Source organism: Phyllobates terribilis, unplaced genomic scaffold (genome assembly GCF_046119375.1).
Source record: "Phyllobates terribilis strain yellow unplaced genomic scaffold, ASM4611937v1 Scaffold_9__5_contigs__length_417890890, whole genome shotgun sequence".
Lineage (NCBI taxonomy): Eukaryota > Metazoa > Chordata > Amphibia > Anura > Dendrobatidae > Phyllobates > Phyllobates terribilis.
Genome location: NW_027362769.1, coordinates 164,860,161 through 164,998,717, shown reverse-complemented (window position 1 = coordinate 164,998,717; position 138,557 = coordinate 164,860,161). Strand labels below are relative to the sequence as shown.

Here is a 138,557-nt window from a genome sequence, read left to right as displayed (position 1 = left end):
ACTGGGTCTTATTTTTTTTTTGCATAGCAGTAACTTATTATATGCAATGTATCGCCTCCTTGTGATACTAATGAGAGTAGGAATTCACTTGTTGGGGGTTGTAGTGATGTATGAAAGGTGACCTGGAATTCGGGTTCAACTCAAAAAAAAAAAAAAAAAAAAGAAAAAGCTTGTTGCAGCATCCTGACAACGTTTCGATCTGTGATGTTGTCGGATTATTTAGCATAAAACGAATGCATATGATGATGATACATCTGCACGGACACATTGCTGTGATAATATATTTATATGTATGTATGCTGGGAATCTGCTCTTTTGTTCTTGCTACCTGTACGGCATTTTTCTTTCTTTTTTTTTTTTTGAAGCCGCAGCGAATGCTTCTCCTCTCTTGTTCCCATGGTAACAGGAACCGGTCTATTGTTAAAGTCTATGTTTAGAATCCTGGCTGACACTTCATGAAAACAATTAAAGCCAACCCCCTATTTTACTGAATTATAGCCCCTGAAAAAATGGGGGTTGGAAAATGGAGGAAGGGGGGGCGGATATGGGAGGGGGCTTATTTGCATTTAATTTGGTGTCATTGCACAAGTATTGGCACCCTGGGGCTGGGTTTCAGCATGCAAACAGGCAATGACTGCAGTAAATGCAATGTAATATACTATGATTGTCATATATAAGCAAATAAAGCTAAATAATAATGAGCGGCTATACAATCTGTGACATGGATGGGGAATAAGTTATCTAATTTCGGGCAAGCACGAAGCACTAAAAAAAAATTGAATAAAAAAATATATATTTTGTGTATGTGTGTGTGTACATATATATCTATATATCTATATCTATCTATATATCTTTCTCTTATTAAATATATATCCTCTATAAAAAAAGAACCAGAAAAAAGTCGTATTAAATAGTGATAGAGATATATATATATATATATATATATATATATATATATATATATACATATACATATATTTCTAATAGTAGATGGAAAGATTACTTTCTATTTAATTCAATTGTTATTATATTTTTGTGCTCTTTTCTTTTAATTATACAGGGTAGGTCATACAATTAGAATTGGGAGGCCAATTTTTGTATTGCTCACCAACTCTATTTCTTCGTGTTGAAGAAAAAAAACAACATAGAAATATAACAATTATATATATATATATATATATATATATATATATATATATAACAAAAAAAATACTAGACTGGATTCTAAAAGTCTGATTTTTATTATATTTTTAGTGTCTTTTTTTTTTTTCTTTACTGGCAATACAATACCTCTCAGTTCTTGGCGCAAGAAAAAAAAAGTAATTTTATGACCTACCCTTAAGGCATCTGTCAGGGTCGCAGGCAACTGTGCCGACGCATGAGACGTCAAGAGTTAAACAGCAATGCCACACACTCTTTAGACCTCTGGGAATGCATCAAATTGACTATATCGGGAATTAGATTAGGAGTCTGAAGATTTGGTTCATGGTGCTTAAATATTTCCTGAGGGGAAGAAAGAGGGAAGGGGGGGAGGGGAGACTAATAATTGTCACAATTACATTGTGATGGAATGTAGAGTCTCAAGGGTTAAATCGGAGTAAGAAAAGCAATGGGGCCACACTGGTAAAGTTTCCTTTGCAGAATGTCATAGGCATCAGAGAATCTGAGGGTCGGGTAATTGGTGCCTACATTTTTTGCAGTGTCGTATTTTAACCCCTTCTGTACTGTCGGTGATTGCTTTGCATGGTGCAGGTGAATCTGCTATGTATGTATGGAGACCTATTACCGCGATGTCGCAGAGCCACCTTCGTCCAGTGGTAAAACCAGATGTCATCCGTGGATTAATATACTTTGCTATTTTGTCTCATGAGGCACTAACCAGGCAGAACCCAATGTAAGAGTTCAGCTCTGCTACATCTGCGCATAAAATGCACCATCTCGTCCCAGGTTTGAAAATGTAAAATTAATGTAAAATGTTTTTTTTGTTCTTTCCCCAATGCGGTCAGGTTTTGTATATCCTTTAAAGTTTTAAAGTGACCTTTTCCAATGAGGATGTCCGGTCTTGTTGCTGTAAAAGACGACCCCGATACAATGAAGGGATCCGAGGTCGACCTGAGCCGCTCCAGTTCCATAGAAAACCTTCTCCAAACCACAGGACACGAGCAAGGCCCGTCAGAAAAGGATGATGGTTGCTGCGAAGGCCAGCAGGATCCTACGGTAAGGCCGCGCCGCTGTCAATTCTCATTGATCGTCCTGTACAACTTTACTTTTTCTAATTCATGTAGCACCTGAAGTGTAACTGATGTGTGTGGGGTTTATTTTTGTTTTTGCACAAATTGTTACCTTTCAGCAGAAAAATAAATTCTGAATGTATCAAATGGGTAACTGCAAAGTTTGCAAAGCGCTTCTTGCGTGATGATTGGATAAAACATTCCTAAAAGTTTATAAGTTGTAAACATCGGCAGAAATCACTTCATCGGTCTTTTCCTTCCACATTCGCTACTAATAATGGACATGGTTTGCAAGATGGTTATTAAAAAATAAGATGCACAAAAATAAAATAAAAAGGCAAGACTATAATGTCTAAAATGTTAGTACTGGCGCAGGGGAGGCGTTTTATTACACAGTTCTGTAAGGTTGAACTTGATGGACCAAGGTCTTTATTCAACCAACGTTACTATGTTACCTCCATTTTTGGCAGCTTTTGTGTAGGGCATAATTTGTCCATTACTTTTTATTTTTAAAGTATACATATATTTTTCCCCACATATGTATGTACTCGCTGTTCTTAGAATAAAACCAATTCATATTCAAATTTCATTTGCAATTTATTAAGAATTTATATTGACCCTGTAATGGATGAATTAGCATCTCAATAAGCTGCGCTGGGATTCTGTTTCCATAATTAATGTAGCGTGTAAAAAAGTTTCTACTAACTTTCACCAGTTTCATTTTAAAAGTCTCATTGATATTTGGTTCTTGATTTACTTAGATAATGCAATGATAAATGCCTTTCAGGAGGTGTGTTGAAAAGTGAACTTTCACATCATGAACTGCAAAAAAAAAAAGATATATATAATAGAGAGAGTGAGAACTTTATCGCTCTCTCAATTTATTTATATATATATATATATATATATATATCTCAAAGGAAAATTACTTTCTATTTAATCCAATTTTTTTGTATATTTTTTTCATTTAATTTTCTAAATATTGTGTATATATAAAAAATATATGTGTGTGATATCACTCTAATACACTCATATATTTAATTTATAGGAAATATATAGAAAAAAAAAAGACCATAAAAATATAACAAGTTTAATTTTATTATGTTTGTATTAGTGATAGTCATCTTTCTCTCTGTCTCGCTCTCTAATTTTTTTTTTTTACATATAGATATACATGTCTATAGATGTTTTTTTCTTTAACTTTTTAATGTACTTTTGTTAATTTATTTCGTAAAGTCTCAGGTTGACTGCTAAGATTAAGAACTACATGTAAGACAATTACAACCAATTTGAAATGGAAAAAAACAACAACAGTATAAAACAAGAACAAAAACCCATTACAACAAGCTTTGAATGTTATGGACATGGGTTACAAACACTGGGTGTTCGATGAGAGCTACTGCCTTGGTACTGTAGGTTGGGTCACATTGCACCCCTTGCGGACCCTATAACACATCCTACAAGCACCCTATTAGTTGGTAACGTCTGGGATTAGATTTATACCGCACACGTAAGCGTGTGAATTCCTCCTGTACCTGTATATGATCTTGGCTATAGGGGGCAGGATTGCTTGTTAATGTCTGTTCTTATTAAAACATGTACAATGTTGCACTGGTTGTGTCTATTTAGTCTGTCCTGTGGATGCAGACCAGACATAACCAATCAATCCTGATCACGGAAACAAATCCTACTCTCTGGAGTATCTGCATTTGTAGGACAAGATTGTAAAAGAAAATAGTTTTTTTATTTAAGAATATATCAGTTGGAACTCCATTGTTACAATTCTGGACAACCCCTTTAAATACATTTGATTTGTACTTTCAATCGATTGTGGATGCAGAGAAGAGAGAGAAGAATTCAAGCTCTTTATTTTTTTTTTTTAATTTTTTTATTTTTCTTTCCTCTGAATTTCTCTAGAGACGTTCCCCAGCTATATGGCGTGAATAGTGACAGTGACACACTCAAACCTTCACTCCGTTGCTGGAATTTTCCGCGTAATTACGAAGGCGTTCAGCTGCAGTGCAGAGCTGTGTTTGATTGACACAGAACCGTTTCCGCCTCATTACTCCATGAGAACCCGTAGCCCCAAAGTAGATTTCCCACTTTCCACTGACAAGTGTATTAGGGGTGTTATCTACTGGTGGGGGAGCATCTTAGTAAAAAATTATTATAGTAAAGTTCTTGCTAATCCTAGTAGTCTCTCTTTAAGGAGCCAACATTACAAATTCTGGCTTATAGGGCATATTTAGCAAGTTCAACTGTTTTATATAGAAAATGTGTAATACTTCACCTCCCCTGCGGGGGCACTGCAGGAAAATGTTATACTTGCTTCCAGGTTCTTTCATAGTTTACATCTGTGTAACATGATAAGTTTCCACTGCAATCAAGCCATTGATAGATGCCATGTCTACTGCTTGGGATCTTTTTTAGGCTTTTTGCGCCTTTAAGTTTCTCCAACGTATTAACCCCAAAATCAAATTTATCTGAAAGGGGTAAACCAAAGGATTTCTGCTGCAAAAAAAAAATCCTAAAAAAAATGTATCTAACCCTTTAATTTATTCTCTGCTCTCATTTTCTTTCAATGTCTGTTTCTCAGTTCTACCTCTGTAATCTGTCAGTGACAACAGGACACGACGTCCTTTACGGCTCCTTACAGAGGTTGTCACCTATTTATTTTCTAGGCTTTCTGAAAGGGCTAATCTTTCTCGCTAGATGCCGATCTTCTCCTTGCCATTTTATGACAACAATGCAAGGTATATTCACATTTAGTAACCTGGCAAAAGAAGTGACAACCTTTTTGTGAGAGCTGTCGTGGCTTCATTTCCTGTTGTCACTTTTGAATAATACGGAAAAAAAAACCTATGAAACGAATGGTTGAGCAGAATTTTCACAATTTACAGCAAAGGGAACGTCTCAAAGTTTTTTTTTTTTAGTAGTTATTTTTTATATTTTAAGTGGAAATGCTTTTTTAGGTGGCCATGTAAAACTGGGAAAAATGCTAATGATTAATATAAAATCTAATGGACTAAAACAATTAGTTCTCTCTTATGCTGCTTTGTTCCATAGGATTTCCTTCAATCCCCTTGTTGGCTATCGTGACGTTAAATCTGCTTTCATAAATGCTGTGTCCTTGACGGGGCCCAAAATAATATATAAAAAAAAAAGGTGTTTCATTACCAAAAGTTGATCCTGTAGTTACATCTATTGATCTCTGGTCTAACCAAGGTCATCAAAAGTAGAGCAAGTTGTCAAAAAGTTTTGGTCATGGGACTGTGACTTTATATTTTTGTGTAGGACTTCCTGTTATCCCATATGGCTGAAAACAAAGGACAATATATGTAACCCACTAAATTTCAAATGGGTGCAAAGATTGACTTTAAAATGTTGCTCCCCTTAAAAACTCACCCTGACCCCTTTTTGAGGTGGTGTTGGGTAGACGGTACTCTTCTGCACTTTATGCGCCTACGGCAGACAAGTTGCCTAGGCAATAAGTGTTAAAAAGTGAAGAAATTAGTGTTAAAATGTAGTGCAAAAAGCTACAAGTAGTTTTAAGGATCCAGTTAGTGCTACAAACCTGACCTGTAGTGTGCGCCCTCAACCGTGAGCCAAGTGTTGGCGATATGGATCTTCTTGGTCAACTGCCAGTGTTACAGTTTGGTTCAGATCCCGGTGTCAAGTGACCGTAAAACTTTCTTTTTTTTTTACTTTTGTATATTTTATCCAAAAGGAGATTTTTCTTTCTTTTTACGGGAACATGAAATATGGCCATGTTTAAATATAGCCTCATGCGGTGATACAACTGGTGGCAAGTGTCTACTAAGTATTTGCAACTTCTAGCCATTATGGAACCAAATGCCAAAAATGTATGTTCATGGCCCGTATGTTGGCCGTGAACATTAGTTGTCTTTCGTTCCCAACTATTTTATCAGAACCAATGAGTTTCCAATATCTGTGGGAGATGTCAAACCCCCACTCAACACCTGATGTCTGAAGTGGGTGAGTTTTATTGATTTTGATCCTATTGTTTCCGTTTTGGTGACCGAGCTATTTGGTACCCACTTCTATCCTCACCAACTCCATCCACCTATATGTTCATCCCAAGGATCGTACATGACCCCTACAATCTGTGTCGGACTGGGGTGCCAACGGCCCACCAGTAACCAACTTCAGGGCCCCTCTTTTCAGCTACATGTAAATGTGAAATTATTATGATTCTCAATCACAAATTTCTATAACAATGATCTGGGTAGATTGTTAAATGAATAAGATGCTGCCTTTGTCTGTACATAGTGATTCAAGTATATAGGGCCAAATACTGCTCATATAAGAGGGTGGTGGCCCACCGAAGGATTCTCCTGTTTTCCTGTGGGACAGTCCAAGCCTGCTACAATGTTCCCGCTTTAAAATCTCACTGTGGATTGATGTAATGCCTACACCTCCAGAGGGTTACAGACTTCTAGCCTCTTCTCGGCCTTAAAGGGACACATTCAATCAGGAGAGGATTTAAATTGAAATCCTGGAATCCCGTTCTTGTCTTCTGCCTTATTTTCTGTGGACTATGTGAGATTGTCCATCTGTAGAACACTGGATCTGGAGCGTATCGAAGGGTCACTTGAATTTTTTAAATATAATTAGTTCACTTTCTACTGGCAGAGTGGCTTTTACGGTAGTCATTTTTTCTACCTTTTTTTTTTTTTTTTTTTTTATCATGTTTTATTTGAGCAAATTGGGTAAACACATTTTTTTGTTGTTGTTGCAAATTGGTGTAAAAAAAACTCCCAAAAGAAGCAAAAATATGACGGTGCAGGTTAGTTCTATAAGCAGCTTGCTTTGTACTTAATTAATGAATTTGAAAACATCATAATTTTTTTTTGTACTTCTCATTTTTCAGCATAATACAAGAAGGATATTCAGTATCTTTCTTCCACTCTTGGCTTCGGAATTGACACTTCAAGCTTCTGGAATTAGTTTAAGTTGGAGAGCGAGCATCGTGGTGATCCGGGAGATTTATCACATTAACCTCGCATCTTGATGCCTTGCATGTCTAAAGAAACGAACTGAAGAAATGCAATAATCTGTTCCAAAACAAAATAAACAAAAGTTTAAAAAAAAAAAAAAAAAAAAAAACACCCGCTATGGTGAATGAGTCAATATAATTATTTTTTTTGTACTTACATGTAGCATGATCGGCTTAATGTAGGGAAATGAAATATAAGCTAATTATATGTCTGCGGGTCAGATCTCAGGGGATCCGAGTCAATATCCGAGATCAGCGTTCCTGTTGATGCATTTTTTATTAAAATGTCATTTAAAACCTGTAGGGTTTTATTTTCATATTAACTTGATCCATCAAATAAAAAGTAAGCTGTAAATAGAACAATATTTTTTTGTTTATTACGTTGAATTTTTTTTTTTTTTTGTATTTCTTTTAATTGAGGAACAAAATTGTGATCGTAATTTCTGTTTAGCAAAACTCATTATAGGGTAAATTATCAAATTAAAAAAAACTTTAAAAGATGTTATTAGCCTCTTGTCTTATTAATGGCTAGTGGAAAATAATATTAAATGCAGCGGATTCTCTCTTTTACTTGACATATTAAAAAGGGGTGGGGGTGAGAACATTAGCTCATGTGTGGTGGGTGTACATGGCGAAAGCCTGAAGAATGAAGGTCAAATTGTAATACGTGGTCCTGTATGGTTATCCAAGTGAATAACATTGAGACTGGGCACATAAATATACACGCGCACACACACTTAATGTTGTTCATTTGGATAATGATACAGGACCACGTATTACAATTTGACCTTCACTCTTCAGGCTTTCGCTATGTACACCCACCACACATGAGCTAATGTTCTCACCCCCACCCCTATATATATATATATGGATATATTTCGTCTTTTATTATATTTTTACATTTTTAAATTAATTTTACAATTTGTTGCCCTTCGCCTTGAAAAAAGACGATTAATTTAGCCAGTCGTCATAATTAAGATGAATGATCTTGGCTTTGGTCCCGTCATAAATCCCAGTGGTGATTATTATTATTACTATTATTATATAAAACATATGTATTATTTTTTTTTTACATTTGGGATGGTTAAATTCTTCAATCTACATGTAATCTCTCCCAAATGATGCCTTGCTTCACTTACTTTACCTAATATCTGTTGTAGTTCTGTCTCTTTGGTAATCAGATTTTTTTTTTTCCCTGTACCTTTTAATCTCTTTAGCGCTCAGTTCAGCCATTGGGGCAAGCGGGGAAAAGGTCTAAGGTATAGTAACGAACTTGCTTGTGGCATGCTAAATAGATATTTTGCTTTTGTTTTTCTTTGTTTTTTTTTGTGTATGTGGTCTTGGCATAAATCAACATTTTTATTGGGCCTTTGCTTTGGCTGCTTTTGTTTTTTTTTTTAGTATTTTTTTTTTTATGTTTATTTATTTTTAGAACATAAACTTTTTTTTTTTTGCCAGCTGGAAATCTACCGTACTTAACGCTTATGGATTCGCTGAATGCTTCCAATGCAAGAAAAAATAAAAAAAAATTATATACTGTATATCTGTTTCATAATTCATCTATTTTCTTAAGTATTACTACTTCTTTCCATATGTAGTCATTTTGCAAATCACTTTCTTTAGTCAAGTTCAAAGTTAAAGCTGGTGCGGAGTCTGGCTGTGTGTGAAGAATCGCCTCCTCCTTCCACAGCTGATACCCCCTTGGACTTCCAGGTAATGTATCTATTTCCCTTTATTCTATTCTGATTTACTTTTTAGATTTTTTTTAAATCTTTCTCTTTCCTCCTATTGAGTATATTGTTATTTTTTAATTATCTACATATTTATGCTTTTTTTTTTATTATTATTATTTTTTTTATTTTTTTTTTTTTTTTTATATAATTTTGCAAACCCAAGTTGCATACTGTATATTCCCATCCTACTGTAATAAGGTTTTCCGCAGCCTACCGCAGGGCTGAGGCTTGTAAATCTATTACGTGTTGTCAAGCTATTGGGATTCCTAATGTATTTTGCAATATTGCAGCATGACTTAAAGTTAATATAAGGGTGACCTTGCAGGTTGACCTACTGAAATGACTGTGGTGGTTATGAGCAATACATGGAGGCACTGGGAGAGGGGGAGACGGAATATGACATGAAATGAGAAGCGTTTAAGTAGTCGTACAGCCCATGTAATGATTCGTTGCCTTAGGACTATTCCGAGATGTCACACATTTATTTTTCGATGACTGATTATCTTGTATTCTGCAGAACTGTTGAAATGGTAATCCTAAAAAAAGTATAAAAATAAAGAAATACTGTAAATGATTTAACCCCTTTTTAAATAAAAGAAAATGTATCTATAAATTGCGTCATCCCTTTTGGGTCAGTTGATAATGGCTATTTCCGGTATCAGGTGGGTTCTCACTCGGCTTTCTTGGACTCTGGAGCTGTGTTTACACATAAGATTTCTGACCAATCAGGCCAATTTTACAGATTTGTAAATTAAATGGGTTGTCTCATGTTCGTTTAAATGGTTAATAATGCAAAGTACCGTATATTCCGGCGTATAAGACGACCTGGTGTATAAGACGACCCCCCTACTTTCCTGTTAAAATATAGAGTTTAGGATATATTCACCGTATAAGACTACCCCTTTTCCAACGCATACCAAACACCGGTAAAAATTTAAAAAAAACAGATTTGAATTTAACATGGTCCTTTTTTAATTTAAATTCTTATGACATGCAGGTATATAGCAGGAAAACTGTCACTCAAACATATTAAAATAGGGGGGACCCCACGTCATTTTTTGGGGGGGTCCCCCATTCTAATAGCTAGTAAAGGCTAGGTATTCAGCTGGGGGCTGATATTAGTAGCCTGGGAAGCTCCGTGGGTATTACCCTCTTCCCAGACTTCAAACATCTGCCCCAGCCGTCTGCTTAACCTCCGCTAGAGACTATAATGATGGTGGATCCCACGCCAATTTTCTTTTTAAAAAATCCTTTATTTTAACACTAAATGACAATTGAGGGGTTAATAAAGATGCAGTCCCTAAATTATTAATTTTGTAATTAATTTTTCCCAAAAATGTTGACGTGGGGCTTCGCCATATTTTTGTGTCCAGCCAGGTACAGCAGGCAGGAACGGGCTGCACCCAACCACCAGCTGCCTATTTGTACCTGGCCAGACACAACAATATAGGGAAGCCCTTTTTTTTTTAATTATTTCATGAAATAATTAAAAAAAAAAATACGTGGGGCTTCGCCCTATTTTTGTGTCCAGCCAGGTACAACTAGGCAGCTGGGGGCTGGAATCTGCAGCGCAGGGAGACCCAAGCTTTCTGGGCCCCCCCCCGCTGCAAATTGCAGTCCGCAGCCACCCCGGAAAATGGCGCGTTCATAGAAGCGCCATCTTCTGGCGCTGTACCCAACTCATCCAGGGCCCTGGTGCGGTGGCTCACTGGGTAATAAAAGGGTTAAGGCCAGCTTGGCATTATCAGCTGGCCCTAAGCCCGAAATTCATGGGGTCACGCCAATATTAGACATGACCACCATGAATTTCTAGTAAAGTAATTAAAAAAAACACAACACCCAGAATAAAGTCCTTTAATTGAAATAAAGACACAATTTTTTAATGTTCTAAATTAAACCATACTTACCATCACACCCATTCCAGCTGAAGCCAACGATCTCCTGCAATAAAAGTAAAATAATAAAGCAACCTCATCCTTACCTTTCCATGGTTCCCAGGACCGGTCCAGCTCTGCTACATTCACATGACAGGCTGCACCGCAGCAGAACGCTGCCGTTCAGCTTGCCATGCGGCAGACACTGAGAAGCGTAGGCATGCTTGTGCTCCTCAGTGTCTGACTGTGACGGCATCCAGATGAGCAGAGATCATGTCCAATGAACTCGGCTCACCTCATGCACGTCACTGACAGCGTGGGAAAATTCTCCTGCTCCCCGCATGCGCAGTAGAAGTTTCCCACGCTGTCAGTGACGGACGTCCAGGAGGTGAGCTGAGTTCATTGTCGGCTCATCTGGATGCCGTCACAGTCAGACACTGAGGAGCGCAAGCATGCCTGCGCTTCTCAGTGTCTGCGGGATGACAGGCTGGATGGCAGCGTTCTGCTGCGGTCCAGCCTGTCATCTCGATGTAGCAGAGCTGGACCCGTCCTGGGAACCATGGAGAGGTAAGGATGAGGTTGCTTTATTATTTTACTTTTATTGCAGGAGATCGTTGGCTTCAGCTGGAATGGGCGTGATGGTAAGTATGGTTTAATTTAGAACAATAAAGATTTGTGTCTTTATTTCAATTAAAGGACTTTATTCTGGGTGTTGTGTTTTTTTTAACTTTGACTATGGGGTTAGTAATGGGGGTGTCTTATAGACGCCTCTCCATTACTAACCTGGGCTTGATGTCAGCTGGCATTATAAGCTGACATCAACCCCAGCCCTATTACCCCCTGCCACCGCACCAGGGCAGCGTGGAAGAGCGAGGCTAAGTGCCAGAATTGGCGCATCCTATGAATGCGCCATTTCTGGGGCGGCTGACGGCTGGTGTTTCTAGCCTGGGAGGGGGCCAATATTCATGGCTCCCTTCCTGGGCTATTAATATCAGCCCCCAGCTGTCTGCCTAGCCTTTGCTAGCTATTAAAATAGGGGGGACCCCACGTCATTTTTTTGGGATCCCCCATTTTAATAGCTAGTAAAGGCTAGGTATTCAGCTGGGGGCTGATATTAGTAGCCTGGGAAGCTCCGTGGGTATTACCCCCTTTCCAGGCTTCAAACATCTGCCCCAGCTGTCTGCTTAACCTCCGCTAGAGACTAAAATTAAGGGGAACCCCACGCCAATTTTTTTTTTAATAAATCCGTTATTTTAACACTAGATGACAAGTACAGTAATCAACACTGTCACTGTACTTCATATATATGTGACTGACATGTTTCTATCTATCTAATCTATGTGTGATGCTCTATCTTTCTGTTCTAAATTGTCGGGTACCGATGCTGAATTGCCGGCCGGCTTTTTTAAAGAGACGGTGCATGAAAACACTATTATTTGTTTTAATAAATCCTTTACACTAAATGACAAGTACAGTAAGCAACACTGTCACTGTACTTCATATATATGTGACTGACATGTTTCTATCTATGTAATCTATGTGTGATGCTCTATTCTTTCTATTCTAAACTGTCGGGTGCCGGCTTATGCCGCTGCTGAATTGCCGGCTTTTCATATATTGTCACAGAAGCGATGCGAACTTCCCAGCTCCGGACACAGCGCAGCGCTTCTGTGACAAGTGAAAGCTGTCGGCACAGAAGCCCTGCGCTGTGTCCGGAGCTGGGAATACGCAGCGATGTGTCAGTTTCAGCACAGAAGCGCTGACTGTCTGGACCTACCGCCGCCGTATTTTAACTCCCTCCACCTTATATTAACTCCGACATGGCAGGGATACGGCCACGGCAGCTTATTAACACCCCCAGAGTATCCCCGCATGTCAATTTCTGAAAGTTCAAAAGCATTACCGGCGTATAAGACGACCCCAGACTAGACAGAAGATTTTTCAGTCTTCAAAAGTCGTCTTATACGCCGGAATATACGGTACTTGTAAAAACAAGGAACTTTGCAACTTACTTTCAATTAAAAATCCTCTCCGTTCTCAAGAACAGAAGGACTTTAATGCCGTGGTTTACAGATTGTTACCAAGGTTGCTGGCCTCCTATGTAGTGGCTGGTCTCCTAGACAAGGCGCTGTTTGTTATATAGCTTGTAAGTGCTGCTCAGAAGTTGGCTCGATCCGTCTCCTTGTGCTTCCCCAATGTTGCAGAAGCAGAGCAGCCGTTGCAGAACGTGAAGGTTGGGTCAACAGCTCAGCCATGCCGCTGGTCCGAACTGTCAACCGTCAGGTAGCTCCTGAAGAACAAACTTGAGTTCGCTGTTTCTACATACATGAAGATTTTGCTGGCATAAAACCAATTCTCATCCTAATCACTGCTGGCACGCCACCATCATTGTGAATGGCTGATGCATTTTTACACATCAGATTGGTTGTACAAATGCCAAATTAGCCTGGCCATACACAGTAGAAGGCTATCGGTCGATCGTTCAGCTGACGTTCATCTCAGCCGACACTCCTGTACATGGATGCACTCGATTCGGCCAATAGCTACAGTATCTCAGCTGACACTCCCTTATGCAGTAGCGCATGTTGGGCCGACAGCTATCTCATCCAATGCTCCCATAGACAGTAGCACACGTTCGACCGACAGCCATCACAGCCGACAACCTTACGTAGTAGCACACGTTGAGTCGACAGCCATCTCAGCCGACACTCCCTTACGCAGTAGCACACGTTCAGCCGACAGCCATTTCAGCTGACACTCCCTTACGCAGTAGCACACATTCGGCCGACAACCATCTCAGCCGACACTCTCTTACACAGTAGCACTCGTTCGGCCGACAGCCATCTCGGCCAACCGCAATCTCAGCCGACACACCCATATGCAGTAGCACACGTTTGGCCGACAGCCATCTCCTCAAATACTCCCATGCGCAGTAGCACTAATGCGGCTGACAGCCATCTCAGCCAGTACTCCCATACATAGTAGCACACGTTCAGCCGACAGCCATCTCTGCAAATACTCCCATATTCAGTAGCATTCATTCGTCCGATAGCCATCTCGGCCGACACTCCAGTATATGAGCACATGTTCATCCGGGCGCTCTTGTATTCTCTATGAAAAAGCCACTGCGGCTTATCTCAATGAGAATAATGTGATCAGGAGTCCGGAGTTGGACATGCGCGATCAACATCTCTCTGGACCATCGGTTGACCGGCGCCCCCATACGCATTAGACCATTGGCCGAACCCATCGATATGGGTGGGTTCAGCCGACATTAGTTTATTGTGTATGGGGGCCTTAGTGTGATATTGGTCTGATTGGATAGAAATTGTCCAGATATCTTCAGGTATAAAGGGAATCTGAAGACCCCATACATATTAAAGGCAGCTGAATTTCAATAGGATGAGCCCACCATCTAATGTGAATGGAGGGCTTCCCGATTCTACTCTAAGAAATGATGTCGGGGGGAGAGAAGGATCAGGCATGTCTAATTACAGTGCCAGATTCTTTTGTTTTCCCAAAAGTTGAGCCCCCACCAAAGGTGTTTGGCAGCAAATGACTCTGCTATCCCATATTGAAAATGGTGTATGAATGTTACTGGTGTGTCAGATGTGACAGTCGCCCTGCAGTTGGTTGCAGGAGATCTCTTCGTTTGGCATTACCGACACCTTCTTAGATCTGTCTCACTCTAGGAACCAGCGGCTACCTCCCTCAGGCTAATTGACACCCAGGCCTGGGTGTTTAAATACTTTCTGTTTGCTATAGAGAGGTGCGAGTGATATTCACATGAACCCTTGTGAGGCTTGGAGCTGTTGCAGTCTGCTTACTTCCTCTTTGGTGCTAAGAAGCCCGTGTGTGTAATCTCTCTGAAGTCGACTCAAGCTAAGTTGCTCCCCCCGTGTCTGTCTCCCCATGCTGTCTTTAGTTGTTAGTGGGAACCGACTAGCGCTCATCAACCCCCCCCCCCCCACCCTTTCCCTAGCTATGGCCTAGCTCTAGAGAGATACAGGGTTTTAGGTTCCTGATCGACGATTGGTGAGAAACCAATATAGGGACGGTAGGGAAGACAGGGTGATATCAGATCAGCCTAGGAGGTCTCTACCCCCTCTTTCCTTAGTGTCTGGGCTCCCTTACCCTCATCCCTTCGTGTTGCACTTTGTCTTTCCTACACTGTGCTTGACAATGATGGACCAACTGAGTAGAGAGGGAATGTTTATGGGGCCAGACAAGTGTTCAGCTGACTGCTGTCTAAGGTGTAGGGGCGACATTAGTAATTCAAAAACCTCAGAAATCTAGCTTAAAAATACTCTGGTCGTCATAAGGGCCTCTCATATTGCTAAAACCAATTACGGCTGATTAGAAATGTTAAGATCTTGATTGAAGAAGATGACCCTAGGATTTATATTTACTGGTAGCTTTCCACTTAAATATTTTTTGCCAATTTATTTCTTTTTAATTATTTATTATTATTATTATAAAAAAAAGAAAGATGCAAGGTTTTTAGGCTGGAACTTGATTGTCCAGATTTTGTGTTTTAGATCAGTTTTACATAACTTTTTTGCTGTAAGTTTTAGAGTTGTAGTCAAGCCCTTTTGTAATGACTCTGGCACCATATAGGTGAACTTTTTTTTTTTTTTTTTTACTATTTTACAGTGCTATGTTTTTAATGTGTTGGAACATATTTTGGTCCTATCACTGTGGCATGTTGTGTTCATTAAAACTACGGTCTTTTTACTGTGTTTAAGATTTAAACTTCTGCTCCCACGACTATCCCCTTGTGTAATGCCCAGGCTTTTAGGTAAGATGGGCTTTTAATATGTCATTGAGGTTTACGGGCTGGTTAATGGATGTCTACTTTGGATGAAGAGCGAGGCTGAAATGCAATTACTCCAAGTTTTCTGTGCGTTACCTTGACTCTTGTATTGTCGGACACCATGGAGTGATCTCCTTCACTAAAGCTGGTTTGTTGCAGTCAAGTTTTTATTGCTTACAGAATATTAGAGCTTCCCCGATCCATTAAAAATGTAAACTTTCCAAGTGTGAAGACTACAGTGTATGGTTCAATAATACATGTAGGTCATCTAGTGGCTATTTGCTTGGCATATTTGTGGGTGGCTCCCAATGTTCTTGCCTGGACTTTCCCTAAACCTGAAGGGTGAGGATTGCCCAACTTTCTCCATCCATCCAATCCTCTGTTTTCCATGGATACAAGATAAATCCAGAAATTTACTATCCTCTTAATTCATCCCCTGTATGCTTACTTAGGTCGGGTTCACATTGCTTTTGGCTGCCGTTTCATCACTCAATTGGGGGATTCTGTCTGAGTCCCTAAAAAGTGGGATTTAGATTTGTCCCTGACAAAACCATTGCCTTCATTGAGGAAAGGGACTCGAAAAATATGAAAATTTGTACTTCATTTGACCTTTTTTCCAGTGGTATTAGTTCTTATTTTTGTAGCAGGGTTTGCTGCGCTGTCATTTTGCTGTCTATGGTTTTATTGGGGGCACAAAACTGGGAAAATGAGATTTAAACAGAAGCCTCGGACTGAGTCATATTGAGCGGTCAAACTCATCGTGAACTTAGTCTTGACTTTAGATGCCCCAAGTGACCACCAGTCACCTGCCATAAGATGGGCAAACAATACAGTGGGCAAAAATTGAGAACTTGTCTCTTTGCTGGGTTAGCTGAGAAGCAAGTTCTCAATTCTCCATAGAAGCTTCAGGTCCATAGGTTTCTCCTTGCGGCTCTGGCATGCCAATGTAAGGAGGCTTATTTGCCGTGCAATGCTCCTCTAGGAAAATAAATATGCAAATTGCCTCTTCAGAGAGGAAGAGGACTAGAACTATATAGCGCCACCTGTTTAACGAGCCTTGCAATATGATTTATAATAAAAGCCAAATCAGAATCTCAATTTGCAGACACTGTGTTTCGGGGCATTGCTCCTCGTCAGTGCAAAGTATTAGATCTGATTTGGCTAGGTGAGAGGCTGTGGACCTGAGGTCCATACGGTAAGGTATCTCCTTGTGGAGAGTGACATACCAGCCCTGGCATGCCAATGTAAGGAGGCTTATTCACCGTACTATAGAGTTCTAGTCCTCTTCCTCTCTGAAGAGGCAATTTGCATATTTAATTTCCCAGAGGAGCATTGCACGGCAAATAAGCCTCCTTACATTGGCATGCCAGGGCCGGTATGTCTGTCTCCACAAGAAGAAATCTTACCCCTTAGACCTCAGTCCAGAGCCTCTCACCTAGCCAAACCAGATCTCATACTTCGCACTGACGAGGGGCAATACCCAGAAACACCATGTCTGCAAATTGAGATTCTGATTTGGCTTTTATCCTAAGTTATATTGCAAGACTCGTTAAAGGGTCGATAATATGGGAAATATAATAATGGATAGAAATAGTATTCCCATAACAGATTTCGTTTGAGATTTTGAGGGGTTTTTTTGCAATTTTTTTTGTACTTTAAATTAATGCTTTGGTAGATCTTTACAGGTCTCGCTATGTACCCAGTTTGGAAGAGACTCCACCCCACCCCCGAAATCCAAATGTCATTTACAATTAATGTTTCGGATTGATATCCTGGCACATTTTGCACCCCTCATTTTAATGTTTAGCTAGATCTAGATTTGTTTTTGTTTTTAAGGAGCCCATTCCAGACTTCCAGGAGCCAATATCAATCCAGCTTGCACCGTCCCCAGGACAAGAAGATAAACCTTCCAAAGATGAAGCTGAAAAAGAAAAAGGGAATGAAAAGTCCGCTCGCAAAATGCTTTCTCGAGGTTCGTAGTTCAGGGCAAATTTTTCTAAATTGCTCTCTAATCTGACAAGAGATTTACTTCTACCTATTGTCATGTAGTAATTTCATTCTGTAAAAGCTATAAATTGAGCTAATGGAGGACTTGATGGGTGACCAACTGGACGCCGTTGATGTCTGCTGAGCTGTCTTTTGGCAGACCCCCCCCATCTCTCCTGACTCCCCCAGTTCAGCTCTACATTTATGTATTTTCAGTGGGTAGAAAGGAGAAAGCCACTACAGGACACTTCTGGCAGCGGCTTATTTCTTCGGAAATGTTAACTACCCTGATCCAGTGGGGGGAGAGTTGGAAAGTCCCAACAAGCTTTGGCTTGTCGGCCGTAATCGGCAAATTTGGACCAGTTTCATCTAATGGTGTGTGAAGGGTCCTAGACGACCATTGTTCTCAAAAATAATTACTGTCCATACACAGTTTCCCTTTATTGAGACTGACAATTTCCCTGAGATTGAACGACCATCTAATGTGTATGGGGGCCTCTTGACTCTCCGTCTATCAGATGATGGCTGGGGAAATAATAATCGGAATTTCAATAGACCATTTTTTTTCTAGGGAAATAAGCTGCGTCTGGTGGCATCTTTCTTCCCTCTCCGTTTTGAGAAGAAATGCATTCTCGACCAAACTGAGCATGCATGTAGGTTGGAGGGGTGTTAAACCTCAGTTTGTCTGGCTGACGTGTATATGGGCACCACTAATCACCGTGAAGTCATAGAATCATAGAATCATAGAATGGTAGAGTTGGAAGGGACCTCCTGGGTCATCTGGTCCAACCCCCTGCTCAAAGCAGGATTCACTAGATCATCTCAGACAGATGTCTGTCCAGCCTCTGTTTGAAGACGTCCATTGAAGGGGAACTCACCACCTCTCGTGGCAGCCTGTTCCACTCATTAATCACCCTAACTGTCAAAAAGTTTTTTCTAATATCTAATCTGTGTCTCCTCCCATTTAGTTTCATCCCATTGCTTCTAGTCTTTCCTTGTGCAAATGAGAATAAAGATGATCCTTCTACAATGTGACAGCCCTTGACATATTTTTAGACAGCTATTAAGTCTCCTCTCAGTCTTCTTTTTTGCAAGCTAAACATTCCCAAATCCTGCAACTGTTCCTCATAGGACATGGTTTGCAGACCAGTCACCATTCTGGTCGCTCTTCTCTGAACTTGCTCCAGTTTGTCTATGTCTTTTTTAAAATGTGGTGCCCAAAACTGTACACAGTATTCCAGATGAGGTCTGACCAAAGAGGAGTAAAGACCGATAATGACTTCACGTGATCTAGACTGTATGCTTCTGTTAATACATCCCAGAATTGTATTTGCCTTTTTTGCTGCTGCATCACACTGTTGACTCATGTTCAGTCTATGATCTATTAGTATACCTAAGTCTTTTTCACATGTACTGTTGCTTAGCTCTATTCCTCCCATTCTGTATATGCTTTTTTCATTTTTATTGCCCAGATGTAGTACTTTGCATTTTTCCCTGTTAAAAACCATTCTGTTGGTTGCTGCCCACTGCTCCAGTTTATTTAGGTCTTTTTGAATCCTCTCTCTCTCTTCTCTAGTATTAGCTATCCCTCCTAGCTTTGTGTCATCAGCAAATTTAATCAGTTTACCCTCAATTCCTTCATCTAAATCATTGATAAAGATGTTGAACAATACAGGTCCCAGGACGGAGCCCTGTGGTACCCCACTTGAGACATTCATCCAGCTGGATGTGAAGCCATTTACAATCACCCTTTGAGTCCGATCACTAAGCCAGTTATGAATCCACCTAACAGTTGCCTGGTCCATTGCATACTTGGTCATTTTTTCAATAAGGATGGTGTGAGATACTTTGTCAAATGCTTTGCTGAAGTCAAGATATACTATATCTACAGCATTTCCCTGATCCACCCAGTCAGTGATTCTGTCATAGAAGGAAATTAAGTTAGTCTGACATGACTTGTTAGTTACAAACCCATGCTGACTCTGGTTAATCACTTCATTCTTATCCATGTACTTACATACATGTTGTTTAATAATTTGTTCAAAGATCTTTCCTGGTATAGAAGTCAGACTCACCGGCCTATAGTTCCCTGGGTCCACCTTCTTCCCCTTTTTGAAGATAGGAACAACATTTGCTCTTCTCCAGTCTTCTGGGACTTCTCCTGTTCTCCATGAATTTTCAAAGATTATGGAGAGTGGTTCTAAAATTTCTTCTACGATCTCCTTCAGTACTCTGGGGTGTAATTCATCTGGACCTGGAGACTTGAACTCATTTATGTTAGCTAAATATTCCCTCACAATCTTTCTGTTTACAGATAACTTGGATTCCTCTATTCCTTTAAAAGGACAGTGAAGATCAGTTGATGTTACATTTTCTTTCTGAGAGAAAACAGATGCAAAATAGGAATTAAAAAGTTCGGCCTTCTCAACATCCTCTCTTACCATTTCTCCATTTTCATCCTGTAAAAATCCTATAGCATCTTTGACTTTTCTTTTACTTTTGACATACCCCCAAAATCCTTTTTTATTGCTTTTGACATCTCTTGCAAGCCTTAATTCATTGTCAGCTTTAGCTAACCTGATACGTGCCCTGCAGGATCTGCAGACTGCATTATAATCTTCTTTAGATATGCCTCCCTCTTTCCATTTAATAAACATTTCTTTCTTTCTTTTTAGCATGTGTTTAAGTTCTGTGTTCATCCATCCTGGTTTCCTTAAATGCTTCCCATTCTTCCTACTTTTCGGGATTGTTAACGATTGTGCTTTGAGAATCTCATTTTTAAAAATTTCCCATCCTTCCTGGACATTTTTGTCCTTAAGGACATCCAGCCATTGGATCCCTCCTATTCTCTTTCTGAGTCTCTTAAAATCTATCTCCTTATACAATGGTGCCATCAGAGGGAACTCTCCAATATGCACAGTGTGTACACTCAAGTCAGAAATGGAAGACTTACGATGATGGAAGGCTTGTGTCAATAGCACCAAAATGGGCATTCATTTTATCTTTGGTTATAATACTGACACAAGTATTGACCACGTTGGCATCCACCCCACGGGTCCTTATGGCCTCCAGAGTCCATACACATTAGACTAATGTCGGCTGAATCCGCCTTTATTGAAGGTTTTGGCCAACGGTCTAATGTGTAAAGGGGCATTGGCCGACTGATCGTCAGGAAAGATGTCAATTCGGCATGTTCAATTTCGAACTTCCCATCATAATGTTCTTCCGGAGATGAGCCCCCTGGCCAATGTGTTAACTGGCAGCTTTCTAGTAGAGAATCCAGGAGCGCTCGGCCAAGCAAGAGCTTCTATGTATGGGAGTGTCAGATGGGATGGCTACCGGCCAAAGCCTTGTTGGGCCAACAGTCATCCAATGTGTATGGCCAACCTTACAGCATGTCAGTGACGAGCACTCGAGATTGGCTTATAGACGGAGAGATTGTAGAGTGAGATACCACTAGATCGTTTGGCATAAATATCTATAGTTTTTGTCCTGGTAGCTCATTGAATTTCAGCCATAAGACTAGTGCAGTTAAGAACTTCGGAGTTGCCTATAGACATAAGATGACACTCACCATATCCCTAAAACTTCTTTAAAAGTAAAAACTGGGACTTGACTCATGGCTTTGCCCCCCGACCTGTTGTTAAATTGCCCTCGTATCACTTATATGCCATCATTCATCTCTCCTCCTCTTTCAGATTCCAGTCAAGAATACACAGATTCCACCGGCATAGACCTCCACGAGTTTTTGGTGAACACTCTGAAGAGTAACCCCAGGTAGGCGAAGTTGATCCTATTTTATTGCTGGTGATATCTGACAGTCTTACGACGCCGGCGACTTCTGCTCTTTTATAAATTGAATAAATATTGAACCAAATCTCTTTAGGGAAATAAATTGTTTCTACAAGTGACATGCGGAATAACCTTCAATGTCTCCCGGACTGCTTTTTATTACTTCTGCCATCTAAACTCATTTAGAAATCTCGAGTCTGTGACACCAATATTACCGCTAGTCATCATGAACCGGCAGGAAACATCTGCTTTTGTGGGGGGGTGGAAGGGATAGGCGTCTCCTGTGGTAGCTTTGTGTTCTTCTACAGAAAACTTTGTATAGTGCTGCTTTCTGTCTATTGGGGTTTGCATATTTTGCTGTAGTCGTTGTAATGTGACGGTGTACTTGCAAGGTGATTCTGGCCCGTCTTGTCATTGAGATGTTCCACAAAACCCATGGGAGCTTGCAGTAAGAAGGACACTTAACGATCATGTAGGAAAAAAAAAATGGTTCTTCAGAATTAACCTTGAAGTTGGTGTGTAATGGATGTTTGCTTGGGCTTATCTTCAGGTGCCCGCTGGTATGAGGTCAAGGGTTCCCAGTAGAGTTCTGTCTGGATCAGAAGAATATATTAGATATTCCTGGTTAATGGAAGGTGAATTGGATAGGGTCAGGGATCTCATCTATTAGGCAGAGCAAAATTCTTCCTCTGCTGTTTTTATTGATGACTATGTAATACTTCATTTCCCCTGCGGGGGAGCTGTTGGAAAATTAAACACTTGCTGCTAGGTCCTCCTGCAGATTCCAGCGATAGCAGATCATCTGAGGAATGGACAAGTATTCTAGAAAGTAACGATCACCAATAAGAACCATCAAGCAAGAAGGGCAGTTCAAGGTCATCCGGTTTACTGTAAATGTCATTGCAGAATTAAGAATGATAACCCAAATTTAGTGTTCTGATATTACTAACATTTTGCAAAATAAAGATAAAGGAGTTTTCCAGGATCGGGAAAAAAAACATGACTTGCTTTCTTTGAAAAAGAGCACCACACTTGTCCACAGGTCGTTTGTGGTATTGCACCAATCAGCTCCATTCACTTCAATTAAGCTGAGCTGCAATACCACAGACAACCTGTGGACCTGGGTGGCACTGTTAAAGGATGAATATATATATATATATATATATATATATATATATATATATATATATATATATATATATATATATATATATATGTGTATGTATATGTATGTATGTGTGTGTGTGTATATATATATATATATATATATATATATATATATATATATATATATATATATATATATATATATATATATATATATATATATATAAATTATATTATTATTATTTTAAATCTCAATCAACTTGCTTTTGAATTTCTGCCAGATTTTGCCCTTTGCAAAACACCTAAAATTAAATTCTATTTATTTTTTCTTTTTAACAAGACAATATATATTTTTTTTTGTCTCTTCCTCGCTTCTATCAGATATATATCTCTCAATTATTGTTGCCTGGCAACCAACCTGTTGGCTCTTGGTATTTAAAGAAGCATCAATAAAGCCTCTGCTTTCTCCTCGCCCATCTGCTCGCGGTGGAGTCGGCCGCTTATATTATCAGAGATTAGCTGCCGAATGCTCAGGAACGCGGCTGAATTTCAGGGACATTATTAACCGTTCTTGATTTGTGAACGCAAAGATAACAGTTTTCCAGGAGCCCCTATGCTATAGTCTATCTTTTTTATTATTCTTTTTTTTATTTTATTTTAATTTTTTTTTAAGCCTTTGGGCTTATATGGGACAAAATCAGATTATTTTTTTATACACAATATTATCCACCCCTCCCATCAAAAAAAATCCCCAACATATTTAAGTCCTTTAGGTTATCGCTGTTTGTTAGGCGGTGTTCACACCATGAGTTCACAGATACCTATAGACCCAACACATGCCAGAGAAGAGGCCGGTGGATGACATATATGGCAAGCATCGAGGCTTTGTTTGCTGCATATGTCTGAAGATTTTCCCGTGTGAACAGAGCCGTAGTTCTCTACCACTTCTGGGATTGTTCGGTGGCATTTATACGTCCACAGGTTGTCATCCCATAATCCCTGGTGCTCCTATATCTACTACATGCAAATATGTGCCATAAAGTTGCATATGTCACCCGCTGACTCTCCTTGTCTTATAACCCCTGCCGTAGATGTATTTGCAGCCACATTGACTGTTGACATCTTTCCCGCAAACCAATATAACCTAGAATTGTTCTCTTTTGTCATATCCGTATCTGCTTGTAGATATGTTGGGCGACATGCTTGTGATTACAGCTTCCACAGGGGTTGTCAGACATATTTTCCTTAATGGGAGTCTATCAGCACAAAATGACTGTTCAAACAAAGCACAGCCTTGGCGTGCACCCTCCTTGATTGACAGCTCTGACTTGAGCCAGAGGAGGCTGGAGATAGATGCAATACGAGTGGGAGGTAAAAAGCATTAAGATGCTCGGGTATGCCAAGGCTGTATCAGGCACCTGTGCTTGGTTTGAAAAGTCATTTTGTGCTGGCAGACTCCATTTAAAGAGGTTGTCCATGTGAATGAGGGAATGAGTGAGCTGCAATACCTGCAGAAGAGGGCTGTGAAGTTTGGGTGACCACCTCTAATTGCAGTGGGAGGTAAATGAGGTTTTATTACCAAATTAGTTACTTCCAGTCGAGGACTGCTGACCATTTGTGGTTCCCCCGACCCTAGGAGAGTGGTGTAAACCCTAAAGTCCTGCATTCCTGACATCAGCGCGATGTGTTCTATTTCCAGCAGCTTCAGATCTTAATCCTTTGTTACAAGTACAATTCGGCACCTGCTGTGATCGCACAGGCGGCCGCTGCCGCTATGGTCTCCGTGTCGCACCACCCAGATACATCACATTCTATGTGTGAGCGGTCTTGCATCTCTTCTGCTGAGACTATTGCAGACAAGTGTTTTATTTTCTGCTGTGAAGCGGAGTGGGGTGGGGGTGGGGGGGCTTTAATATTAGGGGGAAAAAAATCACTGAAATCGTGTTTGCCCAGTTCTGCAATTAGAACTTTCAGCTTGTCTTTTCCACTTACTACAAAAGTCAGTTCCAGACAGAAATGCTGATTTAATAATTACTAGGTTCTGGAAAGCAGATGGTGACTGGTATAGGGAGTGGGGTGTGTGATATATATATTTTTTTTAACATGGATACATGTAGTAGCTGTGACAAGTTTTTTTATATTTGGATACAAACATGGCCATGACAACCGAGAATATAAAATGCTTCTTTCTTTTTCGCTATCGATGGATTGGATGTGAGCACATTTTCTGACCTTAGGCACTTAATTGGATACATAGGTTTAGCTTGTAAATATGGCGGAAGAATAAGTGTAGCGTAAATGTAAGTGTAAATGATCCAAACTAGGCTTCCTGCATAGATACAGGAGCAGAACCAAGTTTGCTACATAGATCCGGAAGCAAAATCCAGCTTTTTACGTGGATCCACTAACAGAACCAAGCTTTCTGCATGAATACAGTACCAGAACTTAGCTTTCTACATAGGTCCATTAACAGAGCTACCCCTACTACATAGATACAGAATCAGAACCATGTTTACCACATAGATACAGCATCAGAACATGCTTACTATATAAATCCAGTAACAGAGGCAAACTTGCTACAAAAAATTAGTACCAGAACCACAATTACTGCATAAATACCGGATCATAACCTAGATTACTATATCAAAACCACACCAGAACCAAATGTACTGCATGAGTAAGTTACTACAACCAAGCTTACTGCATATCTACAGTAAGCAAACCAAGTTTACTATGTTTATTAGTAAGTAATTGAACCAAACTTACTACATAAGTAACCAAGCTTACTATAAGAACATGGTACCAGATCTAAGCTTGCTATAGAAACATGGCACCAGAACCAAGCTTACTATAGGAAACAGCGCCAGAATCAAGCTTATTATAGAACCACCGCGCCAAAACTAAGTTTACTATAGAAACACTGTGCTAGAATCAAGCTTACTATATAAACACAGAACCAAAGCAAAGCATATTATAGAAACACGGTGCCAGAACCAAGATTGCTATATAAACTCAGTACCAGAACCGAACTTACTATAGGTACTATGCCTGAACCAAGCTTACTATATAAACGCAACACCAGAATCAAGCTTACTGTATTGCTAAAGTAACAGAATCAAGCTTTAGTGTTTACATACAGTGACAGAACTAAGCTGATGGCATAGATCTGGTAAAAGAACCAAGTCGACTACAGAGATGTTGTATTAAGAATACACCTTAATTCATACATACAGTAACAAAACTAAGCTCTGCATGTACCGATCATAAAATATACAAGCTTATTACAAGGCATATGGTATACAAACAGAACCATACCTTAGCCTGTTATATAGATAGTGACAAAACTTAGTAAGTAGTACAGTAATTGGCAACAATCTTGGTGCATACAATAGATACAGTAGCAAAACTAATCTCTATAATCGCTAAACAAAGATATGGTACCAGAACCAGCTCAGTACATAGATTGTCTCCTACTAGCTATTACCATATGGGTGTATAATATGGATCCGGATTTTGTGCCCCCGCATCATCCTGTCAGTAACGTTCTTTCCTGCTGGTGATCTGCAGGAGGCACAGAAGCAGGGGGCAGGGATTTGGATGTCTGATCTGTACAGGCAGCGGCCTTTTGAATAGTTTTCATGATTGATGTTCTTGCTCTGCCATTAACCAAACTAATTAATATTAATTTAAATGGTGATTAGGATTGAATTAGAGATGGAGAAAGCAAGCGGCGGATTAGAAGGCTTTGCGGTGGCTGCGTCGTCCGTGCATAAGAGGAGCTCTTAAAGCCATTAGTAAAAAGCAATAAATAATAGAACTTTTCTTCAATATCTGTTGTTCAAAAATCTGATATTTTTTTTTTGTCTTTTAGGGACAGAATGATGCTGCTCAAACTGGAACAGGATATATTAGATTTTATTTCTACCAATGAGTAAGTAGAACAGCCCAAGTTTCTGTACGCATGTGTGTATGGAGTGCTATGCCAAATTCATTTACAATTAGCTCCCCCCAGTGGCGGTTTTATTCAGTCTCAATATCATCATTTATCTCTGACTGTGTGAAGGGTACAAGAACATCTGTTGCTGTCTAAAAATGCAGCCCAATCCCCTACACAATTATTTTTATAAAATCAAGTCTGTTATTCAGCCGTCTGATTTTGCAGTATTTTTTTTTTAAATCCCTAGATTTCTAAAATCTTAACTTTTTTTTTTATTCACTTATTCTAACTTATTTTTCATTCAACATAGCTGTATGAGGACTTGTTTTTTTGTGTGGCATTATCTGCATTTATTTTTTAATGCACCATTTTCATGTATATTTTTTCTTTTTTTTTTTTAAATACATTAATTTTATGGAAGGGAAATAGGGAGATTTGAAGACCTTGTCATGTGATATAAATGATAAAGCTTTATTCTGCATGTCAATATAGTCTGGCCATACAAGATTTAAATAGTTTTGATTTTAGAACTTAAAAAAAAAAAGAAAAAAAAAAAAAAGAAAACCCCGGATATAAAAAAAAGCAACAAAAAAACCCACATATTTTTTGTTTGTCTAAAGGAGTTGTTTTTCTTTTAGATGTGTGTATTTGGGCCTAAAATCATTTCTGCAATTGGGTTTTACTGGTTGCCATAACATCCCATTCTCATTAGTGCAATCACTTTGACAGAGAGCCCCTACCCCTTCCTAATCACCTGGATGTCACTGCTGCTGCTGACCCCCACACCTAAAGAGTTGAAGGACCTGGATCAGAGTCTTCTCCGATCCCAGCCTTTGCAGCAGAGCTGAATATAAAACCTGACCATCCCTGCGAATGGGGCGCACACAGCGTCATGTCTATCAGTCCATGCTGCCTGTCACCTGTTTTGTGGCTACACCTTTGTGATAATCTCTCATCCACTTACTTGTAGAATTCAACGTAAGAAATTCCCTCCGATGACCTCGTACCACAGGATGCTCCTGCACAGAGTGGCCGCGTACTTTGGCCTTGATCACAACGTGGACCAGAGCGGCAAATCTGTAATTGTGAACAAAACGAGCAATACAAGAATGTGAGTCCTATTCCCAAGCCGATATATATGATGAGCTAAATGGCGCCCCCTCTTGTTTGTGGCAGTGTCTGGTATTGCAGCCGGCCCTATTCAAAGATGTCCACCTATATCTTCAAGGTTTGGATTCAGAAACTACGACATGCAAATAGCGGGACAAAATAGTCAGCCATAAACAGTTATCAATACCGACAGGGCTGCAGGTTTATGGTTTCCCAGTGGAGTCCCTCTCCTCTTTCAATTTTGCCTCCTCTCCTTCCAAAACCTTCAACTTTTTTTTCTATTTCCTGTAGCTAGCGTTGTATCAGGGCTTGTTTTTATGATTTGTAGTAGTTTTTATTTACTTTTTGAGTTCAGTTTGACTTTCGGAACCTTTTATTTCATATTTTGGGAGTTAAATGACCAAAAAAAACAGAGATTCTGCCTTTTTTTTTTTTTTGTTTCTTTCAGCCGTCACCATATGGGATACATATATTTTATTATTTTATTAATTCAGACACTTGCCAAAAATGTTTTTTTTTTTAATTCCTAGGAAGGCAGGAGAATTGAATTACATTTTTTTTTAAAATATTTTTCATTTGTGTGTTTTTGTTTTTTTTATAACATTTTCATTATTGGTCTCCTTTAAAAGGGGTTCAACCTGCAATCGCTTGTCCAATATAATGTAATACTGTAATATTGCCGTGCCGTGAAGTAATTGACAGTGGCATCTAAGGGGTTAAACTGCTGCGACCGGCACAGATAAATTTTGGCTGCCGGCTGTATAACTCTGCTCCTGCGTCCCCTCTGACAGCTGAAATGTAGGCCGAGTGGGACCCCGGCACTAGAGCTGAGCATAATCAAACATGGCGCCTGTCATGTGACCCTCACACTGGTCACATGACCCCGGCTTTCCATTATTGCCGTGCAGGGATCTGCCAGGTGAGGGTCAGAACGGATCCAGTATCCTCACCCCGGCCTCATATCTGTCAGTATCTGCACCAGGGCTGCGTCCTCCATGTCTCCTCTGTATGTTTACAACTTTATTAACAACATGACTCGGAGACAAATCGCCTAAATACAGGCAGCCATGTTATAATTTCTGGTGGTTCGGTCACCTGGTTGCCAGGGATACGGTGCAGAGGGTCCTGAACCTGGAATGGTTGTCACAGGGGAGAACCCCACCCCACTTCTGTGGTCAGGTCGTGTGTCATTTCTCCTCCATTTTCTCTTCCCCAGATTTGGCTTCAACCAACGGTGGGTTTTGAGCATATGCTAACTGTACTGATAACATGGCCGCCTTAGCAACCATGAACATGGAGATGCTCTCTAAAAGGCCGTTGTCAGTTATACTGAGGCCTGCTGTGCTCGGCCCTGATTCCCCTGCCAATCTGCAGGGAGCCGCATCCACTGGGGGGCGTCACACTGCCTCTTCAACCGGGTCAAAATGTGACCGCTGCTGATGCTCGGCAACCGCTGATCGGCTGCATCGACAGCCCAGGATAAAGAGCAAAAATCAGCCCAGGAATTATCTATTTTTTTTTTCGCCACCTCCCTGGGCCCATTAATAAGGGGTCATAAAAAGTAGTCTACAACCCCCTCTAACGATAAATTCACTCATAGTAGCTTTGTTGCAAAAGTTTAAGCATCTGTCCTATACCTCTCATTTGCAAAAATCTAAGTACATGATGCAGAAACAAAACCATTCTGATGCATGGAAAAGATTTTTTTTTTTTTTTTTTTTTTTTTTAGTTGCATAAAATGCTTCAAGTATATATACCCTTAAAGGGGTATTCCCATCTTCAAGATCCAATCCCAATATATAGCAGGTGTAATCATAATTATATTAGCAAATACCTCCAATTAAAAATGTAGTATAGTTCTTCTGATTCGCTATGTCGTTTACCCCATGTTTGGGGCTTTGCAGTAGCTTTGGTATCCATGGTTACGATCACTGATATAGTAACAGTTAGTTCTTAGTGTTTGTAACTATGGATACCTAAGCTACTGCTATGCAATGCAAATGGGGTAAGCGACATAGCAAATCAGAAGAACTATACTACATGTCTAATTAGAGGTATTTGCAAATATTTATACTACGCTTACTACATATTGGGATAGGATCTTGAAGATGGTAATACCCCTTTAAAGGGAACCTGTCGTATTAGATACGGAGTCTGGTTGTCAAGTAGCATTTCTGTCTAGGAGTCCAGTGGGCGGTTCTGTTGAGTGACTGGCCGCGCTATGCACTGTCCTATAGGGAAGGCTGTCAATAGACCCGCCCACTGGACTCTTATGCATTGAAAGAGCTGGTATTTAAATGAATCTAATACAGATGCCTACCCCCGTGATTATAGTGTGCTTTTCATTGCCGGCCCCTCTTGCTGCCTAGAAAAGGCTTCAGTGCTGTCCAATTATTTGTGTAATGAAAGCTGACATGTGTTTATTGCTTACCATGTTCGCTGCCTGCCCGGAGGAATTAAATTGTTAATAGAAGACGTGAAATGTTCATATATCTGACACATCGTTGTGTTTCTTGCTCTCTGCTTTTAAAGCGCCCGATGCTTTAATCCCGCACTAAACAATGAATATTAATAAACCTCCTATATTACCTTTCAGCCCGGATCAGAAATTTGAAGAACATATCAAGGATGAAAAGAGCATGGACTTCCAGAAGCGGTACATTCTTAAAAGGGATAACTCCAGCCTAGACAAGGACGATAATCAGGTGGGCGCCGCTGTAGGTTTCTTTTTTTTTGACAGATACCGCGGCTTATGCGCCAATCCTGCAGCTAATCCCTTTCTCTACACAGATGAGGATGAGGTTGAAGGATGACAGGAGAAGCAAATCCATCGAAGAACGGGAAGAGGAATACCAGAGGGCGAGAGAGCGGATATTTGCGCAAGAAGTAGGTGAAATGTTTTATGCCTTGTTTTGTCTTTTCCTTATACCTTTTGTAGTTGCTTTTTATATTTTTATTCTTGTATGGATTTTTTTTTCAATTTTTGATAAAAATAAATAATTCCTGAAATGTTGCAGTTTTCACTCTGAACCTCATAGTAAACTGGCAATTATTGTTCTTTTAGCCAATGATTTAGTACAGAATATAGAATAAAAATAGATAACTAGTAAGTAAAAACAGATATGAAAAAAAGATTGTGCTTTAATATCGGGTTTTAATGAGCAAAAATATATCGGTGATACCTTCCGATTAAGACCTCACGAGTGGCCAAGGGTAGGAAGTGCTTCATGTTGTTGGCTGCGGAGGTCTAGGGTTGTTGATAGGTTAGTATTTGATTCCTGGGTGGTCTAGGTCTACGGTGTGGTCTACCCTAGTGTGTTGGGAAGTAATAGTATAAATTCATGGTGGTCTAGAGTAGAGATGTGTAGTTGGTTTGATTTCTTGGTCGAGGGAGTTATTTGATACCCTGGTGATCTAGGATAGTGCATAGGTTAATACTTGATGACCTGGTTGTCTAGGGTAGTGATGGGTGGTAATAATTGAAATTCAAGGTAGTCTAGGGTAGATGTGTGGTTAGTTTATAATTCCATGATGTTCTAGGGTAGTGGGCAGGCTAATATTTTGTTCCATGGTGGTCCAGAGTAGGTGTGTGTGTTAGTTTTTGGTCTGGGTAGTGGATGTGTAAATATTTGGTTCCCTGGTGGTCTAGAGTAGTGATTCAATGGTGGTCCAGGTTAATTGTTGAGAGTAATATTAGATTCCATGGTGGTTTAGTGTAAATGTGTGGTTAGTTTATTGTAGACCACCAGGGAATTGTAAACTAACTACACATCTTCCCTAGACCAAATGCTTAATATTTGACTCTTTGGTGGTCTAGGGTAGGTAGTGGTGTTGGAGGGAAGATAATTGATTTCCTTCTGGTCTCTGGTTCTAGGTTTGCTAATATTTGATTCCAGTGTGGTCTAGGGAATATTTGTGGTTGGTTTATAATTCCCTGGTGGTCTAGGATAGTGGTGATGTGGGGGTAATAATAGATTTCATGGTGGCCCAGTGTAGATGTGTTTTTTTTTAATTCCCTGGTGGTCTGGAGTAGTGGGTAGCTTAATATGTGATACCCTGGTGGTGTTGGGGTAATATTTGATTTTATGGTGGTCTAAGATAAATCTGTAGTTAGTTTATAGTCTGGGGTAGGAGATAATGTAATAATCAATGGTCTATGGTAGTTGACTCCATGGTGGTTTAGGGTAAATGTGTGGTTAATGTGTTATTCCCTGGTGGTCTAGGGTTGCTACAGTGGGTACGGAAAGTATTCAGACCCCTTTAAATTTTTCACTCTTTGTTTCATTGCAGCCATTTGGTAAATTCTAAAAAGTTAATTTTTTTTTCTCATTAAAGTCCACTCTGCACCTCATCTTGACTGAAAAAAACCCAAAATGTAGAAATTTTTGCAAATTTATTAAAAAAGAAAAACTGAAATATCACATGGTCATAAGTATTCAGACCTTTTGCTCAGTATTGAGTAGAAGCCCCCTTTTAAGCTAGTACAGCCCCGAGTCTTCTTGGGAATGATGCAACAAGTTTTTCACCCCTGGATTTGGGGATCCTCTGCCATTCTTCCTTGCAGATCCTCTCCAGTTCCGGCAGGTTGGATGGTGAACGTTGGTGGACAGCCATTTTCAGGTCTCTCCAGAGATACTCAATTGAGTTTAGGTCAGGGCTCTGGCTGGGCCAGTCAAGAATGGTCACAGAGTTGCTCTGAAGCCACTCCTTTGTTATTTTAGCTGTTTACTTAGGGTCATTGTCTTCTTGAAAGGTGAACCTTCGGCCAAGTCTGAGGTCCAGAGCACTCTGGAAGAGGTTTTCATCCAGGAAATCTCTGTACATGGCCCCATTCATGTTTCCTTCAATTGCAACCAGTTGTCCTGTCCCTGCAGCTGAAAAACACCCCCATAGCATGATGCTGCCACCACCATGTTTCACTGTTGGGATTGTATTGTGCAGGTGATGAGCAGTACCTGGTTTTCTCCACACATACCGCTTAGAATTATCACCAAAAAGTTCTATCTTTGTCTCATCAGACCAGAGAATCTTATTTCTCATAGTCTGGGAGTCCTTTATGTGTTTTGAGAAAACTCTATGCAGGCTTTCATATGTTTTGCACTGAGGAGAGGCTTCTGTCGGACCACTCTGCCATAAAGGCCTGACTGGTGGAGGGCTGCAGTGATAGTTGACTTTGTGGAACTTTCTCCCATCTTCCTACTGCATCTCTGGAGCTCAGCCACCGTGATCTTGGGGTTCTTCTTTACCTCTCTCACCAAGGCTCTTCTCCCATGATAGCTTAGTTTGGCTGGACGGCCAGGTCTAGGAAGACTTCTGATGGTCCCAATCTTCTTCCATTTACAGGTTATGGAGGCCACTGTGCTCTTAGGAGCCTTGAGTAATGCAGAAATTGTTTTGTAACCTTGGCTAGATCTGTGCCTTGCCATAATTCTGTCTCTGAGCTCCTTGGGCAGTTCCTTTGCGTTCATGATTCTCATTTGGTCTGACATGCACTGTGAGCTGTGAGGTCTTATATAGACAGGTGTGTGCCTTTCCAAATCAAGTCCTATCCGTTTAATTAAACACAGTTGGACTCCAATGAAGGAGTAGAACCATCTGAAGGAGAATCACAAGGAAATGGACAGCATGTGACTTAAATATGAGTGTCTGAGCAAAGGGTCTGAATACTTATGACCATCTGATATTTCAGTTTTTCTTTTTTAATAAATTTGCAAAAATTTCTACATTTCTGTTTTTTTTTTCAGTCAAGATGGGGTGCAGAGTGTACTTTAATGAGAAAAAAAATGAACTTTTTATAATTTACCAAATGGCTGCAGTGAAGCAAAGAGTGAAAAATGTAAAGGGGTCTGAATACTTTCCGTACCCACTGTATGTGTTTAGTTTATGGTCTAGGGTACTGGATAGGTTAAGATTTGATTCCATAATGGTCCAGAGTATACATGTGGTTAATGTATGATTCCCTGATGGTCTAGGGTAGATGTCTGGTTAGCTTATGGTCTAGGATAGTGGATAAGTTAATATTTGATTCCATGATATTCTAGGTTAAATGTTTGGTTAGTGTACGGTTCCCTGGTGTTCTAGGGTAAATGTCTGGTTAGTTTTCAGTCTAGGGTAGTGAAAGGTTATTATTTGGTTCTCTGGTGGTCTAGGGTAGATATGTGGCTAGTTTATGATTCCATGGTGGTCTAGTGTAGAAGAGAATACTTTGTGTCATTGAGCGATTTAATTACCTCCCCTGGCCCCCCAGTGATGTGTCTGGTCTCTGACATGAAGTTGAATCCCAGAAGCCTCCCTTCCTGCCCTGCACCGATCGCTCAGATCAGTGTTGGGCAGTGCATGATCACTGGCACGGCTCTTTGGGCTGTGCACTTTTTGAGCACATTTTGGATGCCGTCCAGCGATCAGACTTGATTCAGACCAATCTGATCCTTTGTGCATCAGCGGCGCCAGCTGAGAGCAGCCGTCCTTTTATCAAGTTGGAATGTTAGTCTGAACTGATAATGTGCGTAGATGCTGAACAATCGACTACAAGTCACTCTGGGTTTTCTCATCTTTCCATCAGTCGCTGTGTTCTCAGGAGAATTTTCTCACTGATAAGAGGTAAGCGCCGGCTTCCTTCTCTACGTCCGCATGTCTTCACGTCTCAATGTGAAGAACGTCGTTAACTGTGCTCCGTTAAAATATCTGCAGAATTCAAGAGGACGAGTGTAATCTCACCCAGCAAAGACGCCAGATATTTAGGTATTTAGCCCCGTCCCCTTTCCGTCTGCATGTGAGTGTTCGGCTTTTCTTTTTTTTCCTTGCATTTCTTTTTTCCATATATCTTTAAAGTCCAGTTGTATAAATTTTCAGGATCAATAAAGACGCTTCAGGTAGATCAGGAAACAGCCTCTTCAGCAGTACTGAGAATGATGTCAAGTATAATGAGCCTCGTCCGTGGAGCAGTACGGACTCCGACAGCTCCATCCGAAACCTGAAGCCCGCTGTCACCAAAGCTAGCAGCTTCAGTGGGATTTCGGTTTTGACACGAGGGGATAGCTCTGGAAGCAACAAAAGCACAGGCAGGCTTTCCAAAACAGGTATCACCGGTGTGCACCAGATAGCCGGCTGCCAAGGCATTTCTCATATGTTTTGTTTGGTTTTTATATATATATATTTTTTATATGCTTGAGTTTTTCGTGTGCCTGTGTTTCCAACATGCCAACGTTTGTAGCTTTGTTGCCAGTTCTAGGTTTAAAATGGAGCAATCAAACAATACGGCGGTCAGACCTTGTGACAGTAGCATGTACATAGCGACCCGGGGGTGGGGAGGAATCGGAATATTTTAGGAGACGCTATAAGGACACAACGGCCTTCTGAGGTTATGTTTCTTGTGGCTCCTACTTGGCAACAGAGCTTACACTTATTGCACAGTCCCCGAGGCAGCCAGTGAAGGGTTGTGATGTGCCATTACAGATGCCTTTTTTTTAATCACCTCTCCCTAATTGTAAAGTTATTTTTCTGTTTTTCAGTCTTAGTTTAGGGCATAATTGAACGTTCTTTTTTTTCTCTAGCTGTAGAATGAGTTAATTCAGAATCAGTGAGCTCATTCTTCTCCGGAGTTTCTAACTCTTTATCCGTCTGTTTCTTTCGAGGCCTCTTAGCAGATTGATGACCATATGGAGGTTCCGATAGTCTTTCATGTGGTCATAAATCTGCTAAGAGGAGCCCAGAAAAGTACAGATAAGACCTTTCTAACTTTCCCATCATCATCATCATAGAGGCAATAGAAGGCCAAATTTTGTAAAAATGAATTTAAGTAAACAGATAATGCCCCCAAAAGGTGTGACATCGTTTAACCCTTTCACTTAAATGGTGTAAGACTGCAGTACCCAGTGGGTGGCTTTTGGACTGTTCTAAAACCAAGAGTATACTTGTAAACGAGCGGCGGGGAGCACATGCTGCACCTGCTAAACTTCACCCCCTTGTTCCTAACTGGTGTTCCCTAATTTCTTGGAATGTGCCCATTAGCTCGCCCATCTGAGTGGTCTTAGTGAAAGGCTCCTGAAATATGGGGCCTTCTGGCCCTGCCATATTCGTAAACTTCTTCTTGATTGTATTTTTAGGATCAGGATTGAAGTTTTTACCTTAAAGGGGTATTCCCAGTTCTAAGATCCTATCTTAATATGTAGTAGGTGTAATAATATTAGCAAATACCTCCAATTAGAAATGTAGTATAGTTCTTCTGATTAGCTATGTCGCTTACCCCATGTGCCAGGGCATTGCAGTATCTTAGGTATCCATGGTTACTGACACTCATATAGTGACAGTTAGTTAGCTGTTAGTGGTCATAACCATGGATACCTAAGCTATTGCAATGCCCTGCACATGGGGTAAGCGACATAGCTAATCAGAAGAACTATACTACATTTCTAATTGGAGATATTTGCTAATAATATTATACCTGCTACATATTGGGATAGGATCTTGGGAGATGGGAATACCTTTTTTTTTTTTTTTTTTTTTTAATCAGATAAATTTTTATTAAACATAACAAAACTTAGAACAGATATGATATGACAATACTCGTTTTAAAATATTACAGTAAGTTCCCCTCCCCCTTCCCTGGAATAAATCTTTAACCTCTAAACTACTTGTGACTCTACCAACTTAAAGGGGTATTCCCAACTTGAACTTTGTAGCATACAGACTACTTTTAAGAAGAGTTCATTAAGAAAAACGTCTGCATTCTGCACCTGCAACTTGATAATAAGATGATCACCGCGGCGGCTTCACTTTGTTGATGCTCTTGCCTAACATGATTGTTCTAGGGAAATCATGGCCAACTGGACCTTTCCCCTGGAGTGGCCCCTGCAGGGCAAAATGTAGTATTACATGATTAACATTATAATACCACGTTAATCCCCCTTTACACATTATTAGGTCACATAATTTTCTACTTTCCCTTTATACTACTCCTCTTTGCATCTTTCATATTCCTCCTTTAGGTCAGTGTACAAAGCACGAATATCCTGGTATCTGTAAAGCGTGCATGGCTGCAGGAATACAGACAAGTTACACGCAGCCCTTGGTGCACAGAGATGATCTAGATTTGTAGATCCCATGGTCGCCTCTTCTTTTCATGCAGAGTTGTAGATAAACTTAGGGCACTAAACGGCAAAAGCGACTTACCTGGCCCGGGCTCAGTCATGGCGCTGCACCAGGGTGGCCTGCAGTGCTGCATCTGTGCAGAATGACTGATCTTTGCATGGTGTTCCTGCTGGCAGTGTCACTGTATCAATGGTTAAAGGGGACTTCCTAACCTCATAGAATTTTGGGCCATCCTTTTTTTAGACCCTTGTGTTAAGACATCAGTTCAATATTGGCTTTAAGGGAATGTCTATCCTTAGACTCCATTTTTTTTTTTTTTTTTTTTTTAAAGTCCAATTTTTTTTTCTAATTAAAGGGGTTGGATAAAAAAAAGGCCATCATAAATGTATAATTGCTTGAACTGCCCCTCTGATCTTGAGAAAGGGAGTCCCATGTGCTCCTATTTGAATAAGGCAGTGATATGGGACTGACGGTGATCGCAGAGAGCTGTACTCTGCATCTGTCCCATAGACAGTGCAGGTGCCGGACCACTACTCCATACACCCACTTTCTTGTAATCAATGGAGGTGGTCCTAGCGATCATGCATTCCTTACCAGTCCTGCATATAGATGATAAATGCTATTTACGATCCAACCTTTTTTTTAATGAACTTTTTTTTTTTTTATAGCTTTCAGAGCTCTGTTTTCCCATTACAGACCTAAAAATCTCCTATATAGACCCAGAGATAAAAGGAGTTAAAAAAAAATAATGGACAAATTCCAGGAAATCCAGCATCCACAACTAGGGGGAGCTTATACTTTGAACTCAATAATAAAACCGTATGCACTAAGCTCCCCCTAGTGGTGGCTGCAGACAGGCAGATTTTGGCCGTATGAGGAATGTAGGAATTATGTATCAAAGATATATAAAGAAATGATTCAGCCCAATTAATCCCGCCTGCCCCCAAAAATATGCATATTATCCTACTTGTACTTCCAGTCGGCTTCAGATTATAAAACATTCTACGGTGCCTGTAAGTGTTGGGGGAAGGGGTGGTCTTCCTTTAACCCTTTGCTACCTGCATGCTTTGCTTGATGTGCTATAGTTACTTCTTCTTGCCTCCCTTGGTTGTCACAAGCATGAGCCGCCTATTGGTGCTTTTGCGGTCTTGGCAGCTGAGGGGTTAACGTTTCTTGCATCTGTCAATGTGCATGTTGTATTATGATCTTTAGGTAAAAATACAGATCTATATATGTTTTTCTTCTTCCATTGCTCCTTTCCCATAGGTTCAGAGTCTTCTAGTAGTGTAGGGTCGTCCAGAGGGTCTCTGTCACTCTCCCAGCAGCCTCTTCCAGTAACCGCTGTAAGCCAGCCTTCCCATGACTCAGCTGCCGTCTATCCACCTGTCAGCACTAGTAATACTCTTTCCTTTGATGGCGGCTTAAGTGGGCAAGTGGCTCCATCTAGCACTAGCTTCTTTTTGCTTCCCTTGGAAGCCACTGGCATTCCGCCCGGCAGCATTCTGATCAACCCACAAACAGGTTTGTACTTGGTGAAAACCACTCTGTTTATCTCAAGGGCATCAATGCGCCAAAAGCTTCTGTCGTAATGTTTAATACTGTGTTCCGCTCCTATTTTTATAACTTATTTGCTTTTAGATTTTATAACATTTGTAGCCTTGATGTTGAGCCTATTTGCAATGTAACATTTGTCATGCAGAACATGACGATCATATTAACCATCGTTCTATTCTGATGAAGCCTAAGAAGGGCGCAGGGGGTCAAATACTTTTAGCAGAAAATTCCTAAATCCATTACGCAGCCAGCTGTAGCCATTACAATTTTTTTATATATGTATATATATTCTTTTATTTTTGATTATGCAATACTAAACAATAGCTGACTTGCCCCGCCCCTGCGGAGCTCTTATATATTTTTAATAAATATTATTGGTATTTTTATCTTAAGTGCCGGCACCTGTGGAGCCCATAGAGATATAGATATATATATATATATATATATATATATATATATATATATATATATATATATATATATATATATATATATATATATATAACCTATATCTTGACAATGCAAAACAGTACTCAAAATGCCTCGCCTCCAAGGAGCCAGTAAATATTTACTTACGCTGACTATACATATAGTTTACTAATGTTGATCCCATTACCTTTGCATGTACAGTGGTGTGAAAAATTGTTTTCCCCCTTCCTGATTTCTCATTCTTTTGCATGTTTGTCACACTTAAATATTTCAGATCACAAAACAAATTTAAATGTAAGACAAAAATAACAAAAGTAAGCGGAACATGCAGTTTTTAAAAGAAAGTCTTTATTATTAAGGGAAAAGGAAATCCAAACCTACAGGGCCCTGTGTGAAAAAGTGATTGCCCCCCCTCCCTTAAAACATATAAATTAACTGTGGTTTATCACATCTTTGGGAAGCTGAGTTCACTTTCCCTAGCCACACACAAACCTGATTACTCCCACACCTGTTCTCAATCAAAAATCACTTAAATAGGACCTGCCTGACAAAGTGAAGTAGACCAAAAGATCCTCAAAAGCTAGACATCATGCTGCGATCCAAAGAAATTCAGGAACAAATGAGAAACAAAGTAACTGAGATCTATCAGTATAGAAAAGGTTATAAAGCCATTTCTAATGCTTTGGGACTCCAGCGAACCACAGTGAGAGCCATTGTCACAAATGGCGAAAACATGGACCAGTGGTGAACCTTCCCAGGAGTGGCCGGCTGGCCAAAATTATCCCAAGAGCGGAGGGACAACTCATCCAAGAGGTCTCAAAAGACCCCACAACAACATCCAAAGAACTGCAGGCCTCATTTGCCATAGTTAAGATCAGTGTTCATGACTACACCATAAGAAAGAGACTGGGCAAAAATGGCATACATAGCAGAGTTCCAAAACGAAAACCACTGCTGAGCAAAAAGAACATAAAGGCTCGTCTCAGTTTTGCCAGAAAACATCTTGATGATCGCCAAGACTTTTGGAAAAATACTCTGTGGACTGACAAGACAAAAGTTGAACTTTTTGGAAGGTGTATGTTCCATTACATCTGGTGTAGAAGTAAAGCAGCATTTCAGAAAAGGAACATCATTACCAACAGTAAAATATGGTGGTTGTAGTGTGATAGTCTGGGGCTGTTTTGCTGCTTCAGGACCTGGAAGACTTGCTGTGGTAAATAGAACTATGAATTCTGCTGTCTACCAAAAAATCCTGAAGGAGAATGTCCGGCCATCTGTTCGTGATCTCAAGCTGAAGAGCACTTGGGTTATGCAGCAGGACAATGATCAAAAACACACCAGCAAGCCCACCTCTGAATGGCTTAAGAAAAACAAAATTAATACTTTGGAGTGGCCTAGTCACAGTTCTGATCTTAATCCAATTGAGATGCCGTGGCTTGACCGTAAAAAGGCAGTTCATGCTTGGAAACCCAATGTGGCTGAATTACAACAAGTTTGCAAAGATGAGTGGCCATAATTCCTCCAGAGCTTTGTAAAGACTCATTGCCAGTTATTGCAAATGCTGGATTGCAGTTATTGCTGCTAAGGGCCCAACCAGTTATTAGATTTAAGGGGCAATCACTTTTCACACAGGACCCTGTAGGTTTGGATTTCTTTTTCTCTTAATAATAAAAACCTTCATTTAAAAACTGCATTTTGTGGTTACTTGTGTTATCTTTGTCTAATATTTACATTTGTTTTGTGATCTGAAACATGTAAGTGACAAACAATCAAAAGAATAAGAAATCAGGAAGGGGGCAAATACTTTTTCACACCGCTGTATATAGGGCTCCTCTTTCCACCTTCTCCATAACTTTAAGGCTAAGGTCCCACGATGAGTATTTGACCAGCTTTTTCTTTTTTTCTTTTTTTTTTAATGCATATTTTCATGTGCAAAAAACAAAGCGTATTACAGTTCCAGGAAAGTGGATGAGATTTGTGTAAATCTCATGCCTATTGTGCTGTTTAACGCTGTGGAAATTGACCTGTGGTGTTTTTTTTTTTTTTTTTTTTTTTTTTTTTTTTAATCTGTAGCATGTCAGTTTCTCAGTAATTATGGGCTAGGGAGGGTCTTTTTGTGAATTTTCCCCTTAGACTTGAATGAGATGCGGAAAATCTCCAGATTAAAAACCATATGTGCCTTTTTAGAGCGGTTCCGCTGTAGAAAGGTAGTAAAAACGCATGTAATTTGCACTTAACATCATCAAAACTCCGCAAGCGTTTCCAAAACAAAGTAGTTTACTTTTAATCGTGACGTGCCAAAAAGAAACAAAAGAACAGCGATAAAAAAGCATGAAAAGAAAACAAGAAAAAATCACTAAAAATGCAAGTAGCCTAAATCGCAGAAATAATACAGAAAATTGATCCAAACTTTTTAATTTATAATTTTAAAATAAATAAATACATTTAAATATTGAGTTTAGTCTAAACGGCAAAAAATAGAATTTCGATTTTGGTCCATGAGAGCGATCTATGCTTTTAATAAATTGTGATGGCGCTCGTTAATCTACATATGCCAGTCATTTTGAATGCGCAAACTTTATGGGGAAATTAATTGTTTGTCTCCATGCAGTTAGCATTATTGAAGGCTGCTTATCCTCTGTTTACACAAGGAGAGATGTTAAAAGATACGATCATCTAATCGCCATGTATGTTTATACGAGGCCAATGATCTGCCAGTGGCTGAACGTGTTTAGGGCAGTGATCGAAAAACAAGCATTTCTAGGAATATTTGTTCTGCCAATCATATGCGACCTCCGCCCACCCAGCTGCAGCTTGCACTGAGCAGTGTGAGATTTCTGTAGCAGCAGGGAGGAGGGACACTGAACTGAGGAGCTGTCAATTAATCAAGGTGGGTGAAGATTGAATTACACTTTGATAAAGGATTATACAACCATTCTGACATGGATTTTCAAAGTAATTACAGCGTCCTCATCAGGTCTAAGAGATATATTTGGTAATGGCTGCAGTTTGTATTCTGAAATCAGGTGACAAACCCACTTTTTGGGACCATTTTGAATAGATCCCAACTACTTCTAAAGGGTCCAAACAGGTCAATAGAGCCGCTTAGTATCGGTTTGCAGTTTTTAAAGTTGGGGATCTGGTTGCTCGCACCGTATCATTGACGTCCTGCTCATGATGAAGAGGAAATGACAGCACTGACTCTTCTGTTCCCGCAGGTCAGCCATTTATAAACCCAGACGGCACTCCAGTTGTGTATAATCCTCCTGTGACTCAGCAACCAGTTAGGACCCAAGTGCCTGCCCCTGTGCCCCCTCCTCCACCCCCACCCCCGCCCCCTCCGCAGCAAGCGCCCAACCACCTAATACCACAGGTACGTACAGCACCAGGGTGCAACTAGATGCTGCGGCTGCAGGAACTTTTTTTTTTATTTCTTGAACACCATTTCATGTTAGTTTTGGGGTGCTTGGGTTGTGCAAATGTAATAATGTGATATTACTATGTGACATCATCATAGCCTTATGATGTCATTGCAACAGTCAGGCGCTGAAAATTTTTAGTGCAATGGCCCCATTCAGTGTGACATGGTTACCCTTATAATGAAGGACTTATTGAAGGTGCAACAACAGTAAAAAAAAAAAATAATAAATAAAAATAAATTTGGAGGGACATTACCATCACATCACAACACTAAATTTTCTGCTACAAAATGTAATGTCGCAAAATAGTATTCTGCAACACAGATTTTACCATGAAGGTAGCACTCTCTAAAAATAAATGACTTTAAGTAAATAGGTCTGAGCTGCAATACCCCGCACAACCTGTGCACCGGGGTGGCGCTGGTTTTTTTTTTTTACATTTTTTTATTTTTTATTTTAAGTAATCAGTCAGTGTTTTCCAAACCTGGACGATTCCTCTGAGCAAACTTTTTCAGCTCCGGTCTTTAGCCCTGATTTGTCACATTTTTTGCTATTCTACCTCTCTCCTGTGTTTTGCACTGTGACCCCCACAACACCACATTCCCCTCCAAGCAGGTCAGAATTGAGCTCAGTCTCATTTTTGTAGTACAGGCTTATGAGTAAGCGAAAATGAATGAGTGTAAGGCTGGCGAGACATCAAGTATCAAATAACCAGCCTCAGCAGTAAAAACTAATTCCAGGCGCGGGCCATGGGCTGTAATCTGAATAGTTGGCTGAGGAATCTGACACAGCTGTCAAAACCGCTTTGTGTTTTAATGTTTCAGATTTAGTTTTAAAAGTTGGTTGTCTCCCACAAAGAACTTTTTTTTTTTTTTTTTTTTTTCCTCTTTTGCTACTACATTGATTAGATTTTTTTGTGCTGCACTTTATTCAGCTCCGTTATTTTCTTCCACCTGTGTCATCTCTTCTGAACGCTGTTGTCTTATTAATGTATAAATTGAAATGTAACATCTTCCAATTTAGAAAACTTTTTGTTACAATTTGGTAACTTGCAGTACCACTTCTCGCCACTGTTGGCAGCAGATTCTTGCCTGTAGCACTATGCTACTCTGCAGTACAGTGCAGTGCAGTACAGTACCATCTTCGGCAGTCCCATAGACTATAAGTGGCACAGAGGTGCACATTCTTGATCTCCAGTCCAATTAGATGGAGCTCCCTGTTCTCTGGATTGGTGGGGGACCGAGCTCTCAGACCCCAACAATCAAAGTTATTCCCTATCCTGTAAAAAAAAACAACAACCCTCTTAAGCACTCCCATCAAAGTTTTTATTCTCTTAATATATTGTAATCATCATATTATATAGCATTGTGTACTTACAATTGCTCATTTTGCCTTTCTACCCAGTTAATTCTTCTCTTTTCCATTAGGTCTATGATATAACATGATTGAAAACAGACTAGCTGAATCCTTCTAAGCTCTATGTAAAAACAGGAGGTCAATTTTCCCTGCATGAGTCATCAGTCACTGCAAAAGTCAATGCAGGGGGAGGAGGGAGCAGCTGGGTCAGGCGTTGAAGAGGGGAATGATAAATGTAGGGACAAGAGACTTCCTGTTTCTACATAGAGCAGAGAAAAGTGAAGAATTATCTGGGTATAAAGGCAAAATGAGCAATTGTCATATAATATGATGATTGCAATATATTAAGAGGATATAAACTTTGATGGGAGGAGGAGTGCTTCTTTAGTATCAGAAGCTTTGATCAGTGGTGCTCCACTGATGGCTGAAATGAAGCGCTCAACTAAGCGCTTCTGCTCCTTCGACTGTGAGAGTGAGCAGAATGATATATGGGCTGATAAGTAAATCGGCACCGTTCTAACCCAGCCTTGCAAAGACCAGGGCTGAATGAGCACTTTTACCCTTTCTTTTCAGCAATCGCACTACGGCGACTGTTTTTGCAAATTAATTATGCTCTAGAGCCTCAGCACCTTGGTGCAGAGAGTGAGAACCCCAGAACTGATATTGATGACCTCTGATGAATAGGTTCAGTATTAAAGGGTTAACTAATGTTATTTTATGTTCGTAGGATAGGAGATAACTTGATGATTCTGGGGATCCTACTGCCTAAATTTCCAGCAATTCCAAAAATGTGGCCATAGAATCCAGAGAACAGGGGTGCAGACCTCTGTCTTAAATGGAGCGGAGGGGCGCATGGTCCATTTATTGTCTACGGGACTGATGAGATTACCCGAGCTCTGGGCTCATTGTCTCTTTGTATCAATATAGTGAGTGAACAGTTCTATTATCTGATTCTAGATGTGTCTAAAGTCAGCAATGTAATTGGGAGTCCTGTAACGAAGAGACAAGCGAGCAGCGCACTTTTTTCATATTTGGTAGACCCTGTAAATCTGCTTTGGTGGGAAAACCATCGTCCGTGTAATGTTATGTGGACGGCTCAGGCTGGCGTGGAGTGCAGTCTTCTCGGATCAGTTGTGAGTGACAGGATATGGAAAACGAATGGAGCGTCAGTACAGATAGCGACATATTGTAGCATCGGAGGGAGGAATTCACTGCACTCAGCAGCTTCAGATTGGAATACTTTATTAATTCCTCGTGTCACCCAATACACGGGGGGGGATGCTGAAGAGCACACTGCCCTTGTGCAAGGGGACGATGGAGGATGACATCAATTTATTATTCTTTGCTACACACGGGCTTGTTCATACTTGGTAGTTGTTGTTGAGGTTTTTTAATTGAAACATTTAAAAACAAACAAACGCATACATGTAAAAAATATGGTGATTACACTAAAAACAAATTTTGATAAAAAAAAACAACAACATTTTGCTAATGTTTTTTTTTTTTTTTTTTTTTGGCGGTGGTTAACATTTCCGCTACTTTACTTTTGTTTAAATAAATAACTTTATATATTGATACATTAGTTCAACAACATGAATTGGTCATTTTTTAAAATTTTTTACTGGGTTCACTTGAAACCCTGGCCCCTTCACGTGTGAGTTATCAAAAAAAAAAAAAGTAAATTATTTTTTTTAAACTTTCCATAAAGATATAATTTTTTTACCTGCTGTAAATGCCGCTGTTTTATTGAATTTGGCTTTGTTTTACTTTGTTTTGCTTTGTTCCTGAGATATGGCTCATGCTTCCCTTCCGTTTTCTAGTTAAACGTGGCCATAAACTCTTCTGTGTTGTCTTTTTGACCACACCCACTTGGCTATAATGACTAGATTTACATACAGAGTACAGGGGGTCATATCTTGGGACTGGAGAGTTGCAGGAACAAAAGAAAGATAACGCTGGATTCAGGAGAATGGCGGCATTTACCCCAGATACATATAAAATACATATTTTTGAACGTTGTGATACTCACTCTACCAACCACATGCCGCTCTCATGCTGAGGCTTCCCTAGTTTTCCGCCAGTCTCTGTTTGCTCCAGTAAAGACGACGTTTGCAATCGTTGCAGACAATCAGAGGATGTAGCGGAGACTTATCGACACCGCGGAGGTCACTGCTGCGGCAGATGATCCCCTACAAGCTGGCACATGTTGGGTCAACGTCATGGCTGGAGCCATAAGAACAGAGACCCAGCGGAGGACCCATCAGGGACTCGTGCTCTCACGTTCTTCCTATTGTTTAGTCTCGTTTAAGTGTTTCCATCTCTGTTTTTCTTGTCTTTTATTAACCAAGTTTGTTTAACTGTTACTCCTTCAGCCTATCCGGTCTCTGCCGTCCTCTTCGCAACCTGTTCAGTACCCAGCCGTCTCTTATCCACCCCCGCTCCTGCAAGTCTCACCCACTCAGCAGTACACTGTGGTACTATCTTCTGCTCTATTTTCTCTGTGCTGCTTAATTTCTGTGAATCTAATGTATGTGTATTTGTCTAAATTAGAACAGTTGAAAAAAAAAAGGGAAAAGTTTGGGTTATTTTCTCCTATATATTTGACATCCCATATCTGCAAAATTTTTGGCTGAAACCTTCCAGAAGCGGCATTTCCAGCAGGTATTTTTTGTGCCTGATGGTGGGAATTTTCAGATGCATCCTCTGCACTTTGAACCTCCTGGAAAAGCCTCAGTAAAAGTTACATTGTCGTAGATAAATAGTTGTAAAAATCTTAGCAGCCTCCCACCACCGCTAGGGGGCACTAACCGCATACAGCTTCATATACCTTCTAAGGACTTGTGTAGAAGTAATGTACAATGAAGTATAGAAATAATTTCCCTAAAATTATTGATTCATACAAAATTGGAGGCGTACACAAGGAATATAAGCTCAACTGGAGATACGGCTTAGATATGCATAATACATAGAATATGATTGATGATTGATTCATCACCCAGGGCATCCGGCGGGTGGAGGAGAACGCATTCACCTTTCATGGATAAACCTTCCTTTCAGGGTTTTTAATCAAGTGAAATTGTTTAGCTGCTCAGGGATTTTCTTTCATTTTATGTACAAAGGTTTCCTGGGATTTTTCTTGTTTAGATTTCTGCATCTTCGTTTTTGTAAACGCAATAGAAATAATCCTGAAGGAAAACGGGAAGGGAGAGAGAATTTCAAGAGTTCGAACCTCCATCACAATACAGGTCACCTCAAGTGCAAATACTTAATGAAAAAAAAAAAAGAATTCTCAAAGTTTCAGTCAACTTTTGTTGCTTTTTTAATAAAATTCAGGTAATTAAAATAATAATAATACTAAAAAAAATTGTATGGAGGTTTTCCTGGCTGAACATAAATTCTGAGTCACTACTACTACGTGATTACAGATTGCTAAATCCTGACAGTGTGCAGTCACAGAAGCTGTTTGCTACTTTGGAGGTGGAATTTGGGACCCCTTATCACTTGGGCCCATGTGTGGCTGTACAGGTTGCACCTATGTTATATCCACCTCTGTTGCTCAGTATGCACACTGTCAGGATTCCGCTCTGTTATCAGTTCTGCAATTTGCAAAGATCTGGTCACGTGCCGACTAGCTTCTCTTTAATAGTACATTGAGAAAAGCAAAAAAAGTTTAGATTCGGCACATAATATGCCAATCTTGATCATGCGACAACCTGTTGAGCTGGCAATAATGGGGAATCCTCACAGTGTGCATATTCACATAAAAATTTATGTTTAGCATGAAAAACCCCTTTTAATGAATATTCCCTAAACTGTAAAACAGTGTACAGCTATGTTCACACGTTGCTTTTTTGCTACTTTTTTTTTCTGCAGCCAAAACCTGATCTCTCGGCCGTAAAAATTCAGAAAATATAACTTTTCCATAAGAAGTATTTTTTTTTCTATTTTTCATCAAATATTTTTTTCGACACTCATGCATGCTACACTTATTAGATACTTTAATATTTTTAGTTTTTAAGTTGCCAAAATAATCTTCCCGTTATTTATTTATTTTTTCAGATACGTTCATAAGCCAGAAACTCGTATCATTCCCGTTAGGATCCATTTGCCAGATTGATTCTAGTATCTGGTGACTTGCTAATTACATCCACATCACTGTATCTTCTGGAGTCTGCTGTAATATGAGTCTAATAATTGCAGATAAAGTGAAATCGGGAAGAGAGCAGTTTATACTGTCATTCTTTATGTAACCATTAAACTTTTTTTTATTCTTCTCTTCATAGTTTTTTTTTTTTTTATTATTATTATTTTACCGCATGGTAATTCTAATTATCTTAAATCCCCATAATTACTCTCCGGACTCCTCTAATCACCTTTCTTTTCTTTTTTTTTTTGGATTGTCATTTTTATAGATTGTCCGAAATTTTGCTAACTCAGTCCAATGCCGCTCTGGCAACATTATCTATTTTCTTAATTATTTTTGAGCTCGGGGGATGTGTTCTGCATTGTTCCAGGATACAGTATGAACAATGCTACTCTAAGCTGTTTTTTGCGATCCTCTGGGATGGCAGATAAAAAAAAAGATGATGAATCAACGTTACTTTAATTGTCAAGGTGTTAATTAAGTCGGGAGGAGGAATGAAGGCCATTTTTTTTTTCTTGGAGTAGAAGAGACTCTTTTTTTTTTTTGCCTTTTTTTATTTGTGATTTTATCGTTTTCGTGGGTTAATTTGATGTTTTGGTTGTGTTTGTCATTTGTATGTTTCTATATACATGTGCACACATTATTTTACGTTTTAATAAAAGATTACAAAAATAATTCTCTAAACTGTACTGCAACAATCTCAAATGTGCAGTATTTTTCCCCATTGATTTCAGTGTTGCAGAAAATAGTGATCAATCTAATTCTATAATTCTAAATAAATTATATTATAAAATCTAATTATTTATTATTATTATTTTTGGGGTGAGGAAGGGGGGTAAATTGACCAAGCAGATAGGTGATTGTTGAGGCTCTTGCTTCTCAAACCCCCAATAATCTGGAGAATGGCGGTCCCATAGTCCCTCCCAGTCAATAGGGTGGTGCTGAGCATGTGCAACCACAACTCTTACATACGTTTCATAGAGCGGTGGTCGTACATGCTCACTTCTGCTATGTCCACACACTAAATTGGCATGTGATATGTGCACAAGAAGTATTTTGAGGAGTTTTTGGAGCAGAAACTTAGACAAAACTGTTCACATCCTCTTCCAAAATGCAAAACTTGTCAAAAACTTGGAGATTCCGCTCCATTTCCTTTCCAAAAATTTTGCAAAAAGACTGAGTGCACAAAGCCACTTTGGGACACCTGTTCTCACGATGTGGGTTCGAATGGTCAGACCCACAATTATCATCCTGTTGAGAGTAGTTGTTTATGGCAAGGCCTTGGGTTTCCTTTTGGATTGAAGAGTTTAAAGGTTCTTCCAGTCTTCATAAATGGATATTGTCGGATACAGCTTGTGAAAACAAGCAATTTTGCCATTTACTGCTTATTAGAATTTTCAGCCATTCTTGAGATATTAACACTTTTTTGTTTATAGCTAGTTGCCTTGGAGACCGACCACCGCTGTTAGTATAACATGCGCAGTGCTTACAAGCTCTTAACTTTTAAGCATGTAAGCACAGTTTTGACGCTTCCCAGGATCACTGGAGAGAGCGCTTTTACCTCCCAAGCAGCGGTGGTCGGTCTCCTAGGTAAACGAAAGAAAAATGCTAATATCTGAAGAACGGCTGCAAATTTTAATAAGCAATAAATTGCAAAAGTGATTGTGTTTTTTATAAAAAAAAATTTTAGAGAATGAATGGAAGTTATATGTGTAATATGGATAGTTTGATATTATTTTATTTTCGGCACTATCGTTATTAGTGTTATTATTTTACATTTGTCTTTTATTTATTTATTTTTTATTCTTCTTCCAGCCAGACAACCTGGGCTCTCAGTTTAGCCATATGAGTCTTGCCAGACAGCCTTCGGCAGAGTCTTCAGATACTCATTCGACCATGTTCCAATCCACCGTGGTGCTTCAACCTTCCACACAGTCCGGCTACATCATGGCACTCCCTCCTCCCCCTCCCCCACCGCCCCTCGGACAGTCAGTGCCACCCCCCAACTTTTCTGCCTCCAGCCAGCCTGTCAATCCTACAGTGCTCCAGCCGCAGGGATACATCCAGCCCCCCTCTCTCCAGCAGGTACGGGGGGGCTCCTCTGGGACTAGCTCCGGTGCTAATGAGGAAAGATGTCAGTAAAGGACACCAGTAGCTTCTAGCGGCTGTTAATGGTGAAGTCGTGTTCATTAGTGGAATCCGGTTTCGGGCTTGAAGGTTTATTATTTGACAACAGACTCATCTACGGATGTTCGTATTTTATTGGCAAAATGTGCCGTGCGGAGAAAGAAGCCATTAAAATAATTTTTAGCTCAATTTTGCATAAGTTAACATTTTCCAATCATGAAATCGCAGCTGTACCGAAATGGTAATGTGTTTTATATTGGCATTATGTTGGCTCATGATCACAATTGAGTTGGACGGGGGTAGGAAGTGATTGAATGAATATGGGACTTACTTTTTAAAATTGTTAACCCAATTTGCAATTTTTTTTTTATTTTTCTAGATGCCAACCTGCTACTGTGCTCCAAACCAGTATCCTCACTCGAACCAACAATATCGGCCCGTATCGACAGTCCAGTTCAGTTCGCAACCAAACCAAACACTGCCACAAGCCACCCACCAAACAGGTTTGTATTTTTGTCAGCCTGCAACCTCTTCCCCCTCCTCGTATCTGCTGTGCATTAGACGTGGAGCGGCGGGATGCGGGCCCGGGGCGCTGTATGAGAGGGTTTAAGTTTCTCACAGTGAACCGGTCTCTTTTCCAGCCACTTTCTCTTCTTCGGTTCCATTTTTCATTCTGTAGCTTCGTCTTCATCCTCAATTCCAGTGGCAAAATTTTTGGAATTTCCTCAATTTTGATCACGATTGTACAATGGGGTCATTGTATGGAAATACTACGGGCTGTATCTGTCCTTATCAGTCATAGAGGTTATCTGGCACCTTCCATACTGATGACATTACGACCCCACACCTGCAGAGACGTTCGTACGATCGACAGCTATCGTCCATATGTCCTATTCTAATGAACATGGTGTGCACTAAACCTGCTGATTGTGCACACATCCTCTGCAGGTGTGTGGGGTCATAACGTCATCGGCACCACTCACTTAATCCATTGCACAACTGATCAGCGCCAGATAGCCTCTTTAAATCTCACTTAACTGGTTACTGAGATTAGTAAATTGTGCAAAATTAGCTTTGCAGTCGTTTTGCCAATTTTTCTTATTTATTTTGTGCATGACCATGAAGGCTGAAATGTTGGACTATAGAGTAGTGCTTCTTCTGTCATCTAATATGGCTCTGCAACAGAAAATTGCCTGTTGGAAAACGAGGCAAATTTTTAGGGTCTTCAGGTACCTGATGAAGACCCGAGTTCAGGGTTGAAACATGTTGCATATTTACAAGTAATAAAAGTTTCTACATTGCAACCAGTTTTGACTCCCCGGATTTTGGATAACTTCCACCCCAGCTCTTTCCTCCATGTAAATGAATGCACATTGGCAATACAATCTTGCAGTATGGAGAAGTGCGACATTGAGTGACTGTAACCTGGAGTAACATGTATATGTTGGCGTGGGCTTTTTCTGGGTACTTTGGTCTTCCTCCATCACGGCTAGGTTATATTGGCTTCCTATGACATTTTACATAATGTAGGATATGGAAATGGGGGTCCCACTGAGGCTGGATATACACATCCGTGTGTTGGAGTCTGAGTACTGACTGTGATGTGCGGATCAGCCACCGCAGGTACAGCAAGAGGTAAGGAGGCCACTTCCACCACCAATACAGGTGGAACTGTGCATTATGAGGAGCTATTGGACTGCAAAGGGCCCAAATATTGTTCTTGCACAGGGGCCTCTTCTGTATATGTCCGCCAGTGACCCAAACTCAATAGCCTCATGGGCATAAAGGGGGTTAGCACATTTGGGTCAAGAAACCCACAGCCGGTTAGTGTATCACGGTCTGTACTCCGACTTAGAAACATGCAATGTATGAATCCAGCCTAATATAGGATTATTCAGATTTGGGGGTCCTACTCCACACTTTTCCTAATATCTAAGTGGCAGTCTTTAGGGGCAAACTGGTCAGGTTAGGGCCTTTTGCTATTTGTGGCTGCCTCTGACATAATCAATGCATTAAAAGGGTCCAGTGAAAAAAAAGTTATTATCCATTCATTGGATAGGAGATAACTTATTCATCGGTGTCAGTACGACAGCTGGAACCCGCACCGATCTGCAAAAAAGGCACTTTAACCCCTTTACATACATCCGCTGTACATTGTCGGCGTGCTTGCGACGTGATGACGGGTCGCTGATGGGTTGCATTGACAGCCGGGGGTCAGCTGATGACCCCTGTGCTTATCATTACGGAGCTCCATTGCAACCCTGCCTGTGGCCGGGCTTCGAATGACACAATAACAGTGAAAAGTAAAAAAAAAAAATGTTTTAAAAAATAAATTAAAGTTCAAATCACCCCCCTTTTTCCCCATTGAAAATAAAGATATGCGTATTTTCTTATATTTTTTTTTTAATGTGTGGTATCGAAGTGTTCAGAAAAGTCACATCTATCAAAATATAAAAATAACTAATCCGATCGGTAAACACCGTAAAAGAAAAAAATTAAAGAGCGCCAAAATTATGTTTTTCTGGTCACCCCAGTTTCACAAAAAAGGCAAGCGATCAAAAAGTCACATTTATCCCAAATTGGTATTAATAAAAACGTTGTCTTGCCCCGCAAAAAAATAAGCCATCACACAGCTCCATCAGCCGAAAAATAAAAATGTTACGGGTCTCGGAAAATGGCTACACGACTCCAAAAATGTTTTTTTTTTTTTGCAAACTTCTGATTTTTATTTTATTTTTTTTACTATTAAACTAATTTGAAAACTGGACATGTCGGGTATCACCTTAATCGTATTGATGAGGAGAATCATATTGCAAGGTCAATTTTACCACAAAATGTACACCGTATCAACAGTTCCCTAAAAACAATGTCAGAATAGCATTCTTTTTCACAATTTCACCGCACTTGGAATTTTTTTTTACTTATTTTCCAGTACACGGTATGTTATAAAATGAATGGTGCCATTCAGAAGTACAACGTGTCCCGGAAAAAAAACGCAAACCCTCTTATGTCTATGTGGATAGAAAAATAAAAGAAGAAGGGGAGGAAAAAACGGAAAATGGCCCCGTCGTGAAGGGGTTAATTCCCGTAGAATGGAGCAGCGGAGCTCGCGCTCCGTTCTTTCTCTATAGGGGGACATCAGCCGTCCCAGCGCAGGAGGAGGTGTATGTAGTGGTCACGATTGTTTTTCTGACCCTCGCTTTTGTCGCACCTTCACGGTCTACGCTGATATGCCCTTCAGATGTAAATGAGGACAATGTAACTTACCCTTGTTATGTAGATGACTTTTATGTGATTTCTGCCTTTTCGGACGCCTTTTACAATCTTCTCACAATTATAGTTCGGCGTTTAGCGGAGAAGTGGTTGAATGCGGCAGTAAATGTTCCTGTTCGGCCCATTGTTCAGGCGGCGGCGGCCCTTTTATTTGCTGAACTCTTTTATGCTATTATTGAAATGTAAATGAAATTCTCTTGTACGCGGAGCTGAAAGCTCGGCTCTCATGTCATGCGCCGCGGTACAGGGAGCGTTACTTGAAGCGAGCGCCTCTGTTGATGCGCGGCGGGGAGCATTTGTTCTTGGAAAGGGCTCAGACAGAGAATTAAACCTAACAGGAGGCTTTTACTGATCTGTTATTTCGCCGCTCAGACACAGTAGGATTTGGGAAGGTTGGACTTCGGTCTGCTGGTGGGGAAAAGACTCAGAGTCCGCAGCGCGATGTCTTTCTATAGCTGCAGGCATTTTAAATGATGTCCTAAATATTCCCGATGCAGCCTGGTGGGTGCAGCTATGCGCCCCACAATAATAACTGTAGTGGTGGAGCAGTCTATGGTACTAGTGCTCTTAAGATTACCGACATAGCGCAAATTGTCTTATATGTATGTCCTCTGCAAGATGCTGTAGCGCACGTCAGGGTGGCACCACACCTCTGCCCGTCATCGATACTTCCGCACTACCTGCTGAAATCGAAAAAAAAAAAAATTATTTCTTTAATATTACCAATATATACTGTCTACTGAAGGCTCCGCAGAGATGTCAAACTGAAACACACACAGAGGGCCAAAAGGAAAAACTTGGACAAAGTCACGGGCAAACCAGTCCACAGTATAATGGGCCCCACATAGTCCTCCATACAGAATAATGGGCCCCACATAGTCCTCCATACAGAATAATGGGCCCCACATAGTCCTCCATACAGAATAATGGGCCCCACATAGTCCTCCATACAGAATAATGGGCCCCACATAGTCCTCCATACAGTATAATGGGCCTCATATAGTTCTCCATATGGAATAATGGGTCCCACATAGTCCTCCATACGGAATAATGGGTCCCACATAGTCCTCCATACGGAATAATGGCCCCACATAGTCCTCCATACAGTATAATGGGCCCACATAGTCCTCCATACAGTATAATGGGCCCCACATAGTCCTCCATACAGAATAATGGGCCCCACATAGTCCTCCATACAGTATAATGGGCCCCACTTAGTCCTCCATACAGTATAATGGGCCCCACATAGTCCTCCATACAGTATAATGGGCCCCACATAGTCCTCCATACAGTATAATGGGCCCCACATAGTCCTCCATACAGTATAATGGGCCCCACATAGTCCTCCATACAGTATAATGGCCCCACATAGTCCTCCATACAGTATAATGGGCCCCACATAGTCCTCCATACAGTATAATGGGCCCCACATAGTCCTCCGTACAGTATAATGGCCCCACATAGGAGTGGTGGTTCTGATGTTGTGGGCCAAATATAACCACCCTGAGGGCCAGATTTGGCCAATGGGCCGTAGTTTGGCATGTATGCTCTAGAACAATGTGAACAGGACCTAAAATATGTATATAATCTGACATCAAATCAGTGGCGTAGTTAGGGGTGCCAGCAGCTTTTGCAAGTAAGTATTGCGCCTCCTATCCCAGTATTAAGGCACACTGAGTGCCCCTTATGATATTGACAGAGTGCTCCATTTTCAAAAGTATTAATGCCCCCTTATAAAGTAATAATGCGTCCTTTGTGCTTCCCCCTACAAAAAAAGGTTTATGCTCGCCTAATGCAAGCTACTACGTCCTCTTCTCTCATCAGATCTCGTCAGCAGAGCCTGCACAATGCAGTGACATATTAATGTCGTGTTCGTCGGGGCGGAGAGCGGTGGGGCTTATGGCCTCGCTGCTCCACCACAGGACCCATCTGTATCTGTATAGTTTTGGTGTTGATACAGTCTAGTGTCGCTCAGAATCCCGGCCAGAAATCCAGGGTATGTGCAGTGCCGTGGATTTTCCGCACTAGCGATGCCACTGCTTCTTTTTTTTTCTTTCTTTTTGACAGTTTAATCCCCGTGCAGCCGCCCTTATGGCCACTTTTGCTGCACCACTGCATTTAATAACTGAAGAAATGACTCTTCCTGCAGAAAAAAAAGGCCTAAATTAACTTAGTCAATGGGATTGAGATGCAATACCAAACACAACCACGGTTTTTGGAAGAACGCCGCCATGTTTCTTTCATTCTGGACTGTCCCTTTAAGGAATGCTTGAACCACGTTAGTCATGTGCTCCTTGACTTCTTAGACTGAATCCATGATGTGATTTTTTTTTCTTCCGTTCTAGCTTATCCTGCAGTAATGCCCAGCCAGCAGCCGACGTACCAAGGCATGGTCAATGTGCAGCAGCCCCAGAATCAGACGTTGGTCAGTGGGCAACATGGCAACATTGCCAATCCCATCCAAGGTGTCATGGTGCAGTACTCCTCAGTGCCCTCCTACCAGGTAGTGCCAGTAAGGCTGTGATAAAGCCTGTTCATATAACATCACATCCTATAGCGGCATTCTATTGCCAGATGGGGCGGCTTTATGACGTGTCATAACCTGACGGACTTGTTTTATTAGGTTCCCGTTCGGCAAGGCTCCCAGTCTGTGCCACAACAGCCATATCACCAACAGGTGCTCATTCCTAACCAGTCCCACCTGGGGCAGATCCCGACCACGGGCATGCCGGTCTACTACAGCGTCATCTCGCCAGGACAGCAGAATAACTTGAGGTACGGACGGTCTATAACACGCACTCTGATAATATACCACGTGCAGCTTATATAACAACATGTCCAACTTCGCAGCTCCTCCATGGGGTATATGCAGCATCCAGGATCTGACCAGATGCAATTTCCAAGGGCGACATCTCCTTGTAGCTCTCAGCCGCTGCCAGGTCCTCAATGTGCAGGTATAAAGATATAGCTCTTTTTATTCTCCACCTCTGCTATTACAATTCAGCGCCATGAACCGGAATGGGATGAGCTGCAATGTCAGGCACTGCCCATACTTAGGAGTGGCGCTGTTTGTGTTTTTTTTTTTTATTTATTTTTAATTGTTTTTCTATTTTTTTTTTTCAGCAATACCAGCACCGCCCCCTCCTGGTGGAATGGTAATGATGCAGCTCAATGTTCCTAACAACCTGCCACCTCAAACACATTCACCTCCTCAGTGGAAGCCAAATAAATATTATTGTGACCACCAGAGGGCTCATAAAACGGCCGAGTATGGGAGCCTGGATCCGTCTATCCATGTAAATAGTGGGGGGATGTATGTGCTTGTCTGGGGGGGGATGCAGGTGCTTGTCTGGTGGGGATGCAGGTGCTTGTCTGGGGGGGGATGCAGGTGCTTGTCTGGTGGGGGATGCAGGTGCTTGTCTGGTGGGGGATGCAGATGCTTGTCTGGTGGGGGATGCATGTGCTTGTCTGGGGGGGGATGCATGTGCTTGTCTGGTGGGGGATGCAGGTGCTTGTCTGGTGGGGGATGCAGGTGCTTGTCTGGGGGGGATGCATGTGCTTGTCTGGTGGGGGATGCATGTGCTTGTCTGGTGGGGGATGCAGGTGCTTGTCTGGGGGGAGGATGTATGTGCTTGTCTGGGGGGAGGATGTATGTGCTTGTCTGGGGGGGTTGTATGTGCTTGTCTGGGGGGAGGATGTATGTGCTTGTCTGGGGGGGGATGCAGGTGCTTGTCTGGTGGGGGATGCAGGTGCTTGTCTGGGGGGGGATGCAGGTGCTTGTCTGGTGGGGGATGCAGGTGCTTGTCTGGTGGGGGATGCAGGTGCTTGTCTGGTGGGGGATGCAGGTGCTTGTCTGGTGGGGGATGCATGTGCTTGTCTGGGGGGGTTGTATGTGCTTGTCTGGTGGGGGATGCAGGTGCTTGTCTGGTGAGGGATGCAGGTGCTTGTCTGGTGAGGGATGCAGGTGCTTGTCTGGTGGGGGATGCAGGTGCTTGTCTGGTGGGGGATGCAGGTGCTTGTCTGGTGGGGGATGCAGGTGCTTGTCTGGTGGGGGATGCAGGTGCTTGTCTGCGGGGGGATGCATGTGCTTGTCTGGGGGGGTTGTGTGTGCCTGTCTGGGGGGAGGATGTATGTGCTTTTCTGTGGCTTTTATTGTGACTCTGGAGTCTGCATCTTGTACATTTTGGGAATATTTTCTGCTTTTCAAAGGTTTGTGATTTTATTTCTCCCAGCATTTAGAGTTGCATCTCAGCGCCAGTCTCGTGTCTTGTAGTTTTTTTGCACTTATCGCCTGGGCCGGCCTATACTTGATGATCTGCTATCCAAGATATCATGCAGTGTACAAATCAACGTGCCTTGCCTAAATATAAGTGCCATATTGTTTGGCGCCCAAATTAAATGACCAGCTTTTACCATATGACACTTCAGTATGAATGCCAAAATAATTATTTACAGTGCTGCTGCCAATTTACACTGCAAAAGTATTTTTTTTTAACAGTGCTTAAGTATATACCGCCATACAGAGCTCAAAAATGCCAACGTAGAGTGATCAAATAACATGCACGAAATTCAAAGCAAATTAATATTGGTGGTGGTCAGAAGCTTTGATTTGATCGTCCATCATTGGCGCAAACTTTGTCACCTGGTGAGCCCATTTCCCACAAATCAAAGGGCTTATTGACACTACCATATAGCTGTTTTATTTTACGGTTGGTGCTACAGATGCAACTCCCAGTTGTACCGCCGATCTAATAGGCATATGTGTTAGGATCGGGAGACCGGCGGTCAGGCCCGGAATTATGGCCGTGCGGATGTGTGAGCAATCCCTGCTTGTAACCGGAGCGTATCTACTCCTGGATGACAATGCCAATATTAGATTTGTTTTTAGGGTTTACAATGATCAAAAAAGCTGATTCTATACAGCGAGTAGCAGATCATCTTTTAGCTGCTGGTTGGCGCCATTAACGTTCATGTGTGCTGCAAAAAGAAAGATGCAGGCATACCCACAGGATGCGCCATAGATGCGTTCCCACTCCCACTTATCTGGAGAACAGGGGTCCTCAGACCCCTCGTCTTACAGGTGTTGCTGCCTCGTGTTTATTGGACTTTGATGGGAGTTCCAAAACCAGCCAAGGAAACTTGATGGATTGTACCGTGAACACTTTATTGGCAGCGGCTGGTGGGATGGGGCACCCTAATTCTAGAGGTGGATGCATGCTCCACCACTGAGACTCAGGCATTTAAGGCATACCCTGTCATGAATCTGTAAGATGATAAGATCCCTTTAAGGAGCTAGTATATGAAGATGCCAGCTCTCTCTGAAGATGTGCTGCGTCCTACACTGATGACTGTATATAAGTTTGTGTTTCTGGTCCTCTCTTGCAGCATAGCTCACATCTAAGCAGTCCCATCACATCGCCCAATCAGTCACCGGTTCCCGTCCAAATAGCCAACATGAAAAATATCCGCCCTGGTTTAACTCCTCTCCCTCTAGTTCCACATTTTTCTAGACCGTTTGCTTCAGGACAAGGTAAAATTGTCATATAAGTGTCTCCTAGGTGATGATTGAGTAGTTATAAAGCTTTAAGACGTGTGTTGTTGTTTTTTATTGTTGTTGTTTTTTCAAGCTTTGCAACTTTTTAATATTCTTTTAGTTTTTGCAATATCTTCGCTTGCTTCTCTCAGTGATTTTATCCAGTCTTAGGCAATGTACAAATATTTCTCCTGTTGCAATGTGTCAGTGGAGGTAAAAAAAAAATGCAAAAGTCTGGTACTGTACTCGGCTGGGCTGATTTTAGCAAAAATTACACTTTTGAGAATTGTGGTGACTGCTTAAAGGGAATGATCACGTTTGAGCACTATGGAAAATAGAAACTACGTAAACAGTTGAGTAGTTTGGTAAATACTTTACTTACTTTTACCTAATTATGAGTTTACTGCCTCAACTAGATCTGAGTTACAGATTGTCATTGAAAACTGTTACCGGTCTTGTAGTCAGACACTCTGCTCATCGCAGTTACTGCACCAGCAGAATAGTGAGTGCTGCTCTGGAGTATAATACAGGATTTAACTCAGGATCAGTAATGTAATGTATGTACACAGTGACTGCACCAGCAGAATAGTGAGTGCAGCTCTGGAGTATAACACAGGATGTAACTCAGGATCAGTAATGTAATGTAAGTACACAGTGACTGCACCAGCAGAATAGTGAGTGCAGCTCTGGAGGATAATACAGGATGTAACTCAAGATCAGTAATGTAATGTATGTACACAGTGACTGCACCAGCAGAATAGTGAGTGCAGCTCTGGAGTATAATACAGGAGGTAACTCAGGATCAGTAATGTAATGTATGTACACAGTGACTGCACCAGCAGAATAGTGAGTGCAGCTCTGGAGTATAATACAGGATGTAACTCAGGGTCAGTAATGTAATGTATGTACACAGTGCCTGTAGCAGCAGAATAGTGAGTGCAGCTCTGGAGTATAATACAGGATGTAACTCAGGATCAGTAATGTAATGTATGTACACAGTGACTGCGCCAGCAGAATTGTGAGTGCAGCTCTGGAGTATAACACAGGATGTAACTCAGGATCAGTAATGTAATGTATGTACACAGTGACTGCACCAGCAGAATAGTGAGTGCAGCTCTGGAGTATAACACAGGATGTAACTCAGGATCAGTAATGTAATGTATGTACACAGTGACTGCACCAGCAGAATAGTGAGTGCAGCTCTGGAGTATAATACAGGATGTAACTCAGGATCAGTAATGTAATGTATGTACACAGTGACTGCACCAGCAGAATAGTGAGTGCAGCTCTGGAGTATAATACAGGATATAACTCAGGATCAGTAATGTATTTACACAGTGACTGCACCAGCAGAATAGTGAGTGCAGCTCTGGAGTATAACACAGGATGTAACTCAGGATCAGTAATGTAATGTATGTACACAGTGACTGCACCAGCAGAATAGTGAGTGCAGCTCTGGGGTATAATACAGGATGTAACTCCGGATCAGTAATGTAATGTATGTACACAGTGACTGCACCAGCAGAATAGTGAGTGCAGCTCTGGAGTATAATACAGGATGTAACTCAGGATCAGTAATGTAATGTATGCACACAGTGACTGCACCAGCAGGATAGTGAGTGCAGCTCTGGAGTATAATACAGGATGTAACTCAGGATCAGTACAGGATCAGTAATATAATGTATGTACACAGTGAAGACACCAGCAGAATAGTGAGCGCAGCTCTGGAGTATAATAGAGGATGTAACTCAGGATCAGTAATGTAATGTATGTACACAGTGACTGCACCAGCAGAATAGTGAGTGCAGCTCTGGAGTATAATACAGGATGTAACTCAGGATCAGTAATGTAATGTATGTACACAGTGACTCCACCAGCAGAATAGTGAGTGCAGCTCTGGAGTATAATACAGGATGTAACTCGGGATCAGTAATGTAATGTATGTACACAGTGACTGTACCAGCAGAATAGTGAGTGCAGCTCTGGAGTACAGCACTAGCTCAATAAAGTATAAATAATGTAATGTTTTTACAGAGTTACTCAACTTTCTTATGTGATATAGATAACTTGTAAGATCGTATGGTGATGTCCAAAAGTAAAGACTACTCCACCCAAAGCTGAATTTTGATTTCTTGAGGGGGGTTCTTTATATTCTAATTATTATTATGTGAGTCTTTTAAAAAGTAGATGTTCCTGGGTAATTAGAAATGTAATCTTATTGCCTTAGTTATTGCCCACAAAATGTATTCAGATTTTGAAAGAAGCGAGCGAGACCTATCGTCAGTCTCTCTGTTTCGGTGCGTGTGTGGATGATGCATTTCTAATTCTCAGATCACTGTCCTTTTATTTATTCGTCTCTCTTGTTCCCTTTTTCCCGGCAGGTGATACAAGATATCCGTTACTTGGTCAGCCATTACAATACAATGCTCCTCAATTAGTACACGGACATATAACAAGTCAACAGGTTTATAATCGTGTTCTTGATCCTACATTTCACATCTAGGATATAATGAAGACATCTCTTTAATATAAATACATAGGCTTTTCTCCAGGGATCCAAGTCACTGGGGGTAAAAGAATGAATGTTTTCATATTTCTTATATGCCAGATAATATGCAATCACATGGGCACATAGTCTACAGATCTAGACAATATTTTACTGTAAATTTAGACATCGTAAACTCAATAATTTCTGCCGGTTTTAAAAAAAGAAAAAAAGAAAGAAAAAGGGGGAAAAAAAAAAAAAAAAAAAAAAGAATCTCATTTGTGCATGTTCCAGGGTCAGTCTGGACACAGACATGGAAATCGAGGCAAAAAAATGGCCAAGAAAGCTGCTTCCACAGACCTCTCTGCAGGTGAACCTGGTATGTTTTTTTTTCCTTAAATGCATATTTCATTTCCTTTATTGATCTTCTGCATATTTTAATAAAAAAAAAATCCAACAGTTCTATGCATGCAAACCTATGTGTTTCTATGGTAACAGACTACAAACAAAACACTGTAGTCTGATCCTGCAGGAATGGGTTACTCCACCTTTTCTGCCCTTTTATACAACAACCTACCGATATTAAAACAGGGGAACAATGGATCAGAACGGCACACAGTCGGGATCAGACTAATTAGGGGGGTTTGAAAAGTATAAATGTCCTTTAAAATTGTGCACTAATTGGTTCTTAATTTTGAATATTACAAATCTATAACGTGCCGCTGTGCAAGTTTCTTATTTTTTTTTTTCACCCCACATAACTTCATCCATAATCTTTTTTTTTTCTTTAAATTTTTTATTTCAGAACGAAACATAAAACACAGCTTCTTTCTAATTACCTCCTGGTGCTGTTTCTGCCTGTGAGCGGCGCTATCGGTGGCCACTCACAGGCAACACGTTACCCCCCGCTGACGTCACGTCAAGTGAGACGTGACTCAGCGCTGGGGTCCCCGCGGTGGCTGCTGGACCGTGGGCAGGGTTATTCCCCGCGTCACACCCAGCATCCACCGCGCGCTTTCCCAATGAATGGGGACAGGGAAAGTGCGCGGTGGATGCCGGGTGTGCCGCGCGGGGTAACCCCGCCCACAACCCAGCAGCCAGCCACCAGTGGAACGCGGAAGAGGGACCGCGGATGTCAGCGCCGGCTGCAGCCGGGGGTCACGTGCTGCCTGTGAGCGGCCAGCGATAGCGCCGCTCACAGGCAGAAACAGCACCAGGAGGTAATTAGAAAGAAGCTTCTATTTATCATTAAACACATTGACATATTTTTAAAAGTACAGGACAACCCCTTTAACTTTCTTCCATAACAACTGAATACAAGCTCTGGCAGCCATCACCAAAAATCTTAATAGGGTCTGTTTGTAGGAGGAAACAGAAGTCTCACAGAGCCGTAGAAGGATTAGTTCAGGACCCATTTCATATGAAATGCCTGTAATCGACCTGATAATGCTTTTCACGTTTCCAGAACGGTTGTAAAACCGGACAGGACCAGAAGATATGAAGGAAATCTCCCTCGCCTGATCCACATCTCCAACACTTGGGGTCAATAGAGGGGAATATTTTGTTTAACTTAACCGGGACCCTGTACCACCTTGAAAGGAGTTTGAAATTCGCTTCCTGAAACCGAGAACTTATGGAAGATTTATGCGCTAAGCACAGCATCTTTTCCCTTTGTTCCATGGAGAGAGTGATACCCAAGTCCTCTTCCCATTGTGTTAAAAATCTGGGAAGAGGCTGATCCATTGGGTTAGTTAGGATTGAGTGTACGGAGGAAAGTGCATGACAAATCTCTCCCTTATCCATGCAAAGATTTTCAAACGCGGAAGGGGTTCGTGTATATTGAGCGTAATTTGGAAGGGAGCGAAAAAAGTGACGAAGTTAACGTCATGTGCCCAGTGGTAAGGGATCAGTAATAGCTTGAAGTGTTTCTGAAGAAGGCCAGTCAGTATCTACGGCTATCTGGAAAGCCCTAAACCTTCCCTGAGAGATCCAAAGTCTAAAAACAGGATCTGACAAACCAGGGGAGAAGTTCGGAGAGCCGATAATAGGCGATAAAGGAGATGGAATGGGAAGGAGAAGTTTGCATATCTCTGGTCTGGAGCAGCAGTAGAGTGTAGCCCTAATTGCGGGGTGAGATTTCAATCAAGATTGGGAAATGAAGGGTACCCAGGGGAGAGCAGCTAAAGTGGCCTCTGAGGAGCTTTGTTCTGTTTATACCCCTGGCTTCGCCGAGGCATGCCTACCCCAATCTATAACTCTAGACATATGAGCAGATAAATAGTATGTTTTTACATCCAGGAGGCCCAAACCTCCCCAGCTTTTTGGTCTACATAGAAGGGATCGCTTGAGTCCAGCTGGCTTGTTAGCCCATATGAAACCTATTTGCAAGGACGCGATAGATTTAAAAAATGGAGCTAGGGAAAGAGTTTGAAAGAGATATAATATGCGAGGGAGGGTATTCATTTTAAGATTTTCACATCTGCCAAACCAAGTAAAGTAAAGTTTAGACCATTTTAAACAATCAACTTTAATGTTCTGGAGCAATGGTAAAAAATTAAGTTTGAAGATGGGATTAATGTCAGCAGAGAGGAGAATGCCGAAATACTTCAGGGACTGAGGTGACCAACGAAATTTGAATGAATTTTGTAATGGGGAAACTAATTTCAGAGGGAGATTCATCCATAATCTTAACCACAGTCCCTTATTAACATCCCTTTTCAGGCTCTCATCCCTTCCCTTAACGGGGTCGTGACAAAAGCAAAATTTATCATCAATCCATGCGATAGATAATAAGTAAAGACATTGGGCTTACAACTACTGGGACCCCCCCAGCGATGGTGAGGGGCACAGAGTCCCTTGTGTGAGCGGAGCCCTGTTCATACATATGTATATATTTAGATAATGTGCATGTATATAACAGGCTTTATTTTTGGACTATATGTTTTATAATAGTTCATGTCATTTATATGTGTAGATTACTCGCATGTAATATCTGTCCTGAGCTGTGTACCGCAGCCGATCTATCTAATTCTTTATGTCTCCTCATTTACAGTTGTTGGGAAGGTCCTAGAAATCACAGAACTGCCTGACGGAATTAGTCGCAAAGATGCAGAAATGCTTTTTGGCGAACTCTTTAAAGTAGGTGCTAAAATTCGGTGGCTCCGGGACCCTCGATCACAACAGACTCCGCATCCACACTATCAGCACTACTGCGGGAGTGGGGAGAGCCAGACGAGTACTGACCAAGGCAGCCCTTCTTCAGACTTGGCCTCCACCTACACCATCGTGGCGACCTTCCCCACCGTATCGGCCGCTAAGAGTGCACTGAAAGAACACAATAACTTAATGAACAAGTTTAGACTGAGGACAAGCAGAAAACCCTACGACCTTCACATCCTCGAAAGAGCAAGCTCTCAGTAATTGACAGCGGGGGCGTCCCTGCAATGTCCTCCCTCGTCACACTATGAATCGGCCTTCAGGAGTATCCGCGGAAACAGTGACTACGACCACCACAATCGAAGATCATCCTGCAGAGAGACCCCCGTCAGTAGGACAGACCTACCCACGTCCCACCCGGCCCCTTTTATAGCCTGTTTGTTTTATATTTATATTTCTGTATCGGACCCAAAGTTCTCTTGTACAAAAAAAAAAAAAAATATGTTGTTCATAATGAATGCCCATGTTGAAAAGAGAAAAACAAAAAAAAAAAGACAAAGAGAAAAAAAAAGTCTGTTTTCTACTTTCCTTTTTTTTTTTTTTTCCAAAGCCAGCACTTTGTCATCCACTTTAACTAGAAAAGGGTGGGGAATTTATTGCTGCACTTGAAGAAAAATCTATATACATAGATATATATATTATTATAATAATAGACCTATTACTGTTTTGAAGAGAAGTCTGGTCCTCCCTTACCCGCCCCCCGTCTTCCAAGGGGATGCTGTTAAAATAACGGACCCTCTTCACTGTGCCCTTCATAAGTTATATACATTAAGGCTTTGTGAAAGTTCATTGTAAATAAATGGTTTCTCACGAAAGTCATTTTTTTTTGCTTTAGTTGTGGTTTAATTTAATTTAACTTCTAGTTGGCACGTGAGCTACAGATAAATATAAAATATAAAATTCTGGCTGCCTGGAGTGACCACTAGGGGGAGCTCACTGCATAATGGTTTATTTTTGAGTTAAAGGGGTTGTCCGGTAGTTGTACAGTCACTGATTTTTGGAGCCTCATAGCGTGTGCAACGCATGCTATCCGAATTCTCTGTTGCTGATGTTACACCGAAGAATCCTGACATGGAGTGACGGCAGACTTTCATTTCAAACCTAGACAGCCCTTTTAAAGGCGTAATCTCAATTAACCACAGAATATACGACAGATGTCTGATAGATGCTGGTCTACACATAGAGAGGACCAGATCTAAATTGGCCAGTTTTTTTGCTCTTATTTTATTCCCTTTATTTATTTATTTTTTAAATTAATGCTAATTTTTATGGCCTTTACGAGGGGCGTGGCTCACGGGATCCTCTGGGGCGTGTCGTTAGGCTGCTCTGAATAATTAATTTGGATGCAACACCCATAATGCAAACGCCACACAGTCCACACATACAACGTACAGAATTTACTGCCACCATCTCCTCAGTTGATAGATATCCAGTCCACATACTGCAAAGTCTGTAACCTTAAATAAAAAAAGGTGCAAAAGGACAAAAATATGATGATATACAAAAAAAACCATACAAATGAAATAAAAAAAACAACCAAAAAACAGCAGGACCTAACAGGTAAAATTCATAGATCAAGTCCTCATGGGACTGATATGCAATGGATTTGCTTGCAGAAAGACCATTGTGTATAATAATATCAGCAAAGTGGTTGGTATTTTCAGAAATCTCTTTTACACAGTGCAGAGAAATCTGAGGAAAATCTGTTGTGGCTCAGTCCTCTTATACAATAACTGATAACTCCTCTATTCACAATAGGTGATGTCACAGCTCACCTCCTCCTCCTCCTGTCAATAACTGATGACACCGTAATAGTGATAGTGGCCTCTGACTGCTGGTGATACCAGGACTCTCCACGTGTAGCCATTATTGCCAAATAAAAGATAGAATAGAAAAACAAGAGAAGGGAGGGGATGCAACTGCTACCCCTATAGTAATGTCTCAGATAAAAAATATTAAAATACCGAGTCAGATTTCTTAAAAACTCTGCACAGAATTCTCACAAGAACCGCCCAAGTTTTCAGTGACAGGAATGATTGCTCAATCCAGCCACTGATGTTCTGTAATATCCCACCGCTGTCACCAATTTGCCAGGAATTCCACAGCGAGGACACCGGGGAGATCACACAATATCTCACTATGCTGTCACTGTGTCACGGATTTCGTGCGGAATCGCGAGCACACGATCCAGATTACTCCCTACTTAGGTATCGGCAAGCGACCAGAGAGAGTATGGCGTCACACCTCTGGATTCCAATGCATGGAATATGTGTTTACTCCCCGTACTGTCACTGTCAGCTTCACGATAGCCCAATTATTATTATTCTGTGCCACCACTGGCCGAGTTTGAAATATACTACAGGCCTGGCCGGACGCCTGCGTTCTGGTAGCATATGGCTTCGGGGCAGGGAACTATTACAGGACAAAAGAAACAGAACTATTAAATTTTATATTTAATCCAAAAAGGAGGCAGTGTTTAGGAAAAATATATGCAAGGATTTTACAAAAGAGACATTAAAATGCATAAGCAGTTACACAAAATAATAAGGATTAAAGAAGAATCTTACACTATAAAGATTGCTGCGATGATTCAATATAGGCGGAGGGGAGACGCTCCGCTTAAACTGTTATCGAACAGGGTCTTCCGCTATGATAGACATATACTCCCGGACAAAGAACACGGCTCCAGCCTCAGCAAACTATCTTATGCTGAAGGGAGAGACCCCCCTGTGATGATATCATGTGGGCTCGGCTCCACCCCTCATGTTTGTATTAAAAATCTGTTTTTTGGGATAACTAATCACTGGTTGATCCCAGAAGCCCAAAGGTGGTACCATATTTTCTATTACGATTTTACCTTCGTTTAGAGACCACACATCGCACAGTTTCAATTTGCTATTTTGTTACTTTTGCACCACAGCCCCCCAGAGGGGGCCTACGGCTACGAAAGACTGAGCATCTTGTTTCTTGGCTGTCCCTGCCACTAAAAATATGGGTCCCGTTATCATCAGAATTATGGAACTTCAGTTTTTCCATATTTCATATCGGCTCCGATCGAACTAGGACTGGTGGCTGGGAATTGTTTGTGACTGCCTTTGAACTTAACGAGCTTCGTCCACCTCTCTGTGTCTAATCACCCCTTGCGTCTGCCAGGGAGAGGGATGCTCGCATTTTAAGTAGTTTGGTGGCACCTCTTGGCTGCCAGCGTTTGTTTAAGGCCTTAGGCTGTGTGCCCACGATGCGTTTTTGGTGCGTATTTGCAGCGCGTAAACGCTCCAGAAACGCATTGCATACCTTATCCCATGACTTCCTATGACATTCTGCAAGTTCTGTGCACATGGTCCTTATTTTTTCTGCGCAGATTTTACTCTCAGAAAAAATACGGACATGACCAATTCTTGTGCGTTTCCGCATGCAGATTTGCCTATACAATGCATTGGAAAAACGCATGGCAAATACGCATGCAAACACGCGTCAAAAACGCATGTAAAAACGCATGCATTTTTCTGCCAAGGAGATGCAGAAATGTTCAGGAAAATTTCTGCTTCATTTCTGCATCGTGGGCACTAAGCCTTACTCATGACTGATTTTTATGGAGACAGTTCTTGTACTGACAAGTGGTGAAGGGGGCTTCAGGGGGGAGAAATGGTTAATATTTTCCTGACAATATCTCCCTGACATTAATATTTCCTGACATAACACAAGATCCATCATTCACAATAGGCAATGTCACAGCTCACCTCCTCCTCCTGTACAATGACTCATAACACCTCTATATATAGTAGACAACACAGGATCCACCATTCACAATAGGTGATGTTACAGCTCACCTCCTCCTCCTCCTGAACAATGACAGATAACATCTCTATATACAGTAGACAACACAGGATCCACCATTCACAATTGGTGGTCACAGCTCACCTCCTCCTTCTGTACAACAACTGACAACACCTCTATATACAGTAGATAACCCAGGATCAACCATTCAAAGTAAGTGGTGTCACATCTCACCTCCTCCTATACAATAACTGATAACACCTATATACAGTATTCACCATTCACAATAAGCGGTCACAGCGCACCTCCTCTTCCTAGACAATAACTGTTAACATCTCTATATACACTAGGTAACACAAGATCCATCATTCTCAATAGGTGATGTCACAGCTCACCTCTTCTCATGTACAATTATTGCTAACACCTCTATATACAGTAGATAACACAGGATCCACCATTCACAATATGTGATGTCACAGCTCACCTCCTCCCTCTTCAATAACCTGCGCTGCTAACACCAGAGCATGAACAATAAATACATAAAAGAGGGTGCAGCAGATACTTCATAGGGTGCGGTGCGTCAAGATATATACAAACAATGAATATTTGAAAAAAAAAATTGCATTACTGCCATACAGACTAGACTTGTACAACTAAGGTGCTTGACGCACAAATTGGAAAATTGATGGGTTCTCCCCCAGCCACCACAAACCACGCCTGGTAATGGCTGGTGGATACAAATGAATTGTCCAGTTTCTACGCTTAGTACCTTAGTTTCATAAGTCTAGTCTGTATGGCAGTAGTGCAATATATTTTTCAAATATTCGTTGTTTGTATATATCTTGCTGTACTTTATATGCATAGTTATTCCAGTCTCAGGAGTGAATGAAAAACTGAAGACATCAATTTTTAACAGCTCTATTGTTACATGACAATCTAAAACAAAAAAATTGTGCAATTTACCTCAATATTTAAAAATAGATAAGAAAAATACAAGTACCAAATGGGAGAAAAAATAAGCTTTTTTTGCAAGCAAAAAGCTGATGTGTGAACGTACCCTAAAGTTGAGTTAACACCTTCAGGGCATCCATTTGTGTGCTCCATTTTAGGAACAGAAAAACGAAATTAATGTCCAAAATGAATCCGTAGCATTGCTGCAAAATGGCCCACGTGGTTCCTGATTTTTTGTGGAAAGTAAAAAAAAAAAATGCTCTTAACCAAGTTTTGCACCATTTTATGGCAAAAACATATTCTGCTAAAATATCATTCCTGGATGGACTGCAGAACATTTGCTCAAAATATTTTGCAACTTGTTAAAAAGTTGCAATTAATGAATGAGCAAAAAAAAAAAAACAAAAAAGAAAAAGAAGTGACTTAAATAATAATTAAAAAAAACAAAACACATAATTCATCAATTGGGTCCTTTGTTTTTTAAATTGTCTATATGATTATGTCGGACGTCACCTGCCAATATTTATGTTGGGGAAATAGAGATGTTTAGGACCCCGACCCCCCTGTTAATGCCCACCCCAAAATACCCACTTTTCTTGGAGTTTTCATATACTCTGCCCCTTTTTCAGTTCATAACACTAAATTTGCCAGGAGATTGTCTGAAAATTGTCTGAAAATTCGGAACAGCCCCGGCAAATTCCTAGCGGATTGCCAATATGTAGAGATGAGCGAAAAAATCTGAAATGCTCAGGTCCGGTGACCACTTTGGTTTTCCACCATGGCAGCCGGCCTGGGGCAGCGATAAATTCCTCTGCCAGCAATCAATTGTCGGCATCCTCGGCACCTCTTGCAATTTTTAGGTTCCAGAGACGTCGCGGCACAAGACACATCATAATGTCGCATGAAAACTAGTGACTAGGCCTCATGTCATGGGGGCTAGTAACCGCAAAAAGCGCCCAGGATGCCGCCATTCGTGTGCCAGCTGCCCGGCTGCAGTGGAGTACAGAAGTGAACCCCGGACCTGGGTAGTGTGGATCATTTTCCTCATCTCTCATCTCACCGTGATGAGTTTTACTTTTCCTCCTACTGTCAGACTGATGGTGGTCTGTCGTGTGTACACAGGAACACATTTTTTTTTTTAAAAAAAGTTTTGCCCTTTTTTCCATTTTTTTTTTTTATCATTCTCGTTCATTGAAAAAAAATCTATTCTGAAACTAAAAAGGAAAAAAAAAAGTGCAAGAAAAAAAATGAAGACAAACACTACGGTGGCCCTGATCTGTCATTTCTCGATCCTTCAAAATGTCAAACTTTATTCTGCAAGTTAACTTTTGGGAAAACTTTTGTGACTTAATAAATATTTGCACAAGAATTAGACGAACACTTTTGGAATTGGATAACTAGTCACACTGACAATTAGAAAAGTGACAAAAGGTTAAAAAAGGCGCAAAAAAAAAAATGAATTCGATGGAAAAAAAAAACAGTAATAAAAAAAAAAAAAAAAAAAAAAAAGTGCAATTTTAAGGATAAATCGGATCTTATGAGTGATCTCCTCGTCTCAGTCAGTCTTGGGTTAAGTGTAGTCCGGCTGTAAATGTTTAATCTTTTGGAGTCATTTAATTTCAGGTAATATATGACTTAAAGGGGATGTCCAGGATTTTTCAAAATTGGGGTACAGGCTGAAAATGGTATAAGATAATAAAAAAAAAATATATATATATATTTCATGACTGCTGCAGCCAATCACTGGCGTCAGAGGTCACACATGTACGGCACATGACCACTGAGGTCAGTGATTGGCGGCTGCGGTCGTGTGACTGATGGGGAATCAATACTACAGGCCCAGCAGAGAAGAGGTAGGAGATAAACAGGTAGTCAATGTTTTGATTTATTTATTTTACTATTTTAGTTATTCAAAAATGCCGGACAGCCCCTTAAAGAAACACAGGGCTGGGGGCTGCACAGAGATCCGGCTGACTGCTGTCAGGGCTGCATCTGTTGCCATGACGATGGCTAGGGAAAGTAAAAAAGGACGAACACGCCTTCCTGGGCGTGGCTTCGTTCTAGTCAATCCTGGTAAGTGGGCGTGGTCTGTGGATTAGAGCGTCGTGCGTGATGACGTTTTTTACGTCAGAGCTCGTTCTCCGCTTCGTCATCGCTGTATGTCCGGCTGCCACTGACAGGAGGCGGTGGACGGGGGAATAACTCCAGGCCGGGGACATGCTCTGGTTCCAGGGATCCATCCCGGAGGCCATAGCCGCGGCCAAGCAGCGGAGCTCCGTGTTTGTCGTGTTTGTGGCCGGTGAGGAGGGTCCTGTGGGGATGGAGGCTGCAGGCAGGGAGGACTGATAGTGACAGCACTAGTGTCAGGAGGTGGCAGCTACAGCCAGAGAGAAGTGTACACCCCCGTGTAACCAGTGGGGGAGAAGTGTACACCCCAGTGTAACCAGTGGGGGAGAAGTGTACACCCCAGTGTAACCAGTGGGGGAGAAGTGTACACCCCAGTGTAACCAGTGGGGGAGAAGTGTACACCCCAGTGGGGTTTATGGCGTTATACCAGGGGGCTGTAACCTGCTGTAGTGAAACTACAACTCCCAGCATGCTCCTGACAGCCGCAGGCACGAAGACCGAATGCCGCGTGGATGTTCCCTTTTGTCCAATCACAGCTCTTATTTCTGTCGCTCGACGCTGCCCCAATTAGTCATCCCGTCCCTTTATCTCGTGGCTCCTTTTTGTGTTTTTCTTCGTCGCTGCCCCCATTAGTCATCCCGTCCCTTTTATCTCGTGGCTCCTTTTTGTGTTTTTCTTCGTCGTTGCCCCCATTAGTTGTCCTGTCCCTTTATCTCGTGGCTCCTTTTTGTGTTTTTCTCAGTCGCTGCCCCCATTAATTGTCCCATCCCCTTATCTCGTGGCTCCTTTTTGTGCTTTTCTTCGTCGCTGCCCCCATTAGTCGTCCCGTCCTTTTATCTCGTGGCTCCTTTTTGTGTTTTTAGTCGTCGCTGCCCCCTGTGCATTTTTCTCGCCTCTTAGATTCGACCTCGTTTTCTGTCTTTGCTTTTTTTTATGTTTAATTAAAAAAAAAAAAAAACATTTGTTATTACAGCTTATTCTTGTATGGAAAAAACATTCTCAATAGATAAAATAAAAGAACGAGAATTTGTATGACACTTGATGTCTATATTTTTTTCACAGACCCATTGATTTGAACGGGCTTTGATCCGTGACCTGGACCAATTCCAGACATTAATTTCCTTTTTTTTTTTTTCTTTTTTGTGTAAACCCTTAATTTGCACACAGACAAGGACGTGTGAACAGCCCCCTACATTGCCACCATTATAGTCTGTGAAAAGTGGGGACCAGGACACTTGCATCAAACACGGACGTCTGATTGAGGCCTTTATTCAGTTTAAGGGGTTTTCCAGTTTAGTTAGTTCCCCCAAACTGTAGTTGGGGGACGAGGCTTCCAAAAAAACAAGACAGACGATGCTCCCTCAGTCTCCACCACTGCTCCCGGTGTGTGTTATCTTCAGCACTGATGTTGCTTAGAAAGCACTGCGGCCAATTACCAAACTAAGCGGCTTGTGCTGTCTACTTGGGCCGAGCTTACTGATTGGCTGCAGCACTGTCATAATTATATTTACAGAGATGGGCAGCAATGGCAGAGATTTGGCGCTGCACCCTGGAACGGGAGCCATTAAAAAGGAGTTTATTTTAAAGCAAACAGCAGCCAAAGAACAGGGGTTTATCGAAACTGGAAAATGCTATACAGTTGACAAAATTGGTCATCTCTGACCCCTTCTGGTGCCATCTTGTTCCAACTTTGTTGCCATTTCTTACTTATCAGTAAAGTCTAATTGTGGTTTTAGGAAACTTTTGCATCTGAGACAATTCAGAAGGTTTCCATCTGGGAGAAGGGGAGGCATCCGGATTCAGAGACCCCCACTGATCTCTAAAATGAAGGGACACAAATACTCTGCATCACCGTGGAGACAATAGACGGACACCTTGCTTGAATTTTGCATCTCGGCTTCCTGGTTGCCAGGGAGGTGTTGCTCTTGATGATTGACAGTTATGGCCGGTGGCCTGATCACCCCACTGCCCTGAACTGGGGGCTCTCCCATGTAGCTGGCTGGATCCTGCGCAGAGCTTGTATGCACTGCGCTCTTTGCCTTGGAAACTGGCCACTGCTAATAGACTGCAGCGGTGGCTGGTATCTTTGGCGACAAGCTGTAAACTGTAGAATTAACACTTTGTTTTTGAGAATTAAATTTATTAAAAAAATCCGAGGTAGATTGCAAAGTTGCTTGTTTTTACATGCACTTTGCAATTTTAGCCCTTGAGAATAACCTTTAAGGATCTGTTTGCAATATATTTGGTCTGATATAGATGTTTTAATACCAGCCTCTGACTGAATGGAGCCCTATGGTTACGTCTTATAGCTCTAGCAGTTGCATATGAAGCTTTTTTTTTTTTTTTTTTTTTTTTTTTTTTTTTTTTTAAATTAAACTCTTAAGACTTGACGTAGTGGCACAAGTAATCAGCTGGATGTTACAAACGGGGCCACGGTGGTGGAAAACTTGGCAGATATCAATAGTTGCATTTATTCATTAGTGTTCACATGTCGCCGTGAAATCACATTTTTTTTTTGTTTCAGTTTTTGCAAAATCGTTCCAAAATCTTGACCACGACGTGTGAGTAAGCTCCACGACTATGGGTGTGACTGGTATTACACGGATTTTATGCTGAAAATTTATAAAAGAAATCACCCAGTGAACACGATATATAAATAACATTTGTCTGGATGTCAAAGGGGATTATTCAACCTTTGGGGAAAAAAATGCTTCAATACACAGTTCTCCACTAATGATCATCTGTTTTGAAGTGCAAAATGTGGTCGGTTGTGTGGTCGACACTAACTTATTGTTGTATTACAGGGGATGATGAGCAGTCCACTCAGATGGCGGAGAGCTGGGGGAATGAGTCGGTGGTGCGGGCGGCTGCAGAAGGCTTCGTCGCTATTAGGATTGACAGCAAGAGGTCTGTGCAGTACATGTAATGTCTCCCCGGATGTCTATATTGATATTATTAATCCTTTTTTTTTTTTTTTTCTTTCTGTTTCCTTACAGTGAAACTTGTCTGCAGTTTTCACAGATCTGTATCCTTTTCTGTATTTAAATCTAATTTCAGGTTGTCAGGGTTTCAGCAAATTAAAGTGTATAATTACTTTTAAACCCCAGTTTATGTATAAAATTAATATACCTAAAAACAGTCACTGTGTATATACATTACTGATCCGGAGTTACATCCTGTATTACACTCCAGAGCTGCACTCACTATTCTGCTGGTGCAGTCACTGTGTACATACATTATTACATTACTAATCCTGAGTTACATCCTGTATTATACTCCAGAGCTGCACTCACTATTCTGCTGGTGCAGTCACTGTGTACATACATTACATTACTGATCCTGAGTTACATCCTGTATTATACACCCCAGAGCTGCACTCACTATTCTGCTGGTGCAGTCACTGTGTACATACATTACATTACTGATCCTTTATTATACTCCAGAGCTGCACTCTCTATTCTGCTGGTGCAGTCACTGTGTACATACATTACATTACTGATCCTGAGTTACAGCCTGTATTATATAATCCAGAGCTGCACTCACTATTCTTCTGGGCATTGTGCTTGTAGCTGTGTTACTTATGATCTTTCATCTCTCAATCAGTCCCTCTTTGTCCTTGACAAGTCTCCTCTCAGATCCTGTGGTTTGTATCCCATCCAGTTTCTTTATCGGAGAGAGCGGGATCCCACTGGAAGTCATTGCCGGCAGTATATCTGCAGAGGAATTAATAGCAAAGATAACCAAAGTGAAGCAGGTGCGGAGCGCCATCTCCAGCTTGTTTACTAGCAATTTTTATCATAGTGATCTTTCTGTTCTGTGTCCACCATTAGTCATTTTTATTTCTCACTGTCTCTGTTGCTTTTTTACCCGTTCGTTAACAGGTGGTCGTCAGTTTTGTGTAGAAGTCTGTAGAGAGTGCACCGTGGCCGTCATCGCAGTCAGATTATATAAGGCCTATGTATCCTAAAAGTAACTTTCCCTAAGGCCGGTTTCACACGTCCGGATATTTCTGGTACCGGAGATGTCCGTGTGTGGCAACCGTGTGCCGCATCAGGAGCACACGTATCGGCGCCTGGGAATCTGTGTACAGTTGCACTGTTCCCAAGCGCCGGGTGCTGAACGCTGCCCTCATCATTGTTCCTTGCTAGTGCTGTGATCAGCACCAGCAGGAGACAATGATGAGAGTAGTAGTCTGCTCCAGCAGTGTCCCTGTGTAAAAAAAAAATAAATAAATAAAATAAAATAAATAAATAATAATAATAAAAAAAAAAAAAATATATATATATATATATATATATATATATATATATATATATATATATATATATATATATATATATATATATATATATATATATATATATATATATATATATATATATATATATATATATATATAATAAAATCCTTATACTCACCTGTCCGGAGATGTCCCCCGCTGTAATCCGCTGGCGCAGAGTAGCCAGGGAGCGGCGCCCGGAGCGGAGCTCAGGATTGGTGTTCTGTCACTCAGTGAACTCCGCTTAGTGCAGGTCCCCGCTCCAGTGGGTCACTGCGGGAGCAGACTACTACTCTCATCATTATCCCCTGCTGGTGCTGATCAAGGCACAATGATGAGGGCAGCGTTCAGCACCCGGCTCTTGGGAACAGCGCTAACTGTACACGGATTCCCAGGCACTGGTACGTGTCACACAGATGACACACTGATGTCATCCGTGTGTGTTCAGCGTGAGACATTTTGCGGACCGTGCAGCATGTAAAAAACGGGCCTGTCAGCGTGTGGAGCACACGGACATGCGGTCCATGAAAACACACTGACATTGGCGCAGACCCATAGATTTTTATGGGTCTGCATGTGGAAAACTGTCACCACTAGTACCAGACACACTGATGTGTGAAAGAGGCCTAAGTGCGTGAAGTTTGTATAGAAGGGGGGAGGTTTCAATACAATCTATCCTTCAACGTGAGATGGGTAAATGAATGGTTTGATTGCTCTGGAATGAGAATATTCTTCATTAATTGCAAATCTCCAAGTTCTCATATTTTCATCCCAGCTATTACCCATTGGTACAAGCTCAGAAGTGACCGGAGATCTGTGTTTTATTGTAATCGTAACACGCCTGTGTGCGACAGGACCCACGCGCCTGTGTGTGGCTGTGTGCGACGGGACCCACGCGCCTGTGTGTGGCTGTGTGCGACGGGACCCACGCGCCTGTGCGTGGCTGTGTGCGACGGGACCCACGTGGCTGTGTGCGACGGGACCCACGCGCCTGTGCGTGGCTGTGTGCGACGGGACCCACGCGCCTGTGCGTGGCTGTGTGCGACGGGACCCACGCGCCTGTGCGTGGCTGTGTGCGACGGGACCCACGCGCCTGTGCGTGGCTGTGTGCGACGGGACCCACGCTTCTGTAGCGAAACCTATAGATAACCCAGGATATTCCATGCATTAATGGAGAAGATTGTTTGGATAATTATTTTATAATCCGCCCACTAGATGCACTCGGGGAAGAACGATGAGTTATCACTGGGCGCAGACTCATCCAGTGATTCTCCCGTCACCTCTACTACTGAATCATGTCCTGTATCTGAGAGCACATCAGTGGAATCGCCCCCCATACAGACATCCTCTGCATCACCCGAGACCACCCCAGGTCAGTACATTGCCCTGACTTTATATCAGAAACACAGAATATACGCAGGCGGTAAAGTAAATGTTTTTCGTCTCCTCCAGTACAGAGCGACGATTTCCCCACAGATGAATCCAAGGAGGTTGTGGAAGATGCCAGCGACATGGCCGAGAAGATGGAGAGGTCGGCTTTATTTCTAAAGGACATCAGTCACATATTACAGAAACGACTTCATGTAGTTAACCCCTTAAATGTGCAGCCAGGTTTTAGTTCATCACACACCTTATTTTTTCTGTCATCATAGCCGGATTCAGGCTTTCATTTTATAAAACAATCTGTATTGATTGTTTTTTTTTATAATTTAATTTTCTACATAGAAAAACAAAAATAACCTTTTTTTTTGTGGGGCTGAATGGTAAATAATAGTAATTCATAGTTTGTGTTTTACAGCTTTTGCAGTATGCAAAAATTACAGGTTATCGATTTGGGAGGTCTGTGAAATTATGGTGATTACCAAATTTATATAGTGTGTTTTTTCTTATTTTTTTTCTAGAACTTTTAAAAAAAAAAAAAGTTTACCATTTTCCAAGATCAATAACTATTTTTTTAGTGTATTGTGCCATGAATGTTTTTGGGATCTCCATTGGGCCTCTGGCCTCTTTGACAGCGCGACCCTTAGGGTTGAGAGAAGACACTTCCCCTCTGTCTAACCACTTTAGATACCTCGGTCATTATTGACAGCAGCATTTAAGGGGCTAGACTGCCAGGATCAGACTTGACTCTGATCCTGGATGGTTGAGGTCCGCTGTATAACAAAGCTAACACCACATCACATTACTTACCCTGTGTCGGGCTGCACATGGTGCGGAGTCAGTTCTTGAGCCCACTCTTTATGTGCAGCAGCTTATATCAGCATACAGGTGCCCTTAATGGGACACCAGATCAATGTTGGAATTTCCTATAAAGCACGTGGTGGGGCAAAGCAGTGTCTTGTATAAAAAAAACATTAGCATTAATAGGGTTCCTAATGTCTTTGAGTGCATTTTTTCATTTTTCTCTGATGTATTTGAAACGACTGAATCACGGCAATATCTTTGTAGGGTCATGACCAAGTTGGAAAAGAAAATGGAGGAGAAAAAGAAGGAAGAGCAAGAGGCGAGTATCTGGTCTATTGTTTAGCTCTCCGTAGTTTTGTCACAACCCCCCGAATTGAGCCGAGCTTTGATCGCCCTCTGGTCGTCTCGGGTCCTTGCAGTCTAACCACAGAAGCTCTGATCTGTTTCTCTGCGGCTCAGATATTATTTCCTGTAAGACACGATTACAGATATTCTCTTTGTCTTACTAGATTACAAGGTAAACACTTCCTCATAGTGAAACCCTGTGAGATTGAAAGTCCTGATTGTTGACTGCCGGGGTTTGTGTAAAGCAATGAAATAACCTTTCTCTGTTTTGTTCTTTTGTAGAAAGAGATCAAGAGAGAAATAGACAGGAGGAAAGTAGGAAAAGACATGTTGGAGTATAAAAGAAAGCAGGAAGATGAGCAGGCCAGACGTGCACTGGAGGAGAGGAACAGGGAGAAGGCTGAAGATAAAGCTGCCCGAGAGAGGATTATACAGCAGATCGCACAGGTTAGCTGGATGTACTCTAGAGCTGCACTCACTATTCTGCTGGTGCAGTCACTGTGTACATACATTACATTACTGATCCTGAGTTACATCCTGTATTATACTCCAGAGCTGCACTCACTATTCTGCTGGTGCATTCACTGTGTACATACATTACATTACTGATCCTGAGTTATATCCTGTATTATACTCCAGAGCTGCACTCACTATTCTGCTGGTGCAGTCACTGTGTACATACATTACATTACTGATCCTGAGTTACATCCTGTATTATACTCCAGAGCTGCACTCACTATTCTGCTGGTGCAGTCACTGTGTACATACATTACTGATCCTGTACTGATCCTGAGTTACATCCTGTATTATTCTCCAGAGCTGCACTCACTATTCTGCTGGTGCAGTCACTGTGTACATACATTACATTACTGATCCTGTACTGATCCTGAGTTACATCCTGTATTATACTCCAGAGCTGCACTCACTATTCTGCTGGTGCAGTCACTGTGTACATACATTACATTACTGATCCTGTACTGATCCTGAGCTACATCCTGTATTATACCCCAGAGCTGCACTCACTATTCTGCTGGTGGAGTCACTGTGTACATACATTACATTACTGATCCTGAGTTACATCCTGTATTATACCCCAGAGCTGCACTCACTATTCTGCTGGTGCAGTCACTGTGTACATACATTACATTACTGATCCTGTACTGATCCTGAGTTACCTCCAGTATTATACTCCAGAGCTGCACTCACTATTCTGCTGGTGCAGTCACTGTGTACATACATTACATTACTGATCCTGTACTGATCCTGAGTTACCTCCAGTATTATACTCCAGAGCTGCACTCAGTATTATGCCGTGTACATACATAACATTTCTCTACTTTAGGCCATTGAGGTAGAACGTGACCCACTTTTTTCCTGCAGTCAATCTGGAAGGTGTTTGATATTATTTTGAAGCTTTCAGTCTAAATAAATAAATATATTTTGCTTTTTAGGATCGTGCTGATCGAGCTGCCAGATTTGCTAAAACTAAAGAAGAACAAGAGGCAATAAAGGCGGCTGAACTGCAGGCGCGACAGGCGGAGATGGAAGCCAGGAGGGAAGCGGCCCAGAAGGAGCGGAGGTAAGTGCTGCACCCTGGTCTCTACAGTCCGCCGCCTCCTCCTTCCTGCATATGACGTTGTGCTCTCCTCCTTCTGTCCAGGACAATAGCCAGGATACAGTTCAGACTTCCCGATGGCTCATCCTTCACTAACCAGTTCTCATCAGAGGCTCCTCTGGAGGAAGCTCGGCAGTTTGCTGCACAGGTCAGTGAGAGTAGACAGTGAAGCTTTACATTATTTCCAAGCTGCACCTTTTTGTCTCTGCTGTGAATGGGTTGTTGGAAGTATACAGCGGACTTCTAGATAAAGAGTCTGGTGTATTTGTGAGGGTTGTGCTCCCCGTCCTTGTCTTCTACACACAACCATTGGGCAAAAAAGTTGTGTGGTTTCTGTGAAGGAACATAAACGAAAACTATTTTTGATTAGAAAACCCCTTTAATTGTTAATCATGCATTCCCAGTGTCATCACATAGAATAACGTAGAGGGGTTGTCCAGGACTTGCATATTGATCAGTCTTTCCCATCCATTGTATCGAAGGATCACTATGGGCGAGGACTAATAAGGTGCATTATTTCCTTTCTTGCAGACTGTTGGAAACACATACGGCAATTTCTCCTTAGCAACAATGTTTCCTCGCAGAGAATTTACCAAAGAGGATTATGGGAAGTCTTTACTGTCCTTGGAACTTGCACCCAGTGCCTCAATAGTCGTCTTGCCGGTAGGTCTGCAGCGCACGTGCTTGCAGGGAGTAATCTATATCCACTCTTGGAAGACTTGCTGCTTGCAGAAAATCCATGCAGAATCTGCCGCATGTGGATATACACAGGGTTATTAACTTCTCTGCCTTTGCTCTTTTGACAGGCTGGAAGGCCAGCTCGGGCCGTAGTGCAGTCATCAGACGGAGGGGTCTGGGGCTTTTTGGGCACCTTGCTGTATCCCCTTCTTGCAGTCTGGCGTTTTCTGAGCAGTTTCTTATTCAGTAGCCCACCCTCAACACAGCACACTGACAGGCCAGGTTATACACCGCAAGAAAGTGCAAACTCCTCAGCTTCCAGTAGTTCAGAACCAAAGAGGTAAGTGTGCAAGGATGTCCATTACTATTAAAAGGCAAGGTTATTCTGCATGAACCCTCCTTAAAGGGGGGAGATTTGATAAACCGCCCCATATGCATTAGATGGCTGTCAGCCGATCGTTCAGCCAACAACCATCTCGGTCACCTCTCCCATACACAGTAGCACGCCAGTATTCCCCAAGAGAAAACAGTCGGTTGACACATCGGCCGGCGGATTATCTACAGGAGAACAATGCGATTGGCAGTTCAAAATTGGACATGCACGATCGACATCTATGCCAACCATCAGTCGTCCGGCGCTCCCATACACAGTAGGCAGTGAGTCACACCTGGCAATTTTGTCTGGATTGAGCCAGCATTAGTCTAATGTGTATGGATGGGGGTCTTATGTTCACACCACCTATTGGATGGCTTGCCTTGTGTCAGAAATTTTCACAAAAACTTTGATGCAGCGTTGCATGTCTATGAAACCATGCCACTAGTCGGACAAGGCACAGACAGTATCCAAAACACACAAATATGGTGCAAGCATTGAAAAAAACGTTAAAAGGGCATTCCCGTCTTCAACATCCTATCTCAATAGGTAGTCGGTGTAATAAAAATTATAATAGCAAATACCTTCAATTAGAAATGTAGTATAGTATAGTTCTTCTGATTAATTATGTTGCTTACCCCATGTACAGGGGGCATTGCAGTAGCTTAGGTATCCATGGTTACAACCACTAGCAACTAACCTGTCACTTTATCAGTCGTCGTAACCATGGATGACTGTGCTACTTCAATGCCCTGCACATGAGATAAGCGACGTAGCAAATCAGAAGAACTATACTACATTTCTAATTGGAGATATTTGTTATTGTTATTACACCTACTACATATTAGGATAGGATCTTGGAGATGGGAATATCCATTTTAAGCTTTGAAAATCCACAATGGGGGGGGGGGGGGGGATTTATCAGATTTGCAACAGACACTTTGTTGCACGTTTCTCCCAGGATTTTAATACAAAGAGAGAATTAAAGGCAAAAATCTAAGCATAATCCACAAAGTTACAAATTGTGCCAAATCTGAACAATCTCCTAATCATGCATCTCCATGTTTCCTCCAGGGAAGCCGTTCGAAAAAGGGTACTTGAAAAACGAGCAGACGAATTTAAGAAAGAAGGCAAAATCTACAGGTTAAGGACGCAAGATGATGAGGATGAAAACAATACCTGGAACGGGAACTCCACTCAGCAGATGTAGGGGCGGATTCACCCGTGTCTGTTTAGGGTTTGATTTGTTTGAACCACATTGCTGCGGTTTTGGGGGGGGGTTGGGGGGAAGGGGAGGTTTCTGTATTTTAATCACTGTCACACGGCTTAGCTCAATGCATGTAATTATGATCCGCTAATTCATCTCTGATTATACTTTTACAGACACTGCACTTGATAGGTTAATTCTATCTAATAAGTATGCGTTTCAGAATTTTTTTTTTTTTTTTATCTTCTCTTTATTTTGTGCAAACATTTTCTTGAAGGGGTTGTCCAGATTCTGAATCCTCACAGCGTGCACACCACACACTGTCAGGATTCTCCAGTGCTGGCTGTGAGAGCGAGCGGTTACCTGCCGACTAGACGTACTTGGCCTTACTCAATTCACTTGTACTGAGCGAGGCAGTGCACGTCTAGTCGGAATGTAGCTTGAACTATGCAAGTCACATACTTGGGGGTCACACGACCACCGACACGGGAGAATCCTGACCGTGTGTGGTGCATGCTATGTGAGGTTTCATCACAAATTTGGATAATCCATTTAATCCTTTTTCATTTAGTGCAGATTTTGGCAAAAAAATAAAATGCTGCTACCTAAGAGGACTTGTCAGGTCTCCATACATGTCTGTTCCAGTAAATGCTATGGGGGAAATTTAACATGATCGTTACCCTACAAAACTGAAGTTAAAAAGTTTCACATTTTTGACAACATGTACAGTACAGACCAAAAGTTTGGACACGCCTTCTCATTTAAAGATTTTTCTGTATTTTCATGACTATGTAAATTGTACATTCACACTGAAGGCATCAAAACTATGAATTAACACATGTGGAATTATATACTTAACAAAAGAGTGTGAAACAACTGAAAATATGTCTTATATTCTAGGTTCTTCAAAGTAGCCACCTTTTGCTTTGATGACTGCTTTGCACACTCTTGGCATTCTCTTGATGAGCTTCAAGAGGTAGTCACCGGAAATGGTCTTCCAATAATCTTGAAGGAGTTCCCAGAGATGCTTAGCACTTGTTGGCCCTTTTGCCTTCACTCTGCGGTCCAGCTCACCCCAAACCATCTCGATTGGGTTCAGGTCTGGTGACTGTGGAGGCCAGGTCATCTGGCGTAGCCCCCCATCACTCTCCTTCTTGGTCAAATAGCCCTTACACAGCCTGGAGGTGTGTTTGGGGTTATTGTCCTATTGAAAAATAAATGATGGTCCAACTAAACGCAAACCGGATGGAATAGCATGCCGCTGCAAGATGCTGTGGTAGCTATGCTGGTTCAGTATGCCTTCAATTTTTAATAAATCCCCAACAGTGTCACCAGCAAAGCACCCCCACACCATCACACCTCCTCCTCCATGCTTCACGGTGGGAACCAGGCATGTAGAGTCCATCCGTTCACCTTTTCTGCGTCGCACAAAGACACGGTGGTTGGAACCAAAGATCTCAAATTTGGACTCCTGAGACCAAAGCTCAGATTTCCACTGGTCTAATGTCCATTCCTTGTGTTCTTTAGCCCAAACAAGTCTCTTCTGCTTGTTGCCTGTCCTTAGCAGTGGTTTCCTAGCAGCTATTTTACCATGAAGGCCTGCTGCACAAAGTCTCCTCTTAACAGTTGTTGTAGAGATGTGTCTGCTGCTAGAACTCTGTGTGGCATTGACCTGGTCTCTAATCTGAGCTGCTGTTAACCTGCGATTTCTGAGGCTGGTGACTCTGATAAACTTATCCTCAGAAGCAGAGGTGACTCTTGGTCTTCCTTTCATGGGGCGGTCCTCATTTGAGCCATTTTCGTTGTAGCGCTTGATGGTTTTTGCAACTGCACTTGGGGACACTTTCAAAGTTTGCCCAATTTTTCGCACTGAGTGACCTTCATTTCTTAAAGTAATGATGGCCACTCGTTTTTCTTTACTTAGCTGCTTTTTTCTTGCCATAATACAAATTCTAACAGTCTATTCAGTAGGACTATCAGCTGTGTATCCACCAGACTTCTGCACAACACAACTGATGGTCCCAACCCCATTTATAAGGCAAGAAATCCCACTTATTAAACCTGACAGGGCACACCTGTGAAGTGAAAACCATTTCCGGTGACTACCTCTTGAAGCTCATCAAGAGAATGCCAAGAGTGTGCAAAGCAGTCATCAAAGCAAAAGGTGGATACTGTGAAGAACCTAGAATATAAGACATATTTTCAGTTGTTTCACACTTTTTTGTTAAGTATATAATTCCACATGTGTTAATTCATAGTTTTGATGCCTTCAGTGTGAATGTACAATTTTCATAGTCATGAAAATACAGAAAAATCTTTAAATGAGAAGGTGTGTCCAAACTTTTGGTCTGTACTGTAGTTGCGCAAAAATTTGTGGAGTTGCACCAAATTCATAAAGAGTTGTCTTATCTTCTGTCTTCCGGAGCGTACCTCTCTCTTACTTCCAAACTCTCTTCTTACTGGAGGACGTTGTGCTCCTAAAGATTGACATTTCGGGTCAATGGTCGCACTTCTGGTCCAAACTATGCACCCTTCCATGCTGCAACCAGACGCAGTATAGGAGAGCCGCAGGGGAGCTACAGTTTCTCTGGATCCAGCCAGCTTCAGAGCAGCGCTCATAAGCGCTAAAGCAAAGAGCATTGAAGAGATCTTTGCATCGCTATCATGCAACCTCTGACTGCAGCAGTGGCCGGTAACCTAGGCAATGACCTAGGAGTTTAAATTTAAGTCTGGTGTATAAATCGCACGCTTTGATGAATTCTCTTGAAATAACAATTTTGCATCATTTTCTTGGGACTCTGCATCCCTCAGTTGTTCTTCCTGGGAGTTGCTATTTCCCTCATCAATAATGCATATCTGACACTTGTCAGCACCGATTTGACCTTGAGTAGAGACCCACACTGACTTTATTAGGAATGATAACGCCTTGGATTTCCTAGAGGGAAAATAGAGGATTTGGCCCAGTGCAAGGACATTTTTATAAATGTTTTTTTTTTATTTATTTTTTTAATCTAGAGCAAATATTTACTGAAAGAAACATGTAAGGAAAGCTGTCAGCTCTTTAATGCCTTTAGGGATAGTCTGGGAGTATGTGGGTGAATTACCCGAGCAATGTTCCGGATATACAAAAATATACATTTGGGAGTTAATTAAAAAATTGCAGTCTACTTTCCGGGTGCCGTGATTTGGCCAGGGCAGCGCTGCACATGGCTGCAATTCCTCATCATTGGCTACTTCCATCACATTGCCGTCCCTAAAACCGTACTCTCGGACCACCCCCTCTAACAACTAAGAAACCCCTCATACACAACTTATTGACGGACGCTACTGTGTCTTTCTGCAAGACTACCGCAATTCTTCTAAGTCTTTTGATCAGCAATTTTCGGATGTTTCCGAACTAAAGTTTTTTTTTTACTTTTTTTTTTTTTTCGGTGGGGAGGAGGGGGAGCAAATAGTTTATGGAGAGAGAATTTCAGGACTTTCGATCTGCGGGGTAATGTGCAGAGCAAATGTGGATTTATATATATATTTGTAACATGTCACTTCTATATAAACCTTAGTAATATAAGAACGTTGTGACTGGCTTTCTTCTTTGCACGATTGGTCTTTCTTCCAAGAATGAGAGAAAATTGATGCACCTTACAATGTGACTGATAACGAATAGAAGAACCTTGGAGCAAGATCTCTTAGCCATTGTTGTGGGGTTTCAAAGATTAAAGTGGGTGTAATAATATTTGCTAATATTTCCAATTAGAAATGTAGTATAGTTCTTCAGATTCACTATGTCACTTACCCCATGTGCAGGGCATTGCAGTAGCTTAGGTATCCATGGTTATGACCACTCATATAGTGATAGACAGCTCTTAGTGATTGTAACCATGGATACCTAAGCTACTGCAATGCCCTACATGAGGTAAGTGACATAGCAAATCTGAAGAACTGTACTATATTTGTAATTGGAGGTATTTGCTGCTAATCTTGTTATTACACCTTCTACAAATTGGGATAGGATCTTATAGATGGGAATACCCCTTAAGTCAGAGTGTGCTTTTGTTTTAAAATTACCCTCTCAAGTTTAGCCTGATCTTATTTTTCTGTATTTCATATATAAAGAAAATGGACAACGCTTAAACAGAAGTATTGGATCTTTTACTGCATTAGCGGTACAATGGCATCAGATTATCAGAGAGCTATAAACATATATACATTCTATGTTTTAAAGCAGAGATTTTACACATTGGAAAGGGCTGTTATCGTTTTCTGAACTGTTGGATGTCAGATTAAATGATCGCTGCAGTTTCAACAAACTTTGCATAAATCAATAGAACAAGCAAATATAAGAGTTTATTAATATTTTATAATAGAAATATGCTTCTTTCTCCACTTATGAGACACTTCTACTTATTTCTGCATCTTGAACTCGTCCACTTAAGAAAAAATAAATAAATGCTCACTGAGGGATTGGATAACAGCTTCTTATTGAAACATATGGAGAGGGACAGTAGAGGAGCCGAGACCATTCTGCTGCTTTTTAGTAAGTGTTTATCTCACGCACTGCTGGGTTCACAGCTACACTGCTCAGTATTGCTGTACAATGTCCTCCATGCTGCTGCTTCTGAATATCTGCTACATGAAGACAGAAGAGCAGGGATACAGTGGCTACGGAAAGTACTCAGACCCCTTTAAATGTTTCACTCTTTGCTTCATTGCAGCCATTTGGTAAATTCTAAAAAGTTCATTTTTTTTTCTCATTAAAGTCCACTCTGCACCCCATCTTGCCTGAAAAAAAACAGAAATGTAGAAATTTTTGCAAATTTATTAAAAACTGAAATATCCCATGGTCATAAGTATACAGACCCTTTGCTCAGACACTCATATTTAAGTCACATGCTGTCCATTTCCTTGTGATCCTCCTTGAGATGGTTCTACTCCTTCATTGGAGTCCAGCTGTGTTTAATTAAACTGATAGGAATTGATTTGGAAAGGCACACACCTGTCTATATAAGACCTCACAGCTCACAGTGCATGTCAGACCAAATGAGAGCTCAAAGGAACTGCCCAAGGAGCTCAGAGACAGAATTGTGGCAAAGCACAGATCTGGCCAAGGTTACAAAAGAATTTCTGCATTACTCAAGGTTCCTAAGAGCACAGTGGCCTCTATAATCCTTAAATGGAAGAAGTTTGGGACCACCAGAAGTCTTCCTAGACCTGGCTGTCCAGCCAAACTGAGCAATCGTGGGAGAAGAGCCTTGGTGAGAGAGGTAAAGAAGAACCCCAAGATCACTGTGGCTGAGCTCCAGAGATGCAGTAGGGAGATGGGAGGAAGTTCCACAAAGTCAACTATCACTACAGCCCTCCACCAGTCGGGCCGTTATGGCAGAGTGGCCAGACTGAAGCTTCTCCTAAGTGCAAGACATATGAAAGCCCGCATAGAGTTTGCTCAAAAACACATGAAGGACTCAGACTATGAGAAATAAGATTCTCTGGTCTGATGAGACGAAGATAGAAATTTTTGGTGATAATTCTAAGCGGTATGTGTGGAGAAAACCAGGCACTGCTCATCACCTGCCCAATACAATCCCAACAGTGAAACATGGTGGTGGCAGCATCATGCTATGGGGGTGTTTTTCAGCTGCAGGGACAGGACGACTGGTTGCAATTGAAGGAAACATGAATGTGGCCAAGTACAGACAGATCCTGGATGAAAACCTCTTCCAGAGTGCTCTTGACCTCAGACTTGGCCAAAGGTTCACCTTCCAACAAGAAAATGACCCTAAGCACACAGCTAAAATAACAAAGGAGTGGCTTCAGAACAAGTCTGTGACCATTCTTGACTGGCCCAGCCAGAGCCCTGACCTAAACCCAATTGAGTATCTCTGGAGAGACCTGAAAATGGCTGTCCACCAAGGTTCACCATCCAACCTGACGGAGCTGGAGAGGATCTGCAAGGAAGAATGACAGAGGATCCCCAAATCCAGGGGTGAAAAACTTGTTGCATCATTCCCAAGAAGACTCATGGCTGTACTAGCTCAAAAGGGGGCTTCTACTCAATACTGAGCAAAGGGTCTGAATACTTATGACCATGTGACATTTCAGTTTTTCTTTTTTAATTTGTTTTTTTTTCAGTCAAGATGGGGTGCAGAGGGTACTTTGAGAAAAAAATGAACTTTTTAGAATTTACCAAATGGCTGCAATGAAACAAAGAGTGAAAAATATAAAGGGGTCTGAATACTTTCCGTACCCACTGTATATCATGGCTGTGTGTTCTGTGTATTTGGAGAGATCATAGCAGCTAGTCTCAACCCCCAAAGCTCATAAACAATTAAAACTTAGGCCACGTTCACACGGTCATTATTTGGTCGGTATTTTATATCCGTATTTGTAAGCCAAAACCAGGAGTGGGTGATAAATGCAGAATTGGTGATGTGTTTCTGTTATACTTTTCCTCTGATTGTTCCTCTCCTGGTTTTGGCTTAAAAATACTGATGTAAAATACTGACCAAATACTGAACGTGTGAACGTGGGCTTAGAGAGAGCCTGCGGAAGGAAAAACTGGTGAAAGATATGACCTATACTGGCTAGATATAGTGTTATGAGACGTGTTCTTTAGGCTGGATTCACACACAGCAGTTTGTGGAAAAGCTCCCTATTTCGCATTGCAGTTCAAAAGGGCTTTTTCTGTACTTTTACATCAGTGATCTTAAATAAAAAAAAAAAAAATCTAATTTCTACTGTTTTATGGTTTATATCAGCTACCATATTTCATTTCAATACAGGGTAGAGGAAGAGGAGATTTTAACTACAGTCATTTACTTTCTCTCTGCCGTCAGCTGGAGGAGCAGATAGATAAAAAAAAAATTCCAATGTCTCCTTTTAAACAAAATGAGATTGTTTTGTGCGTCTGTAGAGGACACTTGCTAGATAATGAAGTCCTGTGATTACAGCAGCCTCTGCACTGATTTTAAAGCAGGAAAGCTCAATAGTATGATCACTTTTTTTATTTTTATTTTTATTTTGAAGGGTAAGTCATGTATAGGGGAGTTGCAATATATTTTTAATATATATTCTGAACTAGAAATTCAAATTTAGCATGGAAATTAATTGCACACATGCTTTTGGCAGTGCAAAACATTAAAATTCAGTTTACATCTAAAACAATTGTGAGAGTTTTAACTTCTTGCGCATTTTACTGTACATGACACTAAACAGAATGATTCCTAAAACGGCAGCGATGAGAAGAGCGAACTCCACGTACAAAGCGACCATCGCGTCTTCTGTCGAGATCTGAAGTCCAAGGAAGGCAAGGCTTTCAGATTCTGGGTCTGCGGCGGAGGGGGTTGTTTTTCCTCCGGGGGTCGTTTTCGCACTGGACTTTACTGGCGCAGTGGTTCCTGTATGAGTAGAGATGTATGCATATAATGTAAGGACACGTGTAAGACTAGTAGAGAAGGCATTACTTCTCACAGCTGGGGCTTTGTCACAGTTGTATTCAATATAGAAAATCCTCTCCAAACCAAATTAACTCCAGGCCGATACATTGTTACAAACTTATGGACAAGGTTAAAGTTTGTACTGCTAACTAAGGATAGAGTTAGATACAACTGTAGCAAGTCGGATAAGAGTTAGATACAACTGTAGCAAGTCTTCGGCTGTAAAGAGTCTTTTAGTCTCTTTTTACATCTCTTTAATTCATAAGATATATAATGTTTGCATGATAAATCCGAATGCCCAAGGCGAGGCTGCTGATTTATAATGGGGCCTATTAAGTATTACAGTGTTTTGATCAAGAATTGTTATAACGTCCCTGGTCTGAAGACAGTTTTGAACAGAAACACAAAGTTTTCCATTCACTGACCGAAAAGCAGAGATCTTGAAAATTAGAAACCATAACATGAGTTATATTGGACAGTTGTAGAACATGAGGTTATATGATGATAAAGTTTTATTTGCATAAAACCAGAAAACTCCTAAAAGGTTTTCTCATCTTCATAAAACAAGCAACTTTGCAATTTACTTGTTATTAAAAATCTTCTCTGTTCTCAAGAGTAGACTGGTTTTAATGCCATATTTTATTCCTTCTTGCCTAGGTTACCGGTCTGAGAGGTGGAAGGTCTCCTAGGCAAGGAGTGCCGTGCTTACAATCTCTGCGATAGAGGCTGTGAGCGCTGCTCTGAAGCGGACAGGATCATTGGATCCGACAAGCTTCAGGTCTTCTGTGTTCCTCAGCTGCGGCGGAGGCAAAACTATTTCTGCTTACAGCATAAGAAAGTGCGGCAATAAGGCTGGCATGAACTGTGAAATAATCAGGAGCGTCTCGCCAGCGGCAAGAAGGAACCCCTGAAATACACTGTGGTACCAGTATCAGCAGCGTGAACATAACGGACTGCATGAGAGTGTCAGGAAGTGCATACTGGGAAGGAGAAGCTGTGGTCAGAGACTTATCCAACTTGAGACTGTATAAGAGTCTCAGGATGGTGCTTTGCAGGAGTGGGCTGGCACACAGCGTGGGACTGAGGGAGCAGTGGAACAAATACAGATCTTTCATTTCTAAATGTCCCATAGTTATCAATCTACTTGCAATGATCTCACCTTCAGGCTCAGGCTGCAGGCAGGGGTGGGGGCCATTTTCAGGGTCCGGGAATCCATTGCACTGAATGAGTTGCCTGTAATACTTGGTTGACTCTTTGGGGGTGCGCGTCAGTTGGGGATCAGTATAATTGGTGTAATACAAGCCGAACCGTTCCGCGTATCCTGCTGCCCATTCGAAATTATCCATGAGGCACCAAGCTGTGTAACCGCGGAGATCCACGCCGTCGTACTTGGCCGCTGTTTAGAAATAACCTTGATCTTAGGTTTAGTTGGAATGTACTAACTTTGGGTTAAAACATCAATTCCATCAACATTCAGCATTAATGTGAATACGGGGCGAATCTGCATCAAATCCGCTGCAAAATCTGCATATTTAATTTTTGTAATAAATTGTCATAAATTTGAATAAAGTGACCCTGCACGTGAAAAGTCCAGAGCCGGTATTGTTAATCAGGAAAAGAAAATCCCTACTGACCACAATGCTCCTAATTGTCACATAGAATCGATTCAAAATATCTTACCGTTTTGTGTATACAGCTACTATGCTGCTTATGTTGCTTTCGTCCCTTTTTCTGTTGTCTGTAGGTTAGCATGAGGATGCAGAGATAGCAATAAATGACCCCAGGGTCAGTCGACACTCAGGGTTTATATGTAGTATATAACCCTGGAGACCCATAGGTCGGAGCAGGAGCTGTGTACGCAAAACGGTTTGCTGTTTTGTGTACGCTGGGAGTTGTAATTTTGCAACACCTCAAAAGTCACAGGTTGGGGAGCAATGATCCAGATCATTCACGCACAATACCCACCAACCTTGTCATCATACCGACACTGATGAGGATATTTCTGGTGCGGACGCCTTTCTTCTTACCCTTTAAAGCCTCATTGACATAAAGCTTGTAGTAATGTTCCCTCCACTCGTCGTTCAGATTTGTCCCCCGCTCAGAAATCCCATTCTCCGTCACGTATATGGGAGGATTGTTAAATTCCTCTTTTATAAAGTTCAGTATCCTCCGGAAGCCAAAAGGAGTCACTTTCAGCCAAATGGATCCTGATCCGAGCCAGCTGCGGTCAGTCATTGATGCTACACCCCTGCATTGAGTCAATGGTTCTGTTAGTTTTTACATGCCTTGTTTTAAGAAAGCAATCACCTATGCCTGGTGCTAAATGGAGCTGGCCATTCGACAATTCTGCCTGCCTGCATACAACTTATACAATGAACTAAGAAATAAAACAGTATGCATTGAGCTCCCCCTAGTGGTAGCTGGAACAGTAAAATGAACTCCCCCTAGTGGCTGCAATAATAAAACCATATGCAGTGAGCTTTCCCTAGTGATGGCTGCAATAATAAAACAATATGTTGTGAGCTCCCCCTAGTGGTGGCAACAATAATAAAACAGTATGTAGTAAGCTCCCCCTAGTGGTGGCTACGGTAATAAAACAGTATGCAATGAGCGCCCTCTAGCAGTGGCTACAATAATAACAGTATGAAGTGAGCTCCCCCTAGGGGTGGCTGCAATTATAAAACAGTATGAAGTGAGCTCCCCCTTGTGGTGCCTGCAATAATAAAGCAGTATGCTGGGGGCTCCCCCTAGTGGTGGTGGCAATAATAGATCAGTATGCAGTGAGCTGCCCCTAGTGGTGACTGCAGTAATAAAAGTATGTTGTGAGCTCCCACTAGTGGTGGCTGCAATAATAACAGTATGAAGTGAGCTCCCCCTAGTGGTGGCTACAATAATAAAACAGTATGCAGTGAGCTCCCACTAGTGGTGGCTGCAATAATAACAGTATGAAGTGAGCTCCTGCCAGAATTTTATCATCCATCCCAATTTCTATGCAGGGGATTTGAAGCTCTGGATCAGAAAAATTGAGCTCTCATTGGTATAAAGACATACAGTTAGGTCCATATATATTTGGACAGAGACAGCATTTTTCTAATTTTGGTTCTAGACATTACCACAATGAATTTTAAACAAAACAATTCAGATGCAGTTGAAGTTCAGACTTTCAGCTTTCATTTGAGGGTATCCACATTAAAATTGGATGAAGGGTTTAGGAGTTTCACCTCCTTAACATGTGCCACCCTGTTTCTAAAAGGGACCAAAAGTAATTGGACAGATTAAATAATTGTAAATAAAATGTTCATTTCTAGTACTTGGTTGAAAACCCTTTGTTGGCAATGACTGTCTGAAGTCTTGAACTCATGGACATCACCAGACGCTGGGTTTCCTCCTTTTTGATGCTCTGCCAGGCCTTCACTGCGGTGGTTTTCAGTTGCTGTTTGTTTGTGGGCCTTTCTGTCTGAAGTTTAGTCTTTAACAAGTGAAATGTATGCTCAATTGGGTTGAGATCAGGTGACTGACTTAGCCATTCAAGAATATTCCACTTCTTTGCTTTAATAAACTCCTGGGTTGCTTTGGCTTTATGTTTTGGGTCATTGTCCATCTGTAGTATGATACGACGACCAATCAGTTTGGCTGCATTTGGTTGGATCTGAGCACACAGTATGGCTCTGAATACATCAGAATTCATTCGTCTGCTTCTGTCCTGTGTCACATCATCAATAAACACTAGTGACCCAGTGCCACTGGCAGATATGCATGCCCAAGCCATCACACTGCCTCCACCGTGTTTTACAGATGATGTGGTATGCTTTGGATCATGAGCTGTACCACGCCTTCGCCATACTTTTCTCTTTCCATCATTCTGGTAGAGGTTGATCTTGGGTTCATCTGTCCAAAGAATGTTCTTCCAGAACTGTGCTGGCTTTTTTAGATGTTTTTTAGCAAAGTCCAGTCTAGCCTTTTTATTCTTGATGCTTATGAGTGGCTTGCACCATGCAGTGAACCCTCTGTATTTACTTTCATGCAGTCTTCTCTTTATGGTAGATTTGGATATTGATACGCCTAACTCCTGGAGAGTGTTGTTCACTTGGTTGGCTGTTGTGAAGGGGTTTCTCTTCACCATGGAGATTATTCTGCGATCATCCACCACTGTTGTCTTCCGTGGGCGCCCAGGTCTTTTTGCATTGATGAGTTCACCAGTGCTTTCTTTCTTTCTCAGGATGTACCAAACTGTAGATTTTGCCTCGACTAATACTGTAGCAATTTCTTGGATGGGTTTTTTCTGTTTTTGCAGCTTAAGGATGGCTTGTTTCACCTGCACGGAGAGCTCCTTTGACCGCATGTTTACTTCACAGCAAAACCTTCCAAATGCAAGCACCACACCTCAAATCAACTCCAGGCCTTTTATCTGTTTAATTGAGAATGACATAACGAAGGGATTGCCCACACCTGTGCATGAAATAGCCTTGGAGTCAATTGTCCAATTACTTTTGGTCCCTTTTAGAAACAGTGTGGCACATGTTAAGGAGCTGAAACTCCTAAACCCTTCATCCAATTTTAATGTGGATACCCTCAAATGAAAGCTGAAAGTCTGAACTTCAACTGCATCTGAATTGTTTTGTTTAAAATTCATTGTGGTAATGTCTAGAACCAAAATTAGAAAAATTTTGTCTCTGTCCAAATATATATGGACCTAACAGTATTTCTTTGCTCATGATACTGAATTGTTTACCATGTGATAATCCTGCAGAGGGCAGCAGCTGTTTTGCCCTGAAGCTCATGTTCTATAACTGGCATTTGGCACTCAACAGACAAGGACATATTGTGTCAGCCCCGTTCACTGTATAATGATGGAGAGTACCTGCTCGTCCTGCTTTCCAGCTTTGATTAAAAAAAAAAAAACAAAAACAGAATATTGAAATCTCAAATCCTGTGAAGTTATCAGCAAGAACATTAAAATTAAGCAATGCCCACCTGTGCCCACCAGATGGCAGAATACACCTGTTCTATTGTCTATACAGTGTAGTGTTGGTGTATGATGGATCTGGAGTTCCCACTGGTGGGGGGCAGAGAAAGTGTCCGTCCTTTACTCATGTACATGCAGTCTGATCTGCAGTCAGCAAGGTATAGAGACGGAGAAGCTGAGCAGAACGATATATCGGTTTGCTGGAAAAGATTCAGTATCATTTGTATTTTATTCATTGAAATCCCTATTGTTTGTATCCAGAGGAGTCCAGTGGGCGGTCCAGCTAGTGATTGACAGCTATCTCTGCATGCAGTCATACAGGGGAGACTGCCAATCAGTAGTATGACCGCCCACTGGACTCCTGTATACAAACAATAGGGATTTCAATTAATAAATTACAAGCTTTACTGAAACTTTTATCACAAAAATATATATCAATCTGATCAGCTCCTCCTGCTTTCTGCGAATCAGATACCATTTTAAACATGACACGTTCTCGTTAACATTTAAGAAGGGGTTATCTAGTAGTGGACTAACAGCAAATAATACCTTTATGAAATTTAGATTTTTTTTTTTTTCAAGTGCTCCAAATCCTGCAATTTCTCTTCACACAGGCTAGAAATAAATGACAAAATTCTGTCTACCTGCAGCCACCACTAGGGGGAGCTTGCTAGACATAAACATTTACAGCTCCCATTAAACCCAATAAAAAACCTCTATGCAACAAGTTCCCACATACTGGCAGCATTATTAAGAAATGCAAACGGAGGCCAAGGTGACTTCACTATGTACTGTCGTCATTACCATCAACTTTACTGATTTTTACCTCCCCCCTTCCCGGATTTGCTGCGCAGTTCCCCTTTAAGATCATGCATTTAACTTGTCAGTTCTTACCGGTCTGCATCATAGGACACTACAGATGGACCAAAATGGAGGGGAGAGGCCAAGATTGTGGTATAGTGATTGAAGCCAAAATAGTCGTACGTGCCTTTAATTCTTTTTTTCTCCTCTTCTGTGAATTCCGGAAGTCTGTAAAGGTTTATGCATTTGCATTTGCATTGATGCAAACAGATAAGATTGTTTTTGGTTTTTTTTTTTTTTTTTTTTTAACTCTTACCGAGATTTCGCTAGCCCTTGTGCCAGGCTCCTCTCCAGGATTCTTGATTTCATGATATCATTGTAATCTCCGTTGTTGAAAATTGGATTTGCAAACCATCCGCCGTAAAACTAGGCAGAAAAGTAAAAGAATGAAATGAAATATATAAGCTTTAACATCACGAAGGGGTAAAGAACTGGATTATTATGTTTCATTAAAAAAAATAAAATAAATAAAAATAAAAATCAGTTTTGTGTATACAGCTCCTATGCAGATCTATGTATATCCAAGGTTACAGGCTACAAACAAAACTGTGTAGTTTTATTCTACAGCTTCTTTTCGATCTACTCCCTTTCGACAGGCTCTGTAAAAATGCTTTGGATCAAAATATCCCAGTTTTTACAAATAATGAAGCAAAATGGTTCAAAGGGGTATATATTTTTTAACTTGGGCTTAGATCTAATTTTGCATCTTTGGAATATATATAGCAAGTTATTTATTTTTTTCTATTTTTTTAAGTTTGCTTTTAATTTATTGCAAAGTGGAAACCATCAACATGTAGGTAATGTTCTGCTGACAGATTATTGTTATGATGGATTGTTTGATGCTTTCTGACTATTTGACACATGAAATCCTAAACTGATACTCAACAGCACAGAAACAACTACCCAAAACCAGTCATATAGATACTCAGTACTTGCGCTGGGTATCATGTGTTAATAATCTGGATTTTATGGATTATTAATACTCCAAACAGACAAGGCAAAACACTATTCTGCATTAATCAATTGCAAAAATAATACATATTAAATATAACATGCCTGTAAACAAAAGCTACCCTGCTTGTTGATGGTTTCCAGTAACATTTTAAGATGAGATTATTGCTTCCTTATGAAATTTACAATGCATACAGCATACTAAAAGTATATAACAAGTCATATATATATATATATATATATATATATATATATATATATATATATATACAGTACAGACCAAAAGTTTGGACACACCTTCTCATTTAAAGATTTTTCTGTATTTTCATGACTATGAAAATTGTACATTCACACTGAAGGCATCAAAACTATGAATTAACACATGTGGAATTATATACTTAACAAAAAAGTGTGAAACAGCTGAAAATATGTCGTATATTCTAGGTTCTTCAAAGTAGCCACCTTTTGCTTTGATGACTGCTTTGCACACTCTTGGCATTCTCTTGATGCGCTTCAAGAGGTAGTCACCGGAAATGGTTTTCACTTCACAGGTGTGCCCTGTCAGGTTTAATAAGTGGGATTTCTTGCCTTATAAATGGGGTTGGGACCATCAGTTGTGTTGTGCAGAAGTCTGGTGGATACACAGCTGATAGTCCTACTGAATAGACTGTTAGAATTTGTATTATGGCAAGAAAAAAGCAGCTAAGTAAAGAAAAACGAGTGGCCATCATTACTTTAAGAAATGAAGGTCAGTCAGTGCGAAAAATTGGGAAAACTTTGAAAGTGTCCCCAAGTGCAGATGCAAAAACCATCAATCGCTACAAAGAAACTGGCTCACATGAGGACCGCCCCAGGAAAGGAAGACCAAGAGTCACCTCTGCTTCTGAGGCTAAGTTTATCTGAGTCACCAGCCTCAGAAATCGCAGGTTAACAGCAGCTCAGATTAGAGACCAGGTCAATGCCACACAGAGTTCTAGCAGCAGACACATCTCTTCAACAACTGTTAAGAGGAGACTTTGTGCAGCAGGCCTTCATGGTAAAATAGCTGCTAGGAAACGACTGCTAAGGACAGGCAACAAGCAGAAGAGACTTGTTTGGGCTAAAGAACACAAGGAATGGACATTAGACCAGTGGAAATCTGTGCTTTGGTCTGATGAGTCCAAATTTGAGATCTTTAGTTCCAACCACCGTGTCTTTTTGTGAGACAGAAAAGGTGAACGGATGGACTCTACATGCCTGGTTCCCACCGTGAAGCATGGAGGAGGAGGTGTGATGGTGTGATGGTGCTTTGCTGGTGACACTGTTGGGGATTTATTCAAAATTGAAGGCATACTGAACCAGCATGGCTACCACAGCATCTTGCAGCGGCATGCTATTCCATCCGGTTTGCGTTTAGTTGGACCATCATTTATTTTTCAACAGGACAATGACCCCAAACACACCTCCAGGCTGTGTAAGGGCTATTTGACCAAGAAGGAAAGTGATGGGGTGCTATGCCAGATGACCTGGCCTCCACAGTCACCAGACCTGAACCCAATCGAGATGGTTTGGGGTGAGCTGGACCGCAGAGTGAAGGCAAAAGGGCCAACAAGTGCTAAGCATCTCTGGGAACTCCTTCAAGATAGTTGGAAGACCATTTCAGGTGACTACCTCTAGAAGCTCATCAAGAGAATGCCAAGAGTGTGCAAAGCAGTCATCAAAGCAAAAGGTGGCTACTTTGAAGAACCTAGAATATAAGACATATTTTCAGTTGTTTCACACTCTTTTGTTAAGTATATAATTCCACATGTGGTAATTCATAGTTTTGATGCCTTCAGTGTGAATGTACAATTTTCATAGTCATGAAAATACAGAAAAATCATTAAATGAGAAGGTGTGTCCAAACTTTTGGTCTGTACTGTATATATACTGTATATAGATAGATACCATCACATATCTCCGTGCTGCTTCGATATCTTCTTGTTTGTAGGGGTTTCTCGGTTCGGCCCAGTCAGAGTTAATGGTGATGGAGATGATCCCCCCTTGTTTTTCTCTGTAGCTGCTGTTGTACAGGTGCCAGGCCTCAGCGTGTGCCTTAATGAGATTATGTCCAGCTTCATAGGGGGCGCTTCCGGGCCTGTTGGTAATTCCTTAAAGGGATTATGCAGAAAATAAAATTGTCCTTTAATTTAATGTTTTTTTCATATATGAAACCATTGTAATCTCTGCCCCATTACTTGATGTGCCATTAAACTCTTTTGGCATCCACAAAACATGAACAGGGAGTGTCGGGTGCCTCCATAGGGAGCAGGCTCAGGAGCTGTGCCTGCACCATTCACAGCAAGAGTCGCCTGTTTAACCACTTGCTTGTCGTTGACAGTGCTATTTAAATGGCGTGATCCTTTTGGGGGTATTGACTCATGTGCCCATCAGCCCTTTTCTATTGCTTCATGTTCATGGCGTGCCTATGGGTTTTAGTGGCCAGGTTGGCTACTGAAGTCGCCGCTATATTTGCACTGCTATGAAGTCTGGCCTCAGGAGATTTTTAATTTCATGATATACGGCAATGCCGAATTATTGCGGCATGTATTTTAAGCGATCAAATAATTGCAGGATTTCATACCAGAGGAGAACTTTAAGAAACAAAAAAAAAAAATTAAAAGAAAAATAAAACTTGAAAGCACTTCCCAAATCCAATTCATAAATATCATTTTTTAATTTTTTTTAAACTCCTATAGTAAATGCCATAAGGTAAAAAAAATTGAAACCACAGAATTTGGCATTTTTTGGTTGCCACATCTACCCCCCCCCCAAAAAAAAAATGCAGTAAAAAAATTATCAAAATGATGTATGTACCCCAAAACGTTATCAATGAAAATGATACTACGTCACGCAAAAAATAAGCCCTCACCCACACATGTGACGTGTGACAAGGCACACATGACAGAAAATGGTGACAAACCAAATATATTTTGCAAAATTCCAAATTTTTTTTAACCACTAAAATGTGTGTGTGTATATGCATATATCTATCTATCTATCTATCTATCTATCTATCTATCTATCTATCTATCTATCTATCTATATATACAGTACAGACCAAAAGTTTGGACACACCTCATTTAAAGATTTTTCTGTATTTTCATGACTATGAGAATTGTACATTCACACTGAAGGCATCAAAACTATGGATTAACACATGTGGAATTATATACTTAACAAAAAAGTGTGAAACAGCTGAAAATATGTCTTATAGTCTAGGTTCTTCAAAGTAGCCACCTTTTGCTTTGATGACTGCTTTGCACACTCTTGGCATTCTCTTGATGAGCTTCAAGAGGTAGTCACCGGAAATGGTTTTCACTTCACAGGTGTGCCCTGTCAGGTTTAATAAGTGGGATTTCTTGCCTTATAAATGGGGTTGGGACCATCAGTTGTGTTGTGCAGAAGTCAGGTGGATACACTGCTGATTGTCCTACTGAATAGACTGTTAGAATTTGTATTATGGCAAGAAAAAAGCAGCTAAGTAAAGAAAAACGAGTGGCCATCATTACTTTAAGAAATGAAGGTCAGTCAGTGCAAAAAATTGGGCAAACTTTGAAAGTGTCCCCAAGTGCAGTTGCAAAAACCATCAAGCACTACAAAGAAACTGGCTCACATGAGGACCGCCCCAGGAAAGGAAGACCAAGAGTCACCTCTGCTTCTGAGGATAAGTTTATCCGAGTCACCAGCCTCAGAAATCGCAGGTTAACAACAGCTCAGATTAGAGACCAGGTCAATGCCACACAGAGTTCTAGCAGCAGACACATCTCTTCAACAACTGTTAAGAGGAGACTTTGTGCAGCAGGCCTTCATGGTAAAATAGCTGCTAGGAAACCACTGCTAAGGACAGGCAACAAGCAGAAGAGACTTGTTTGGGCTAAAGAACACAAGGAATGGACATTAGACCAGTGGAAATCTGTGTTTTGGTCTGATGAGTCCAAATTTGAGATCTTTGGTTCCAACCACAGTGTCTTTGTGCGACGCAGAAAAGGTGAACGGATGGACTCTACATGCCTGGTTCCCACCGTGAAGCATGGAGGAGGAGGTGTGATGTTGTGGGGGTGCTTTGCTGGTGACACTGTTGGGGATTTATTCAAAATTGAAGGCATACTGAACCAGCATGGCTACCACAGCATCTTGCAGCGGCATGCTATTCCATCCGGTTTGCGTTTAGTTGTACCATCATTTATTTTTCAACAGGACAATGACCCCAAACACACCTCCAGGCTGTGTAAGGGCTATTTGACCAAGAAGGAGAGTGATGGGGTGCTACGCCAGATGACCTGGCCTCCACAGTCACCAGACCTGAACCCAATCGAGATGGTTTGGGGTGAGCTGGACCGCAGAGTGAAGGCAAAAGGGCCAACAAGTGCTAAGCATCTCTGGGAACTCCTTCAAGATTGTTGGAAGACCATTTCCAGTGACTACCTCTAGAAGCTCATCAAGAGAATGCCAAGAGTGTGCAAAGCAGTCATCAAAGCAAAAGGTGGCTACTTTGAAGAACCTAGAATATAAGACATATTTTCAGTTGTTTCACACTTTTTTGTTAAGTATATAATTCCACATGTGTTAATTCATAGTTTTGATGCCTTCAGTGTGAATGTACAATTTTCATAGCCATAAAAATACAGAAAAATCTGTAAATGAGAAGGTGTGTCCAAACTTTTGGTCTGTACTGTATATATATATATATATATATATATATATATATATATATATATATATATATATATATATATATATATACACACACACTGCTCAAAAAAATAAAGGGAATACTCAAATAACACATCCCAGATCTGAATGAATGAAATATTCTCATTGAATACTTTGTTCTGTGCAAAGTTGAATGTGCTGACAACAAAATCACACAAAAATCATCAATGGAAATCAAATTTATGAACCAATGGAGGCCTGGATTTGGAGTCACCTCCAAAACTAAAGTGGAAAAACACACTACAGGCTGATCCAACTTTGATGTAATGTCCTTTAAAACAAGTCAAAATGAGGCTCAGTATTGTGTGTGGCCTCCACGTGCCTGTATGACCTCCCTACAACGCCTGGGCATGCTCCTGATGAGGCTCAGTATTGTGTGTGGCCTCCACGTGCCTGTATGACCTCCCTACAATGCCTGGGCATGCTTCTGATGAGGTTGCGGATGGTCTCCTGTGGGATCTCCTCCCAGACCTGGACTAAAGCATCCGCCAACTCCTGGACAGTCTGTGGTGCAACGTGACGTTGGTGGATGGAGCGAGACATGATGTCCCAGATGTGCTCAATCGGATTCAGGTCTGGGGAACGGGCGGGCCAGTCCATAGCTTCAATGCCTTCATCTTGCAGGAACTGCTGACACACTCCAGCCACATGAGGTCTGGCATTGTCCGGCATTAGGAGGAACCCAGGACCAACCGCACCAGCATATGGTCTCACAAGGGGTCTGAGGATCTCATCTCGGTACCTAATGGCAATCAGGCTACCTCTGGTGAGCACATGGAGGGCTGTGCGGCCCTCCAAAGAAATGCCACCCCATACCATTACTGACCCACTGCCAAACCGGTCATGCTGAAGGATGTTGCAGGCAGCAGATCGCGCTCCACGGCGTCTCCAGACTCTGTCACGTCTGTCACATGTGCTCAGTGTGATCCTGCTTTCATCTGTGAAGAGTACAGGGCGCCAGTGGCAACTTTGCCAATCCTGGTGTTCTGTGGCACATGCCAAGCGTCCTGCACGGTGTTGGGCTGTGAGCACAACCCCCATCTGTGGACGTCGGGCCCTCATACCACCCTCATGGAGTCAGTTTCTAACCATTTGTGCAGACACATGCACATTTTGTGGCCTGCTGGAGGTCATTTTGCAGGGCTCTGGCAGTGCTCCTCCTGTTCCTCCTTGCACAAAGGCGGAGGTAGCAGTCCTGCTGTGGTTTACCAGGGGGGAATGTAGCGCCCCGAGGGTTCGGCAGCTACAGGGGTATTGCACCTCTGCCAGAGGTGTGATATTCCACTCCCGGGTAAGGATGGAGTATGGACCAGGGCCCAGTTAGCTGCATGCATCACACACACCCCATTTCCGGGGGACAGCTCAACGGCGCTCCCATTTATACAGTAATGCTGGCACGACAGACCATGTCCCTGGCTGGAGTGGGGAGGGGGGAGAAAAACCCAGTGATGTAGGAGCAGAAGGGGACGGTTTCTGAGCATAGGAGCTCATTGGTTGCTGGTCACCTGAACTCACACACTAGGGGAAGGTATATAAGGTGGGCACCATCTTAGTTCGGAGAGAAGTTCAGTCAGAGGAGTGAGAGAAGGAGTTCAGCCGGAGAGGGCTGACAGGGAGCTGTGGCTCAGTCTGGGCCCAGCTCCACGAGGCAGGCCTAGAGTGAAGGCCGGAGCCAGAAGGAACAGGAACAGAAAGGAACAGAAACAGAAAGGAACAGCAAAGAAAAGAGAAGTACCCAAAGTGTAGAAGGGCTCAGAAACAAGGAGGCAGAAGGGACCCTAAGAGCCCATGAGAATACCGGGTGAAGGGTCAGGCAGATTAAGGGTACCGGATCCCAAGTTGGTGGAGGAGAAACTACCCTCAGCCAAAGACCGGAGGTCGTGATAATTTATTGGTGCGACACCTCACCAAACCTGCTAGGAAGGCACCATATAGGACAGCGGGGAACGGGGCCCACGTTTTCCCGCGCAGATCCGCGGCAGCTGGACAAAAGTTGGTCACTGGTGGGGCAGGCCAGAGAAAGGATAGAAGGGGGTCCTGTGCCATATTCCTGAACTGCCTGGGGGTTGACCGAGCCCCTCACCTGGTGGACGCAGCACGGCTCGGGCGGTCATTGGTGACAGAAGTGACTGGGAATATACGAACTGTGAGTAAAAGACCCTGGACTGCAACACGTTGTCTTTGTGCTTTTTGCTTCGCCAGCACTAACGGTACTGGGACTTCCTGCACCATCACCCCCACCATCCACTACACTGCCCTGGGGCTGCACTCTTCCCATGGGGAGTTACACTACCTCAGCTGCATACACCATCAGCCTCAGCGGTCTGCCTTGCAGCGGCGGTTCATAGTAGCCGCAATCCATGGGTGGCGTAGTCGGACATTACTTGAACCACATAAAAGACTGCCACTGGTCTGACCACCCTGAGCCACGGGACCGGGTTGCCACTACTACCCCCAACGTCTCCCTATTGCCCGGCTCCGAGTGCCCCACGGCCCAGGGGGCGAGTCAGCTTTGGCGTAGTCGGCAGGATCGTGACCAACCCGCAACAAACGGGTATTGCGTGCCTGAAAATAGACTGTTTCATTGTACTAAAGATGGCGCCCGCCCCAGAAGAACGAGCGCCATAATGTGCGCGCCAAAAGACAACAGGAAGCCACCTCCCATCGTGGGCAAGGTCCCAGAATGGCGCCAAGGAAGGAGCCCATCCCCAAGAGCCATGAGTGCGGCTGGGGAGATGTCCATCAAAGTGGGGGGGCTGCCCCTGAAGGTGATTGTCAGCAGATTGCCCCAAGACCACCCCCAATGGGGGCGGAAAGAGAAGAAAACTGCGGAGCCGGGTGTGGTCTGGATCAGTCTGTACGGACCGCACCCGGGAATGGAGGGAGAGAGCAGCACCAGTACCCTGGCGCGTGGCCGGCTGCAGGCCGAACCACCCTGCAGCTTCGCGGAGCTGCTAGCACAGCTCCCCAGGGACCCGGAGCGTGCGCAAGCCGCGCTAGAAGATCTGGATCAGAGGATGGTCCGGGCGCAGCGGGATGTGATCGCCGGGTGGAAGGAGGAGTTGGCCCGGCAAGCTGTGAACCGACCGCAGGAGGCGCTACCACTGCCCAGCCACACGCCTGCCTCCGAGGGCGGTGAAGGTGGACCGGAGTCCGGGGACGATGCCGCGGAGGAGACCGCAATGACCGAGGCAGGTAACGGGGACGTCACCACCCCCAGCCCTGAAGCCGCGAGCCTACCTCAGCCTCCCGTTGCGAAGCCCGAAGCCCCGGGGACCGTACCTGTCACCACGCCTCCGCCGCTACCAGCTAGGCCTCAGGCTGCCAGCGCTGCTGTCACGCCCCGCCCCGCACCGTGCCCTTTAACCCCAGGCGCGATAAAGAAGCAGGCGCCACAGGCCGGGTCGCAAGGCCTAAGACTCCTGGGTGCCGCTACCCCGCCAGCACCCCTTGCCTCGGCTGTGTCACTCACGGACGGGCACGACTGGAAGACGACCACCGGCCTGTTCGCAAGGCCGAGTGCCCCCGGGCGCCGCTCCCCCACCGGTGCCCCCTGCCATACCGCCCCTGGGCGCGGACTTGTTCGCCCAGCACACCGGGCCGGACGGGCAGCCCTTCATCTGGCCGCCCGAGTATGTCAACCCCCGCCTCCAGAGAAACCTGTCTGCGGAGGCCAGAGCCGCACCTGAACCCCTGATACCGGTTCCGGAGCCCAGGGACGTTGCCCAGCCCCCGCTCGAGGATACCCAGTTCGAATGGGACCCCACCGGAGAAAATCTGATGGGGTTCACCCAAGAAACCCGGGGGGACACAGCCCGTCGACGAGAGTCCTGCCGTCAGCAGTTGGAGATGTTTGAGAGAGAGGGGCGGGAACGGCGTGTCCGGCGGGAACGGCGTGTCCGGCAAGAGCGGCTCCAAGTACAAAGTGCGGAGCAGAAAAGGAGGGCCCGACAGAAACCCCGAGCCGCCAGCGGTCCCAGAGTCACCGGGACCGTGGTGAAATTTCAAATGGAGCGCGGCTGGGGCTTCATCAAAGATCCTGGGACCATCAGCGACGTCTTTGTGACCCGGAGGGACGTCGACAGACACCTGCCAGAAGGTCATCGAGGGCGGGATCTGTATCCTGGCGACGTGGTGTCCTACACCCGACACCAGGGCATGAAGGGATGGTACGCCCTCCACGTCCATAGGAGTAGTAGAGGAGGAGGAACAGCACTACTCAGATCCAGAGTACCAAGAGGGCCAGGACGGGCCTGAAGACGACCAGGAGGAGCAAGGAGCATCAGGAGGACACCGTTACCAGAAAACGGTAGAGTGTGACTGTATATAGTTACCCGTCAGGGTAAAAGGAACTGTTGTGGGACTGTTTCCACTGACAGTGTGGTCCCTGTTGGGACTGATATAGAACTGATAAAAAGTTGCCCCACCCCCTAAGTTACCTGGCTGAGAACTGAGAGCAGCCATCCCTTTTCCCTAACCTGGCTGAGGACTGAGAGCAGTCATCCCCTTCCCAAACTGGCCGAGGACTGAGAGCGGCCGTCCCTGTAAATAACTGCGCTTACTAAAGCGCCCCCTACTGGTTTTATAAAAAGACTGCAAAGTCTACCTCGGGACAGAGAGTCCCTCACGTTTAAAAGTTTGCTGAAGTTTTTGAACTTAAAAGAAGAATGAACACCTGGTCGCAAGTTGCACCGCGGCCAGGATGCAAGAATATGTCTTACTTGAAAATGTTTTATATGAAAAAGTTTTATATGCTGCTAGGTGATAATACAAATGTTTTATATGATGTTTTATATGACAAAAGAGTTCCGGTAGTATTAACAATGTCTTATAAAGAAAAATGTTGAAATAGAGAAAAGTGTGTCCCATAAAGGGAATTGAACAATGTCGTCCGTTTCCTCATGTAAAAATGTTTTGAAAAAGTATTGTATGTCTAGTAATCAAATGTCTTTACTCTTTTCCAGCCCGAGGACGTGCTGTGGTTTACCAGGGGGGAATGTAGCGCCCCGAGGGTTCGGCAGCTACAGGGGTATTGCACCTCTGCCAGAGGTGTGATATTCCACTCCCGGGTAAGGATGGAGCATGGACCAGGGCCCAGTTAGCTGCATGCATCACACACACCCCATTTCCAGGGGACAGCTCAACGGCGCTCCCATTTATACAGTAATGCAGGCACGACAGACCATGTCCCTGGCTGGAGTGGGGAGGGGGGAGGAAAACCCAGTGATGTAGGAGCAGAAGGGGACGGTTTCTGAGCATAGGTAGGAGCTCATTAGTTGCTGGTCACCTGAGCTCACACACTAGGGGAAGGTATATAAGGTGGGCACCATCTTAGTTCGGAGAGAAGTTCAGTCAGAGGAGTGAGAGAAGGAGTTCAGCTGGAGAGGGCTGACAGGGAGCTGTGGCTCAGTCTGGGCCCAGCTCCACGAGGCAGGCCTAGAGTGAAGGCCGGAGCCAGAAGAAAAGAACAGAAACAGAAAGGAACAGAAACAGAAAGGAACAGCAAAGAAAGAGAAATACCCAAAGTGTAGAAGGGCTCAGAAACAAGAAGGCAGATGGGACCCTAAGAGCCCATGAGAATACCGGGTGAAGGGTCAGGCAGATTAAGGGTACCGGATCCCAAGTTGGTGGAGGAGAAACTACCCTCAGCCAAAGACCGGAGGTCGTGATAATTTATTGGTGTGACACCTCACCAAACCTGCTAGGAAGGCACCATATAGGACAGCGGGGAACGGGGCCCACGTTTTCCCGCGCAGATCCGCGGCAGCTGGACAAAAGTTGGTCACTGGTGGGGCAGGCCAGAGAAAGGATAGAAGGGGGTCCTGTGCCATATTCCTGAACTGCCTGGGGGTTGACCGAGCCCCTCACCTGGTGGACGCAGCACGGCTCGGGCGGTCATTGGTGACAGAAGTGACTGGGAATATACGAACTGTGAGTAAAAGACCCTGGACTGCAACACGTTGTCTTTGTGCTTTTTGCTTCGCCAGCACTAACGGTACTGGGACTTCCTGCACCATCACCCCCACCATCCACTACACTGCCTTGGGGCTGCACTCTTCCCGTGGGGAGTTACACTACCTCAGCTGCATACACCATCAGCCTCAGCGGTCTGCCTTGCAGCGGCGGTTCATAATAGCCGCAATCCACGGGTGGCGTAGTCGGACATTACTTGAACCACATAAAAGACTGCCACTGGTCTGACCACCCTGAGCCACGGGACCAGGTTGCCACTACTACCGCCAACGTCTCCCTATTGCCCGGCTCTGAGTGCTCCACGGCCCAGGGGGCGAGTCATATACATATATACACACAGTGCATTGTGAAAGTATTTGGGCCCCTTGAACTTTTCTACCTTTTGCCACATTTCTGGCTTCAAACATAAAGATATAAAATTCTAATTTTTTTTGGAAGAATCAACAACAAGTGGGACACAATCGCGAAGTGGAATGAAATTTATTGGATATTTTAAACTTTTTTAACAAATTAAAAACTGAAAAGTGGGGCATGCAATATTATTCGGCCCCCTTGAGTTAATACTTTGTAGCGCCACCTTTTGCTGCAATTACAGCTGCAAGTCGCTTGGGGTATGTCTCTATCAGTTTTGCACATCGAGAGGCTGAAATTCTTGCCCGATCTTCCTTGCAAAACAGCTCGAGCTCATTGAGGTTGGATGGAGGGCGTTTGTGAATAGCAGTTTTCAGCTCTTTCCACAGATTCTCGATTGGATTCAGGTCTGGACTTTGACTTGGCCATTCTAACACCTGGATACGTTTATTTTTGATCCATTCCATTGTAGATTTTGCTTTATGTTTGGGATCATTGTCTTGTTGGAAGATAAATCTCTGTCCCAGTCTCAGGTCTTTTGAAGACTCCAACAGGTTTTCTTCCAGAATAGTCCTGTATTTGGCTCCGTCCATCTTCCCATCAATTTTAACCATCTTCCTTGTCCCTGCTGAAGAAAAGCAAGCCCAAACCATGATGCTGCCACCACCATGTTTGACAGTGGGGATGGTGTTTTGAGGGTGATGAGTTGTGTTGCTTTTACGCCAAACATATCGTTTTGCATTGTGGCCAAAAAGTTTGATTTTGGTTTCATCTGAGCAAAGCACTTTATTCCACATGTTTGGTGTGTCTCCCAGGTGGCTTGTGGCAATTTTCAAACAAGACTTTTTATGGATATCTTTGAGAAATGGCTTTCTTCTTGCCACTCTTCCATAAAGGCCAGATTTGTGCAGTGTACAACTGATTGTTGTCCTATAGACAGACTCTCCCAACTCAGCTGTAGATCTCTGCAATTCATCCAGAGTGATCATGGGCCTTTTGGCTGCATCTCAGATCAGTCTTCTACTTGTTCGAGATGAAAGTTTAGAGGGACGGCCGGGTCTTGGTAGATTTGCAGTGGTCTGATACTCCTTCCATTTCAATATGATCGCTTGCATAGTGCTCCTTGCGATGTTTAAAACTTGGGAAATCTTTTGTATCCAAATCTGGATTTAAATTTCGCCACAACAGTATCTCGGACCTGCCTGGTGTGTTCCTTGGTCTTCATGATGCTCTCTGCACTTGAAGCTGAACCCTGAGACTATCACAGAGCAGGTGCATTTATACGGAGACTTGATTACACACAGGTGGATTCTATGTATCATTACCAGTCATTTAGGAGAACATTGGATCATTCAGAGATCTGCACTGAACTTCTGCACTGAAAGTAAAGGGGCCGAATAATATTGCACGCCCCACTTTTCAGTTTTTAATTTTTTAAAAAAGTTAAAAATATCCAATAAATTTCGTTCCACTTCACGATTGTGTCCCACTTGTTGTTGATTCTTCCCAAAAAAATTAGACTTTTATATCTTTATGTTTAAAGCCAGAAATGTGGCAAAAGGTAGAAAAGTTCAAGGGGGCCAAATACTTTCACAAGGCACTGGGTATGTATGTATGTATGTATGTATGTATGTATATATATATATATATATATATATATATATATATATATATACACAAACACACACACGTTCGGTATCACCGTACTCGTACTGACCTGGAGAATCATGTTACAAGATCATTTTTACTGTACACTGAACGCCATAATAACAAAAGTCAAAAATCAATGGCTGAATTAGATTTTTTCACCTTGCTAGGAATTTTTTTCACCATTTCTCAGTATATTATATGGTAAAATGAATGATGTAATTCAAATCTACAATTCGTCATGTAAAAAACAAGTCCCCATATGACTGACGGAATATTAAAATAATAATAATACAAATATTATGGCTAATAATAATAATAAAAAAAAACAGCAACAAATATTATGGTTCTTGGAAGAGGAGGAAAAATTGGGAAAAGGTTAATGCAGCAATCATAATGATCTGAGGGACTTTCTACATCTCAATAGCAAGGTATATTTTTTTCCTGCAGCGCCACCACAGGGGAAAAGCAGCATTACATATACATAATCATTTCTATGTCTATTGAAATCAATGGAAGGTCTGTATAACGAATAGAAGCCAAGTGGTGGACGACCGTAGATCCATATTCACACTGATCTTACCTGGAGCTGCTGAACCATAACCATAGCCCAGATTAGCTATGATGTACGGCTCATTGAGCGTGATCCAGAACTTCACCCTATCCCCCAGTCTTTGGAAGAGAATGTTGGAGTATTCTTTAAACCTTGTCACGATTGTCTCATTTTCCCATCCTCCCACGTCCTGTAAGGCTTGAGGAAGATCCCAGTGATAAATCGTCACCTATGGAAAAGAAAAAAAGTAGGCCTCAATTATAAAAACAGCCATTTGTGCTGCCCATAGCAACCAATCACAGCACAACTTTCATTTTACCAGAGAGGTTTCACAAATGAAAGCTGCACTGTGATTGGTTGCTTTGAGAAGTTTTGATAAATGAGGTCCATTGTACATAAGCCTGGAGGGCTCATTCTTGTTTCACGTCATCTTCAGCCCAAGCAGCGTCATAGCTACCCCCCTATATCCTTAGGTGCCAATTCAGATTAAAGAAGAGACTGTCGACTATACGAACATACCATTGAAAGTGTAACCCTAGTTATTGGCTCTGGTGGTTGAGAGGGAAGGGGGGAGATAAAATGGAAGCATCCAGAAAAATTCTAAGGAAAATATAAAATAACCTCTCCCCCCCGGATCATCCCCGTGGAGTGGAGGACATGTAAAAAGGGACTATAATGTGTCCGTGTGCTAGCTATAAAAAATAAAAATAAAAGGATGTCACATGAACGTGAAACTCTGATGTGTGAATGGGGTGTTAGGGCAAAATCATACAGTATATTTTGGGATGAAAAATGGGCAATTTTACATTTGCTCGTCTGGACCTGGCCTTAGAGAATGTAGTGAGGCGAACTCCCCTCGCAGTGATCGGTCGGCTGCCATCACTGGATTCACCTAAAGAAGTTTTCCTACAACGGACATTAATGACCTTACCACAGCCTGGTTGGCAAATGTCTTATTGCCTGTGGCACCGGCACACATTTCTAGTGGAGCCGAAGCCGTCGAGGACCATAGTATGGACTAAAAAATTATTTTTGCACTTAAGGTTTCTTTAAAAATGTTGCACTGTTTGCTGTGTGGCGCCCCTGAGGGTTCAGTCGCCACAGAGGTAATGCACCTCACCCAGAGGTGTGGGGCCTCCTTCTCCCAGGTAAGGAGGGAGTGCTGCCCGGGACCCCAACACCTGCATTCAACACTACACTACTCCAGGCCGGCTGGAAGGCCAATATGCACTTCTTTTGGTGCCCCGTCCCTGGCTGGAGTGGGGGGAACCAAAAGTGAGGGGGAACCAGTAGTTGGTGTGGGTGGAGGACACAGCACAGGGGAGCACTTGAAACAAACAAAAAAAAAATTATATATATATATATATATATATATATATATATATATATATATATATATATATATAGGGAGCCATCTTGAAAAGCAAGTGAGTTCAGTCAGTAAGAGAGGAGGAGAAGTGAAAGGAGCAGAGGCTCTTCAGGAGCTCTGCTCGGGGGGCAGGCTCGGCCTGTCCTGCCCAAGACTGAGAGAGGAGTGGGAGCAAGGGAGGAAGGCTCCAGTAACAGAAGGGATCCTAGGGGGTACGGTGAGTGAAGGATGGCACCCGTACACCCGAATCTGCCAGGCGTCAGAGGGATCTGGCCGCAAGAAGGGAACCGGTCCCTGGACTAGCCGAGTTACTTTAGGTCTCAGCTAGAAAACCGGAGGCTTCTGCACTTTCAAGGTGCAGTTGCCACATCCACACCTAAGCCGCCGAAAAGGGCACCAGGCCAGGTCCGGGAACTTCAAGTTGCCCAGAGGGATCTCAAGGTACCCAGGAACTTTGTGTGGCAGGGCGCAGGGCAGGAGGGAGAGACCCAGCGCGGGAAGTCGGCTAAGAAAGGAACATACAAAGAGGGGTCCCGTTAAGTGCTCTTGAGATGCTTGAGGGAGTGCTGAACCCCTGCCTGGTAAACGCAGCGCGACGTGGGAGACTGTCAGCTGTATAGTACCACCGAGGAAACGAAATAACTGTGAGTAAACTCGGATGACTGCACCCCATCGCTTCTGTCAGTTATTTCTACCCCGCTATCGCTCCTGCACTACAACGCCCAGCATCACCACCTGCATCCCTTCCACCTACACTGCCCTGGGGCTGTGCTCTGCCTGTGGAGAGCCGCATCAACCCAGCTGCCCTAACATCTGCCCCAGAGGTCTGCAGCAGCGCCGGTACCCATTACCAGGAACCACAGGTGGCGTCACGAGACAAAACCGTTTATCATCCCTTCAAGCAACAACCCCTTTTAAGAGTGACCCCAGGGCACAGGCCCGGGAGCCGACCGCCGTGACATCCCAAGAAGGTAAAGGCCCGGGTACCGAGTCCCCCATATCCCCCTGGGCAAGTCAGCTGCATTGCACTATCTATCGCTGGCTGCAGAAGGAGTTAACTGAGAATCCATCAGTCGGCCCGTTATGATCTGAGGGACTTTTTTATTCCAGTTTTTCTGAGCTCCTCTCAGCTTATTTATGACAGCAGACCACATCAAAGTTGAATTTGCAGGGAGACAAAGCTGTAAAAGCTGAATGGTGCAAATAGTTTTAATGAAGGCCAATTGCAAAAATGTCTTTTAAGCCATAAATATATGCATTTAAGTAAAAAAAAAAAAATAATCGCACATGCATATATGGTCCCTAAAGGTGGACGATACCGCTAAAACCTCTATGTCTTTCCTCATGACACGCCCCCTGGGCTGTGGGGTACTCGGTAGCCGTGTCGGTCGGGGCTGGGGGATGTCACGGTGGCAGTGACCCGGTCCATGACCCAGGGTGGTCAATAAAAGGGGAATAAAATGAAAGGAATAAAGTTTTTATATATAATGTTCGTGATGCCACCTGTGGTATGCGGCTATATGGAGCCGCCGCTGCGGTGCAGATCCTCTGGAGCTGGTGGTGATGCAGCAGAGTTGGTTCAGCTCTCCACAGGCAGAGCTTAGCCCCAGGGCAGGATATAGTGATACTACAGGGTAGATGTTGTTGGTGCAGTGTAGTGCAGGTGATGGCGCAGCAATAATTCTAGGACATAGTGGGGGTGCAGTCTTCAGGTTTACTCACAGTTATCAGACTCCAGGTTTCCAGCGCCAGGGTAACCTCCCACGCCGTTCTGTGTTTACCAAGGCAGGGCTTCAGCAATCTCCCAGGTGTTTCAGGAGTACATAACGGGACCCCATGCTGTGTGCCTTCCTCGGTCGTCTTCCTGCGCTGGCTCTCACCCTCCTGCCCTGCGCCTCGCAACCAGTGTCCCAAGCCGGTAACCTCGGATTTTGGCGGGCAACGTGCAGTCCCCTGAATCCTATGCGGTTACCTTTTTAGCGATTTAGTTGCGGTTGTGAGCAGCTGCACTCTGAAAGTGCAGTAGCCTCCGGTTTCTATCTGAGCCTTGTAGTTCTCCGCTAGTTAGGGGCCGGTCCCCTTTGCGGCCTGATCCCTCCACGTTCTGGTAGATTCGGGCGCACGGGTGGCTTCCGCACTCACCGTGCCCCTGGGATCTCCTCACTCCTGGAGCCTTCCCTCTGCTCCCGTCCTCTTCCAGCCTGTCCTCCTGGGCCTCTCTCTCTAGGCCCGCTCCTCTGAGCAGAGCTCCTACAGAGCTTCTGCTCCCACTCCTCTCAGACTTCCTCCTCAGACTGATCTGTCTCTCCCAAGATGGTTCCCCTTTTTATACTCCTACTCAAGTTCTCCCCTGTGCTGATTCCTCCACCCACGCCCACTACATGGTTCCCCCTCTCTCGGTTCCCCCCACTTACAACCAGGGACAGGGCTCAGCATAAGCCAGTGCATCTTGCCCCGCCTGCTGGTCTGGAATGGTGTAGTGTTGGATGCAGGTGGGTGGGTCCCGGGCAGTACTCCCTCCTTACCTGAGAGTGGGGTACCACATCTCTGGGTGAGATGCAGTACCTCTGTGGCAACTGAACCCGCAAGGGCGCCACACTCACATATTGATCGCAGCATGCATGGGGTTAAATGGTGGAGATCAAAAGTTTGTCGTCTCTTTGCTGATGGAGCGAGATTGAGACTACACTTGGCAGCTGTGTTCCTTTTCGCGATTGTAGGAGAACGGCAATTGTGTTCAGTGTGTTAATAAAATGTACCTGTGCAGTGGTATCTGAGGACTTGCCCTTTGAGAGTATTAGTAATGCCTTAAAGGGGGTATTCTCATGTTTGGAGCCTCTGCTGTCACCTCTCCAATTACGTGTATGAAGAATATGATGTCTGGGTTCTCCTAGTAGGGTCACAGAAGTTGGACCTACATCTATCTGGCATTTAGGGCATATTTTGTGGCCGTACCATATACCCTGAGATTGGGATACCCCTTTAATACCGCCATTATTACCTGAGGCTTAATATTGGCTGCCAAGAGCTTGTCAATCAGTTTGCTGTAGTAGTTGATGCCGGCTTCATTCACATTGCCCAGTGTTCCGTCGGGGAGGATCCGAGGCCAAGAGATAGAAAATCGGTAGTGAGTGACTTTTAGGTTTTTCAGAAGCTCCACATCCTCGTCCACTCGGTTGTAGCTATCACAGGCCACGTCGCCATTTTCATTGTTGTTGATTCTTCCCAGTGAATGTGTAAACTTGTCCCAGATGCTCAGGCCTTTTCCATCAGCTCTCCATGCTCCTTCATTCTAAGGACCAAATAGAAACATCATTGCAAAAAGTTTTAGAACTTTCTTATCCACTTTATGTTTCTCAAATCTCTTAATGAATAGAAAATTTTTGCTTTATGGAAATAGACACGTCAGGTAAAATATTTGAGCTCTTGCTTTGGTTGCCTATTAAAAGTCAAAGAGCTCTGTATAATATCCCATTTTGCTATAGGGAACTGTAGAAACTGGAACTGACGTCAAGGCTGAATGTTTTTCTGGTTATGTTTGGGGACCAGTTTGTTACCCCTACTACTACCCCTGGTGCTGGCATTCACGTAATCGCAAAGTGGGCTACCAGACATAAAGGGGATTCTTCTGATGAAAAAAACAACCTTAAAACTATTCTTCTCCATTTTGTATTACTGCTACAGTAATACTGATTGTAGCAGGAGTTCTCCTTTTTTAAAGAAAAAAAACAAAAAAAAACTTTTTCTACACCCTAAAACTGGCCATACACAAGAGCCGAACATTTGTCTGACAGACAGACCACTATCTCTCCCAACTCTTTTCAATGGGGAGACAAGAGACTGGATGTTTGCTTATTTTTGAAGGTCCCTTCTAATTAATAGGAATTATCCAAAGCGGAGAGCCCCTTTAAGTATGTCTAACCTGATAAGCTGCAGATGCCACGCTCCAAGCAAAGTCAGGACGGAACTCTCCATATAGAAACTCCTCTTCTTTCTGTAACGGGATACCATTGTTGCGTATAACCTCCGAGTAATACATGGCAGATCGTTTTGCAGTCCTTGGACGGTTGGGATCCTTGAAATCCACATGGTGCAGACCAAAACGCACAGTGTAACCCGCAGTCCATTCAAAGTTGTCCATGATACCCCAGGCTGTATATCCTTTAAGATTTACCCCGTCTAGACTGTGAGCTGAAAAAAGAAATGATACACGCCATTGCCCCTCTCCTGAAATGCTCTGTACGGTCATGAATAAAATACTTTTACGCATAGAGTATGATACATACCTTTCAATGCCTCGTCAATATAAGTTTTATAGTACAATATTCGTGCCGTATCATCAAAGTCATCTCTATCTGTTGCAACACCATTTTCTGTGATGTATACAGGAACATCTCCGTACTCTTCTTTCACCCAGTTGAGCAGCCTCCTAAGTCCCCAGGCCACTGGTCTGTGCTGGTCAATGGCTGATGTTGGCCAGTTCACAGAATATTCTTCTGCAATGTCAATATCAGTTTGAAAAGATGGTGGATTGAGCACATCTGTTCTATGTCGAACTATTTTTGTAGCATAGATGTTTATGGAAAAAGCATCAACTGTCCCTTGGATGTAGGTCTTCTCTTCATCTGTAAAAGCTGGAAGTCTGGACAACTGGAGACCTTGTAGCTCACTCTTATTGGCAACTTGCCATTTCATTACCTCTGGGTAGTCACCATTTTTTAATATAGGGTGTCCAAACCATCCCAAACTAAACTGTAAGTAGCGATCAGCAGCTTCTATGTCCCGTGCATCAGTGTGGTCTTTTGGTTCCACCCATTCGGTGTTGAGACTTATTGATATGACACCTCCTTGGCTTCCTCGGTATTTGTCATCATAAGTATGATAAACCCTAGCGTGGACTTTGATCAGATTGTGAGCTACTCTGTATGGAGCTGAGCCAGGATCGTTCTTCACTCCAGGTGGAATAACACCGATCCCATAACCGGCAGTTACTATTGAATGGGGTTGGTTAAAAGTCATCCAGAACTTGACTCTATCTCCAAAAGTTCTAAAACAAAAGTCTGCGTAGCTGTGAAAAGCATCTAGCACTCTCTCATCTTCCCAACCACCCAAGTCTTGGAGAGCCTGAGGAAGATCAAAATGGTAAAGGGTCACCATGGGTGAGATGTTGTTTGCCAGTAGACCTTCAATAAGCCTATTATAATACTCAACACCCTTATTATTGACCGTACCCTGTCCAGTTGGAAAAATTCGAGACCATGAGATGGAGAACCGGTAACTGTTCACCGCTAGACTCCTTAACATGTACAAGTCTGCATCCAGTTGGTGGTAACTATCACAGGCAATGTCCCCATTTGTGCCGTCAGCAATATTATTTCCAGAGTGTGTGAATGTGTCCCAGGTGCTTGGTCCTTTTCCGTCAGCATCCCATCCTCCTTCAATCTGATAAGCCGAAGTGGAAACTCCCCATTTAAAATCTTCAGGAAATGTTGAGTAATGGTACATGTCCCTTTCAAAGGCGGTTTGCCCTGAAAACTTTTCCCATACAACTTTTGAACTTGAAGGCACTCCTGATGCTGGAAGTGGGGGCAACTTTCTTGAATTTGACCATGTCAAACTTGAAGAACCGAATTTCATTCGCTTTGTTTTTGGAAAGCCATTATTTGCGATGATATTCGAGAATTGATAGGCTGATTCTTTGGGGGTCCTATGTCTGTTTCCATCGTTAAAATTCACATAATGCAAACCATATCTTTGGTAGTATCCTTGAGGTCCTTCGAACCCGTCAAGCAAGGATCGGACAATATATGAATTTACTGCCACATTGTCAGTGTTGACAGCTGAAAGGATATAAAGTGATCATGGTTAGAACTTTACATCATTATTACAACTAAACGGGAAAAATAGTATAGATAACTAGTTAGCATGCATCATATACACAGAAACCATCTCATTACCTTTCAGGGCTTCATTGATGTAAGCCGTCAGGTACTCAACCCGAGCTGTGTCATTGAACACCTCTCCGGTGTATGGCGTTGGGATACCATTTCCAGTTATGTATATGGGTAGTCCTCCATTTCCATATTCTTCTTTGACAAAATTCAGAAGCCTCCTGAGACCCCATGGCACCACGTAGAGCCATGGAGATTCGGTGGTCGGCCATGAAGGATCCACATGTGAAGCAAATCCTCCAATAGTATCATAATTAGCAACACAATTTTGGATTCCGGAGGAATTGACCAACCGGGAAGTATAGTGAGAGATGCCAAGGAAGTCTGCAGTGCCTTTGATGTAGGCCTTCTCCTCCTCAGTAAATGTGGGCAGTGCTGCCACTGTGAAGTGGCACTGGGTATTTATGTCAAAGACTTGAGCCTGAAGAACTTGTGGGTAGTCCCCATTGACAAGAATTGGATGAGCAAACCATCCAATCATGAACTGGAGATATCGCTCAGCAGCGCTCACGTCATCTGGATTATTAGGGTCTTTTGGTTCGGCCCAGTCTGAATTCAGAGAGATTCCCACCTGACCTTTCTGCGAGGTCCGATACTTGTCATTGTACACATGCCAGGCCTTAGCGTGAGCTTTCACAATGTTATGTGACACCTATAAGACACAACGTAGAAGACTCTGTTAGAGAAATACCTATCTATTCCCGTAACCTTCATGGTGTGATAACAGTCTGTAAGGATCTAATCATTATAGTGAATCTGCAGTTCTGCAGTCTGCATCGTGACTCTTCCACTCATAAAAAGTTAATGTTATACTCTATTTACGGAACCAAATGACCTTCCATATTCTTTTCCAATTAATTTAGAAGAATTTTTAAGGAATTAAATATTTTCTACAATTTTAATTTCCTCTTTATACCTTGAAGGAGGCATTTCCCGGATCTTTGACCCCGGGTGCATGTTTTCCGGTGCCGTAACCAGCGTAACTAACGACCCAGGGTTCATGGAACGTTATCCAATGTTGAACTCGGTCTCCAAAACTGCTGAAACAGAAATCTGCATATTCCATAAATGCCTCGATGGTGGACTCATCCTGCCAGCCCCCGGACTCCTGCAGAGCTTGGGGTAGATCCCAGTGATATAAAGTTACTATCGGTTTAATATTTTCTTTAAATAACCTGTCGATTAATTTGTTGTAATATTTCACGCCGGCGGAGTTGACTTTGGATTTCAGCCCAGTTGGGAATATTCTGGACCAGGAGATGGAGAAGTGATAGACCTTAGACTGTAGACCCTTTAGAAGATACAGGTCATAGTCAATCTTATTGTAGCTATCACAGGCCACATTGGCGGTTGCATTGTTATCAGCTTGGCCATCTTGTCCAAAAACATCCCATATAGATTGTCCTTTACCCCCCTCAGCCCAGGCCCCTTCTACTTTGAAAGCTGAAGATGAAGAACCCATGAGGAAACCTTCAGGGAACGTATCATGTAAGAAGACGTCTCTTTCTGCTGGAGTCTGGACGGCAAATTTATCCCATACTGTGGTGAAAGCCGAGCGTGATGTTCCCATCGAATACTCCAGACTAAAATAGTGAAAAATAAGTTATTAAGAGGGTTCCCATCCAAAGCGTAAATTATAACATACAGTAGTAAATCAAAGTTTAGCAGTTACGGCATGTTCTATATTCATAAAGAGAAATGAGCCTTTTTATAATCCCTTCTAGTAGCCATTTTGGCAAGTGACCACAGGGACTGTAGTCATATTGGCAGCCACCTAGGAATTTATTTCTTTATTAACCAATAGGCCTATCCTTCCTTCCATTGATTTCACCATTTATCAAGAAGAGCCGTATGAGTCGATGCATAGTAAGGGTGCGTAAGATCATGTTGACCAGTGCATTATAATGTTTCGATGTCCACAATTTCACAATTACGTGGTCGAAATATTTTTTGCACTGACCTTTTTTCATTGGCATTTGACTGTGGTAGAAATGGACTGACATCGTAACCTAAGAAATCTTCACCAGAGCCGATCAATTCTGCAAAAAAAAAAAAAAAAAAAAGACATAATTTATTCTGTTCCTCTACATCGACGTCCCCAGAGACCTCCATACTATTCAATGGCGTACCTTAGACCACTATCTCTAGAACCTATATTAAAACTTAGAGTGATAACTCTTCTGTGCTTTCTTCCTATATCCTCTGACTTCTTCATAGTATGTAACTTTAACTGATATGGGGATATCACTTAGTCACAGAGTCACCCAGCTTCATACATACACATAGTCCCTGCTCGCCTCCCTACTTTTCCTTCCATTCCTCACTATATGGAATTTCCTGTTTTACTGTGAATTTACAGTGTCGGATATTGAAAGTCAGGAAGGCAAACCCTAGAGCAGGGACGTACATAGGAATCATGGGGCCTCATAGCAGAAGTTCTAATTGGGCCCCCCCCAAAAAAAAATGTAAATAATTGTCGTGGTCACACAAGATCAGATCTCACAACTTTCCATCCGTTACATAGTAATTTCCCCCCTGCTGACGTCCTAGATCTCTCTTTCATTGCCCCATAAAGTGTCATGCCAACAAAAGTGTCCCCCAAACACAGTATGATACCCCCATGGTGAATTCCTCCACATGCGCAGTATAATGTCCCTACTGTACCCCACCTCAACTCCCAGGGCAAAGTATGATGACCCCAACACAGTATGATCCCCCAACTGTGACCCCTTAGAGCTAGAGAGGATGATACGTAATAAGGGAGGGTGTTATACATAAAAAAGGTGAAACTATATAACTAAGGATGGCGCTATACATAATAAGTGAGTACACTATATATTAAGGGAGTATGCTATACATAATAGGGCTACATTCCTGCATCTGTGTGCAGTGTCGGTGTGCTGCCAACTTTTACAGACGCATTGAGCATGTCCTATTCTAATCCTCAAAATCGGATCAGAACAGGACATTCTCTGACCCTCACAGATCTCATTCTCAGATCCGTGATTTTCATGGATGTGTTATGTATCTATAAAACTCTACGAGTCCGTAGACCATGCGATAAAAAATTCTGGCAGCACACGAACATTCCACACAAATGTGAGAATGCAGCCTAAAGCCCCCGTCTCACATAGCGAGATCGCTAGCGAGATCGCTGCTGTGTCACGGTTTTGGTGACGCAACAGCGACCTCACCAGCAATGTCGCTATGTGTGACACTTTGCAACGATCAGGCCCCTGCTGTGAGGTCGCTGATCGCTGCAAAGTGTCCTGGACCATTTTTTGGTCGTTGCTCTCCCGCTGGTCAGCACACATCGCTGTGTGTGACCAGCGGGGGCAGCGATCAGGCTGGTAACTATGGTAAACATCGGGTTACTAGGGGCACACGCGCTCCTACTAACCCGTTGTTTATCATGGTTACGAGCCTGCTAAAGTGAGCGGTAACCTCCTGCTCACTGTAGCAGAGTGGTAACCATGATAAACAACGGGTTACTAGGAGCGCGTGTGCCCCTAGTAACCCGATGTTTACCATAGTTACCAGCCTGCTCCTGCTTCAGCAGGCTCGTAACCAGGAGCAGGACATCGTGGAAAGATTCTTTCCACGATGTCGCTGCTCCCCTGATCGTTGGTGAGCCTGCCTGTTTGACAGCTCACCAGCGACCACATAGCGATGCAGCAACGATCCCTGACAGGTCGTATCGTTGTCGGGATCGTTGCAGCGTCGCTAAGTGTGACGGGGCCTTAAGGGATTTTACAGATAGCATTATCACTCCAAGTCATACGGCGCAGATACAGAATAATATTTACATCCAGGCACTTACCGCTAACGTCTCATCTGACCAGAGTCAGTTTCTGCTGCTTCTTCTCCATCTGGTCAGACCTTCATGTCGACATCTCCCATCCACGACTCATCTTGTCACGATGATCAGTACAGCCCTAAAAATAACAAGGTCACATATATTGTATATATACTTGTGTCTCCCCCACACTGCGCCCCTGAATACAGATATGTACCCCACCATTAATATACTATTAGCCATTTAGTAATCAAAATACCAAGTGATCAGCAGCACTGTGCCCCCCATTAACTATAATCTCTGCCGCCCAATAATATAAATTATTCAGTCTCAGTGACTCTCCCCAATTAACTGTAAGGCTATGTGCACACGGAAAATATACAAGGCTTTGCAGTACAAGCAAAGTGAAACCCCCATCATTGCTCTCTTCCAGCACCCCCATCATTGCTCTCTCCTAGCACCCCCATCATTGCTCTCTACAGCCCCATCATCCCCATCATAGCTTTCCCCAGCCCCATCATTGCTCTTCCCAGCCCAATCAGCCCCATCATTGCTTTCCCCAGCCCCACCATCCCCATCATTGCTCTCCCCAGCTCCATCATTGCTCTCCCCAGCCTCAACATCCCCATAATTGCGCTCCCCATTGCCACCATCCCCATCATTGCTCTCCCCAGTCCCACCATCCCCATCATTCTTTCCCCAGCCCCATCAGCCCCATCATTGCTCTCCTCAGCCCCACCATCCCCATCATTGCTCTCCCCAGCCCCACCATCCCCATCATTGCTCTCCCCAGCCCCATCAGCCCCATCATTGCTCTCCCCAGCCCCATCAGACCCATCATTGCTCTCCCCAGCCCCACCATCCCCATCATTGCTCTCTCCATTTCCATCAGCCCTATCATTTCTCTCCCCAGCCCCACCATCCCCATAATTGCTCTCCCCATCATTGCTCTCCCCAGCCCCACCATCCCCATCATTGCTCTCTTGCTCTCCCCAGCCCCACCATCCCCATCATTGCTCTCCCCAGCCCCATCAGCCCCATCATTGCTCTCCCCAGCCCCACCATCCACATCATTGATCTCCTCAGCCCCATTAGCCCCATCATTGCTATCATCATCGCCACCATCCCTATCATTGCTCTCCCCAGTCCCACCATCCCCATCATTGCTCTCCCCAGTTCCATTAGCCCCATCATTGCTCTCCCCTGCCCCATCAGCCCCATCATTGCTCCGCCCAGCACCACCATCCCCATCATTGCTCTCTCCAGCTCCATCAGCCCCATCATTGCTCTCCCCAGACCCACCATCCCCATCATTGCTCTCCCCATCTCCACCATCCCCATCATTGCTCTCCCCAGCTCCATCATTGCTCTCCCCAGCCTCACCATCCCCATAATTGCGCTCCCCATTGCCACATCCCCATCATTGCTCTCCCCAGTCCCACCATCCCCATCATTCTTTCCCCAGCCCCATCATTGCTCTCCTCAGCCCCACCATCCCCATCATTGCTCTCCCCAGCCCCACCATCCCCATCATTGCTCTCCCCAGCCCCATCAGCCCCATCATTGCTCTCCCCAGCCCCATCATTGCTCTCCCCAGCCCCATCAGACCCATCATTGCTCTCCCCAGCCCTACCATCCCCATCATTGCTCTCTCCAGTTCCATCAGCCCTATCATTTCTCTCCCCAGCCCCACCATCCCCATAATTGCTCTCCCCATCATTGCTCTCCCCAGCCCCACCATCCCCATCATTGCTCTCTTGCTCTCCCCAGCCCCACCATCCCCATCATTGCTCTCCCCAGCCCCACCATCCCCATCATTGCTCTCCCCAGCCCCATCATTGCCCACCCCAGCCCCACCATCCCCATCATTGCTCTCCCCAGCCCCATCAGCCCCATCATTGCTCTCCCCAGCCCCACCATCCACATCATTGATCTCCTCAGCCCCATTAGCCCCATCATTGCTCTCATCATCGCCACCATCCCTATCATTGCTCTCCCCAGTCCCACCATCCCCATCATTGCTCTCCCCAGTTCCATTAGCCCCGTCATTGCTCTCCCCTGCCCCATCAGCCCCATCATTGCTCCGCCCAGCACCACCATCCCCATCATTGCTCTCTCCAGCTCCATCAGTCCCATCATTGCTCTCCCCAGACCCACCATCCCCATCATTGCTCTCCCCATCTCCACCATCCCCATCATTGTTCTCCCCAGTCCCACCATCCCCATCATTGCTTTCCCCAGCCCCATCATTGCTCTCCCCAGCCCCACCATTCCCATCATTGCTCTCCCTATTGCCACCATCCCCATCATTGTTTTCCCCAGCCACATCAGCCCCATCATTGCTCTCCTCAGCCTCACCATCCCCATCATTGCTCTCCCCAGCCCCATCATTGCTTTCCCCAGCCCCACCATCCCCATCATTGCTCTCTCCAGCTCCATCAGCCCCATAATTTCTCTCTCCAGCCCCACCATCCCCATAATTGCTCTCCCCAGCTCCATCAGCCCCATCACTGCTCTCGCCAGCTCCACCATCCCCATCATTGCTCTCTCCAGCCCCACCATCCCCATCATTGCTCTCACCAGCCCCATCAGCACCATCATTGCTCTCCCCAGCCCCACCATCCACATCATTGATCTCCTCAGCCTCATCAGCCCCATCATTGCTCTCCCCATTGCCACCATCCCCATAATTGCTCTCCCCAGCTCCATCAGCTCCAAGATTGCTCTCCCCAGCCCCACATCCCCATCATTGCTCTCCCCAGCCCCATCATCCCCATCATTGCTCCCCCCAGCCCCATCATTGCTTTCTCCAGCACCACATCCCCATCATTGCTCTCCCCAGCCCCATCATCCCCATCATTTCTCTCCCCATCCCCCTCATTACTCTCCCCAGCTCCACCATTGCTCTCCCCCACCTCCCCTCATTCTCCTGTTCCTCTCCCTAGCGTTTTAAGTAAAAAAAAAACAAAAAAAAAACTTACCTCTCAGCACGCTCTCCTGCAGCATCCTCATAGTTGCTGGCAACTTTCTTCCTGACCCAGGCGAGCGCTGCATGATGATGTTATCAAGCTGCGCGCGTCTGTGTCAAGGAGGAAGCAGAGAACGGAGCCCTCCAGCTCCGCTGCCATTTTCCTCCTGTCAGCAGCAGAGCTGCAGGGATCGCTCCATGCCCGCCGCGTGCAGGGAGCAGCTGCACCGGCGGCGATATGTCCTCCCCTGGACTGCTATGGGGCCCCCTCGCGTCACGGGCCCCATAGCAGTCGCGTGGCCTGCCGCCATTGGCGGTACGCCACTGCCCTAGAGTAATCTTTTTTGTGCAATAAAATCATACTGTTTTTATCGTATCCTGAGCATTTTATAGTAATAGCAGCAAATCCTGGAGTCTGATGCCGCAGACTTCCTGCTTCTTGCTATGGCCGGTTTTACAAATCAGGTTTTTTTTCATGCACTGGACCAATTTTTGATCCATGTGTCAGTTTTTATAATTCATGTTGCATTGGTTTTTCTCATATGTAAAACAAATGTTTTAAGCTTCTACTTATTAAAAATTAAAATACGGACAGCACTTGGATTACACTTGTTTTTTTTTTATGGGGTTATTGACTTTCATAGGTGTACATGGATCAAAGTAGGACTTTTTTTTTTGCGGACAATCGATCTGCAAAAATGACACTTTCATTGTGATGGACCCATGATCTATCTGTAAAATTAGTGGATAGCACTTATAACCCCCAAAAAATGACACTTAAAATGTATGTGAGCAAGAAGCTGGGAAAAAGACATAAGACGGTATGACTGCTGGGTCAGACTACACAGGGTTTGTTTGTAGTCTGTTACCATGGAGACACAGTTGTATACAGAAAACAAAAAGCATTTTTTTTTCAATTGTAGATGAATTGTACAAATGTGGGTGTAAAGTTGGACATATGCTTTAACCCTTGTATCTAACATCACTACTTTACCTTTAAGAAATGTAAAGGCAGAGAGATATTTATTTTCCTCGTTTATGAAGCTGCAGTCATTTAGTGCTAAGCTGAAAACCAACACGTCCAGACCTTTCTTGATGTTCTGTAATAATAATAATAATTATAATGGCGGCAGTAATATATTATAACGCTACAAAGAAAAATATAACATGGGTATATAACACATGAAGAGTGAAAAGGAGTTTTAACATAGTAGTAACCAAAACCTTGCTCTTGAAGGATAAAAAGGGGTGAACAGTCATATGAACAAAATGGAAAGTACTTTTTAGATAAGAATTTTATAATGATTTTCTTTATAGGGGCAAATTAATGCGTTTGGACCCCAATGCAAATCTGCTATCAGAAATCATTCAAAGAACTGGCTTCCTTACATGGGACTGAGTGACGTTTTGGGACTCTTCAGGCTATAGGGACCGGGTGTTACGATACTGTCATAGTACTGCTGGACACCAGTGTCCGAAGGAGCATGAGCAGAATAGCAAGCGGTAGTAGAAGTTCTAGTAGTTAATAAAAGGAGTTGTAGGAAACAATCCGTAGATAGGTGAGAACAATCTAGGTAAGAATGTTCAGGAGCTTGGAGACTGGAAACTAGGCTAACAGCTAGACACAATACTCAAGCAATGAGTGAGAGATCCATGCGGCTTTAAGTAGGCCCAAACAGGAAACAAAATGGATTCCACAGGTTCAGAATCTGCCATCTTAGTAAAGGGCAAATGCAGAACACAACAGCAGCCTCCAGTGGTAAGGAGTGGGATTGCAACACAATTATTAAGGTGAACAATAGCAGCCACTAGTGGTCAAACTGTAGGGCGAGACCGTCACTTCTGCACCCTACATTGTACATACCTTGGTTTCCCTTGACTTTCCCATTTATCTAGAATAAAGACTTACATAGGTTCTTCTGAAAAGTAAAGTTTGTTGAAGGAGCAAAGTCACTTGTGATCTTATTACCTGAACTGCGGTCCGCTCTTGCAGCTGATTCGCGTTGCCGCAGTCATATTTCAAGTTCAGCGCAAGAAAATCCACTGTTTCCTAAAAGATGCAGAATTGATTAATCTAATGGTGTCGTTGTCCTATATGACTAAAGTCACTTTTCATGTGCAAGGCCATATATACCCCCTTTCAGCTAATATGGGACTAGAGTAGACGGGGTCACTTTCCACTTTATTTTTTTCCCCATTTTTGGGGGCTGGTGAGAACCTATACAAAGATGTAATCTTAAAAAGCAATGTTTTAAAAGGGGTACCCAGAATCTCCGGTTACACACCGTATTGCGCAGACCCCATACACTTCAGAACAAATTCAAGTCAGCCAAACCTGCTAATTTAGGGGGGACGGACTCAGTATTTATTGTGAATGGGGGGGGGGGCATATTGATTCATCGTTGACAGATGGGAGAGAAGGATTGGACATGTTGAAATTCACAGCCTAATCCTTTTATTCTCAGGGCCGATAAGCCTCTGCCAGAGATTTGTGGCAGAGACTTACTCCACTCTCAACAGTGAAATCACATGCCGCTTTAGCCTGGCGCCCATGATAATAGCCTTAGCTTGCCGTCCTGTGACACCTGCTCTGGCCTCATGCACGGAGAATACCTGGAAGATGTACGTCCAAAAGGACAACTGTATTTACCAGGACTCGAGGGTGTATTGATAGAGAGGTGCTCAGTGCTCTCGACCCCAGAGCAATGGATATCCGTCCACCTGATGATCAAAGCACAGCATCATGTATCATTGGATCATGACTTTCCCTACCTATTGATCACCATTGCATTAGCATAGTCACATCTGTCAGCGGCTGTGGATAGATCGACAATCATCAGTATCAGATTGGTGGAGGCCTGTCACCCGGCACTCCACTGTTTAGTTGGAATCAGGACAGCACAGCTCCGCACACTGTGTAGTGGCCATTCCCAGGTACTGAAGATCAAGTCCTATTGAAGTGCTTGTGATCTGATCTGCAGTACCAGAGAACTGCCACTACACAGCATGTGGAGCTGTTCTAATTCTGTTCACTGTTTACATCCCATAACATCAGATTGGTAGGGGTGTCAGGTGTCAGATTTCCACCAATCTGAGATAAACAGTGAACAGAATTAGAACAGCTCCACATGCTGTGTAGTGGCAGTTCTCTGGTACTGCAGATCAGATCACAAGCACTTCAATAGGACTTGATCTTCAGTACCTGGGAATGGCCATTACACAGTGTGCGGAGCTGTGCTGTCCTGATTCCAGCAGACATATATATCGTTAAAGTACGTCATCAAAGTGCTAGACAATCATTTTAAGTTCATTATATAAACAATATTGTTTATTAAAGGAATTGTCCAGCACCGTCTGGATGGACCACCACTAGAGGGAGCCTATTATTTATATAATAGGCTCCCACTAGTGGTGGTCCATCCAGACAGCCAGAATGTTGTCTTTCCACCACATGTCTATACATGAAAATAGACAGTTATATGATTAAATTTTGTCTGTCCACAGCCACCACTAGGGGGAGCTAACAATATACAAATATTTATAGCTAGTATTGATTTCTCCTTTAGTCATAGATATTATGATGGGATGAAGAGCTCTGTAGCAGTCAAAATTTTCTATCACTATTGTTGGAATCCTATAGAGCAAAGGAGCTGAATGGGGAAAACATTGAAAACTATTATTTTCTCTACATTATTTTGTCAGGGGAAACACTTTATATTGTGCTAATTAAGCTCTCTATGAAGTTCATTATGTGTTACAATGTATCAGATGTGTTCATCAATCTTCTTATCACTTTGAAATTAATTCCTTATCTATATAAGATATTGATTTGCACAAACAAGACTTATCTGGGTGCAGAGTTCACAATGTGATTCATTACCCCATGATAAAAACATGTTACCCTGAAGATCTGAGACAACGTTCTGCTTGTGATAAGTAATGAGAGAAGCAGATTTATATAGGAATTGTAGCATGTGCCTGTAGAGAAACTGGAGAAATCGGAGATTCTTTAAGTACATAATCACATTGTTTAAAGGGGTTGTCCAGGCGTAAGTATTAATGACGAGTACACAGGATAGGCCATCGGTGGGAGTCAGACACGTGGATCCCTACAGATCAGCTGTTATTTGCTCTGGCATGCATAAATTGAAGCAGTATTATAGTAGTTATATATTGTTGTACATAGGGGCAGTATTATAGTAGTTATATATTGTTGTACATAGGGGCAGTATTATAGTAGTTATATTCTTGTACATAGGGGCAGTATTATAGTAGTTATATATTGTTGTACATAGGGGCAGTATTATAGTAGTTATATATTGTTGTACATAGGGGGCAGTATTATAGTAGTTATATATTGTTGTACATAGGGGCAGTATTATAGTAGTTATATATTCTTGTACATAGGAGCAGTATTATAGTAGTTATATATTGTTGTACATAGGGAGCAGTATTATAGTAGTTATATATTGTTGTACATAGGGGCAGTATTATAGTAGTTATATTCTTGTACATAGGGGCAGTATTATAGTAGTTATATATTGTTGTACATAGGGGCAGTATTATAGTAGTTATATATTGTTGTACATAGGGGGCAGTATTATAGTAGTTATATATTGTTGTACATAGGGGCAGTATTATAGTAGTTATATATTCTTGTACATAGGAGCAGTATTATAGTAGTTATATATTGTTGTACATAGGGAGCAGTATTATAGTAGTTATATATTGTTGTACATAGGGGCAGTATTATAGTAGTTATATATTGTTGTACATAGTGGCAGTATTATAGTAGTTATATATTGTTGTACATAGTGGCAGTATTATAGTAGTTATATTATTGTACATAGGGGTAGTATTATAGTAATTATATATTGTTGTACATAGGAGCAGTATTATAGTAGTTATATTATTGTACATAGGGGTAGTATTATAGTAATTATATATTGTTGTACATAGGGGCAGTATTATAGTAGTTATATTATTGTACATAGGGGTAGTATTATAGTAATTATATATTCTTGTACATAGGAGCAGTATTATAGTAGTTATATATTCTTGTACATAGGGGCAGTATTATAGTAGTTATATATTTTTGTACATAGGGAGCAGTATTATAGTAGTTATATATTGTTGTACATAGGGGCAGTATTATAGTAGTTATATATTGTTGTACATAGTGGCAGTATTATAGTAGTTATATTATTGTACATAGGGGTAGTATTATAGTAATTATATATTGTTGTACATAGGGGCAGTATTATAGTAGTTATATATTGTTGTACATAGGGGGCAGTATTATAGTAGTTATATATTGTTGTACATAGGGGCAGTATTATAGTAGTTATATATTGTTGTACATAGGGGCAGTATTATAGTAGTTATATTCTTGTACATAGGGGCAGTATTATAGTAGTTATATATTGTTGTACATAGGGGCAGTATTATAGTAGTTATATATTGTTGTACATAGGGGGCAGTATTATAGTAGTTATATATTGTTGTACATAGGGGCAGTATTATAGTAGTTATATATTCTTGTACATAGGAGCAGTATTATAGTAGTTATATACTGTTGTACATAGGGAGCAGTATTATAGTAGTTATATATTGTTGTACATAGGGGCAGTATTATAGTAGTTATATATTGTTGTACATAGGGGCAGTATTATAGTAGTTATATTCTTGTACATAGGGGGCAGTATTATAGTAGTTATATTCTTGTACATAGGGGCAGTATTATAGTAGTTATATTCTTGTACATAGGGGGCAGTATTATAGTAGTTATATTCTTGTACATAGGGGACAGTATTATAGTAGTTATATTCTTGTACATAGGGGCAGTATTATAGTAGTTATATTCTTGTACATAGGGGCAGTATTATAGTAGTTATATTCTTGTACATAGGGGACAGTATTATAGTAGTTATATTCTTGTACATAGGGGCAGTATTATAGTAGTTATATTCTTGTACATAGGGGCAGTATTATAGTAGTTATATTCTTGTACATAGGGGCAGTATTATAGTAGTTATATTCCTGTACATAGGGGCAGTATTATAGTAGTTATATTCTTGTACATAGGGGCAGTATTATAGTAGTTATATTCTTGTACATAGGGGCAGTATTATAATAGTTATATTCTTGTACATAGGATGCAGTACTATAGTAGTTATATTCTTGTACATAGGGGCAGTATTATAGTAGTTATATTCTTGTACATAGGGGCAGTATTATAGTAGTTATATTCTTGTACATAGGGGCAGTATTATAATAGTTATATTCTTGTACATAGGATGCAGTATTATAGTGGTTATATTCTTGTACATAGGATGCAGTATTATAGTAGTTATATTCTTGTACATAGGAGCAGTATTATAGTAGTTATATTCTTGTACATAGGAGCAGTATTATAGTAGTTATATTCTTGTACATAGGAGCAGTATTATAGTGGTTATATTCTTGTACATAGGATGCAGTACTATAGTAGTTATATTCTTGTACATAGGGGCAGTATTATAGTAGTTATATTCTTGTACATAGGAGCAGTAATAATAATAATAATTTTTATTTTTATAGCGCCAACATATTCCGCAGCACTTTATAAATTTTAGGAGGGACTTAAACAAACAATACAGAATAAACATATCTCATATCAAAAGGAGTGAGGGCCCTGCTCGCAAGCTTACAGTCTATGAGGAAATGGGGGAGACACAAAAGGTAGAATGTACATATATTGTATAATGCAGCCTTGATATACTATATAGGATAAATAATACATGGACTGGTCGCCTGCCAGTATGTGTACAGTCCTGACAGAGGCTATTATGTGCATGGTTGGTATGAACCTGAAATTGAAGAAGATTTTAATATGGGGGAAAACTGGGATGGACAGAGTGTGTTGAGCCGATAGGTCAGTCTAAAGAAATGGGTTTTTAGGGTCCGCTTGAAACTGTGGGTATTGAGAATTAATTGAACTGTCCTGGGTAGTGCATTCCAAAGAATTGGCGCAGCACGCGAGAAATCTTGGAGACGGGAGTGGGAAGTTCGGATTATGGAGGATTTTAGTTTTAAGTCACTGGCAGAACGGAGGGCACGTGTAGGGTGGTAGACTGAGACAAGGGAGGAGATGTAGGGGGGTACTGAAGCATGGAGCGCTTTGTGGGTAAGCGTGATAAGTTTAAATTGAACTCTATATTGGATGGGTAACCAATGCAATTACTGGCACACGGAAGAGGCATCGGTGTAGCTGTTGGTGAGGAATATGATCCTGGCTGCTGCGTTAAGGACGGATTGGAGAGGGGAGAGTTTAGTAAGAGGGAGCCCGATAAGTAGAGAGTTGCAGTAGTCCAGACGGGAATGAATAAGAGCTACAGTAAGAGTTTTTGCCGAGTCAAAGGTGAGAAAAGTCCTGATTCTTGAGATGTTTTTGAGATGTAGATGACATGAGCGAGTGAGTGATTTGATGTGAGGAGTGAAGGAAAGATCTGAGTCAAAAATGACGCCAAGACAGCGGGCTTGTTGCTGGGGAGTAATGGTTGAGCCACAAACGGAAATGGCAATATCGGGCACAGGTAGGTTAGTGGAGGGAGGAAATACGAGTAGTTCAGTTTTTGACAGATTCAGTTTTAGACAGAGGGAGGACATAATGTTAGACACAGCAGAAAGACAATCACTGGTCTTTTGTAGTAATGTAGGGGTGATGTCCGGAGCAGAGGTGTATAATTGGGTGTCATCAGCATAGAGATGGTACTGAAAACCGAATCTGCTGATTGTTTGTCCAATGGGAGCAGTATATAAGGAGAAAAGAAGGGGGCCTAGGACTGATCCTTGAGGAACCCCGACAGTAAGGGGAAGGAGAGAGGAGGAGGAGCCGGCGAAAGACACAGAGAAGGAGCGGTCAGAGAGATAGGAGGAGAACCAGGAGAGAACAGTGTCCTTGAGGCCAATAGAGCGGAGCATAGTGAGGAGGAGCTGGTGATCCACAGTGTCGAATACTGCAGAGAGATCCAGGAGAATCAGCAGGGAGTAGTGACCATTAGATTTAGCTGTTAGTAGATCATTAGAGACTTTAGTGAGGGCAGTTTCAGTAGAATGTAAAGAGCGGAAACCAGATTGTAAAGGGTCAAGAACAGAGTTATCTGAGAGATAGCGGATTAGACGGGAATGGACCAGGCGTTCCAGGAGTTTAGAGATAAAGGGAAGATTGAAAACAGGTCTGTAGTTGGCCGTGCAGTTCTGGTCAAGGGATGTTTTTTTAAGTAATGGATGTATGCTGGCGTGTTTAAAAGAAGAGGGAAAGATACCAGATGAGAGGGAGAGGTTGGAAATTTCAGTTAGGTGAGTGGTGACAGCTGGAGAAAGGGACTGAAGGAGATGTGAGGGAATAGGGTTACTGGTGCAGGTGGTAGGGCGAGACGATGCAAGGAGCCTGATCACTTCATCTTCCGTGACTGGTTCGAAATCAGAAAGTGAGCAAGATACATTGTGGCGGGGGAACATGCATAACGTTTGGGGATTGGGAGAAAATTTCCTCTCGGATATGGTCAATTTTTTCTTTGAAATAATTGGCCAGATCGTCAGCGCTGAGGTCCGTGGTCGGGGCCTGTGCTGTTTGATTGAGGAGAGAATAAAACGTGTCAAAGAGTCGTTTAGGATTATTGGAAAGTGAGATTATGAGGTTGTTAAAGTAGGTTTGTTTGGAGAGGTGAAGGGCAGAGTTATATGTTTTCAGCATAAATTTATAATGGAGGAAATCTTCGGGCAGATTAGATTTTCTCCACAGCCTTTCAGCGCACCTGGAACACCGCTGGAGAAGACGTGTTTGAGGCGTGTGCCAGGGTTGTCGCCGTCTATGCCAAATTGTTCTTTGTGTAGGAGGTGCGGCTTCATCCAGGGCGCATAGCATTATTTCGTTATAATGCTTCAATGCAGAGTCGGGACATGAGAGGGAGGAGATTGGGGCCAATGATGATTGTAACTTTTCCATACATTTCTGGGTGTTAATGGCGCGTATATTTCTATAAGTGTGGAAAGTGGGGGGGTCTTGAGTAGAGTCACAGTTCTTGACAGAGAATGAAAGAAGATTATGGTCAGAGAGTGGAAGGGGAGAGAGTAAAGTCATGTACTGAGCAAAGCCGGGAGAAGATCAGGTCCAATGTGTTCCCGTCCTCATGTGTAGGAGAATTAGCAAGCTGTGAAAGGCCGAAGGAGGAGGTTAGTGATAAAAGGTGAGCGGCAGATGGGGAAAGAGGATCGCTAATTGGGATGTTAAAATCTCCCATGATTATCGTGGGGATGTCGCAGGATAGAAAATTTGGAAGCCAGGCAGCAAAGTGATCCAGGAACTGGCGGGAGGGACCTGGAGGGCGATAGACAACCGCCACTCGCAGGGAGAAGGGCTGGTAGAGTCTGACTGTGTGGGCCTTAAAAGAAGGGAAGATAAGGGAGGGTACTGGGGGGGATAACCTGAAAAGTACATTTTGTTGAAAGAAGCAGACCAACACCTCCACCTGATCTGTTGTCTGGTCTCGGAGTATGAGAGAAGTGTAGGCCACCATAGGAGAGAGTTGTAGCGGTGGTGGTGTCCGACTGCTGGATCCAGGTTTCAGTGAGAGCCAGAAGGTTGAGGGAGTTAGAGAGGAAAAAGTCATGGATGTAAGAGAGTTTATTACATGCTGAGCGCGCTTTCCAAAGGGCACAGTTGAATGAGACAGAAGATAAGCAAGGAATATTAATGAGATTAGCAGGGTTGCTGAATGTAACAGGGAAAGAGTTAGTGTTATTATTACTGGAGGGTCCTGGATTTGGAGAAATATCACCTGCGACTAAGAGAAGGAAGGTACACAGAGTGAGCAGATGGTTGAGTGATTTGTGAGAGCGTTTCCTATGTTGTATGGTGGGAATGAATGGATCTGTGTCGTATAACATTGTGAAGAGAGCATGAGAGCTGTACATAGGAGAAGAGAGGAGTGAGGAGTTAATATGGATGAAGTCTGCAGAATTTGTGGGAGAATGGTGAATGTGGATGATTGTAGCAGCCAGAATATAAATGGCACAGATACAAATGGTGAATACTGTTTGCAAAAAATATGAACTGGAAGCAAGTTTGTTTAATTGTCTTGCATGTCTTACCTGTCTCCTGCCCAACTGCCATATCTAACTGCCGAGGCACTTTGATAAATTATGCCACTTCGATAAAGTATGCATAAATGCTATATGCATAAATGCCCCCGCATAAATGCTGCCCCTTGACTATGTCTCAATATATAGGGACGTATCTGCTTAGATCTACACAGATTTAACTCGTTAGCAATCAATCAACTAGCTTAAGACAACAGGAGACCATAAAACTGCAGAAAAAAAAACAGACTGGCAACTCAGTATTATAGTAGTTATATTCTTGTACAAAGGAGCATTATTATTGTAGCTATATTCTTGTACACAGGGGCAGTATTATAGTAGTTATATTCTTGTACATAGGAGAAGTATTATAGTAGTTATATTCTTGTACATAGGAGCAGTATTATAGTAGTTATATTCTTGTACATAGGGGGCAGTATTATAGTAGTTATATTGTTGTACATAGGGGGCAGTATTATAGTAGTTATATTCCTGTACATAGGGGCAGTATTATAGTAGTTATATTCTTGTACATAGGGGGCAGTATTATAGTAGTTATATTCATGTACATAGGACCAGTATTATAGTAGTTATATTCTTGTATATAGGCGGCAGTATTATAGTAGTTATATTCTTGTACATAGGGGCAGTATTATAGTAGTTGTATTCTTGTACATATGAGCAGTATTATAGTAGTTATATTCTTGTACATAGGAGCAGTATTATAGTAGTTATATTCTTGTATATAGGGGCAGTATTATAGTAGTTGTATTCTTGTACATAGGAGCAGTATTATAGTAGTTGTATTCTTGTACATAGGAGCAGTATTATAGTAGTTATATTCTTGTACATAGGAGCAGTATTATAGTAGTTACAGTAGTGGCCAAAAGTATTGGCACCCCTGCAATTCTGTCAGATAATACTCAGTTTCTTCCTGAAAATGATTGCAATCACAAATTCTTTGGTCTTATTCTCTTCATTTAATTTGCTTGCAAGGAAAAAACACAAAAGAGAATGAAGCAAAAATCAAATCATTGATCATTTCACACAAAACTCCAAAAATGGGCCAGACAAAAGTATTGGCACCCTCAGCCTAATACTTGGTTGCACAACCTTTAGCCAAAATAACTGCGAACAACCGCTTCCGGTAACCATCAATGAGTTTCTTACAATCCTCTGCTAGAATTGTAGACCATTCTTCTTTGGCAAACTGCTCCAGGTCCCTGATATTTGAAGGGTGCCTTCCCCAAACTGCCATTTTGAGATCTCTCCACAGGTGTTCTATGGGATTCAGGTCTGGACTCATTGCTGGCCACCTTAGAAGTCTCCAGTGCTTTATCTCAAACCATTTTATAGTGCTTTTGGAAGTGTGTTTTGGGTCATTGTCCTGCTGGAAGACCCATGACTTCTGAGGGAGACCCAGCTTTCTCACACTGGGCCCTACATTATGCTGCAAAATTTGTTGGTAGTCTTCAGACTTCATAATGCCATGCACACGGTCAAGCAGTCCAGTGCCAGAGGCAGCAAAGCAACCCCAAAACATCAGGGAACCTCCACCATGTTTGACTGTAGGGACCGTGTTCTTTCTTTGAATGCCTCTTTTTTTTTCCTGTACACTCTATGTTGATGCTTTTTCCCAAAAAGCTCTACTTTTGTCTCATCTGACCAGAGAACATTCTTCCAAAACGTTATAGGCTTTCTCAGGTAAGTTTTGGCAAACTCCAGCCTGGCTTTTTTATGTCTCGGGGTAAGAAGTGGGGTCTTCCTGGGTATCCTACCATACTGTCCCTTTTCATTCAGACGCCGACGGATAGTACGGGTTGACACTGTTGTACCCTCGGACTGCAGGGCAGCTTGAACTTGTTTAGATGTTAGTCGAGGTTCTTTATCCACCATCCGCACAATCTTGCGTTGAAATCTCTCGTCAATTTTTCTTTTCCGTCCACATCTAGGGAGGTTAGCCACAGTGCCATGGGCTTTAAACTTCTTGATGACACTGCGCACGGAAGACACAGGAACATTCAGGTCTTTGGAGATGGACTTGTAGCCTTGAGATTGCTCATGCTTCCTCACCATTTGGTTTCTCAAGTCCTCAGACAGTTCTTTGGTCTTCTTTCTTTTCTCCATGCTCAATGTGGTACACACAAGGACACAGGACAGAGGTTGAGTCAACTTTAATCCATGTTAACTGGCTGCAAGTGTGATTTAGTTATTGCCAACACCTGTTAGGTGCCACAGGTAAGTTACAGGTGCTGTTAATTACACGAATTAGAGAAGCATCACATGATTTTTCAAAGGGTGCCAATACTTTTGTCCACCCCCTTTTTTAGGTTTGGTGTGGAATTATATCCAATTTGGCTTTAGGACAATTCTTTTTGTGTTTTTTTTCATTGAAGACAACTTAAATGAAGATAATAATACCAAAGAATTTGTGATTGCAATCATTTTCAGGAAAAAACTGAGTATTATCTGACGGAATTGCAGGGGTGCCAATACTTTTGGCCACCACTGTATATTCTTGTACATAGAAGGCAGTATTATAGTAGTTATATTCTTGCACATAGGAGCAGTATTATAGTAGTTATATTCTTGTACATAGGAGCAGTATTATAGTAGTTATATTCCTGTACATAGGGGGCAGTATTATAGTAGTTATATTCTTGTACATAGGGGCAGTATTACAGTAGTTATATTCTTGTACATAGGGAGCAGTATTATAGTAGTTATATTCTTGTACATAGGAGCAGTATTATAGTAGTTATATTCTTGTGCATAGGGGGCAGTATTATAGTAGTTATATTCTTGTACATAGGAGGCAGTATTATAGTAGTTATATTCTTGTACATAGGGGCAGTATTATAGTAGTTATATTCTTGTACATAGGGGGCAGTATAATAGTACTTATGTTCTTGTACATAGGGGCAGTATTATAGTAGTTATATTCTTGTACATAGGAGCAGTATTATAGTAGTTATATTCTTGTACATAGGGGCATATTATAGTAGTTATATTCTTGAACATAGGAGCAGTATTATAGTAGTTATATTCTTGAACATAGGAGCAGTATTATAGTAGTTATATTCTTGTACATAGGGGCAGTATTATAGTAGTTATATTCTTGTACATAGGAGCAGAATTATAGTAGTTATATTCTTGTACATAGGAGCAGAATTATAGTAGTTATATTCTTGAACATAGGGGCAGTATTATAGTAGTTATATTCTAGTACATAGGGGGCAGTATTATAGTAGTTATATTCTTGTACATAGGGGCAGTATTACAGTAGTTGCATTCTTGTACATAGGGGGCAGTATTATAGTAGTTATATTCTAGTACATAGGGGGCAGTATTATAGTAGTTATATTCTTGTACATAGGAGCAGAATTATAGTAGTTATATTCTTGTACATAGGAGCAGAATTATAGTAGTTATATTCTTGAACATAGGGGCAGTATTATAGTAGTTATATTCTTGTACATAGGGGGCAGTATTATAGTAGTTATATTCTTGTACATAGGGGCAGTATTATAGTAGTTATATTCTAGTACATAGGGGGCAGTATTATAGTAGTTATATTCTTGTACATAGGGGCAGTATTACAGTAGTTGCATTCTTGTACATAGGGGGCAGTATTATAGTAGTTATATTCTAGTACATAGGGGGCAGTATTATAGTAGTTATATTCTTGTACATAGGGGCAGTATTACAGTAGTTGTATTCTTGTACATAGGGGGCAGTATTATAGTAGTTATATTCCTGTACATAGGGGGCAGTATTATAGTAGTTATATTGTTGTACATAGGGGGCAGTATTACAGTAGTTATATTGTCTTTATCTTTGCAATAAGAATAGTCCGCATAGTTGTAACAATGATAGATTTACTGATCATATTATATTAGTCATGAAAATCTAGTATTCAATCATTTTACATCTTTCTTTGATAATTTACCTCCAGCGGCATACTTCTGGCGATACACCGTGCACACTTTCTCATGGGCGTCCAGCAGAGTCTGCAGGGACATCACATCTGTTACATCTGCAGGAACATCAAACGTTATCCAAGTATGGACCAAATCCCCGAATGAATGGAATGCAAATTCAGCATATTCTGTATAGACATCAACAGCGCTCTTGCCAGTCTGGGTGCCACCTGCAGAAAGTCTTCTGCCATGTAAGATCACAATTGGTTTAATGTTCGCTCCATTCAGTTCCCGCAGAAGAATCCGGTAACACTGCAGCTGCCCCTCAGTCCTCTCCAGGGCATTGTGCTTGATAGATGCAAAGTTTGTGGCTAGCTGGACCTTGTAGTGTGTGACGCCGTACTTCTGGAGAGTGGGAATTTGGTCTTTCAAGGTATTAAACACCCTATTATTACACCTAATTTCTCCCTCTGGCTCCATTTCATTAAGTGCTCCATCTTTGTTGCTCTGTAAAGGGCCAGCAAGGGCTATGAAGTCTCCAAGAACTGCACTGTTGAGCCCATAACACATGGATGAGAGGAGAACCAGGAGGACCCCTCGCCATGCTGGCGCCATTCTTGTCTCTGTATCCCCAAATGTACCTGTCGAGTCATTTATACCTAGTTAAAAGCCATAAAATAGGCACTTGACTTCTTATCTGCCGCACTGATAAAGACATTGCACAGAGATAATTAGCAGCAGGAGCACAGGGCGCCTAATAGTCATAGAAACAGAGTCAGTAATAGAAATTTCAAGAAAAATCTATGAGTTTAAGTATAATTTTTGCTGCCTGTCACTTCCACTTGTGCTGACAACCACATAGGTCAAGGTCTTGTCTTTTCACTATTCCTCTCTTTACCTCTATGCACTTACACTTCCGCTTCTGCTGCGCGTGCATGCCTTCCTTCTCAATGTCAGGAATGGACATTATTCCAGATATCTCCATCCCCCAACAATGTGCCAAAAAGCAGAGTATAGATATGCAAATCAAATAAACACAGTTAAAGGATATAAATTATCAGCAGCACATAATTACATTAGTAGGAGCTCCAGGGGACCCACCACACCCGACGCGCGTTTCTCACTGAAATGCTTAGTCCGAGGGTCTAACGAAGCATTTCAGTGCGAAACGCACATTGGGAGTGGTCTGTCCCATGGAGCTCC

At 42.4% G+C, this 138,557-nt stretch overlaps 3 protein-coding genes across 13 annotated transcripts in view; 2 read left to right on the top strand and 1 right to left on the bottom strand.

Moving 5' to 3' along the window:
* The window catches only part of R3HDM1 (R3H domain containing 1), a 183,303-nt gene extending 118,258 nt beyond the window's left edge, over nucleotides 1–65,045 (top strand). For 4 of the 10 annotated variants that reach the window (XM_073647268.1, XM_073647266.1, XM_073647269.1 and 1 more), the window contains 25 exons: nucleotides 2,007–2,217; nucleotides 8,466–8,507; nucleotides 8,872–8,961; nucleotides 17,505–17,640; nucleotides 21,353–21,431; nucleotides 26,425–26,484; nucleotides 27,461–27,601; nucleotides 30,197–30,305; nucleotides 30,391–30,486; nucleotides 34,163–34,200; nucleotides 34,291–34,341; nucleotides 34,453–34,679; nucleotides 37,957–38,211; nucleotides 41,892–42,046; nucleotides 45,821–45,922; nucleotides 49,408–49,677; nucleotides 50,099–50,222; nucleotides 55,338–55,495; nucleotides 55,616–55,767; nucleotides 55,843–55,946; nucleotides 56,116–56,288; nucleotides 58,378–58,522; nucleotides 60,907–60,989; nucleotides 61,305–61,389; nucleotides 64,063–65,045. In XM_073647268.1, coding sequence (XP_073503369.1) covers nucleotides 2,047–2,217; nucleotides 8,466–8,507; nucleotides 8,872–8,961; nucleotides 17,505–17,640; nucleotides 21,353–21,431; nucleotides 26,425–26,484; nucleotides 27,461–27,601; nucleotides 30,197–30,305; nucleotides 30,391–30,486; nucleotides 34,163–34,200; nucleotides 34,291–34,341; nucleotides 34,453–34,679; nucleotides 37,957–38,211; nucleotides 41,892–42,046; nucleotides 45,821–45,922; nucleotides 49,408–49,677; nucleotides 50,099–50,222; nucleotides 55,338–55,495; nucleotides 55,616–55,767; nucleotides 55,843–55,946; nucleotides 56,116–56,288; nucleotides 58,378–58,522; nucleotides 60,907–60,989; nucleotides 61,305–61,389; nucleotides 64,063–64,430 — 3,414 coding nt within the window. In that variant the 5' untranslated portion in view covers nucleotides 2,007–2,046 and the 3' untranslated portion in view covers nucleotides 64,431–65,045. Of the gene's footprint in view, nucleotides 1–2,006; nucleotides 2,218–8,465; nucleotides 8,508–8,871; nucleotides 8,962–17,504; nucleotides 17,641–21,352; nucleotides 21,432–26,424; nucleotides 26,485–27,460; nucleotides 27,602–30,196; nucleotides 30,306–30,390; nucleotides 30,487–34,162; nucleotides 34,201–34,290; nucleotides 34,342–34,452; nucleotides 34,680–37,956; nucleotides 38,212–41,891; nucleotides 42,047–45,820; nucleotides 45,923–49,407; nucleotides 49,678–50,098; nucleotides 50,223–55,337; nucleotides 55,496–55,615; nucleotides 55,768–55,842; nucleotides 55,947–56,115; nucleotides 56,289–58,377; nucleotides 58,523–60,906; nucleotides 61,096–61,304; nucleotides 61,390–64,062 lie in introns of all 10 variants that reach the window. The other 6 variants (XR_012250696.1, XM_073647271.1, XM_073647273.1 and 3 more) reach the window with 6 other exon arrangements.
* A 6,011-nt stretch (nucleotides 65,046–71,056) lies between these two features.
* On the top strand, nucleotides 71,057–90,281 carry UBXN4 (UBX domain protein 4). Of its 2 annotated transcripts, XM_073647264.1 has the most exons (14): nucleotides 71,057–71,253; nucleotides 73,886–73,988; nucleotides 74,078–74,106; nucleotides 74,717–74,835; nucleotides 76,576–76,732; nucleotides 76,813–76,891; nucleotides 77,809–77,863; nucleotides 78,172–78,336; nucleotides 79,341–79,468; nucleotides 79,550–79,652; nucleotides 80,036–80,167; nucleotides 80,311–80,522; nucleotides 81,630–81,761; nucleotides 89,850–90,281. In XM_073647264.1, exons 1-14 carry the CDS (start codon nucleotides 71,172–71,174, stop codon nucleotides 89,860–89,862), a joined length of 1,509 nt encoding a protein of 502 aa, XP_073503365.1. In that variant the 5' UTR covers nucleotides 71,057–71,171; the 3' UTR covers nucleotides 89,863–90,281. The 2 variants fall into 2 exon arrangements, with proteins under 2 accessions (XP_073503365.1, XP_073503366.1); XM_073647265.1 differs by lacking the exon at nucleotides 89,850–90,281 and having other exon boundaries at nucleotides 81,630–82,371.
* Nucleotides 85,890–138,024, bottom strand: LOC141161832 (lactase/phlorizin hydrolase-like). Its single transcript, XM_073647261.1, has 17 exons — nucleotides 137,384–138,024; nucleotides 125,963–126,033; nucleotides 125,282–125,362; nucleotides 124,307–124,412; nucleotides 118,509–118,587; nucleotides 117,465–118,131; nucleotides 116,555–117,200; nucleotides 114,884–116,437; nucleotides 114,520–114,788; nucleotides 113,599–113,889; nucleotides 109,259–109,457; nucleotides 97,897–98,099; nucleotides 95,276–95,385; nucleotides 95,053–95,187; nucleotides 91,220–91,440; nucleotides 90,352–90,588; nucleotides 85,890–89,153 (listed from the first exon to the last, which is right to left on the bottom strand). Exons 1-17 carry the CDS (start codon nucleotides 137,967–137,969, stop codon nucleotides 88,912–88,914), a joined length of 5,697 nt encoding a protein of 1,898 aa, XP_073503362.1. The 5' UTR covers nucleotides 137,970–138,024; the 3' UTR covers nucleotides 85,890–88,911.
* Between the last annotated feature and the right edge of the window lie 533 nt (nucleotides 138,025–138,557).

Excerpts from the sequence above, each read along its gene's own strand:
- UBXN4 (XM_073647264.1), top strand. The coding sequence starts at position 71,172 with ATGCTCTGGTTCCAGGGATCCATCCCGGAGGCCATAGCCGCGGCCAAG. Across the intron at positions 73,989-74,077 it reads ATTAGGATTGACAGCAAGAG|TGAAACTTGTCTGCAGTTTT; the intron begins GTCTGTGCAGTA and ends GTTTCCTTACAG. Across the intron at positions 74,107-74,716 it reads TCTGCAGTTTTCACAGATCT|ATCCTGTGGTTTGTATCCCA; the intron begins GTATCCTTTTCT and ends GTCTCCTCTCAG.
- LOC141161832 (XM_073647261.1), bottom strand. The coding sequence starts at position 137,969 with ATGGCGCCAGCATGGCGAGGGGTCCTCCTGGTTCTCCTCTCATCCATG. Across the intron at positions 116,438-116,554 it reads CATCAATGAAGCCCTGAAAG|CTGTCAACACTGACAATGTG; the intron begins GTAATGAGATGG and ends ATATCCTTTCAG. Across the intron at positions 91,441-95,052 it reads GTGTCCTATGATGCAGACCG|GGGTGTAGCATCAATGACTG; the intron begins GTAAGAACTGAC and ends GACTCAATGCAG.